Source organism: Haliotis rufescens, unplaced genomic scaffold (genome assembly GCF_023055435.1).
Source record: "Haliotis rufescens isolate VD_foot unplaced genomic scaffold, xgHalRufe1.0.p SCAF_19, whole genome shotgun sequence".
NCBI classification, from domain to species: domain Eukaryota; kingdom Metazoa; phylum Mollusca; class Gastropoda; order Lepetellida; family Haliotidae; genus Haliotis; species Haliotis rufescens.
In genome coordinates, this window is record NW_025963879.1 from 12410496 (window position 1) to 12536076 (window position 125581).

At 41.6% G+C, this 125581-nt stretch overlaps 3 protein-coding genes across 4 annotated transcripts; 1 reads left to right on the top strand and 2 right to left on the bottom strand.

Annotated features, from left to right (window-relative positions):
* Window positions 1–31791: 31791 nt before the first annotated feature.
* Window positions 31792–89243, bottom strand: LOC124138969 (cleavage and polyadenylation specificity factor subunit 5-like). 2 transcript variants are annotated; one of them, XM_048398886.1, is made up of 7 exons: window positions 89091–89243; window positions 84338–84538; window positions 83005–83068; window positions 78430–78519; window positions 76009–76084; window positions 73835–73949; window positions 31792–33399 (listed from the first exon to the last, which is right to left on the bottom strand). In XM_048398886.1, exons 1-7 carry the CDS (start codon window positions 89216–89218, stop codon window positions 33378–33380), a joined length of 696 nt encoding a protein of 231 aa, XP_048254843.1. In that variant the 5' UTR covers window positions 89219–89243; the 3' UTR covers window positions 31792–33377. The 2 variants fall into 2 exon arrangements, with proteins under 2 accessions (XP_048254843.1, XP_048254842.1); XM_048398885.1 differs by lacking the exon at window positions 76009–76084 and adding an exon at window positions 76150–76225.
* A 167-nt stretch (window positions 89244–89410) lies between these two features.
* Window positions 89411–98094, top strand: LOC124138915 (kelch-like protein 13). Its single transcript, XM_046505818.2, has 5 exons — window positions 89411–89493; window positions 91764–92884; window positions 94011–94188; window positions 95223–95437; window positions 97755–98094. The coding sequence occupies exons 2-5, from the start codon at window positions 91769–91771 to the stop codon at window positions 98076–98078; spliced, it is 1833 nt and encodes a 610-aa protein (XP_046361774.2). The 5' UTR covers window positions 89411–89493; window positions 91764–91768; the 3' UTR covers window positions 98079–98094.
* Window positions 98095–101269: 3175 nt separating this feature from the next.
* On the bottom strand, window positions 101270–121652 carry LOC124138914 (acid phosphatase type 7-like). Its single transcript, XM_046505817.2, has 9 exons — window positions 121127–121652; window positions 113579–113793; window positions 111878–111982; window positions 111335–111487; window positions 109586–109661; window positions 109125–109248; window positions 108169–108372; window positions 105996–106189; window positions 101270–104840 (listed from the first exon to the last, which is right to left on the bottom strand). Exons 1-9 carry the CDS (start codon window positions 121188–121190, stop codon window positions 104458–104460), a joined length of 1518 nt encoding a protein of 505 aa, XP_046361773.2. The 5' UTR covers window positions 121191–121652; the 3' UTR covers window positions 101270–104457.
* Window positions 121653–125581: the final 3929 nt, after the last annotated feature.

The window sequence follows — 125581 nt, forward strand, 5'->3', positions numbered from 1 at the left end:
ACTAGAAATCCCAGTCAAAGCAAAATAAATGGATGTTATTGTGAAGTAAAGGCTCGAAGCCTGAGAATAGAAATCCAAATTTTAGCGACACACTAATTCTTCCAGCATGAATCGCAAACCCAGTCTTCTACGAATGGTTCAGGAAAGGCGTCCACTCAACTATTATTCTCAGCCCCTCCCCCCAATCAACACGCTACCACCCATCACACAGCCCTCCTCGGGGGAGTCGCACAACACGTCGTATAATGGACACCGTTGGTAAAGCCTTAGTTAGTGGTACGCATTCAGCGTACATGCTTCGCATCATCTACAGTCCTAACAGTTTAATGGATTCTATGGTGACACAAGCATGCTCATCTCCAATTCATTAAAGTTTGAATGTGATCGAGTGTTTGTCATTTCCTTGTGAATAAATGATTTATAATCTGACAAAATTGGGGTTTTAAAACAATGGTTGAGCATCCCATGGGCTCCCCTAGACGACTCACTCCGATGCACAGAATCCGTCTTCATCTTTCCTTTCGCATTTTTTGTTGTAATTCTGAGGAATATGCTATTTCTACATCTTCTATGTTGGTTGTCTTCTGTTGCCCACTAGAATGGCACAAAACCTTTCTAGTCCTATGAATAATTGATGGGAATTTGCAATTTCAGATATGCGGGCTTAGAAGAATTACTGGAAATCTGTTTAGATTAATTCATACGTGCGTGCATTTCGGTGTCTAAATATTACACAATTATTCAAAACAAACTCCACATTTTACTGCCGTTTAATCGCTTTTTGAAATTCTAAATGTCCAATGTTTTGTTGGTGAGTTATGTGATGAGATCACGGCTTTTCAAAACGAGCCCTTAAATTATGCTATTTACGTGGAGCTTTTGTGTAGATGTTCGGGGGATATTACCCAAACGACATGCGCTTGGCTGATTACGGTTTAAGCTTTAAAAAGTTATGGTTTCCAAAACACTATTATGTTTGTTAAAACATCCAGAATCAGGCGTTCGGTATTGTGAAAATTCTCACTGAAAGAAATGTACCCAATGTCCACAGTGCGACGAGGCTGACGGGCGAGTTGAATGATAAAGATGCAAGAAGTATCTTATTGGGCATGGCGCTGTGGTATATAATCATAATCATAATAATGTTTTTTTAAATCAACAAAATGCGTCGTTAACATATATTTTTAAAATTCATTTTTATTAAATAACCAAATAGAACAGGTACAGCCAATGCTTCTTCAAACCGATCCACGTCGCAGAGAACGAACTGATATTGGTTGAGACAAATCGATGTACATAACTTGTCAGCCAAAGCGTTTTCGAACCGATAGGTGTCGCAGGGGCACAAATGTCCACCAGTTCGACCAATCCGAACATAACAAGCCATCAGTGTGGACTGAAAGTTAACGCCAGTGCAGGGTAGAGACGCATCACATGGCTCTGTACTAATGACCCTGAGTGTTGTTTTATGCCGCCAGTCGGAGCCAGGAAAACCAGTGGTTGATTCATGTCGCCGGGGTACGTTCATGTCGTTGGGAGGTCACGTAACATTGATCGATAGATGGACGACCCTTCTTGCAGGTTACGGGAAGGGGCGAATGGTGACGAATGTAACCGAAGTTGCACCAACGCATGTCCTGATTGACGACCTCATTGGGAGGTCAAACATAACTGCCCGTGTCATGGAGAGATCAAACTTAACTGTCCGCGTCATTGGGAGGTCAAACATTACTGCCTGTGTCATGGAGAGATCAAACATAACTGTCCGCGTCATTGGGAGGTCTAACATAACTGCCCGCATCAAGGAGAGATCAAACATAACTGCGCGCGTCAAGGAGAGATCAAACATAATTGCATGCATCAAGGAGAGATCAAACATAACTGCATGCATCAAGGAGAGATCAAACATAACTGCGCGCGTCAAGGCGAGATCAAACATAACTGTGCGCGTCGTGGAGATATCAAACACCACTTCACGCGTCAAGGCGATATCAAACATAACTGCATGTGTCAAGGAGAGATCAAACATAACTGTCCGCGACATTGTGAGGTCAAACATTACTGTCTGTGTCACGTAATTATCCCTGTCATTCAGAGATCAAACGATTCTATCCGACTCATGGAGAGATCAAACATTACTGTCCGTGTCATGGAGAGATCAAACACAACTGTCCATATCATGGAGAGATCAAACATTTCTAGCTGTGTCATAGGGAGATCAAACATTACTGTCCGTGTCATGGAGAGATCAAACACAACTGTCCATATCATGGAGAGATCAAACATTTCTAGCTGTGTCATAGGGAGATCAAACATTACTGTCCGTGTCATGGAGAGATCAAACACAACTGTCCATATCATGGAGAGATCAAACATTTCTAGCTGTGTCAAAGGGAGATCAAACATTACTGTCCGTGTAATGGAGAGATCAAACACAACTGTCCATATCATGGAGAGATCAAACATTTCTAGCTGTGTCATAGGGAGATCAAACATTACTGTCCGTGTCATGGAGAGATCAAACACAACTGTCCATATCATGGAGAGATCAAACATTTCTATCCGTGTCATGGAGAGATCAAACATTACTGTCCGTGTCATGGAGAGATCAAACAAAATGCAAATACACTTACGATGAAATAGTATCAGAGGAGATTCTTTAACCAAGTAGTTATAAGATCATACTGCATTCTGATTGGTTAGTCGTGATTTCTCACTTAACATTTATCGATAGAAGGACGAGCCTTCTTGCAGGTTACGGGAAAGGGCGAATGGTGACGAATGTAGCCGAAGTTGCACCAACGCATGTCCTGTTTGACAACACACTATTACATACTTAGACAGAGCCCTCAGCAACATACACGGATCTATAAACAAGATCAATGACAGCTATATATCCATGCCAGGCGTTCTGCAGCTACCTGTGCCTGCACCGTCCCCTATCTGTATAACGGTGACCGAGTAATCCATATTGATACGGGTCGAGCTTCCAACCTTCCAGACCGGATATCCGGTTGTGGGGACTTCCTTTCAGCGAGAGTCGTTGGAGGAAGTATACGCTTCCTTGTCGTTTGATGACGCTGTCATTACGGGGTCACCCACACGTCAACAGTGTGTCCATAATGATCACGCTCTAAACTTGGATTTGTGTGTTAGAGGACAGTCAGATTGGCGTAGATCAGCATGTTGGCTTGCGTCTGATGGTGTTAAGATGACAGCTTGGTGTGTGGTGATGTAAAGGTGGAAGTATTTTGTCTGATTGTGTAAAGATGGTAGGCTGGTGTATGATGGTGTAAAGATGGTTGACTGGTTATGATGGTGTAAAGATGGTAGGCTGGTGTATGATGGTGTAAAGATGGTTGACTGGTTATGATGGTGTAAAGATGGTAGGCTGGTGTATGATGGTGTAAAGATGGTTGACTGGTTATGATGGTGTAAAGATGGTTGGCTGGTTATGATGGTGTAAAGATGGTTGGCTGGTTATGATGGTGTAAAGATGGTTGGCTGGTTATGATGGTGTAAAGATGGTTGGCTGGTGTATGATGGGTTAAAGATGGTAGGCTGGTGTATGATTGTGTAAAGATGGTAGGCTGGTTATGATGGTGTAAAGAGGGTTGGCTGGTTATGATGGTGTAAAGATGGTAGGCTGGTGTTTGATGGTGTAAAGATGGTCGGCTGTTGTCTGGTGGTGTAAAGATGGTAGGCTGGTGTTTGATTGTGTAAAGATGGTAGGCTGGTGTATGATGGGTTAAAGATGGTAGGCTGGTTATGATGGTGTAAAGATGGTAGGCTGGTGTTTGATTGTGTAAAGATGGTTGGCTGGTGTATGATGGGTTAAAGATGGTTGGCTGGTTATGATGGTGTAAAGATGGTAGGCTTGTGTATGATGGTGTAAAGATGGTTGGCTGTGGTCTGGTAATGTAATGATGGTAGACTGGTGTCTGGTGGTGTTGGTTTGGTAGGCTTGGGTCTGGTTGTGTTTACGTGGTAGACCGATGTCTGGTGGTGTTGAAAAATTAGACTGGTGTCTGGTGGTGTTGACATGGTAGACTGGCGTCTGGTGGTGGTGACGTGGTAGACTGGTGTCTGGTTGTGTTAACGTGGTAGACTGGTGTCTGGTGGTGATGACATGGTAGACGGTTGGCTGGTGGTGGTGACGTGGTAGGCTGGTGTCTGGTTGTGTTGACATGGTAGACGCGTGTCTGGTGGTGGTGACGTGGTAGACGGGTGTCTGGTGGTGTTGACATGGTAGACTGGTGTCTGGTGGTGGTGACGTGGTAGACTGGCGTCTTGTTGTGTTGACATGGTAGACGCGTGTCTGGTGGTGGTGACGTGGTAGACTGGTGTCTGGTGGTGTTGACATGGTAGACTGGTGTCTGGTGGTGGTGACGTGGTAGACTGGTGTCTGGTGGTGGTGACGTGGTAGACTGGTGTCTGGTGGTGGTGACGTGGTAGACTGGTGTCTGGTGGTGTTGACATGGTAGACTGGCGTCTGGTGGTGGTGACGTGGTAGACTGGCGTCTTGTGGTGTTGACATGGTAGACTGGTGCCTGGTAGTGTTGACATGGTAGACGGGTGTCTGGTGGTGTTGACATGGTAGACGGGTGTCTGGTGGTGTTGACATGGTAGACGGGTGTCTGGTGGTGTTGACGTGGTAGACGGTTGTCTGGTGGTGTTCACATGGTAGACTGGTGTCTGGTAGTGTTGACATGGTAGACTGGTGTCTGGTGGTGTTGACATGGTAGACTGGTGTCTGGTGGTGTTCACATGGTAGACTGGTGTCTGGTGGTGTTCACATGGTAGACTGGTGTCTGGTGGTGTTGACATGGTAGGCTGGTGTCTGGTGGTGTTGACGTGGTAGGCTGGTGTCTGGTGATGTTGATGTGGTAGACTGGTGTCTTGTGGTGTTGACATGGTAGGCTGGTGTCTGGTGGTGTTCACATGGTAGACTGGCGTCCGGTGGTGTTCACATGGTAGATTGGCGTCTGGTGGTGGTGACGTGGTAGACTGGTGTCTTGTTGTGTTGGTGTGGTAGACTGGTGTCTGGTGGCGGTTACGGCGTAGACTGGTGCCTGGTGGTGATGACGTGCTAGACTGGTGTCTGGTGGTGTCACATGGTACACTGGCGTCTGGTGGCGGTGACGTGGTAGACTGGCGTCTGGTGGTGTTGGTGTAGTAGACTGGTGTCTTATGGTGTTGACATGGTAGACTGGTGTCTGGTGGTGGTGACGTGGTAGACTGGCGTCTGGTGGTTGTGACGTGGTAGACTGGTGTCTGGTTGTGTTAACGTGGTAGACTGGTGTCTGGTGGTGATGACGTGGTAGACGGTTGGCTGGTGTCGGTGACGTGGTAGGCTGGTGTCTGGTTGTGTTGACATGGTAGACGCGTGTCTGGTGGTGGTGACGTGGTAGACGGGTGTCTGGTGGTGGTGACGTGGTAGACGGGTGTCTGGTGGTGGTGACGTGGTAGACGGTTGGCTGGTGTCGGTGACGTGGTAGGCTGGTGTCTGGTTGTGTTGACATGGTAGACGCGTGTCTGGTGGTGGTGACGTGGTAGACGCGTGTCTGGTGGTGGTGACGTGGTAGACGGGTGTCTGGTGGTGGTGACATGGTAGACTGGTGTCTGGTAGTGTTGACATGGTAGACTGGTGTCTGGTGGTGGTGACATGGTAGACTGGTGTCTGGTGGTGGTGACGTGGTAGACTGGTGTCTGGTGGTGTTGACATGGTAGACGCGTGTCTGGTGGTGTTGACATGGTAGACTGGTGTCTGGTGGTGTTGACATGGTAGACTGGTTTCTGGTGGTGGTGACGTGGTAGGCTGGTGTCTGGTAGTGGTGACGTGGTAGACGGGTGTCTGGTCGTGGTGACGTGGTAGACTGGTGTCTGGTGGTGTTCACATGGTAGACTGGTGTCTGGTGGTGTTCACATGGTAGACTGGTGTCTGGTAATGTTGACATGGTAGACTGGTGTCTGGTGGTGTTGACATGGTAGACTGGTGTCTGGTGGTGTTGACGTGGTAGACTGGTGTCTGGTGGTGTTCACATGGTAGACTGGTGTCTGGTGGTGTTCAAATGGTAGACTGGTGTCTGGTGGTGTTCACATGGTAGACTGGTGTCTGGTGGTGTTCACATGGTAGACTGGTGTCTGGTAGTGTTGACATGGTAGACGGGTGTCTGGTGGTGGTGACATGGTAGACTGGTGTCTGGTAGTGTTGACATGGTAGACTGGTGTCTGGTGGTGGTGACATGGTAGACTGGTGTCTGGTGGTGGTGACGTGGTAGACTGGTGTCTGGTGGTGTTGACATGGTAGACGCGTGTCTGGTGGTGTTGACATGGTAGACTGGTGTCTGGTGGTGTTGACATGGTAGACTGGTTTCTGGTGGTGGTGACGTGGTAGGCTGGTGTCTGGTAGTGGTGACGTGGTAGACGGGTGTCTGGTCGTGGTGACGTGGTAGACTGGTGTCTGGTGGTGTTCACATGGTAGACTGGTGTCTGGTGGTGTTCACATGGTAGACTGGTGTCTGGTAATGTTGACATGGTAGACTGGTGTCTGGTGGTGTTGACATGGTAGACTGGTGTCTGGTGGTGTTGACGTGGTAGACTGGTGTCTGGTGGTGTTCACATGGTAGACTGGTGTCTGGTGGTGTTCAAATGGTAGACTGGTGTCTGGTGGTGTTCACATGGTAGACTGGTGTCTGGTGGTGTTCACATGGTAGACTGGTGTCTGGTAGTGTTGACATGGTAGACTGGTGTCTGGTGGTGTTGACATGGTAGACTGGTGTCTGGTGGTGTTGACGTGGTAGACTGGTGTCTGGTGGTGTTGACATGGTAGACTGGTGTCTTGTGGTGTTGACGTGGTAGACTGGTGTCTGGTTGTGTTAACGTGGTAGACTGGTGTCTGGTGGTGATGACGTGGTAGACGGTTGGCTGGTGTTGGTGACGTGGTAGGCTGGTGTCTGGTTGTGTTGACATGGTAGACGCGTGTCTGGTGGTGGTGACGTGGTAGACGGGTGTCTGGTGGTGGTGACGTGGTAGACGGTTGGCTGGTGTCGGTGACGTGGTAGGCTGGTGTCTGGTTGTGTTGACATGGTAGACGCGTGTCTGGTGGTGGTGACGTGGTAGACGCGTGTCTGGTGGTGGTGTCGTGGTAGACGGGTGTCTGGTGGTGGTGACATGGTAGACTGGTGTCTGGTTGTGTTGACATGGTAGACGGGTGTCTGGTGGTGTTGACATGGTAGACGGTTGTCTGGTGGTGGTGACATGGTAGACTGGTGTCTGGTTGTGTTGACATGGTAGACTGGTGTCTGGTGGTGGTGACATGGTAGACTGGTGTCTGGTGGTGGTGACATGGTAGACTGGTGTCTGGTGGTGTTGACGTGGTAGACTGGTGTCTGGTGGTGTTCACATGGTAGACGGTTGTCTGGTGGTGGTGACGTGGTAGACTGGTGTCTGGTTGTGTTGACATGGTAGACGGGTGTCTGGTGGTGTTGACATGGTAGACGGTTGTCTGGTGGTGGTGACATGGTAGACTGGTGTCTGGTTGTGTTGACATGGTAGACTGGTGTCTGGTGGTGGTGACATGGTAGACTGGTGTCTGGTGGTGGTGACATGGTAGACTGGTGTCTGGTGGTGTTGACGTGGTAGACTGGTGTCTGGTGGTGTTCACATGGTAGACGCGTGTCTGGTGGTGTTCACATGGTAGACTGGTGTCTGGTGGTGTTGACATGGTAGACTGGTGTCTGGTGGTGGTGACGTGGTAGGCTGGTGTCTGGTAGTGGTGACGTGGTAGACGGGTGTCTGGTCGTGGTGACGTGGTAGACTGGTGTCTGGTGGTGTTCACATGGTAGACTGGTGTCTGGTGGTGTTCACATGGTAGACTGGTGTCTGGTAGTGTTGACATGGTAGACTGGTGTCTGGTGGTGTTGACATGGTAGACTGGTGTTTGGTGGTGTTGACGTGGTAGACTGGTGTCCGGTGGTGTTCAAATGGTAACGTGGTTCAGGATGTTTGTTTTCTGCTTCATAGCCAGTGCCTTCAGTGTTACAGCCTCGCATTCATAGGTATGAACGATTCTTCATTGAACTGTTACAGGACATTAAACTTGCCAATATTTGAAACAAGAGAACATATTTGGATTACCCCTTATCTCGCACCCTTACATCCATCTGATCATTCGTCACATGTGTATCTGTGAAATATCTTCCACGCCGATTAACAACTGTCAGCATCATACCCGTGCTCGTGGTTTTCACCAAAGCCGTAACGGTCTACAACCTGCGTCACTCACCTTCTACATTGACGGAAATACTGCTCAGAGCGGCGTTTCACACAACTCTCTCGCTCACTTCCCATTTCGGCAACACGGGTCGCCCAGTGAGAAAAGATTTCACACTATGGTTGTGCAGAGTTGCGTCCCTTTGTCCTTCCGGATTGTAGGTTCGAATCCCAGATTCACCCTAATGATTATCCTTCCTTCGTTTTCACCAAAGTAAACCTCTGCGAACTGCATCACTCGGAGCTTGACTCCCAAATTGAGCTGGACCCCGATCATTACTGAAATACTTTTGAAAGCGATCTTAAACACTCTCGTTGTGAACAATGCGGTTTTACATAAAAACACGTTTAGATGGATGGATCACGGATCCTCGGCCAGACGGAATTCTCGCCAGTACACATACCCACTTCAGCTTGAAACAGTTCTTTTTATATCTTGCCCCTAAAGCACTGCAGGGCCCTTTACAAACTCCAAATAAACAGAAGTCGTTTTCACCAACAAACAAAAAGTTCACTCAGAAACTCAGCATTTTTTCCCTCTTCACGCAGTTCAGCGAAGCGCGACACATTCGCTCACCATTGCCACCGGATCAAAGATTAGGATGATTATCAAGCTTCCCCGTCCCTCAGTCTCTCGTATTCACTTCAGACCAGGCGTGACAACGCTACACGGGGAGGTCATAGGGTCGTACAACATCGGCTGTTTCTCTTTTCATGACTTTGCCATTACCAGATTTCAGCGATTATAAAACTATTCAGCAGGTCCGTTAAGCCAGGTTATATGTCGTGTGTAGATTATCTTTGTTCATCTTAATTGCAAAGTAAATTTGTTTGTGTACTTCGAATGCGCATGCCCGAGGGCTCTCAGTGGGTCGTCCTGAGGGAACCTGTCTTAAGTTTAATCACGCTTCACCTGGCGCTCGCTGCTCGCCATTCGGCTGTTTCCGTTAACAATCGGTATATGAAAGTGCATTGAAGCAAACAATATGACAAAATGGCACATTTTAGATATATTATATGTTTGTTACCTCTTCACAATGCTAGCGTCAACTCATTTATTTGTACGCTTATCGCAAAGACAACCTAGATCGATTTTTTAAAAGGGCTATGCTCTACGGTCTGATAACGTATTACATTTTTTTGCCGAAAAATTGTAATTAGTTCAATGTGTAAAAATGAGACAATGCCTTTGTAACGAGGGGGGGGGGGGGGGATTAGCTGCTGGATGGACCTACACCATCAAATTTGAGTCAGCAGAAACAAATGGGCTTGGGGCGACTTGCATCCACTGGACTGCCCACTGGCCCGAGTCTAGTGCCTCTTTACGAGGGGCCACGGTCTAGGGAGCCCTTTCTGTCCAGGTCTAGACGTTGTAATTAGTGCCATGTGTGGAACTGAGGCATTGTCACGGTGTAGTCATGGTCACCATTCATTGTTAGACTGATATATATATCATACAACTTAGTGATTGGAATCAGACTTGCTGGGGCTGCAAATTGGACAGTGCCTAGGCTTTCAAAGGTTTTATAGTAGGCACGAGGAGGACATTTCCAAGTTTGACGCAACAGTGACAAAAAGTGATGTCCGATGCAATTCCCTATTTTGACGTGTACCATATGTTCCCGTGATTTTTTCAGGTGAACAGTTAACCAGCCTTTGCATGTGTGTGTGACGTGTGCCATTGGTGGGGCAGGATACTCTCACCTTTTCGCGAACAACTGGTATTATCACTGTTTGATAGTGATTCATGAACACGTGCTCATGATATAGTCGGAATCGTAAAATCGACTCCCTCGATCAATATGGAAAGGGCGTTGTCGCTTATATTAAAATATTTATTTGATCCTCTTTCCATGTATCAATGTAAGAGACCTAGGAAGTCTATGTCGTTGTGACGTATCAGTGTAAGAGACCTAGGAAGTCTATGTCCTTGTGAAGTATCAGTGTAAGAGCCCTCAAAAGTCTATGTCGTTGTGAAGTATCAGTGTAAGAGCCCTCGAAAGTCTATGTCCTTGTGAAGTATCAGAGCCCTAGGAAGCCTATGTCGTTGTGAAGTATCAGTGTAAGAGCCCTTGAAAGTCTATGTCGTTGTGAAGTATCAGTGTAAGAGCCCTCGAAAGTCTATGTCCTTGTGAAGTATCAGAGCCCTAGGAAGCCTATGTCGTTGTGAAGTATCAGTGTAAGAGCCCTCAAAAGTCTATGTCGTTGTGAAGTATCAGTGTAAGAGCCCTCGAAAGTCTATGTCGTTGTGAAGTATCAGAGCCCTAGGAAGCCTATGTCGTTGTGAAGTATCAGTGTAAGAGCCCTTGAAAGTCTATGTCGTTGTGAAGTATCAGTGTAAGAGCCCTCGAAAGTCTATGTCCTTGTGAAGTATCAGAGCCCTAGGAAGCCTATGTCGTTGTGAAGTATCAGTGTAAGAGCCCTTGAAAGTCTATGTCCTTGTGAAGTATCAGAGCCCTAGGAAGCCTATGTCCTTGTGAAGTATCAGTGTAAGAGCCCTTGAAAGTCTATGTCCTTGTGAAGTATCAGAGCCCTAGAAAGTCTATGTCCTTGTGAAGTATCAGTGTAAGAGCCCTCGAAAGTCTATGTCATTGCGAAGGTACCAGAGCCCTAGGAAGTCTATGTCGTTGTGACGTATCAGTGTAAGAGCCCTTGAAAGTCTATGTCGTTGTGAAGTATCAGTGTAAGAGCCCTCGAAAGTCTATGTCCTTGTGAAGTATCAGAGCCCTAGGAAGCCTATGTCGTTGTGAAGTATCAGTGTAAGAGCCCTAGGAAGTCTATGTCGTTGTGAAGTATCAGTGTAAGAGCCCTAGAAAGTCTATGTCGTTGTGGAGTATGAATGTAAGAGCCCTTGAAAGTCTATGTCGTTGTGAAGTATCAGTGTAAGAGACCTCGAAAATCTATGTCGTTGAGCAGTATCAGTGTAAGAGACCTCGAAAATCTATGTCGTTGAGCAGTATCAATGTAAGAGCCCTCGAAAGTCTATGTCATTGTGAAGTATCAGAGCCCTAGGAAGTCTATGTCTCTGTGAAGTATCAGTGTAAGAGCCCTCGAAAGTCTATGTCGCCGTGAAGTATCAGAGCCCTAGGAAGTCTATGTCGTTGTGAAGTATGAATGTAAGAGACCTCGAAAATCTATGTCGTTGTGAAGTATCAGTGTAAGAGACCTCGAAAATCTATGTCGTTGAGCAGTATCAATGTAAGAGCCCTCGAAAGTCTATGTCATTGTGAAGTATCAGAGCCCTAGGAAGTCTATGTCTCTGTGAAGTATCAGTGTAAGAGCCCTCGAAAGTCTATGTCGCCGTGAAGTATCAGTTTAAGAGACCTCGAAAGTCTATGTCGTTGAGGAGTATCAATGTAAGAGCCCTAGGAAGTCTATGTCGTTGAGGAGTGTCAATGTAAGAGCCCTAGAAAGTCTATGTCATTGTGAAGTATCAGAGCCCTAGGAAGTCTATGTCTCTGTGAAGTATCAGTTTTGAGCCCTAGGAAGTCTATGTCGTTGAGGAGTATCAATGTAAGAGCCCTCGAAAGTCTATGTCGCCGTGAAGTATCAGTGTAAGAGACGTCGAAAGTCTATGTCGTTGAGGAGTATCAATGTAAGAGCCCTAGGAAGCCTATGTCGTTGAGGAGTGTCAATGTAAGAGCCCTCGAAAATCTATGTCGTTGTGGAGTATGAATGTAAGAGCCCTCGAAAGTCTATGTCGTTGTGGGGCGGTCGGGTAGCCTAGTGGTTAAAGCGTGCGCTCGTCACGTCGGAGACCCGGGTTCGATTCCCGACATGGGTACAATGTGTGAAGCCCATTTCTGGTGTCCCCCGCCGTGATATTGCTGGAATATTGCTAAAAGCGGCGTAAAACCATACTCACTCACTCACTCACTCACTATGTCGTTGTGGAGTATCAGTGTAAGAGCCCTCGAAAATCTATGTCGTTGTGAAGTATCAGTGTAAGAGCCCTCGAAAGTCTATGTCGTTGTGAAGTATCAGTGTAAGAGCCCTAGAAAGTCTATGTCGTTGAGGAGTATCAATGTAAGAGCCCTCGGAAGTCTATGTCGTTGAGGAGTATCAATGTAAGGGCCCTAGGAGGTCTGTGTCGTTGTGAAGTATCAGTGTAAGAGCCCTAGAAAGTCTATGTCGTTGTGAAGTATCAGAGCCCTAGGAAGTCTATGTCGTTGTGAAGTATCAGTGTAAGAGCCCTGGGAAGTCTATGTCGTTGAGGAGTATCAATGTAAGAGCCCTCGAAAGTCTATGTCGCCGTGAAGTATCAGTGTAAGAGACGTCGAAAGTCTATGTCGTTGAGGAGTATCAATGTAAGAGCCCTAGGAAGCCTATGTCGTTGAGGAGTGTCAATGTAAGAGCCCTCGAAAATCTATGTCGTTGTGGAGTATGAATGTAAGAGCCCTCGAAAGTCTATGTCGTTGTGGGGCGGTCGGGTAGCCTAGTGGTTAAAGCGTGCGCTCGTCACGTCGGAGACCCGGGTTCGATTCCCGACATGGGTACAATGTGTGAAGCCCATTTCTGGTGTCCCCCGCCGTGATATTGCTGGAATATTGCTAAAAGCGGCGTAAAACCATACTCACTCACTCACTCACTCACTATGTCGTTGTGGAGTATCAGTGTAAGAGCCCTCGAAAATCTATGTCGTTGTGAAGTATCAGTGTAAGAGCCCTCGAAAGTCTATGTCGTTGTGAAGTATCAGTGTAAGAGCCCTAGAAAGTCTATGTCGTTGAGGAGTATCAATGTAAGAGCCCTCGGAAGTCTATGTCGTTGAGGAGTATCAATGTAAGGGCCCTAGGAGGTCTGTGTCGTTGTGAAGTATCAGTGTAAGAGCCCTAGAAAGTCTATGTCGTTGTGAAGTATCAGAGCCCTAGGAAGTCTATGTCGTTGTGAAGTATCAGTGTAAGAGCCCTGGGAAGTCTATGTCGTTGAGGAGTATCAATGTAAGAGCCCTCGAAAGTCTATGTCGTTGTGAAGTATCAGTGTAAGAGCCCTCGAAAGTCTATGTCGTTGTGAAGTATCAGTGTAAGAGCCCTTGAAAGTCTATGTCGTCGAGGAGTATCTATGTAAGAGCCCTCGAAAGTCTATTTCGTTGTGAAGTATCAGAGCCCTAGAAAGTGTATGTCGTTGGGGAGTATCAATGTAAGAGACCTCGAAAGTCTATGTCGTTGTGAAGTATCAGAGCCCTCGAAAGTCTATGTCGTTGTGAAGTATCAGAGCCCTCGAAAGTCTATGTCGTTGTGAAGTCTCAGAGCCCTAGAAAGTCTATGTCGTTGTGAAGTATCAGTGTAAGAGCCATCGAAAGTCTATGTCGTTGTGAAGTATCAGTGTAAGAGCCATCGAAAGTCTATGTCCTTGTGAAGTATCAGTGTAAGAGCCCTTGAAAGTCTATGTCGTTGAGGAGTATCAATGTAAGAGCCCTCGAAAGTCTATGTCGTTGTGAAGTCTCAGAGCCCTAGAAAGTCTATGTCGTTGTGGAGTATCAATGTAAGAGCCCTCGAAAGTCTATGTCGTTGTGAAGTATCAGTGTAAGAGCCCTTGAAAGTCTATGTCGTTGAGGAGTATCAATGTAAGAGCCCTCGAAAGTCTATGTCGTTGTGAAGTCTCAGAGCCCTAGAAAGTCTATGTCGTTGTGAAGTATCAATGTAAGAGCCCTCGAAAGTCTATGTTGTTGAGGAGTATCAATGTAAGAGCCCTCGAAAGTCTATGTCGTTGTGAAGTATCAGAGCCCTAGAAAGTCTATGTCGTTGTGAAGTATCAGTGTAAGAGCCCTAGAAAGTCTATGTCGTTGTGGAGTATGAATGTAAGAGCCCTTGAAAGTCTATGTCGTTGTGAAGTATCAGTGTAAGAGACCTCGAAAATCTATGTCGTTGAGCAGTATCAGTGTAAGAGACCTCGAAAATCTATGTCGTTGAGCAGTATCAATGTAAGAGCCCTCGAAAGTCTATGTCATTGTGAAGTATCAGAGCCCTAGGAAGTCTATGTCTCTGTGAAGTATCAGTGTAAGAGCCCTCGAAAGTCTATGTCGCCGTGAAGTATCAGAGCCCTAGGAAGTCTATGTCGTTGTGAAGTATGAATGTAAGAGACCTCGAAAATCTATGTCGTTGTGAAGTATCAGTGTAAGAGACCTCGAAAATCTATGTCGTTGAGCAGTATCAATGTAAGAGCCCTCGAAAGTCTATGTCATTGTGAAGTATCAGAGCCCTAGGAAGTCTATGTCTCTGTGAAGTATCAGTGTAAGAGCCCTCGAAAGTCTATGTCGCCGTGAAGTATCAGTTTAAGAGACCTCGAAAGTCTATGTCGTTGAGGAGTATCAATGTAAGAGCCCTAGGAAGTCTATGTCGTTGAGGAGTGTCAATGTAAGAGCCCTAGAAAGTCTATGTCATTGTGAAGTATCAGAGCCCTAGGAAGTCTATGTCTCTGTGAAGTATCAGTTTTGAGCCCTAGGAAGTCTATGTCGTTGAGGAGTATCAATGTAAGAGCCCTCGAAAGTCTATGTCGCCGTGAAGTATCAGTGTAAGAGACGTCGAAAGTCTATGTCGTTGAGGAGTATCAATGTAAGAGCCCTAGGAAGCCTATGTCGTTGAGGAGTGTCAATGTAAGAGCCCTCGAAAATCTATGTCGTTGTGGAGTATGAATGTAAGAGCCCTCGAAAGTCTATGTCGTTGTGGGGCGGTCGGGTAGCCTAGTGGTTAAAGCGTGCGCTCGTCACGTCGGAGACCCGGGTTCGATTCCCGACATGGGTACAATGTGTGAAGCCCATTTCTGGTGTCCCCCGCCGTGATATTGCTGGAATATTGCTAAAAGCGGCGTAAAACCATACTCACTCACTCACTCACTCACTATGTCGTTGTGGAGTATCAGTGTAAGAGCCCTCGAAAATCTATGTCGTTGTGAAGTATCAGCGTAAGAAACATCGAAAGTCTATGTTGTTGTGTAGTATGAATGTAAGAGCCCTCGAAAGTCTATGTCGTTGAGGAGTATGAATCTAAGAGCCCTCGAAAGTCTATGTCGTTAAGGAGTATCAATGTAAGATACCTCGAAAATCTATGTCTTTGAACCGTATCAATTTAAGAGCCCTCGAAAGTCTATGTCGCTGTGAAGTATCAATGTAAGAGCCCTCGAAAGTCTATGTCATTGTGAAGTATCAGAGCCCTAGGAAGTCTATGTCGTTGAGGAGTATCAGTGTAAGAGCCCTAGAAAGTCTATGTCGTTGAGGAGTATCAATGTAAGAGCCCTCGGAAGTCTATGTCGTTGAGGAGTATCAATGTAAGGGCCCTAGGAGGTCTGTGTCGTTGTGAAGTATCAGTGTAAGAGCCCTAGAAAGTCTATGTCGTTGTGAAGTATCAGAGCCCTAGGAAGTCTATGTCGTTGTGAAGTATCAGTGTAAGAGCCCTGGGAAGTCTATGTCGTTGAGGAGTATCAATGTAAGAGCCCTCGAAAGTCTATGTCGTTGTGAAGTATCAGTGTAAGAGCCCTCGAAAGTCTATGTCGTTGTGAAGTATCAGTGTAAGAGCCCTTGAAAGTCTATGTCGTCGAGGAGTATCTATGTAAGAGCCCTCGAAAGTCTATTTCGTTGTGAAGTATCAGAGCCCTAGAAAGTGTATGTCGTTGGGGAGTATCAATGTAAGAGACCTCGAAAGTCTATGTCGTTGTGAAGTATCAGAGCCCTCGAAAGTCTATGTCGTTGTGAAGTATCAGAGCCCTCGAAAGTCTATGTCGTTGTGAAGTCTCAGAGCCCTAGAAAGTCTATGTCGTTGTGAAGTATCAGTGTAAGAGCCATCGAAAGTCTATGTCGTTGTGAAGTATCAGTGTAAGAGCCATCGAAAGTCTATGTCCTTGTGAAGTATCAGTGTAAGAGCCCTTGAAAGTCTATGTCGTTGAGGAGTATCAATGTAAGAGCCCTCGAAAGTCTATGTCGTTGTGAAGTCTCAGAGCCCTAGAAAGTCTATGTCGTTGTGGAGTATCAATGTAAGAGCCCTCGAAAGTCTATGTCGTTGTGAAGTATCAGTGTAAGAGCCCTTGAAAGTCTATGTCGTTGAGGAGTATCAATGTAAGAGCCCTCGAAAGTCTATGTCGTTGTGAAGTCTCAGAGCCCTAGAAAGTCTATGTCGTTGTGAAGTATCAATGTAAGAGCCCTCGAAAGTCTATGTTGTTGAGGAGTATCAATGTAAGAGCCCTCGAAAGTCTATGTCGTTGTGAAGTATCAGAGCCCTAGAAAGTCTATGTCGTTGTGAAGTATCAGTGTAAGAGCCCTAGGAAGTCTATGTCGTTGTGAAGTATCAGTGTAAGAGCCATCGAAAGTCTATGTCGTTGTGAAGTATCAGTGTAAGAGCCCTTGAAAGTCTATGTCGTTGAGGAGTATCAATGTAAGAGCCCTCGAAAGTCTATGTCGTTGAGGAGTATCAATGTAAGAGCCCTCGAAAGTCTATGTCGTTTGTGAAGTATCAGAGCCCTCGAAAGTCTATGTCGTTGTGAAGTATCAGTGTAAGAGCCCTAGGAAGTCTATGTCGTTGTGAAGTATCAGTGTAAGAGCCCTCGAAAGTCTATGTCGTTGTGAAGTATCAGTGTAAGAGCCCTTGAAAGTCTATGTCGTTGTGAAGTATCAGTGTAAGAGCCCTCGAAAGTCTATGTCGTTGAGGAGTATCAATGTAAGAGCCCTCGAAAGTCTATGTCGTTGTGAAGTATCAGAGCCCTAGAAAGTCTATGTCGTTGTGAAGTATCAGTGTAAGAGCCCTCGAAAGTCTATGTCGTTGAGGAGTATCAATCTAAGAGCCCTCGAAAGTCTATGTCGTTTGTGAAGTATCAGAGCCCTAGAAAATCTATGTCATTGTGAAGTATCAGTGTAAGAGCCCTCGAAAGTCTATGTCGTTGAGGAGTATCAATGTAAGAGCCCTCGAAAGTCTATGTCGTTGTGAAGTATCAGAGCCCTAGAAAGTCTATGTCGTTGTGGAGTATCAGTGTAAGAGCCGTAGGAAGTCTATGTCGTTGTGAAGCATCAGTGTAAGAGCCCTAGCAAGTCTTTGTCGTTGTGAGGTATCAGTGTAAGAGCCCTCCAAAGCCCATGTCGTTTGGGGGTTTCAATGTAAGAGCCCTGGAAAGTCTATGTACTACGACGTGAACTTTGATACCCGTGTTTGTCCGTGCTACACGAGACAAGGCCACGGTGGACATGTGGGTCAGCTAATCATTACATTTGTAAAAGAAACCGGCCTCTAACATGGTTATTTAAATAATGTCTGGTGTTTAATGATTCCCAATATACTTTTAGTAACCAGTTTTTAAAGCGTTTACGAAGACTAAACACTAAACATGATTATCGTTATCAAAGTAACCTTAAACAATCATCTGGAAGCAACTATTATAATCATAATTGCATGGAAATTGATAATTTAGTCAATAATAAGCAAAGTCGATAAAGTTTTTTTCCAAAATAAATACATTCTATATTTTGTCATTAATATCGAAAAGGTACAGATGGGTTTATTTTTTAAACGAATCCTCTCGCAGAAAAATGAGTATCAACACACGGGTTCTAGACGAACATTTTCTTCACAATTAAGACAGCTGATGACAACGTCTGAGCTGAAATAATTTCGGCCTACCCCCTTCGGGGCATAAATCGTAAATGATATTTAGAATTTCGTGCTCCGTTCCTCCCAGACCGGACTAAAATGCGTTGACTCATGTCTAGAGAGAGTGTTGGCCCCCATTGTCAGGAACAAAGGGCTGCGCCGGGGATCACAGTTTCTTCCCTGCGTGTTACATTTCATCCGAAGGCATAAGAGCCGCCTCAGCCAAACCAGGCTAGCTATTTCACTCTGATCCTATGGAGGGTTGAATCATGCTAGAAAAGATTTCCCATGTCCAAGTTTAACTTGGGTTGTAATTATACAAAACGATTTCCTATTAAGAGTAATATCTGAGCAACCTAATCAAGACCTGTGAATGGACAGATCCGAATTTACAGTCAAACAGAGAAAGGTAAAGGGCCAAGATTTTGTTGTCAAATCTGGATATTATTAAAAGGGTTTCTTAACGAAGACTATTATCAGCGGTAGAAAGTTTTCACGCAGATTAAGTTTTATCAATTTTACGTGAAACATGATCCGAGCACAACGCGCGTCACTGCACCTGACTATATCAGAGCGGCTTTATATAATATGCAGTGCCGACAAATCTAATGAAATGAATCTAATGATCTCTGCAGTAATGCTTTGGCTGTGAAATCGGGTAATGTAATACCTAGACATTTGTTTTAAGAATAATGAGTTTAGGAAATAACGTGCCGCCCGGGCGTTTGTCCCGAACCTTTGAAAGATAATCCTCCGCTGCTTGCGTATCCGCTATCTACAATTATGAGCATGAAAGTCGTCCATGTTGTTGCTCCCTAACACAAGTGGTTAGATGCTTGGTTTAGTTACGCAGATGGGGGAATATGCTCGGTGTGGTAAAGAATTAAGGCTAGGACCGTCTCACCTGATGCCTTGTGGATCTAACGGTTTCATCTCGGACATATAATGAAGTGATTCATGTTGATTTATTACAGCAGGAGGAGTGTCAGAGCTCGGGATAACTGAGGCAGGTGATCATCCCGACTTTAATGTTATGTATTACTACACTTGAATGCTGGTGGGATGAGCCGCGAGGCTTGTAATCGACGTCGCTGTGTTCTCAGATGATTCTTATACATTACTTTCATAACGGTGAAAAAATAGGAAAGCGGACACTGCGAGTGTCTATAGATGCGAGCTGTCCAAATTGCAATGAGTTTTGCTGCGTTCGGCCTTGCATACATCACATATAATATTGTGACCTTGTGTACACCAGAGTCTGCTGTGGCCTGGTATACACCCGAGTCTGCTGTGGCCTTGTATACACCAGGGTCTGTTGTGGCCTTGTATACACCAGAGTCTGTTATGACCTTTATACATCAGGGTCTGTTGTGGCCTTGCATACAACAGGGTCTGTCGTGGCCTTGTATACACCAGGGTCTGTTGTGGCCTTGTATACACCAGAGTCTGTTATGACCTTTATACATCAGGTTCTGTTGTGGCCTTGTATACACCAGGGTCTGTTGTGGGCATGTATACAACAGGGTCTGTCGTGGCCTTGTATACACCAGGGTCTGTTGTGGCCTTGTATACACCAGAGTCTGTTATGACCTTTATACATCAGGGTCTGTTGTGGCCTTGTATACACCAGGGTCTGTTGTGGCCTTGTATACAACAGGGTTTGTCGTGGCCTTGTATACACCAGGGTCTGTTGTGGCCTTGTATACACCAGAGTCTGTTATGACCTTTATACATCAGGGTCTGTTATGGCCTTGTATACACCAGGGTCTGTTGTGGCCTTGTATACAACAGGGTCTGTCGTGGCCTTGTATACACCAGGGTCTCTTGTGGCCTTGTATACACCAGAGTCTGTTATGACCTTTATACATCAGGGTCTGATGTGGCCTTGTATACACCAGGGTCTGTTGTGGCCTTGTATACAACAGGGTCTGTCGTGGCCTTGTATACGCCAGGGTCTGTTGTGGCCTTGTATACACCAGAGTCTGTTATGACCTTTATACACCAGGGTCTGTTGTGGCCTTGTATACACCAGGGTCTGTTGTGGCCTTGTATACACCAGGGTCTGTTGTGGCCTTGTATACAACAGGGTCTGTCGTGGCCTTGTATACGCCAGGGTCTGTTGTGGCCTTGTATACACCAGAGTCTGTTATGACCTTTATACACCAGGGTCTGTTGTGGCCTTGTATACACCAGGGTCTGTTGTGGCCTTGTATACACCAGGGTCTGTTGTGGCCTTGTATACAACAGGGTCTGTCGTGGCCTTGTATACGCCAGGGTCTGTTGTGGCCTTGTATACACCAGAGTATGTTGTGGCCGTGTATGCATCAGGGTCTGTTGTGGCCTTGTATACACCAGGGTCTGTTGTGGCCTTGTATACACCAGGGTCTGTTGTGGCCTTGTATACACCAGGGTCTGTTTTGGCCTTGTATACACCAGGGTCTGTTGTGGCCTTGTATACACCAGAGTCTGTTGTGGCCCTGTACACACCAGGGTCTGTTGTATACACCAGAGTCTGTTTTGGCCTTGTATACACCAGAGTCTGTTGTGGCCCTGTACACACCAGGGTCTGTTGTATACACCAGAGTCTGTTTTGGCCTTGTATACATCAGGGTCTGTTATGACCTTGTATACACCAGAGTATGTTGTGGCCTTGTATACACCAGGGAGTCTGTTATGACCTTGTATACATCAGGGAGTCTGTTGTGGCATTATATACACCAGAGTTTGCTGTGGTCCTGTATAAACCAGGGTCTGTTGTGGCCTTGTATACAACAGGGTCTGTCGTGGCCTTGTATACACCAGGGTCTGTTGTGGCCTTGTATATACCAGAGTCTGTTTTGGCCTTGTATACACCAGGGTCTGTTGTGGCCTTGTATACACCAGGGTCTGTTTTGGCCTTGTATACACCAGGGTCTGTTGTGGCCTTGTATACACCAGAGTCTGTTGTTGCCCTGTACACACCAGGGTCTGTTGTATACACCAGAGTCTGTTTTGGCCTTGTATACATCAGGGTCTGTTATGACCTTGTATACACCAGATTATGTTGTGGCCTTGTATACACCAGAGTCTGTTATGACCTTGTATACACCAGGGAGTCTGTTGTGGCATTATATACACCAGAGTTTGCTGTGGTCCTGTATAAACCAGGGTCTGTTGTGGCCTTGTATACAACAGGGTCTGTCGTGGCCTTGTATACACCAGGGTCTGTTGTGGCCTTGTATATACCAGAGTCTGTTTTGACCTTGTATACATCAGGGTCTGTTATGACCTTGTATACACCAGAGTATGTTGTAGCCTTGTATACACCAGAGTCTGTTTTGGCCTTGTATACATCAGGGTCTGTTATGACCTTGTATACATCAGGGAGTCTGTTGTGGCATTATATACACCAGAGTTTGCTGTGGTCCTGTATACACCAGGGTCTGTTGTGACCCTGTATACACCAGAGTCTGTTGTGACCCTGTATACACCAGAGTCTGTTGTGGTCCTATAAACACCTTGGAGTCTGTTGTGGTCCTGTAAACACCAGGGTCTGTTGTGACCCTGTATACACCAGAGTCTGTTGTGACCCTGTATACACCAGAGTATGTTGTGGCCCTGTACAGACCAGGGTCTGTTGTGACCCTGTATACACTAGAGTCTGTTGTGACCTTGTATACGCCAGAGTATGTTGTGACCCTGTATACACCAGAGTATGTTGTGACCTTGTATACACCAGAGTATGTTGTGACCTTGTATACGCCAGAGTCTGTTGTGACCTTGTATACACCAGAGTATGTTGTGACCTTGTATACACCAGAGTCTGTTGTGACCCTGTATACGCCAGAGTATGTTGTGACCATGTATAGACCAGAGTCTGTTGTGACCCTGTATACACCAGAGTATGTTGTGACCCTTTATACACCAGGGTCTGTTGTGACCCTGTATACATCAGAGTCTGTTGTGACCTTGTATAGACCAGAGTCTGTTGTGACCCAGTATACAGAAAAAGTATGTTGTGACCCTGTATACACCAGAGTATGTTGTGACCCTTTATACACCAGGGTCTGTTGTGACCCTGTATACACCAGAGTCTGTTGTGACCCTGTATACACTAGAGTCTGTTGTGACCCTGTATACACCAGAGTCTGTTGTGACCCTGTATACACCAGAGTATGTTGTGGCCCTGTACAGACCAGGGTCTGTTGTGACCCTGTATACACTAGAGTCTGTTGTGACCCTGTATACACCAGAGTCTGTTGTGACCCTGTATACACCAGAGTCTGTTGTGGCCCTGTACAGACCAGAGTCTGTTGTGACCCTGTATACACCAGAGTCTGTTGTGACCCTGTATACACCAGAGTCTGTTGTGACCCTGTATACACTAGAGTCTGTTGTGACCCTGTATACACCAGAGTCTGTTGTGGCCTTGTATACACCAGAGTCTGTTGTGTCCCTGTATCCATCAGTGAGTGTGTTGTGTTCTTTTTTACTTCATGGAGTGTTGAGATTTCACTCCCTTTAGCTATGTATTTAGTACGGAATATTGATCCCGTGGGAGCCAGATGTAGGTCCCCAACGTTGCAGCTGTGAATATGAGGTGACTAAATTGGATCGGGTGGCCAAGCTCTGAATCTTTGTTGAATGCGTGTCGTCGTACCCGGGTTGCGTAAGATGTTATTAATAGTATTAGCCCCTAGTCTGTGTGACAAGACCCGATTACGTACAGTCTTATAGGGGAATAGTGCTGACTGCACCTTTAACACCATTCACTCAAGTTAAAAAGGAAATAATATTCTGTATGAATACATATGTGCGTGTGTGTGCGTGGGTGTGCGTGCGTGCGTGTACGTGCGTGCGTGCATGCATGTGTGAATGCATGCGTGCGTGTGTGTCTGTGAACATAAATTCTATTTTCATATTATTATTATTATTATTATTATTATTATTATTATTATTATTATTATTATATTCAATTATTTTACTTAATCTATCTCTAACCACCACCAGCCGCAACTGCCCACCCGTAATTACTATGTCATCATCCCATGGCGATTGGCGATATGAGTTGGGTCTGTGTGCTCTGTGTATGTGCCTAACGTATATCGTCTTGTGGTTTCTCGGAGTTTTCTTCCTTTGCAACACACACACAAAAAATATATACACATCAATTCTTGTCTTACACGTTCATTATAAACGCAGTTTAAAAAGTAACTGATTAATGTCAAACTAAACCCAACATTTACTTATTGCCCTGAGTGTATTTAAATGATTTTCGTTCACCCTCAAAGTTAGTTCGATGTAAACCATATATTCGAAGTTTTCGGCTTTACCACTCGTTGTCACACAAGGGGGTGTTATTTTGTGATTTGATTTGATCTAGGGACCAGTTCAAAAGTTCGATGTCGGATAAAAATCTGAATTCCTTAAGTTTATGGAAAGGGTGGGTGTCAGTGGTTCTGCAAGTTTCCCCTCCGACAAAATCAACTTACCTGATTTCTCAAAGTTTCATAAAGTAACTGAACTAAACAAAACCGATCCTATTTTCATTCATATGCTGTTCAGGAGTTGCAATCTTCCACAGGTAGGGCTTTATTGTCTCTGGCAAAAGTGGTCCATCAAGAGTCCATCTAGAGCAGAGCGTATTATAAAATGGCTGATTTGATCTGTAAAACAAGCCGAGGAAAACAAAAAAATGAGTGGCAAAAGAGGCCATGAAACTCCCGACTTTGACTTTTTAAAATTTATTTTGCCTGTTTTGTTGTTTTTTGTTGTTGTTTTGGGGTGGTTTTTTTTTGTTGGTTTCTTTTTTTTTTGGGGGGGGGGGGGGGGGGGGGGGGGGGGGCGCTGTGTGTGTGTTTTATTGGGGGTTGGGGGGGGGGGGGGGGCGGTGTTGGCGGGGTATGCCTCAAAAGATATTACGTTTTTTATCCGACATCGAACCTTTTGAACTGGTCCCTTGTATACCGATAACATAATGTAAACAAATGTTCATCGCGTGTCTGGTTCAACACATTCGTGCAAATTGAGCCAATAGTTAAAGAGGCGTACGTAAAATCCCCGGCGTCCCAAACGTGATTTTTCTCACAACACATGATCATCACCGACCCCTGTTGCTTTGCTTTTTGTCAGCGAAGTGTCGGGTTTAGTTTCAGAATCCAATTATAAGACAATATCGTATATTTCTAAAGAAGGCGTCTGATTTTGCAGAATTTCTGCAATGAGGGATGTTGAAATGAAAAACGTTCAGTGAAAATTGAAATAAGGGCACAATATGACAAATGGGGTGGTTTATTAATATGCTGGGGGCACGCCAGAAACCTATGATTCTGGGTTCGAATCCCGGTTCGCCCCGATTATGTTTTTCAGGTTTTCAGCCATAGCCGTACTCATGGGTTTCGTCAAGATGTTTTGTTGTGATATTGTAGGAATGTTGCTAAAAGAGGCCTCAAAATATACTTACTCACTTTCACTGAGTGTAAATACCTCTTAAAGATATTTTGTTTTAAAAACGACATCATATGACAAAAAATATCATTACTCTCGCTTATTTTCGTGCAGTAAACAAAACATATTAGAAGTAAGAAATATGTATTTTTCCTGGTCAGTAAATTTTACACTACGGAAAACACGCTCGGCCTATAATCTCCGTTTATGAGAATTTCATACATCTTACATTACATTACATGTCTGTCATCCCTTGATTTCCTGCTGTGTCGTCATCCAATATGACACATTTTAAAAACCATCTACACGTAGACTACCTTTCCGCATTGTTGACAAGTGGTCTAAGTTTGTGCATATATATAGATGTGAGGATTCGCTGATTGCGTGATCGCATACCTGAATATTATCCCAGACTGGGTTTCTCAAATTTACTTTGGATGGGTTAGGAAATCGAAATAAAATGTTAAATTAAATTTCGACACACCAGCGCTTTGTATACTCATTTAAAGTTTTGAGAACAAGCATATTTTGTATTCGCCTTCACACGGTTTCAGTTGTAACACTTTCTTTCGACAAATGAAAGTTTTCTAACGTAAAACTATAGACATTTTTGTGACACACGTTTATTGTTATATGGCAATGTATGATGTATGTGGCCATTGTTTTATTTATTTTTCATCATTTTTTTTATTCCCCTATATCGGTTTTACACTGACCCGTGGCTTCGCTTTGATGTAAGATGCATTTGAGGCGGCCAAGTAATAAATAGTCCCTGCGTTGTCTCACTTTGAAAAATGGGGAATTCAGGAACTCAAATTGAAAAAAATATGTGAACAAGCGTCGAAAGACGTAAAACTTTTTTTCACCATTATTGTGAACTTTGTAGTGACGTAACAACAGTGGTATGTGAGCGTCACATGATGTCACGAGACAGAGAAAGAAGGGGGCAGCACCTCGCCCTATCTCCCACCCCACTCGCTCCCAGAGGAACGTGATAAATTATTTTTACGCTTCGCGGCTTTCAAAGACACATTTTTCAAATTTATTGTTTGTCGCGATTTTTTCTCTGCAAGAACTTAATGAAGATGTCCCCATAGTGTCACATAACCATTGCGGGGGGGCTTGTCGCTCCCACCTCTCAACTTTAGCCAACACATTAACTTGACAAAATGTTTTTAACTTCAAAATCGCAATCAAATTTTTTGTTCCCTTGAGAACAGAGGAGGGCGAGTTTGACGACCTTCGACGGCTTTTAGTGTATATTGGTTGGATGCTGTTTCGTGACGGGTCCGCGTAAAAACCCTAACGGTGACTAGAAGCGAGAGGCCTTCATAAGAATAGGTAGGTGGCGCGATAATGTGTGTTAACGACTGGCGACCAAATAGTATTTCAACGCGCAAGGCCTCGTTTCGCAGTAGGGAGTCCATTTGTATTATCTGATTTCGAAATCACCGTCTGTTCGGCGATTACAGATGCATTTAGTAATCATATTCCCGCAATTACAGACAAACGTACGATAACAGATACTGACAAGACTTAAACGACTGGAAATACATATCAATAAATGCTTTAAAGTCTGTTTGTCGAGCCTCACCACAATAGGATAACATTGCTCAAGGTGCAGTACTGTTGGAATTAACTCTCCAAACCATATACATCTCAAAAGAAGTTAAAGAACCCTAGATTCTTTCATATTGGTTTAGTTAACATGGCATGGCATGACACACTAACTATAGTATTATGAAAGAATCGGATGTTCTCATGGCATGACATATTAACTATGGTATTATGAAAGAATCGGATGTTCTCAGGGAATGACATATTAACTATAGTATTATGAAAGAATCGGATGTTCTCATGGAATGACATATTAACTATAGTATTATGAAAAAATCGGATGTTCTCATGGCACGACACACTAACTATAGTATTATGAAAGAATCGGATGTTCTCATGGTATGACATATTAACTATAGTATTATGAAAGAATCGGATGTTCTCATGGCATGACATATTAACTTTGTTACGTACAAAGATTTCTAAATCCTCGTTTATACCACCCTCTATTAAATTGTGGAAAACATTCACCATTTAACAAAAGAATATTGAAACCTTCTCCCGATTTAATTCCAGTTCAAGAACAGATAAATCTACACTTCCAGCATATATCTCTCATATGGCATCAGAAAAATTAACATTATGCATAAAGAATTACACGCTGATAATGATTTAAAAATTATTTATTCAGAAATGGTTTAATGCCGATGTGGAAGCCCATGTGAAAATTCATAGAAATTCTTTCATTGAATGTCCATTTTTTTTTAAATCTGCTCGAAACGAACTGATGCATCCACTTATTGTTAATTGTGAAAGATAATTGTGATGTAGATATTGAAAAGAACTGAAATTCAATTATGCATTCAGAATATCGATATAAAATATAAGCATCAGTTATGTAGATGGGTGTTTGTTAATGTCCATTCGCTTACCCTTTTGTAATTAAATAGAACCAAAAAAGAAATAAAAGTGGTTCACACAACTGTTCATACCCGAAAAATAAATTGCCAAATGATTTGGACGATAATGCACAGCGTCATTTATTATACATCTATCTATATAGATTGTATAGCGCCTTTGAACACTGTTCCAAAATATGCCTCAATATGTCATTTAAGTTATTGCCATTAGTTATTATTATTACTGTTTTCTATAATGTCGTGCAGTTAGTTTTGTTTTATAAGAGGCTATACGGCACCGCAAAGACAATATTAATAGTCATATTTCTAAAATGAGACCCCTGAAAATCCGGGTTAAAATTGGTCTTCAGCAGCTCATGCTTGTCGCAAGAGGCGACTAACGGGATCAGGTGGTAAGGCTTGCTGACATGATTGATGCATGTCATCGTATCCCAATTGCATAGATCGATGCTCATGATGTCATTGGATTGTCTGGTCCAGACTCGGTTATACAGACCACCGTCATATAGCTGGAATATTGCTGAGTGCGGCGTTAAACAAGGAAAGAAAAAGGGATCTAAACAATGATACAATATGTGAAGCCCATGTCTGGTGTCCCCGGCGTGATGTTGCTGGAATATTGCCAATGGCGGCGTAAAACCACTCATGCTAAGCGATAAAGTGTCGCCAGATAGACCCCCGTGCTTTATGATCAATCCACAAATCGTCTGTCATACATTTGGGGGACAAACGTCAACATTATATTGAGACAGAACATTTGCGAGATACATATAAACATATCTTACACTAAACTGAAGGAACAAGCAAAATCATTTGGCAATGAACTTTACGCCAAATCATCATGTCCCAATACCAGATATATATAGACAGACATATTATTAGGCACTTAAGGCCGCATAGCCCATTGTTCAGTTACATTTTTAGTTCAGTTACATTTTTGGTTCAGTTACATATTTAGTTCAGTTACATTTTTAGTTCAGTTACACCTTTTGGTTCAGTTACATTTTTAGTTCAGTTACATTTTTGGTTCAGTTACATTTTTAGTTCAGTTACATTTTTGGTTCAGTTACACCTTTTGGTTCAGTTACATTTTTAGTTCAGTTACATATTTAGTTCAGTTACATTTTTAGTTCAGTTACACCTTTTGGTTCAGTTACATTTTTAGTTCAGTTACACCTTTTGGTTCAGTTACATATTTAGTTCAGTTACATTTTTTGTTCAGTTACACCTTTTGGTTCAGTTACATTTTTAGTTGTTACATTTTTGGTTCAGTTACATTGTTAGTTCAGTTACATTTTTTTAGTCACTTGAAATATAAGATATACATGTGACTGAGAATAAATGTTTTAACAACATGGCTAGTGAACGTGTAGCATCGGTGTTGTTGGATTTTATAAGATTAATCATTAACATCTGTTTTTTATTAACATTGTTAAAGTTCGGAATATACTTTTCTCTAGGATGTTCATTCTTATCACATACTAATAAAACATTAGGTTCATCCTCCACCTCTCCTAATTGACAGTTTCTACAAATACTCATTTGAACTTCTCCACGTCTGTTCTAAAGTAGATTTAATATCATCTCTTCAGATTACAAGCACGGGGTGTATGATAAGCACAAATTTGACATCTTTGAAAATTTGTTGTTTTACGCTGAGTTATTGCATGTGATGGGAACATGTCTAGTACATGAGGACTACCTATACCATTCATAACACGTTTGGAACGACCGTTTTCGTCCCGTTTGATCTACACGCTTTCAGATATAAGAAAAAGTTTAACAATAAGGCTGCGTGTATTATTTTCAACACGTGTTTTGGACGTCTTACGACGATAATTGTAGAAGTAATGTGTAAATGTTTCAAATAGGCAACTTACACGGGCGACTCCTAGGAGTGTTTTTTCGGGGGGGTTTAACATCAGCAAATCTTTCACTCAATATGTATTTTTCATTTTTTGTCTTAACTTATACATTTTGAGGGAGAACCTGCTCTCCTAAAAAAGCTTGAATCAAAGAGTGTTTAGCTCATTTTAGCCGCACCTTATAACTTTGGAGTGAAATTGTGAAAGTGATAAAGGAAAACAAGCTACAGTTTTAAATTATGTGAATATAGTATGAGGATTATAGTCAATATTTTGACATTTTCCATAACATTGATTGTGCCAGTACAAGTTGGCCCAAAATGGCCTTTATCCCACCTCTTCGTTTGTCACTTCTAGCGGGCCAAATGGGTGCTTATTGTATACTTTGTCCCGTCAAGATTATTGAGAATGCGTACTTTAGAAGAAAACAACGTGTATCAGAAACACGCCCAAGCGTCAACACATAGCTAATTTGAGAATAACCAACGAGCGACAAAGATTTACGGATTGTCTGTCCCGACTGAATGAATGGTGTACGCCCCAAGCTTTTAGCGAGAGACTTGCATTCAGAATTGCCTTGCCTTTGCATGTGTTTGTGACGGGTGCCACCGGTGGTGCAGGATAAGCTCACCTTTTCGCGAACACGTGATATCGCTATTTGATAGTGATCCATGATTAATAATCACATGCTTAAATCGTACGGTGTACTCTATTTTTAGCAGAAATTAAGGGCATATTAGGATTATTAGATTGAGGAAAGAGTTTTGTCGCTTTTATCTACAACAGTAGGTTATTCTATGCATGACTCATTGTCAGTTTAAGAAAGAAATTAAAGAAAACAGTATGAAACGACACGTTAAAGTTACTTTGCTAGGACCAACTTTCTGATCGGAAATGTTATTTAAAAAATAATAGTGTAACGAGTGAATATTGTTTTGCGCCGCATTTAGCAATATTCCAGCAATACGACAGGGGTGGGGGGCTGAAAAAACGTCATCATAACGTCGCTTTAACAGACCAATCAGATTAGAGAATCGGTTAGTCGTCTCAATCTTTCGACAGCCTTGTAGACAAAAAAGTGTGAATGAAACAGAAGCAATAATGTTTGTAATATTCACGACATAAACTTCTTATGAGGTCAATAAGTAGACCAGTAATCGATCACTAACTACAGATTATTAGTTTAAATTATGACATAATTTTCCTGAGCGATCGGTCCAGTTCGTTTTTGAACAATTCATCAAAGGTATCTTATATTCCTTAAAAACAACCCCTAAGCTACACACACCCTCGACGGCAACAAAGCATGTGCGATAAATACTAAGTGTATGGGACGGTAACCTCGATTCTCTTTCCAACAATAACTTCGCTCATACACCATCGCCTATTCGTTGGTACGTTTGTATTACAACATATTAAATCATGGGTTTAAGATTTAAAAATGAATAATCACAGCAAAGCAGGTCCGTTGTTTAAAAAATACATCGAAAAAAATCGCAGGCATTAAAGCGTTTTATCACTTTTTTTGCAAAAATCCGTTTCCACACGATTATGCTAATTCTAATTTTACAATTATTCAGTCGAGTGTGTAGTCGGGGGGACCTAAGGTCGGGGGAGAAGGAGTAGTGTTTAGAGAGTGCTAGTTATGCCTCCGGTTCTAAGCATTCAGTAGGCTGATTAACGTTTTATTAATGAAGCTTCGTCGGTCTCCCGACTCCAAGTAGCGTTCCCCTGGCGGGTGGCGGGAGAGTCTACGTACTTTGTCCCTGGTAATCACAAGCTAGAAATAAGTTTGCCTTGGGCGTTGAAGCTGTACAAAATTTGGGTAATGGAAATTCAAAGAATCCAATCAAAGTCCCTTCGCGGAGTTTTGTCTAATAAAATTTTCTTAAATGTTCTAATTCAATATTTGCATGGGCAATGGTTATTTAAGATAAATTATTTGCAGGAAATTTTTAAAGTTGGGCAACGTGATAAATGGTTTCGTTTACAATTCACGCCGCAAAACCGGGTTGTGTTTGGACAGGGACGAAGAGATGTCAGGGCTACTCTTGTTGGAGCCTGACCATGTAATCAAATATGGAATTTGGACATGAATAATCACTAATTTCATTGTAGCCGTTCAAGCAAGTATTCGGCCGTTTTCCAAATCACAGAACATCAGTGTTTCCTGGTCTTCTCTCAACTACCTATGATGACATTGGTCTGCTTGATACTCCGATTCAATGGAATAGTGCTACACCCAAACAATTTGAGAATGGCCGCAAACGTCCATTGCGCTTATAAGCTATTTTTTCTGAGCATGTGCACATATGTGGGATTATCCTGGGACATTGTGTTCATACCTGAGACTCCTCCAAGATATTACTGAGAGTTGCCTGGACATTGACAGATCCAGGTATTTCCTGGGTGACTATGGCATACAACAGCATTCATTCATTCCAGTTGACATGACAATGAATGACCCAAACCCCATCCTCCACAGAGATCCCTACCCAAGCCTCTTAAATTTCTTTTACAAAATTACAAAACATTAACTCACCCAGTGAAAAAATATGTTTTGTTCCAATTGAGCAGAAAACAAGGACTTTGACAAACACTGAGATTCTTGTGGTGAGTGAGTTGGGTTTAACACTGGTTGGAACCATGTTTCAGTTATGTCACATCATAATATTGGATAAATACCATTGATCAAAGTTGTGGATGTTCTACCACCTTGGTGGCATGAATAAGGTGCTGACAAACCAAGATTTGTGCAAATCTGAGATTTCAAACACGAAGTCAGCAGATCCTGCAGTAACTAAGGAATCAAGTTCACTGTCAAATACAGCCCTTGTGGGTTTCTTAAAGTAGGAAGTATGGTTTTATGCCACTCTTAGCAATATCAGGGCAATGTCAGGGTGGGGGCACACCAGACTTCTCACTGTACCCAGTAAAGAATCAAACCTGGGCCTTCCACGTGACAAGCAAACATTTTAGCAACTAGGCTTCCCCACCTGTTTCTTAAAGATTGAACCATTCCAACAACATGGTAGTGTCACTCTTGGTCAGTAAAAAATAATACAACATGTAAAAAATGACATAAGAAAATATAATAATTTGTCTTGTACTAAAATCCTCTTTCCCTCATCCCCAAGAAATAATGAGGTACATCCCTTGACAATAAAACAAGAGACTGAATTATTCATTTAGTTTTTAATGTGTAAAACTCAAATGGAAGTGTACATGATCATTAAAATGAAGAGGCATGACATATGTTTGACAAAATGACATCTAGATATATACAAAGACTGCTGTGGTCAGGGTGTCATGACATACATACAAGTGAAAATACAAACTTGTGTTACAGACAGGAAGTAGGGGGAAACTGGATGAAGTTGGGAGGTTCTGGATGCAAAATAATAACATCTTCATAATTGTTAAATCAGCTGAAAAGTTTACCAATTCACATCAGTTTTTTTCATTTTTAATGAAGTGAATCAAGCATCAGCCAAATCTTTTAAATACCAGAAAAAGGTTCTGAAACATTGAGACAATTAGTCTATCCATGATCATGAAAATTGACACCGGATTCCTTAAAAATAGTGAGCTCCCAGACTGAGACATACACGTCCCCCTTTACATGGCAGTATCACGGGTATCACACAACTTGACTCAGCGTCCGACATTTGTTGCAATACTGATGTTTGTTATGATTAGATTAATGTGAGACAAGAGTTTATGATGTCCTGTGTTTTGGTAACTGATGAAAAAAAAACAACCAATAATCATTTGTCGGTACTGCCCTACAATACGCCATCAGTACAAGGAGAATAATGTAGATGAATGTCTCTCCTTGGGTTTCAGCCTGTTAGCTCCACAGGTGGGGATCCCAACAGCCTGGATGACATAATGGTATGTGTGAGTGAGTGAGTGGACTGGAGTTGAACGTTTCATGTGTATGAAATGGTTGGTATGTTATGGTATGCTTTTCATGTAGACATTACAGCCAAGGTAGGTCACTCAAATTCCACAGCGATTCTCCTAGATGTTATCCATCTAGACACAATGAGTCTCACCTAGCACTCTGTGACCTGTCAATACATTTTAGATGAAGCATGACATGTCTGTATGTGGATGAATCTATGGTGAAAATAGCTGTCAGAAATACCCCTGGAGCTTGACATCCATTATCTGTGTTTCATCTTCATCAACAATTTCCCATATCTTCCAAAATAACATAAAGATTCAAAAACAAAAAATATTCACACTATTACTTTAAAACATTTTTTTGTTAAATCAAGCTCATACTAAAATTTTGAAACTTCATATTTAAAAAAAATTTAAAGCCATCCTCCTGAAGTAAATGAATCAAAGATAGGATCGGGAGCATGCATCAAAATTACAGTTTGATGCAGATAAAAAATCAAACAACCAGTTCATTAGACAAAAAGGACAATTCCAACCTACATTCATGGCTAACTTTAAAAAGAACTTTACAAATGGAACCGCCCAACACACAAGCTACTGGGTTGGTCATAGGATAGTGAAATCCTTGCAGGAGTCAATGATGAGAGTGCCAGGACATTCACTTTCTGCTCCGTCTTTCACTTGTATCGTAAGTCAAGAAAAAGTCAGGCATGCTTGTAGGAAAAAGACACACTGAATGCTTTTCCATTTACAAACACCTGAGCCTCAAGTATGGCAGTAATGTTTTTTGTTGCCATGGTAACCACTGATCCACAGCTGTATGTGCAAAGATGATTCCCTCAGATTATGTGCCAAGATCAGTTGTAGATGAAATTGAATCTGAAAAAAAAGAAGAAAGCACATATTAAACATGAGACGCAGAAAATATACTTTTTGACAAGACGTCATGAAATTAACATAATAACAGTTAATATGTCATATTACAAAGATGAAATACAGAAAAATAAAAAATATTATGCACCATGCCTAATTAATGTCAGCAGGGATATAAATGTGTGGCAATACTGTATCACAAAATGAACTTCTAATCAAAACAATCATCAAATGATTCACCAGGGCAAAGAGGGTTCTTTCATAATCTAAGAGTGAGTGAGTTTGGAGTAGCGCTGCTTTGAACAGTATTCCAGATATATCACTGCATGTCAACTTAATGTGGGAGGGAAGCCCAAAGTGATGCAGGTCTCAGATCTTTACCACTTTGGTGAAACCAACAGGTATATGACAAAAAGAAAAAAATATGAAAAATAATTGGGGAAATCGGGATTCAAACCCACAATCATAGGTTTCTCTGCACAGCAAACTGCACTGACTCAAACAACTGTGCCACCCATGCCCCCCACTATCTAAGAATAGAACAAACAACTTCTTTAACATCACAATTTATGCATGTTACATCCAGATTAATATATTTTGTTGTCTTTAATACAATTGTAGCCAAAATTTGACAAAAGTAAAATTGAAATTGTGTCTGATTGAAAATATGCTAATTTAAACATCTTTTTGCTTTCATATTTGCTTGTATGTTTATTTTATGTCACATATTATCTTAATTTGTATCTTGTTTCTTTGCAGATTTACAAATATCATTAGTAAAACAAGAAAGAAAATTGGTCTTAAATCTTTGATAGGCATCTGGAAAAACATGACACCTTCAAAATTGTTCTTGACAACCACTGTTTTGCATTGTTCTTGTCACTACAATGGAATAATGTAAGGCTATAACAAGATTACAAAAGCTGTCTTTTGTAGAATTTATACCATAAAATGTTGTGCTAATTCTGGACATATAATCTTCCATTCCTGGCTACATCTGATGCTTAAACTCTGAATATAAAAGGGGGTCAGAATAATCACCATCACGGCACTAAAAAAAATCTGACCAAAAATTATGGACAATAGCTGTCCATAGAGGAGGACATAATTACAAGAGGGCATTTACCATGACTTTTACAACAACCAGTCATCTGAAGATCCTATAGTAACACCATTTACGAAGAAAGATTCACTACAAAGCACAGCTGGATAAAGGTCCGACCTTGATTAATTCCATTTACTGCATGCATGCCCACATTATTTATTTAGATCAATATACATCTGTTCCACCTTCCCCCTTTGCTGTGAATCATGCCATAAGAGCAGATTTAGTAACAGTAAAGATACAATATCATAAAGAAGCCCCTGCCCGAGCATCAATCACCCATCTGCAAGATCACACAACAAAGTCTTAATCACTGAACCCAACAATGCACGCCAAATGAGCAGAAAATGACAATCCCCCCTGCACTACCATGAATACTGAAACAAGGGAGATCAAAGCCCACCGGAACAATCTCTCGTATACCGCCAAACAATAAATATCAATACCAATATCTCTTCCTCAAACAGACCGAGATGCTTGACCAGGCAGACCTAAAACAAGCCTAGGTGCTATCAGTGAAATCAAAGCCTGATTGTGGCGTGAAGCTCCATGTGCAGAGGCTGATACCCTGCTGACAATGTGCCGGCCAATAGGGGGTGTTTAAGCCTACAAGGCCGGGACTACCCGTTCAAGAATAAGCCTGCCATCTGTCCCTCCCTCTACCCTGCAACCACCTGTTTAGTTTCTCCAACCTGTTAACACAGGTTAATGTCCTTAACGGATGGATTTGTCCTTCAAGGGATAGATTTCACCCAGCTTCTTTGGGGACTTGAACACGGTATTGTTTAGCAACTGCTGCATGTGTTTTCAAATTTAAGGTCAAATGAAAGTTTAACAGAGGGCAGTGCAGGACACGGAAGCAGAATATAGTCATCTTTGACAAGCCATGAGGGGGTCTTTCTTCTTGTGTTCAGGCCTTAACAATGGTCTGCTTAATTACTATTATACGACCTTCACTCCTTTTACAACGACCCATGACATTTTATAATGAATCGTTAAAAAAATGAAAAATTAACCACTTTTATTAAAAAGATTCATGAAAAAAAAGATTAGCTTGATTAAAAAAAACTCTTTTCTCAATGACATTCTGGAAAGTTATTATAACCATATACTTCTTTTCAACCTAATTTCAGCTTGTTTATATCTGATTCAAAAATTAAATGTTCTTCAAGGATATAATAACCTGCATATAAATATCTTGACTAAATTTCTTTGTTCAATCAATATAATGAAAGATAATGAAAAGGATTAAATTTTCTCTTTGTTCTCATGCCTACTGTCAGTTAAATAAAAATATTCGTCCTTGACCATGTAATGCTACTGAATATTCATAATTGCCCAAGAAAAATATTCCATTGCAATCATTAAAAAAAATTAAATGAGAAAAACGGCTATGAATAGCTAAAAACACTTGTCTTTCATTAAGCATTTTAAAAGGAAAACAATTTTGACATCTACAATTTGGTCTTTGTTTCTTGCTTTAGAATACCGAAAATGAAAAGTACTGTTAATTGCCTGAGACAAGAAATTTGCAGTTGTGACATTTAAAACAAAAGCACTTTATCTAATGGTCCAGTAAAAAGAAATGACATCTACATAATTCCGCAAAAGCAATGGTCCATTGTGATTGAAATGACTAAACAATGACAGACCATCTCAGGCAAAGGTTCTGCCCCACAACGGTCATCAATCAGCACAATGACTATGGAGGGCTCATCTCAATCTACTAATGGTGATTCCACTGATCTCCCAGCCTCCTAGCAAGGTGATCTCCATGATCTCCCGATCTCCCACAATCTGTCAACACTCTAACTTCTTCAGCCACAGGTCTTGGCCTTGTTAGTGCCCATCAAATGATCTAAGATCGCCTCAAATCATCAAAGTCCATCAGACAATCTCCGATCCCTTAGACTGAGCCGTCGTGCACATGGAGTTGGGGATGCCATAAATAAACCCTCCAGGGGGGAGCACCAACTGAGGCCCCCTGAGCAACAATCAAAACCCACAAACTTGTAGCTAGCCCAAATTAGATGCTATTTGTGAAACAATAGCATAATTAAATCACAGTGACCACTCAGTGACCAAAGGGAGACCAGCCACCTGTCAGGCCATTTGCGGCACATTTAACAGTTAACTGAATTAGTGAAGCAATTTATTAGCAGCACTGGTCAACAAAGTCGTGAGCAAGGGGGAGACTGATTCAATTGAGCAACATCTGACAAGAAAAGATTAAAGGCGCCGCCATCAAGCAGTTTGTAATCTCTGGGAAATGGCCATGAAATTGACACTGAAAATCGTCCAAATCTTGGACTACTCACAAAAGACAAGGCTTTGTCATAATTAGCCCCATTTAGTCATGAATCAAACTTAATAGAAACAATTGAACTTTGAATAAATATTTATACCAAGTATAGATTAATAATTCAACAATTAACTTTCAAGTTAAGCCAGTAAGTTTCCATGGACAAAACAACGCCTGTAACAGAAAGAGAGAAAAAATCAACATAATTTTCTTATTCCCCCAGGCATGAACAGATCTCTCATTGGTTGAAATATCTTTAACCTTTTCTAAAATTCAAATGAAAATAGGGTTTAATGAAACTAAAACATGTTTGTGTAAAAAAGAACTCGATGAAAATAATATTAAAAATGCAAATTTACAACAAAAATCAAGATAATATAGAGTTTCCAGTACATGGCAACTGTTTCATCAGGACAGAAAAAAATGTAATTGCAATGGATGGACTAAATCAAGGCATATCTCTCTTGCTGCACAATAGGGAAAAGAGTTCTTTGTGTCTGTCAGATAGCGCCTATGGCAATAACCTTTCGGGGTGTACATCAATATCATCCTGTAAATTCATAAACCAGATGCCATAAACACAACCCTATTAAAACATAATATGATTTGCATGATAAAAATCCAAAAGCATTCATGTGAAAAACACATAATTACACGATCATCTTTCAACCAACAATTCCCTCCTCCGAGCATCCACTTGGCTGCCTCTTCTGCATCATATTCATAAACAAACGAAAATTCAAATTCAAATTTCAATCAGTAACAGTTTTCCAGTTCAGAACTCTAATGACCTCATGATAAGGTCTCCTCAACCCCTCAAGGACCAGTCTGACCTTAAAATAGCCGATTACAATAGCTTGACCCTGCCACAGCACATTACCAGAGGAGTGTGCTTGTTATTTCAACGCATGATGTAAAGAGTAAGGGTCAGGCCCAGTGTGACCACCTGTCCAGTGACCTCTTATTTTCCTCAGGATAATTAAATAATAATTCTCTTTCTAAAACGCAGACAAAATCATTCTGCCACTACCCCACTCCATGGTCACGTATGAAAAACCTGTCCGATCATATTAAGACCCTCCACTGCTCTCTCCTCACGATTGATAAAGAAAGAGTAATTAACCACGTTAATAGAAGTTCAAGTTACAAGTTCTTAAAAGCGAACTAACTCAATTACTTACTAACCATTCAATGCAATGACTGTGATTTCAAGGCTAGCTTGTAAATTGGATTATTCAAATTGGTGAAATTTGCATAAATGCTATTATTTAGAAATTAACTCATTGGACATCTGATAACGCCATCAGCAAACTTACTGACTGACTGATACAATGTTGTTTGAGGTTTTATTTTTTCAGTTTTTTTCAATATTATTTCCTTGAAGATTTTAAATAAATATCATGGCTTCATTTGTAAGAGGCCAAACATTTCTAAATTTCTTAAACACAATCAGTTTTAATCAATAAAAGTAAAAAGAAGTTTTTCGACAATAATTATTTTGACAGCTAAAAAAGAATTGCTGTTTTAACCATGTAATTTATTGATCTTGAACAAACGAAGAGCAAAACTATTGTCTTTCTTTTTTCTGGGACATGTTTAATTGAAAAATAACATAATTCTGTATCTCACTCTTCCACCAAACTTTCCCCTTCTACTGATGGTGAACAGTACAGACAACTTCAGCACCAACACTCGCTGAATACAATTTGTAATTTGTCCCTGACTTTAGATCAGCCTCAGCCATCATCCGACTTACAAGACCAATTACCAGCAGATGCCACAGGACCAACCTCACTAGAATATTCATACCACAATAACAGTTGAGGATGATGCATGTATGCTTTGCCAATTGTTTCGGACACCAATCACCATCCACGACAAGTTCTGACTTCAAAACCACTTCCATAACATATGGGTGATCAGAATAAACTGACATAGACGGCCTGTTCACAAGACAGCGGGACTATTCTCTAGAAAATAACCAGCCCATGTTGAATTTCAAAAAGCTTAGTCACTGGCAGACAAAGACACAATTTTTCAATCCATTATGCACAAAAATGTTTTTTGATCTGCAATAGCAATAACAACGTGAAAATGTAAATTTGTATAATTACAAAAGGCTGCACCTAAGCACCTGATATCGGCAGTAACCGGCAGAGACCAGGGAGGGTTAGCCGTAGACTTGGGAGGTTTAATAGCACTTTTATGATGTGGACGGCATGTATGGGAGATTGTTGGGTTATTATCGCTATTTAATTACACAACTTGATGCATGTGGCTTGCACTTTCACTCCCAGATTCAAAGAGTTTTTGAAGGAAAGCATCAGATTCAGAATCTATATAAATCAATCATTTGAGCTCTGATTAGATGGGGTACAATCCCATGGGCTTAACCGGCACAGTGGGTAAAAGTTGTTTTTAAATAATGTCACATTGTTTTCATAACTACGCCTAGAAAAGCATGATCCATTTTATTCATGATTATCAATACATGTACAATACGATATATATTTTATATATACTGATGGGAATTAAAAAGGGAACATATACACATATACACATATACACATATACACAGAAACATTTGACATGACCTATGTATACTGAAAGTGTTGGTCACCAAACACCAAACATGCTACATCATAATTTTACTGATTTAAATGCATTTCATCAATAAATCAGCAAAGGTGAACCCATTTAAGTAACAAACAAATATATTGGACACCACAATAAAATTACTTCTGTCATCTTGTTCGGTATACCTATTGTCAAAGTACTAATGGCATCCACAAATACATATAATAAAATAATTAAAAATGATTTAGGGAAAGTTAATTTTTTCTCATTGAAATATTGAAAAGTAAACTCATACGACTGTTATGATGCTTGTTATTTTTCACATTTCTACACACATACAATACAATTTTGGCTATTATGATGATGATGTTTTACATATTTCAAGCAATGACACAAAACTGTCACAGGAAGTGATCATACGCCATCAAGGAAACAATATGTATCTCTCTGTTTGAATGTTTTGTCAAAGACGTGAGCCTAATTCCTGTTACCAAAGCCTGATCTCAAAGACTCATCACCTTTCGTGAGAAAACACGCCAGCGGAGACAAAGAAAAAACCTTGCATAAAAAAAAAGACATTTGTTATGAAGTTTCTCATTAAGATGCATCTAGCCTCATCCCCGTCTTGATTCAATTGTTCCGTAAAGTTTGCTGAATAAATTTTTTTGGCTGGCCCCGCTCTTTGTCTGCCAAGGCTTCCCTCATTGAAATGCAAAAGGACTGGTGACCCTAGGGAGCTTCCCATTGTGTGGTGTTGTCCTCCCAGGCTCTGCTACCACAATCAAGACAATGATTTATGCAAGGAACAATCCAGCCATCTGGCCTTGGGTTCTCTGCAGCCTTCAGCCAATGCAGTGAACCCCTGGACAAACTTGTGGGACTGTCGAGCCGAGACGGAGCATCTACGAGGACTTGTCCCATTCCTTATGGGCTAATTGTGCCGACAGCCCAGGAACAGCTATCTTATTCGACCACACAGGGGCTTCTCACATTTCACACCCTTGTGAATTTTCACGCGGTTTTTTTTTTCGCCTTCGATTTTTTCTCATTGTGGTTTGGGTCATCATATTGTCTTGGATGACTTGATATGATGAGTAAAGCCCACGAAGGGGGTTCAATTAGTCAGAGTAGCCATAGTTCCAATAAAACAGTGTCGTCCATCAAGGAGATACAGTACGTACAGCCCGGTCATGCCCAGTGAGCTTCGTGTAACATTTGACAACTAATGTCAGCTTGTCAAACTGGGTTTAGGTATTAATCACTGTGAGCAAATCACACGTGAAAGCTTAATGATAACGTTCACTGAATGGGAACAAAAGTTTCAAATTTTGTATTATCTGTAACCTAACTTTGACAGCATATATTTCATTTATCATCATAAAACTACAACACGTGGAGTCATGAGGTTCTGTAGTTCACCATGACTTATTGATTTTCCTAATTTGTATATTTCAAAATTATCTAAAAGTAATATTAGAAAGGTGACAGGTCAAAACCCAAACCCAAATATGTTAAATGTGAACAGAAAAGAAGTTCATTGTATATGTAATTACACAATACCACACAATGAAAGGCTACCCAGTAACAACTGGAACGTCCATATACTATTTTCTACTTCATAAACGACCCGTGAAGATCCGGGTTAGAATAGGCCTTCAGCAACCCATGCTTGCCATAAAAGGTGACTATGCTTGCCGTAAAAGGCGACTATGCTTGTCGTAGGAGGCTACTGACAGGATCGGTTGGTCTGACTTGGTTCATGCATGTCATCGTATCCCAATTGTGTAGATCGATGCTCATGATGTCAATCATTGGATTGTCTGGTCCAGACTTGATTATTTACAGACCATTTTCACCGTCATATAGCTGGAATATTGCTGAGTGCAACATTAAACAACAAATAAACAAACTACTTCATAAACCAAGGTGTCAGCATTGCCATAACTAAATGTATCAGGGTTAAGGTCTAAGTAAAAAATAAACAATATGCACCAAAAAATGTAACATGTTTTTACACCTATCACATAATAAACCTTCTTAAAGCATACACATTTTCACAATTCTGTTTGTTTGTAGTTTAAACGCCCCACTAAGCAATATTCCAGCTAAATAATTCAGTCTGGACCAGACAATCCAGTGATTGATATCATGATCCACACAATTGGGATACAATGACATGCATCCACCAAATCAGCAAGCCTGACCACCCAACCCTGTTAGTCGCCTCTTCTACAACAAGCATAGTTGCCTCTTACCACATGCATGGGTGGCTAAAGACCAATTCTAACCCGGATCTTTACAGGTTGACAACTCAATATTGTATATATATCAATATTACTTCTGAGAGACTTATAAACCTATATGTTTTGTTACTTAACCATGATGTGCCTTGCATGCAAAACATCTCTAAGTAACATACATTTATTATTATTTATAACCTACATGCATTCATTTTCAACATGTGCCATTCTAACTGGGGGATGTTAATTCAACTGTATACATCAACTGTAAAGACACCCTTTCACAACCTTAACACCATAAGAATACCTCAAACCTCTGCTCTAACCATGGAAAAACACCCATTATGGCTGCTCTAACCATGGAATAACACCCATTATGGCTGCTCTAACCATGGAATAACACCCATTATGGCTGCTCTAACCATGGAATAACACCCATTATGGCTGCCCCTGCCATCAAATCAGGCAAATTAAACAGTGGCACTGAACCAAAACTCCAAACATACAGCCGTCAACATCCTCATCAACAAATGGTCAGGAGAGCTGATCATCTCCAATTACTCCCTGTCCCCAGGGTCACCGAGGTTCTGACATTGTTCCTGAGGTCACCCAGGTTTCGGACACATGGCCCTTAGATCCCCCTAAAGGCTATAATTGATGGCACGTGCCGGTCTGGCTTGGAATCTGACATTGGGTGTTAGACCAACAGGCCATGCTGGGGACAAGGGTGAGGGAGGGCGGCCATCAGTCCTTGCTCGAGCTAAACTAGATTGTGGGATTGATCTAAGATTTCCTGTACTTTCCGTGTTAGTTATCCACATACATGTCAAAGGGATGGTGATGGCAGTGATGGGCGGGCCATGTCTGTCGCTGCTTGGGTACTTATAGATGATGATCATTATGATCTGCAGCCCACCCTCCTACAGTCTTTGATCCTAATCATCATAATTATCACCACACCTAGGCATCTACTGCAATCATCATCAGTGTGTCCACAGTCCAAACTTGGCTCTTTGCGTCTCTTTCAGCAGATTTATATGTCGTTATATGGACTATTATTAGCTGAGCTTACTGCACTAAACAGAATTTTACGAGACTAGAAGTTTGGACGAGTAGCTAAAAATTGCAGTCTGCATCATCATCATCATCATCATCATCACCATCACAAACAAACCATAATAAAATGAAATGTTCCTTAACCTCTCCCATCCCTCTCATCATCATCATCATCATATCAAAATACCTGATATTACTCAACCTATCCCATCACTACCCCCCATCATCACCATCATCATCATCATCATCATCATCATCATCATCACCACCACCAACATCATCTGGAAATCTACTTTTCTTTAATCGCACCCATCCCCACCCAAACTTCCTGTGCTGTTCAAACTAACGAAGCACCCACCGACACTCAGGCCAGCCATCACGTGACGTGACAATCAACACGCAATCGGGGGTAAAATTGTAGCCAAACACAAATTACACTCAGCACGTGAGGCAATTGTCTTTGTGCCTTGACAATATAATCTTCGACTGCGTGTGTTCCCCTTCAGTGCCCAGCTATTGTCATGTGCACAGCAATCCAGCATCCAGGTAACCAGGGCAACACACCTGGCCTTGTGGGCATTGTTTGACATTCACCTCAACAGGTGAGTTTTCACCTGGCTGAGGCTAACGAGCAACAATCCATCAGATTACAAATAGGAGCAAGAAAGTAGCTGACCCAGAAAACATTCAGCAACGAGGAAACTCTAGTTATACCTTTTTTGTAAACATAAAAGAACAAAGGATTTGAAAAGATAAAAATAAATCTCTGCAAATTATAGTTTACATAAGATCCTGTTTTGCCCTTGACATTCAGCTATCAATCACGACAATACCCATGAGGACAATAAGGAAATGCTTAACGTATTAATGAAAGAAGGAGCACATTACCATAGCTATCAATTCTCATTTACAAGTCAATATTAAGAAAATCATCTCTCAACATTGTTCAAGGTGGCTCTGAAGATAAACTGCATTCATAGTTTGGCTGACACATTTTATTATGAACGCGACAAAAGCTGCATGAAAATGGCAAAGTGCTTTGCTCCTTGTTGTGGTGTGGTGTGAGTTCGCACAAGACGCGTTTCCTGCACAAAACGAATCATTTTCTCAGAAGAGAATGCAACATCGCGTTTTGGAGGAAGAGCCCACCACTGTCTTGTACAGAGTCTAACGTGCCGTAAATGTCACTACTCCCCCTATTGTGTCTCAGATCAATCAATCATGCTTTTCAAATTGATGACTGTTGCAGTCCAGAGAGAGACGATGGAGGGCGGGGGGTTAGAATCTTTGCCAAGTCGGGGGGACAATTTCAGCCTCATTTGCATCCCCCTATCTAGTTTCCTGAAATTAAGACTTAAAACAAATATGCAAATACGGTATTGTGAGGCGACTGACTGTCATGGGCCGATGGTGATTAAGCCCTCGTGTTGCGAGGGATGATAGTTCTTGAGCAATTTTCCCAAACAAAAGCAAGCTAGGGGGGACAAACTCCTACAAGTCGTGGTTCAATAGTTAATAATAGCCCTCACGCTTTTGTATTAGTTCTCTATGGGATCATCGACACGACGAGTACAAGTGGACACCCTCTAACGGTGACGTGTCTGTCCCATTTCCATATCACACTAGCAGCGACAATACAATATTTTCCCTCACCAATAAATCACTTGCAGGGACAATGGAATCAAAACAATCATTTTAATCAGCTGACTATTTCGCCATTGGGCGAAGAAGGAGACCGGTTTTAAGACGGTTCCTACGACTAGACAATAGCTCATCAAGTGAGTGGCGAACATGTCTTCATCAGGCCAGGGCCCATATTAGCCCTACTATGATCCATCCCAATCCCCAGATAAGTGTCTTTTGTCCTTTTTAATTAAACATGTGATGGATGGACTCTGACGAACACCCTAATGTCCCCAATCACAAGTTCCTGATCCTCTCGCAAAAATTAAGACAGTCACGACGTTACAATCGCCATGATTAATACGCTGAAAATCGCTTTTCTTCCAGGACCCAAGACCTAAATATTTGCAATGACCATTAGCAAATGATTACCCAAGAAAATAAATATTCCTCGTATTGTCCCACTCCTAATGCAGGTTCTAACAACAAAATTCTTCAATGATTAAAACTGACAGTAATCCTTCGAGTAAAAGCCAAATGTATTTTAAGTTTCTCGGCAAACATTTCCTTGTTCCATAGGTATATACATAAGGGATTAGGGTCCCAGTAAAAGTTCATCTTCCTGAAACATACTTCGACATATTTTCAAAATAAAGGCAGAAGGGCTATTTTGGTTTCGTCTTGTTAATAAAATCATTGAATAAACACTACTTCCTCAAAGACTGATGTTCACTAATGCCTTCTCGCAGATCAACTTAGCTATGACTAAGAGACCCTGTTGAGGACACACAATGGGCATCGAGAGGCAACAAACAGATAAGTTTAATAACTAATGGCAAACACAATGTTCCTGGTTCTCACTCACTGTTCCCATTTGAAAGCATTTCCTGTTGGACGAATAAATATTAATCTGACTGTAGCATTTTACACATGCATACAAAAACTTAATAACTGTCCCTGAATTTTCATGCATAAAGTACTTTTGCCATGCAGTTCATGTCATGAAGGAATAATAGGAGATGGAAAGAGGCTGAGAGTGGAAACATTTACTTACTTACTATCATGAAGATGAATACAGTGGCAGCCCCACTGCAGGAGGGCAGGACGGAGGGAGGAGAAAGGATATGGACCATGTCAGTTTGTGAGTGAGTGAGCTTGTCAGTTGGTGGAAGGGTGAGTGAGGGAGCTTGTGAGTGAGTGAGTGACATCACAAAGGGGGACACAAAGAATAAGCCTACTAAAAGGGTCCATGTGTGTAATTGACCTGAGGTCTTTAACTAAATATCATGTTCGACCATTCCGCTACCACAACACCTCGAAATATGATTATATGACTTCAAAACTGACAGATGTTAGAGTAAATTAGTTTTCACTCGTTAAATCACACACTAGAGTTAAATATCCTAAAACATCCAGATCATTCATTACTTTGAGGCAAAAGCGACCAATAGTGGACAAATGATTAATCACAGTTCACGCAACAAACCTTTGTCATGTAACGGGCATGGTCAAACCAAGATCAATCTCAATCAATCCGAACTGATTAATCAATCTACTGACTGGACATTGATTAAACATCTTAATGGGACCAGCATTATTTCACATATAACATTAGGTCTCAGAAAAGAAATCAACCAGGAGTCAGACGGGAAGAGATACCACTGAAGGTGTCAGTGAGAAGGTGAATTGGGAGTCACTCAAGTTACTTTTAATTGATTCGCAAATATTTGGGCAAGACGACTATTTACTGAACATTCATTGCATAGCGATCCCCTGTGCAGCTACTTGTATTGTATCAGTAGGTCTTGTATTGATACTAAACGATATACATAGAAAAGAATAAATACTGCTATCGTAACATAAAAGAATTGCATGTTCTTTAACTTCTTTTGAGTAGGCATGACAGTTTAAGTAAAGTGATATGAAAGAAACAGGTCATCCTTAACTTCTTTTGAGTAGGCATGACAGTTTAAGTAAAGTGATATGAAAGAAATGGGTGTTCCTAACTTCTTTTGAGTAGGCATGACAGTTTAAGTAAAGTGATATGAAAGAAATGGGTCATCCGTAACTTCTTTTGAGTAGACATGACAGTTTAAGTAAAGTGATATGAAAGAAATGGGTGTTCCTAACTTCTTTTGAGTAGGCATGACAGTTTAAGTAAAGTAATATGAAAGAAACGGGTCATCCTTAACTTCTTTGGAGTAGGCATGACAGTTTAAGTAAAGTGATATGAAAGAAACGGGTCATCCTTAACTTCTTTGGAGTGGTATATATGTAAAGGAAGCTTGTAAAGTTGTACTAAAAACATCTGCCACAACGAGAGGTGACTGAAATGTTGTAAGCCAACTGTGAAGGATGTACATACAGTGCACCCCTAACAGTTTACATGTACTCAGTACACTACTGTCCATACTTACAGGCTGTACTTGAAGCAAACACACAACCAGGCAGCATACATCTGCAGGCACCGAAGTGACAAGGTATTCTGTACATGAAAATGGACACAACTGGAAACTGTGTTGTGATCGAGTACCTCTAAATGAAGGGGTGGAAACTCCATGCGGACATGGTGTCACCTTCAAGGATGCTGCCTCTTCCTTTGCCACTGTTACGATGTCGGCAGCAGACGTCTAGAGGGGAAGACAGGCCTGAGAATGATCCAAGATCAGGAAGACTTCCAACTGCCACCACTTAGGAAAGTGTTGATAAAATATATGCTTTGGTTATGGTGATTGACGACTCACCAGACGTCACATACCGGTACCCAAAACAGTCTGAGGTATGGACTGGGCATGACATGGCTTTCAGCAAGCTAGGTTCCAAGGCTTCTGATTCTTGATTATAAATGCTCCAGGTTTATCATCTCTCGCGCGAATGAATGTCGTTTTGAAACAGGTGATATTGTTGGACGATTTTTAACCATGGATGAGCCATTGGTTCACCACTATCAGTCAGAGGCTAAACGACAGTCAAAACAGTTGAAATATCTAACATGTCTGACAAAGAGGGCAAAGTCTGTGCCATCAGCTGCCAAGGTTTTCTGGGATTCCAAAGGTAACCTACTGGTAGACTACCTGCCAAAAGGTGAGTCCATTGAAGACCAATACTACTCAGATCCTCTTAGGCAACTGTGTGAGAAAATCAAGGCTAATCATGCACAAGTCTGTTGTCACCATGGCTGCAATGCATGGCTGTGGACACATTGAACATTCTCAGTATTCACCAGATTTCCACCTATACCTAAACTTAAGAAACAATTGTCTGGCAAGCATTACACGAATGATGACGTCATTCTGCTGTAAAGGACTACATCATCAAGAAGAAGTGAGTGAGTGAGTTTGGTTTTACGCCGCTTTTAGCAATATTCCAGCAATATCATGGTGGAGGAAACCAGAAATAGGCTTCACTCATTGTACCCATGTCGGGAATCGAACCCGGGGCTTCAGCGTGACGAGCGAAAGCTTTAACCACTAGGCTACCCGACCGCCCCATCAAGAAGCTTTCTGTTCCAGTAGGATCCAGCACTGCAGCATTGTTTGGCAAAGTGTGTGGACCTCGCAGGGGATTATGTAGAAAAATAATAAGCAACCATCTACATCAACGCTGTCCATCATAGGTAGGCTCAAAACTCTTCAGCCACCCTTTGAAATTAACATAAGTCCACTGGTCTTAGACAAGTAAACTTCAGGAAGGACTAGTGAAATAATTCATTTCTAACCCTGCCTTCGTATGTACAATAGGTCCCAAGACAGTTCCATTCATAAACTCAAGCTCTTTGATGAAGGAATGTCTCCTCACATAACAAGTATCAAGTTTTCATGTATCATATTGTGTTTTGTATCATGTATCATATTGCGACCTTAGTATCGAAATCAATATTATAACAGACACAGTGTATGGTTACGGAGTAGGGTATGAGGACACACAGATGGGTGAGCCCTTGGATATTCTCATATCACCACCATTGTGACCGCCCAATCCCCTCCATGTCTTTGGCCTTCATTTTAGAAGATCTTTGTCTCAACATACATATTATTACTTGCTGAAGGTAAAGGGTCTGCTAGTCTAAGACAAGTAAAATTCAGACGTGACTAGTGACATTTAGATATTAATGTTACCAGACTAAGACCAGTGTCTGATACTGCTGGGTAATAATAAAACATCACAGCTAAAAATGATAAAACTATAAGGAAAAACACAACAAAAGTTTTCATTGTATAGAAAAAAAATAATCAATTGTGTGTTATGTTATTGTTTTCAGATTTTTTATTGTGCCAATCAGGGGTCACCAAGGTCATCATCAAGTTTATTCCAGTTCATTGCTGCAGCCCAATATTTAATACATCTTGATTTAAGAATTAGAGGGATAAAAATCTTTAATTAAAACAATCAGGCTATAATTTTGATTTATGCCTCTAAGTCCCCTGGTCAAATAAAGATATCACATTCACAGGGTTGCCATATTGTTCGAACAGGGTAAATCATTTATAATCAAATAACTTTTCAAAGGGTGAGAACGCAGAAAAATTACACCACGGCTGTGTCAGAATCAGACACTATTAATTGCCAAGGGAAAATGATGCATTAGGTTAATTGTAGAAATTAAATTCCAGAGTCCCATAAGAAAGATCCTCCCCTTTTTTCAGTTAGAGAAATGAATTTTCAGTGTACAGGACAAACTTCAGACTGGCCTTTTGCCTCATCCTCCTGAAGAATATTTTTTTTCTCTAGAGAATACAAGATTTTTGCCTGATTGGCTGCCTAGACAGTATTTTGGTGGGCTGTTTAATTCAGAAGAAAATCAAATAATAGCATGGGCTAACAAAACGTTGCGAAGCAAGGACGGACAATTTACAGACGTTAACTTGATAAACACTTTGCAAGACGTATCCCCGATTACTCATCTAGAACAAATCACTTTGTCTTCCCTGGTTCTCGAGGTCAACACCGAGGTGGAGATGTAACAATGGACATCAAACTATCATGCTGTGGCCAAACACAACTGCAGTGCTCCCAACCCGCCCCAGTTCCGGGGCTTTCACTTACAATCTTATAGAATGTCTTCTCTGACACGACCAACACTCACTTTATTGGCTGGTTTGAAATTTAAAATCTTCCGAGCCAATACTGCCTGTCCAAGTCTGTGAGTGAGTAAACATGGAAGTCAGCAATACTCCAGCTGCATCAAGGCTTCCTGATATGTTGGTGAGTAAACGTGGAAGTCAGCAATATTCCAGCTGTATCAAGGCTCCCTGATATGTTGGTGACTAAACGTGGAAGTCAGCAATACTCCAGCTGTATCAAGGCTGCCTGATATGTTGGTGACTAAACGTGGAAGTCAGCAATATTCCAGCTGCATCAAGGCTGCCTGATATGTTGGTGAGTAAACATGGAAGTCAGCAATATTCCAGCTGTATCAAGGCTGCCTGATATGTTGGTGAGTCAACATGGAAGTCAGCAATATTCCAGCTGTATCAAGGCTGCCTGATTTGTTGGTGAGTCAACGTGGAAGTCAGCAATATTCCAGCTGTTCCAAGGCTGCCTGATATGTTGGTGAGTAAACATGGAAGTCAGCAATATTCCAGCTGTATCAGAGCTGCCTGATATGTTGGTGACTAAACATGGAAGTCAGCAATATTCCAGCTGTATCAAGGCTGCCTGATTTGTTGGTGAGTCAACGTGGAAGTCAGCAATATTCCAGCTGTTCCAAGGCTGCCTGATATGTTGGTGAGTAAACATGGAAGTCAGCAATATTCCAGCTGTATCCTGGCTGCCTGATATGTTGGTGAGTAAACGTGGAAGTCAGCAATATTCCAGCTGTATCAAGGCTGCCTGATATGTTGGTGACTAAACGTGGAAGTCAGCAATATTCCAGCTGTATCCTGGCTGCCTGATATGTTGGTGACTAAACGTGGAAGTCAGCAATATTCCAGCTGTATCAAGGCCACCTGATATGTTGGTGAGTAAACGTGTAAGTCAGCAATATTCCAGCTGTATCAAAGCTGCCTGATATGTTGGTGAGTAAACATGGAAGTCAGCAATACTCCAGCTGTATCAAGGCTCCCTGATATGTTGGTGACTAAACGTGGAAGTCAGCAATATTCCAGCTGTATCAAGGCTCCCTGATATGTTGGTGACTAAACGTGGAAGTCAGCAATACTCCAGCTGTATCAAGGCTCCCTGATACGTTGGTGAGTAAACATGGAAGTCAGCAATATTCCAGCTGTATCAGAGCTGCGCCTGATATGTTGGTGACTAAACATGGAAGTCAGCAATATTCCAGCTGCATCAAGGCTGCCTGATATGTTGGTGACTAAACGTGGAAGTCAGCAATATTCCAGCTGTATCAAGGCTGCCTGATATGTTGGTGACTAAACGTGGAAGTCAGCAATATTCCAGCTGTATCAAGACCACCTGATATGTTGGTGAGTAAACGTGTAAGTCAGCAATATTCCAGCTGTATCAAAGCTGCCTGATATGTTGGTGAGTAAACATGGAAGTCAGCAATACTCCAGCTGTATCAAGGCTCCCTGATATGTTGGTGAGTAAACGTGGAAGTCAGCAATATTCCAGCTGTATCAAGGCTGCCTGATATGTTGGTGAGTCAACATGGAAGTCAGCAATATTCCAGCTGTTCCAAGGCTGCCTGATATGTTGGTGAGTAAACATGGAAGTCAGCAATATTCCAGCTGTATCAAGGTCGCCTGATATGTTGGTGTGTAAACGTGGAAGTCAGCAATATTCCAGTTTTATCACGGCTGCCTGATATGTTGGTGAGTAAACATGGAAGTCAGCAATATTCCAGCTGTATCAAGGCTCCCTGATACGTTGGTGACTAAACGTGGAAGTCAGCAATACTCCAGCTGTATCAAGGCTCCCTGATATGTTGGTGAGTAAACGTGTAAGTCAGCAATATTCCAGCTGTATCAAAGCTGCCTGATATGTTGGTAAGTAAACATGGAAGTCAGCAATATTCCAGCTGTATCAAGGCTGCCTGATATGTTGGTGAGTCAACATGGAAGTCAGCAATATTCCAGCTGTATCAGAGCTGCCTGATATGTTGGTGACTAAACATGGAAGTCAGCAATATTCCAGCTGTATCAAGGTCGCTTGATATGTTGGTGAGTAAACGTGGAAGTCAGCAATATTCCAGCTTTATCACGGCTGCCTGATATGTTGGTGACTAAACGTGGAAGTCAGCAATATTCCAGCTGTATCAAGGCTGCCTGATATGTTGGTGACTAAACGTGGAAGTCAGCAATATTCCAGCTGTATCAAGGCTGCCTGATATGGTGGTGACTAAACGTGGAAGTCAGCAATATTCCAGCTGTATCAAGGCTGCCTGATATGTTGGTGACTAAACGTGGAAGTCAGCAATATTCCAGCTGTATCAAGGCTCCCTGATATGTTGGTGACTAAACATGGAAGTCAGCAATACTCCAGCTGTATCAAGGCTCCCTGATATGTTGGTAAGTAAACATGGAAGTCAGCAATATTCCAGCTGTATCAGAGCTGCCTGATATGTTGGTGACTAAACATGGAAGTCAGCAATATTCCAGCTGTATCAAGGTCGCTTGATATGTTGGTGAGTAAACGTGGAAGTCAGCAATATTCCAGCTGTATCAGAGCTGCCTGATATGTTGGTAAGTAAACATGGAAGTCAGCAATATTCCAGCTGTATCAGAGCTGCCTGATATGTTGGTGAGTAAACATGGAAGTCAGCAATATTCCAGCTGTATCAAGGCTCCCTGATATGTTGGTGAGTCAACGTGGAAGTCAGCAATATTCCAGCTGATCCAAGGCTGCCTGATATGTTGGTGAGTAAACATGGAAGTCAGCAATATTCCAGCTGTATCAGAGCTGCCTGATATGTTGGTGACTAAACATGGAAGTCAGCAATATTCCAGCTTTATCACGGCTGCCTGATATGTTGGTGACTAAACGTGGAAGTCAGCAATATTCCAGCTGTATCAAGGCTGCCTGAAATGTTGGTGAGTAAACGTAGAAGTCAGCAATATTCCAGCTGTATCAAGGCTGCCTGATATGGTGGTGACTAAACGTGGAAGTCAGCAATATTCCATCTGTATCAAGGCCACCTGATATGTTGGTTAGTAAACGTGTAAGTCAGCAATATTCCAGCTGTATCAAAGCTGCCTGATATGTTGGTAAGTAAACATGGAAGTCAGCAATATTCCAGCTGTATCAGAGCTGCCTGATATGTTGGTGAGTAAACATGGAAGTCAGCAATATTCCAGCTGTATCAAAGCTGCCTGATATGTTGGTGAGTAAACATGGAAGTCAGCAATATTCCAGCTGCATCAAGGCTGCCTGATATGTTGGTGAGTCAACGTGGAAGTCAGCAATCCACATACAACACCATAGCGATCCACCCCAACTACACCCCAATCACAACCAACAACCCTCACCCCAATCTCCGCCACCAACCCACCCCAACTACACCCCAGTCCCAACCAACAACCCTCACCCCAATCTCCGCCACCAACCCACCCCAACTACACCCCAGTCCCAACCAACAACCCTCACCCCAATCTCCGCCACCAACCCACCCCAACTACACCTCAGGCCCAACCAACAACCCTCATCCCAATCTCCGCCACCAACCCACCCCAACTACACCCCAGTCCCAACCAACAACCCTCACCCCAATCTCCTCCACCAACCCACCCCAACTACACCTCAGGCCCAACCAACAACCCTCATCCCAATCTCCGCCACCAACCCACCCCAACTACACCCCAGTCCCAACCAACAACCCTCACCCCAATATCCGCCACCAACCCACCCAAGTCCCAACCAACAACCCTCACCCGAATATCCGCCACCAACCCACCCCAACTACACCCCAGTCCCAACCAACAACCCTCATCCCAATCTCCGCCACCAACCCACCCCAACTACACCTCAGGCCCAACCAACAACCCTCATCCCAATCTCCGCCACCAACCCACCCCAACTACACCCCAGTCCCAACCAACAACCCTCACCCCAATCTCCACCACCAACCCACCCCAACTACACCTCAGGCCCAACCAACAACCCTCACCCCAATCTCCGCCACCAACCCACCCCAACTACACCTCAGGCCCAACCAACAACCCTCATCCCAATCTCCGCCACCAACCCACCCCAACTACACCCCAGTCCCAACCAACAACCCTCACCCCAATCTCCGCCACCAACCCACCCCAGTCCCAACCAACAACCCTCATCCCAATCTCCTCAACCAACCCATCCCAACTACACCCAAGTCCCAACCGACAACCCTCATCCCAATCTCCGTCGACAACCCTCACCCCAATCTCCGCCACCAACCCACCCCAACTACACCCCAGTCCCAACCAACAACCCTCATCCCAATCTCCGCCACCAACCCACCCCAACTACACCCCAGTCCCAACCAACAACCCTCATCCCAATCTCCGCCACCAACCCACCCCAACTACACCCCAGTCCCAACCAACAACCCTCATCCCAATCTCCTCAACCAACCCACCCCAACTACACCCCAGTCCCAACCAACAACCCTCACCCCAATCTCCTCCACCAACCCACCACAACTAGGTCTCAGACATTTACCACCTCGGTGAAACCCACAAGCACGGGTATGGTGCTGACAAACCAAGAAACATAATCAGGGGGAACCGGGATTCGAACCCCCAATCATAGGTTTCTGGCGTGCCCAATGGACGACAACCATTGTATGCGAAGTTACACATTATGAACAATGTTATATGTGCATTAGATGTGACAAGAGTGTGCTTTTACATGATTGCATAATACTAATAGTAATAAATTAACTAAAGAAATATAGCATTTTATTTCATGAGGGGCGGTAAAGTAATGCTAGTGATCAGCTGTGGTCATTGCAAAAGTTTGTAAACATTACTTTGGGAAAATCATAATCTATATATATGTGGAGGTGTTATCGTGATGCATCAATAGATTGGTGATTGCAACACCCTAGCATTCTGGGATACCATGAACTAAACCTGACCAGTGACAAATTATTTGAGACGAGTTGTTTAAGTACCTAATTCAGGGGAAAACTACTCATCCTTCCAACTTGTCACTTGTCTCCTGTGAACAGATTGGGCACCCTTGCATTACTGCCACAACAACAGATCGTCACTGCCTTGTGCCCCATTAGTAGTGGGCCAGAGCCTCCCCATACAATGGAAAATCATATTTTCTGTCAACGAAGGAGTTGAAAAAAAGTGCAATTATTACTGCATATATGACAGGTCCAGTTGTCCCATCAGGCACAAGACAATACCAGTGCCCCTGACCACGTCATCGTGACAATAGACCTGTCAGCGAACAGCTCATAATGATTGCCAGTCTTTGATAACTGTTGAAATGAACACTAGTCACACTACTTTGGTAGTAGCCTTACAGCTAAGAAGGAATCCTGAGTCACGAAACTGACAAGCGCGATACCTAGCGACACATTGTCACCATTGTGTCCAGTAATCAGCTGTGTCATGCTATCATCTGGGGGCTGATGGGAGTGTGAGGAACAGCTTACTAAACTGACAAGTCGAAGGACTTGTTCACAGGGACAAAGACTCCGACAACCCCATTGACCTGACACTTGTCTTAGAGGACAAAGCAAACTGTTGTAACCTTTGCCCCTGGGGTGTGGGACGGAATATTGTCGATCACCCCTTGTGACCCTCGTTTAGTCGAGAGCTTTTTCGCTCTCCCAGCCTGGAGGAGAGAAAATCACAATTACAACATAAAACACAGGAGTGAGTCGCAAGAAATGGATATAATTAAGTCGATTGAGCTGTCACTCTGGGCTATAATCAGGCAAAATGGCCGTCTATCTATTATATCTAATTGGCTAAGTTTCACACTTCACCATCCAGTCCCCTTACTTCTTTATACTGGGACTTTCCTGGCTTTATCCCATCCAGAAATATCAGCAGGGAATACAACAGGCTTCCTGGCCTTGCTTCCTGAGTTTGGCATCTTGTGTCTGTGGTTCGACAGCAGCAGACGGATCAGACCTCAAAATGACACCTCCACTCTCGCAACACTAAGTTCATTAGAGAGAATTATCATAAGCGAGGGGAAGTTCCCTGGCCTTCATTGTTAAAAATTACAGATACGACTGCAAATTTTAAACCCTAAAGTCAAGCATGATAGGTTAGGGTCTGCAAGTTTTGTCTAAACCTGCCATTTGGAACAGGGGCAGGCTATTGAGCTTCAGAAACACATCTCTTGGCCCCTAGACCCACTGCCTTGGAACAATAGTAGAGCGACAACTTGGGGTGAAATTAGTTGGCAGATGTATTAGAATGAGTCACCTCGGCTCATCCCGAGTGAGCTGTCACTGTCCTCAAATTAGATTTGACTATCTTTATCATTTTCCTTCTAGTCGGAATCGTTTGGAAAAAATGGCCGGCTGAGCATGTGTTGATTATAATTACAGCACCTGTGAACCATAGTAAATGTGATTCACCCGACGGTGTCGAGGGACGGCCCAAACACGTCTCCTGTCAAATGTGAACACTCTCCACGGAGGACTGGCTTTTTTCACGATAATCGCATTATTTCCGTGGTAACTGCCCTCGTTAATCGGGCAGCGTTTACCGTTTACCATTGTGTTTGATCAGCAGCATAATCCGGCTGTAATCAGCCGCTCGGCATATTTGTACATAAATCTTGACCTGCGCATCTTCCTGGCACTTCAATCTGCTCACGCACAAAGCATCCGATCCTCTGAGTGTAGTGATCTGTTTCCCGGTGAGTTTGACGTCGCCAACAACGCTCCCTGACATTGTACCATTTTTCTTCAGACTTTTCTATCATGATTGATGCTAGTCTAGCCTGGTGCCGATCCTTGTATCGCAGCTAGCAGACTCCTTTGTGCTTGTGAGGTACTGTTTAGCCTCTTAGGTCAAATAAGATTAGCTCCGCAGTAAGTTATCCTAGGCAACTTAGTAGCTCTTGAGCTGATTCTATCAAAGCTGACATGGAACTATTTGTGATAGGCCCCAAGGCGTAGCTAATCTTGTCTAAAAGATTTAGATTAATGTTCCAAGATAAGAATTATATTACCATAACCAATCATCAGACTGACACATTTTTGCATATTAACAGTGTGATAATGCAGATTTGTTTTAGTAAATTTGCATCAATTTTTGAAAAGAAGAAGAGCTGAATTACTGACATTGTCATTCCACAACTTCCACATGAGGCGACACTGTTGTTATGATCTGGGCCATAATCAGTGACAGAAGCAGTCACTAGAAGAATCAACAACATCTGTTTATCGGGCATTAATGTGGGGAAAAATGGCTTGCTCATCATTTGTTTTGAATTTTTAAATTATGATACCTGCAGGGCTGACTGTTTATCCAGAGGGTGAAAATAATTTCTTTAAAATAGTCAGATTTTCAAAATGCCATTATTAAGTTTCTTAGTCAGAAACATTTATCTTAATAACTTATGAATATTGGTTAGTTCATAAAGTTTTACTATAAATGAATGTGATATGCTTATTCATCTAGTCAACAAATATTTCAGTTAGAAGAGCTTCATGAAAGTTACACTTAATAGTCTGCAAATATTCATCAAGAGAATATACCGGTACCATTGGCTCAGCCAGGTGTAAGAAGAGTTCCTCAGTAATTCCCTGATTTGAACACATTGTATTTAACAGAATTTAAAACAGATCTTACCTACTTCACACACAAATACTGTTAAGCTTATTCAGTATATAATGATATGTACAGTAATCATCAAAACAACAAGAAGCTACCAATCAGAAAAAAATTAAATGCATCCGTATATGAATTTCTCTGTCCTGCTAATATATATACAAAACACTACCATGACATAACATCAGTTTGTATATGTACACACAAGATGAAGCTATCACAGTGGGATGGTTCCAACAGATGCTGGTGACAGGCTAAAGTTGGCGGGTTGACAATTACCCCCACCTCCATTGTCTGTCTGACACGGAGACTCTCACGAGGTGCGACTGTCTACCTTACATCACGCCGCTAAGAAAGACAACAGCACTCTTAAGCATGTGATTGGCCACTGCATGAGGGGCTTTGTCGGAGCTTGTCATAATTGCACAGCAGCCCTGTCAGATTCGGAACATCAAATTTTCTGAGAGACGAACAAGAGTGTAGCTCAGTGTCCGATAATTTGTCTGTTGATTGCCGAGAATTGCTGTCCAAGAGTGTTGATCTCAGCTCAAGCTTCTCAAACTTCTCTCGTTTGATTGTCATCGAGGAGCATACTTCATTGCTTCACACCGTGAAGGGAATTAAAGCTTTAATCATCCTAATCACAAAATAAAAGATCAATATTTTGCAAATCTGAAACTGGGACCATGATGTGTTCACATAATAGCTTTGCTGCTGACTTTAAAACCAATATCTACACCAATGTTTCAAGACAAGTTTATATGCAATGGTTTGTCTAATAATAATAATAATAATAATAATAATAATAATAAAATAACAAACAAAAAATGTTTGGCCATTCTGAACATGCTGAAGAGTATGTTAGTTTGCTTCCTCTCTGATCCAAAAAGTATTTCAGTCTAATTACAACATGTCAGTATATTTTTGGAGGGACTAAATTGACATAGGATCCTGGCAGCTAAGGGAGGCAACTGGGCACAGTAAAGTGCAGCACAATTGACAACTGGACTACAAATTCAAATAAGGCTCTTTTCTGTAAATTTTGAAAAAATAAATACCAAAGAGTGTACTTAAATGATGTAGGCAGACTTGTTTGTCCCTTAATGTCACAAATGTATTCCCCATGCTGGCCATGGATCTGTGATGTTTGTTTCACATAAATGCCACCTCCAAATTTGTAGATTAACACTTTTCTTGACTTTTTATATGTATTATTATTTTTTTTAAAATGTGAATGTGCATACTTTGCTGACAATCATTGTATATACCACCGAAAACATATAAAGATATTTCATGTTGAAATTGAATACCATTTCCAATGAAAGACAGATCCCTCATTTCACAAAGCAATCTCCGAGTTACAACTTGTCTGTGTTACATTACGACAAATCACAGCACTTGGAACTGAGGCCAGGTCATGAGGATACCACCATAGCAGAACACCCTTGATTCGGTTTTTCAATTGGTTCTGATACAAGGCCTGATACATATGTCCTGGCATGGAGTTGATCAACCGACACTAGAAACATTCCAGGCCTAATTAGAGCATTAGCATTACCCTGATTATCGGCTGTCTCATTTAGCATATTAAACTCATATTAGGACAACATTAGTTGATATCAAGATATCCACACAAACCATCCATTTGTCTGCAGCAGTAATTAATGCATTAACACCAGCATCATTAGCAGGGCACTCCTTTAACTCATATTTGAACAGTCTTTCGGTCCCCTGAAATTGCCCCAGAGATGACAAGCACTAAACTCTTCTGACACATCCTGTCGATAGAGCCCCTAGATGTGCTATTTCGTATCATTATGTAGATACATCATGACAGACTGGTTTCTTGTCTAAAAAGTGCCCATCAAAAGCTTTCTCTCCAAGCATAAGCAATTAGTGAGCGCCATCTCCCCATGCTTTCTATAAACAACATGGTCCTACCCCCTCAGCAATCAATCAGGTGATGTCTTTTTACAAAATCCATCAAAGCGGCGGAAACAGGCCGGGGAAGCAGCTTTAGGATTCAACAATTTCTTGTCTAAGAGAACGGGTGAAAGTCGACAATATATTTTAGCTCCATCACCGCAGTCTGGAAACAGAAAGCTAAGCTAGGCCACAACATGAACAACTACACATCCCGTAGATGAGAGAGTGTATGGAGTTCAATGCTGCAGTAACAACATTCCCAGTACATCATCTGTAAATTATCCAGTCTGGGCCAGACAATCAAGTGACCAAACACAGCAGCAATGATCCACACCATCTGGTTCTTTGTCATGAAAACAGCCAAGTAGCCAAGCCTGACCACCCAATCCCTGAGTCGGATCTTATGAGAATAGAATACCGGGGCATGGTCAAGATATATCCAGACAACTATATTACATGCATACATTCCAAACTAGAAAACAGAGCTCAATCTATAACCAATTCCATGTCCTCACAAAATTAGCCTTATAAGAGCATGTCAAAAATGTAAAAACAATCCATTCGTCTTATTTCAGAATTTCAATGGTCTCTACAGTTCACGATACTCCAAGTCCCTGTAGCACTTAAAAATCCCCCTTTAATTAATTTCAAGTAAAAAACAATATAAGTCAAAACTGTAAATCCCTGAGGCTCCATCTGTTGTAATTAACGTCAACTTTAACCCTGACATGCGGCCCTATTCCCAGCAGACTTTACATCAACGCCAACTAATTCTCACAACATTAAGACGACATCGGAGATGTCCACACAAATGATGAGCAAAATAAATCTGTCCATCCATTTGTCAGGGGGAGCAATTCCTGCCCCTCCGTCTTCATCACTAGATTCCAGACCAAACACAGACTTGTGAGGAACCTCAGCGGTGACTGGCAGACCTAATGTCAGGGGTGTCTCTTCCCTGCCGGACATTCACCGAAGCTCCAGACTGTTGATCGGCTGGTTTGATGGTTGTAGAAATAAATCACGGGGTCAGAAAGATTTATTGAGCTCTCTGTTCAGGCTATGTACTGATCACGGGGATGACAGGATAATGAGATTGTCCGTAGACTGTTGTGTTTTTACTAAATTCAGGCCAACAGACGACCGTGCCCTGAATTCTTTAAGTGAAAGAGAAACTTCAACAAAACCTTATACGACTGAAAATATGAATAATTCAACAAGTTATTATTTGCAAATTTGTACCTTTTACTTCAAAAACATTTTGTTCCGGAGTGAGTAAATAAGTACCGATTTTATGGCTTTTTGTAATATTCCAGCAGTATCATGGGGAACACCAGAAATGGGCTCCAAGTATTGTACCCATGTGGGAATTGAACCCAAGCCTTTGGCGTTACGAGCGAACACCTTAACCACTAGGCTACCCCACAGCCCCCATTTTGCTTTGAAAGTGTTATAACCAGCCTTAAATATAACCATTATCTACAACAAAAAAACTTTTAAAAACTTGTAATAAACTTTTTTCTTTGTAATTTGTCACAAATCATTTTTTTTCTCTTTGCTTCCTGCCTGCTTTGCATTATGCTGGCCACAAACGTTTCACCTGGTTTGAGGTTACAGGTAATAGGTAAGGCCATATCAATTATGTGCAGCGAGTTCTGAACATAGAAACATCACTGTCTTAGGCTTGTACTTGATCATGTTGACTACCCTATCAACCTGTAAAAACAAATTAAACTGTTTAATATAAATTTGGATCCAATTCTTATTAATATATTAAAAAAAACACACATTCTTTTAACATTTTCTTAAATAATTACGAGATTAACCCTTTTTATTACACTTCGGGGAAGTTTGTAATCAGGAGTGATATGTAGCTACAGAAAAGGCTAATATAAATTAATTACTGGCGTTTCATCACTGTATGGTGGGTTCCCTTCATAGTTGATTGGATCCAAGACTTGATGAAACACACACATAATTTAAAGTGCAACCAAACATTCATACTTCCTGTGAATCACATATGTAACAAACCTACCATTATTATCAAAACAGTGTAAGCAGTCTTTCATTGAGCTGAATATAATCATTAAATAAAATCCTCCATTAGCTAATGTATGTTTATATTTCATACTTAACGTTTTCTGAAATATTGAAATAGGCGAGCTACATCCTTGAAAGGATGACTTGTTAGGTCAGGAGTTTGACAGGAACAGAGTTTGGACATTGTGCACGACCCTGACTTCTGTACTGCAACTTGATCATGTTGAGAAGCCAAAGTGAAGACATTTTCCAAAAGAAAATAAACCTGCATTTCTGAAATCTAAGGATGTAACATATGAGACGACGAACATCATTAACAGCTTTTTTTAATTTAACAAAAAAAAAGACAAAAAATGTTTCAAATTCATTTCATCGCAAATTTGAAAAATATTAATATTTTCACACCAAAATCTATCACCGCATATCAAAGACACGATAGCTCTCAAACTGTCAGAAGGCAAAATCTGTCAAACACCACTTACGGCCACCCTTTGCTTCAATTAACGAAAACTCTGACACCATGTCAGGAACAGTGCTCCATCTAAATTACTGCGATGCAAACTACGACTGTCACATGATATCATCTGACCATTACGTCCATCCCGTAATGGCCATATTTGCTCACAGGGAACATCTGGGAATGAATCATGGACGAAAAAGAAAACACTCGGCAACAACATGGACAAACAGGGACGTCACTTCGATGCCAAACCAAAATATTTACAGCAGCCCTCAAATGGAACCAATGTGAGACAAGCTAGGCATCTTTGTCCTGTCGCACACAATAACGCTGATGACAGACACTTCAGATTGAACATTGTCATAACTACATCCAAGTCCCCAAATGCAAACATCCCTGACAGATACAATTTTCTCTCTAGATGATGGGCAAAGACAATCACAAAATTTCACCAACTTTGATAGAAAATCAGGAAAGCAATGAACTTTCATTGCTGTCAATATATGCATCGCCATCCTGAAAAATAATAATTATCATCTCCATGTGTTGAGTGTTACATAATACAGTTTGCACAGAAAAGACAAACGTAAAAATGGCAACATTTCCTTGCAGTACCATGGTCACTGAGAAATGGGCCAAATGTCACATCACTGGAGGTATCTTTATAAAATACATGTAAAACACTGATGGAAGGCCCTTGTAGCTGGATGCAGCGAGGCGGTGGAGCATGCCTGCTATATACCTTGACCTACAAAACTACAGGTCCAGGAGACACCACAAGTAAACTCAGGGGTCCTTTCAGGAAATTTGAGGGTCTTGTAAAGCAATAAAATGGTGTAGTGTTGTACTGTAAGATTGGATATTTACTTTAATTACAGGTCATTTATGTTTCCTGTCAAGAAAGAGTGAGTGAGTAAGTATGGTTTTACGCCGCTGTTAGCAATATTCCAGTAATATCACGACAGGGGACGCCAGAATTCTTGTCAAGAATAGGGTAAACTGAATATTGCTGCGAATCCCTTCTGAGTCAATATAATTTGTTTCCGTCAAGATTTGGGTACAATAGTTATGGAACATAAATTATCACTGCATGGCCAAAAAAGTATTGCAAAATGTCAACAAACTTCCTTATTTCAAATCTGACCCACAAATAAATGCTATGAACATGACAAAAACGTCCTAGATACGTGATAATTACTTTAAAATATGTTAGTCCAAGAGGAACATTTTCTTATTAATTAATCAGAAACTCAAAGCAATAAGTCAAATGATCTAAAAAAAAATATTGCAAAGCAGATGCTGCAGACAAAATAAATTCAATCTGTCTATGTAAACATCAAACACGAAAAGATTAGACAAACATCACATTAAGAAATATTACACAGCCTAATGACGCTGCCTCAGATTTGATTCCAGAAACCTGACTCTGACAATGCTGTCTCGTGCAGGAAGACTCATTGTTTTCTTTGATCCTTCCCGTCCAAGGGACACCACTCACTTACATCCTGCATGTTCGACAATCACAATGATACAGATTATCTTAGACCTGCAATGTGCCCGTTCATCCAGCCACGGGGCAATCCGAGGCAGTCCTCCCCCTCCGCAACCTTACCCACGAGGACAATGGCCGACATCAAAGCAGACATCTTCACAATGAGTATTGGTTGTGCTGAGGAATCACACAGCACAATGGGCAAGAATGTGAACCTTATATTACAAGTTCTGGAGTATTTTCTGTAAGCAAACAGATGCATCTGTTAAAGCAATCATGGTGTTGTTTTGCGCATGGAGAGGCCTTACAGTGGGCTGTTCAACAGTCTGTGAGTCACAAACTGCCAAAAGAAGAAAATGTCCCAAGTTTCCTCAGAACAATGCCGGGAAAAGTAAACAAAGCCTACCAATGTTTCCATAATTACAGTCAAATTAATATCCTTTTGGGGCTGTTTACATTGGGAATTAATGAATGACGTAGCAGTATGGCATTTAAATTCAACTTCAACGAGGTGTTTATTTTTCAAAAGATATGTTCAGCAGACAAATCAAGATTGATTTTAATGACAAAGCATATCAAAGGCCTCTGAAGATTGGGGACTTTTCTTGTAAGCAAACAAAAACTTCTGAAAAAGCAACTGCTCTGCTATACAATTCTATGATGTTTAAACAGCAATAACGGCACCAACAGCAGAAATCTGGCACCATTTTGTTGTTTGTGCAACATATACTATCAGGCCTTCCAATGAAAACTGACAGACTGCAACAAAAAACTGTCATGTCTACAATACACAAGGGATCAGCAACATAAAACAATGAGAATGTACCGGTAAACAAAAAATAAGAAACAGCATTATAAATCTGAGAGCACACTGCCAGAAGCATGGAAACGACAGCACTAAAACACACAGACTGCAGCCTTCCAGACTAGGCATCCACAGAACAAGAAGTAAGTGAACAGAACAAGAAGTCATGAGGATCAACAAATAGTGAGTACATCTACATCTTACAGTGGTTGTACAACAAAACACATCTAGAATATTCCACAAGAATTTCAATTTCTGTCTCATATCACAGAGTGAGTGAGTAAGTATGGTTTTATGCTGCTTTTAGCAATATTCCAGTAATATCTCGGCGGGGGACACCAGAAATGGGCTAGACACATTGTACCCATGTCGAGAATCAAACCCAGGTCTTCGGCGTGACGAGCGAATGTACCGCAGAAGTGAAATGATATAAGATAACCGAAAATGATGACAAGAAGAAGTTCTTGCAATAAATCTTCACTCTTGACTGATCTAATGGAGAGTTTGGGGTAAAACTGTAATCCTGCAAGCTTGGTGACTGTTGGCTACAGTCAGACTCTATGATATGGCTGAATGCAGTAACGGCATGGATTGTTGCTCATGCTATCAGTCACTGGTTTGCCTGGTCCAGACTCGATTATTTACAGCATGTCATATTACAGCTGTAATATTGCTGAATTAAAAAAATGCAAGTGATTCTATAGCATTTGCTTGGCTAACCAAGCAATTTGTCTTGCCAGGGAAACAATAGGTGACACCAACTACTGCTTCCTGACTGGCTGATAATAGAATCGGTGGAACTTGTGTTGCATTATTGCCCTGACAATGTGACTGATCTTGTATAGTTGTCTACGGTTGTTTTGTGTTAATGATTAAATAAGCAGTCTATGAAGTTAATATTCATACGAATTGACTTCAATGTTATTACGTTTATGTAGTTTGTAGCTCCATCAATGCAAAACATATTAGAATCAATTCTCACTCGCTTGCTCACTCACACAATTCTCACTCACTCACAGTGGAAAACCAGTTAAAAAGGCATTATTCATACTCTGTAGTTACTGTGTCAATCCAATCCCCTCAATCATGCACAAGGTGCCCCATACATCCAGCACAATATGCCCCACACATCCACAAGGTGCCCTACACATTCAGCACAAGGTGCCCCATACATCCAGCACAAGGTGTCCCATACATCCAGCACAAAGTGCCCCATACACCTAGCACAAAGTGCCCCATACATCCAGCACAAGGTGCCCCATACACCTAGCACAAAGTGCCCCATACATCGAGCACAAGGTGCCCCACACATTCAGCACAAAGTTCCCTACACATCCAGCACAAGGTGCCCCATACATCCAGCACAAGGTGCCCCATACATCGAGCACAAGGTGCCCCATACATCCAGCACAAGGTGCCCCATACATCCAGCACAAGGTGCCCCATACATCGAGCACAAGGTGTCCCATACATCCAGCACAAGGTGCCCCATACATCCAGCACAAGGTGACCCACACATTCAGCACAAGGTGACCCATACATCCAGCACAAGGTGCCCTATACATCCAGCACAAGGTGCCCCATACATCCAGCACAATGTGCCCTATACATCTACAAGGTGCCCCATACATCCAGCACAATGTGCCCTATACATCCAGCACAATGTGCCCTATACATCCAGCACAATGTGCCCTATACATCTACAAGGTGTCCCATACATCCAGCACAAGGTGCCCTATACATCCAGCACAATGTGCCCTATACATCCAGCACAATGTGCCCTATACATCCAGCACAATGTGCCCTATACATCCAGCACAATGTGCCCTATACATCCAGCACAATGTGCCCTATACATCTACAAGGTGTCCCATACATCCAGCACAAGGTGCCCTATACATCCAGCACAATGTGCCCTATACATCTACAAGGTGTCCCATACATCCAGCACAAGGTGCCCCATACATCCAGCACAATGTGCCCTATACATCCAGCACAATGTGCCCTATACATCTACAAGGTGCCCCATACATCCAGCACAAGGTGCCCCATACATCCAGCACAAGGTGCCCCACACATCCAGCACAAGGTGCCCCACACATTCAGCACAAGGTGCCCCACACATCCAGCACAAGGTGCCCCATGCATCCAGCACAAGGTGCCCCATACATCCAGCACAAGGTGCCCCATACATCGAGCACAAGGTGACCCACACATTCAGCACAAGGTGCCCCATACATCCAGCACAAGGTGCCCCATACATCCAGCACAAGGTGACCCATACATCCAGCACAAGGTGCCCCATACATCCAGCACAAGGTGCCCCATACATCCAGCACAATGTGCCCTATACATCTACAAGGTGCCCCATACATCCAGCACAAGGTGCCCCATACATCCAACACAAGGTGCCCCATACATCCAGCACAAGGTGCCCCATACATCTACAAGGTGTCCCATACATCCAGCACAAGGTGCCCTATACATCTACAAGGTGTCCCATACATCCAGCACAAGGTGCCCCATACATCCAGCACAATGTGCCCTATACATCTACAAGGTGTCCCATACATTGAGCACAAGGTGCCCCATACATCCAGCACAAGGTGCCCCACACATTCAGCACAAGGTGCCCCATACATCCAGCACAAGGTGCCCCACACATTCAGCACAAGGTGCCCCATACATCCAGCACAAGGTGCCCCATACATCCAGCACAATGTGCCCCATACATCCAGCACAATGTGCCCTATACATCTACAAGGTGCCCCATACATACAGTACAATGTGCCTCACACATCCAGCAAGAGGTGACCCATACATCCAGCAAGAGGTGCCCCATACATCCACCACAAGCTGCTCCATACATCCAGCACAATGTGCCCTATACATCTACAAGGTGCCCCCATACATCCAGCACAAAGTGCCCCATACATCCAGCAAAAGATGCCCCACACATTCAGCACAAGGTGCCCCATACATCCAGCACAATGTGCCCCATACATCCACCACTATGTGTCCCATACATCCACAATGTGCCCCATACATCCACCACAAGGTGCCCCATACATCCACCACAAGGTGTCCCATACATCCACCACAATATGTCCCATACATCCACTACAATGTGTCCCATACATCAACTACAATGTGCCCCATACATCCACCACTATGTATCCCACACATCCACTACAATGTGCCCCATACATACAGTACAATGTGCCCCATACATCCAGCAATATGTATCCCACACATCCACTACAATGTGTCCCACACATCCACCACTATGTATCCCACACATCCAGTACAATGTGCCCCCATACATCCACCACTATGTATCCCACACATCCACTACAATGTGCCCCCATACATCCACCACTATGTATCCCACACATCCAGTACAATGTGCCCCCATACATCCACCACTATATATCCCACACATCCAGTACGATGTGCCCCCATACATCCACCACTATGTATCCCACACATCCAGTACAATGTGCCCCCATACATCCACCACTATGTATCCCACACATCCAGTACAATGTGCCCCCATACATCCACCACTATGTGTCCCATACATCAACTACAATGTGCCCCATACATCCACCACTATGTATCCCACACATCCACTACAATGTGCCCCATACATACAGTACAATGTGTCCCATACATCCACCACAATGTGTCCCACACATCCAGTACAATGTGTCCCATACATCCACAATGTGCCCCATACATCCACCACAAGGTGTCCCATACATCCACCACAATGTGTCCCACACATCCACTACAATGTTTCCCATACATCAACTTACAATGTGCCCCATACATCCACCACTATGTATCCCACACATCCAGTACAATGTGCCCCCATACATCCACCACTATGTGTCCCATACATCAACTACAATGTGCCCCATACATCCACCACTATGTATCCCACACATCCAGTACAATGTGCCCCCATACATCCACCACTATGTGTCCCATACATCAACTACAATGTGCCCCATACATCCACCACTATGTATCCCACACATCCAGTACAATGTGCCCCCTACATAGAGTACAATGTGTCTCATACATCCACCACAATGTGTCCCACACATCCAGTACAATGTGTCCCATACATCCACAATGTGCCCCATACATCCACCACAAGGTGCCCCATACATCCACCACAAGGTGCCCCATACATCCACCACAATGTGTCCCATACATCCAGTACAATGTGTCCCACACATCCACCACAATGTGTCCTACACATCCAGTACAATGTGTCCCATACATCCACAAGGTGCCCCATACATCCACCACAATGTGTACCATACATCCACCACAGTGTGTCCCACACATCCAGTACAATGTGTCCCATACATCCACAAGGTGCCCCATACATCCACCACAAGGTGCCCCATACATCCACCACAAGGTGCCCCATACATCCACCACTATGTGTCCCACACATCCAGTACAATGTTTCCCATACATCAACTACAATGTGCCCCATACATCCACCACTATGTATCCCACACATCCACTACAATGTGCCCCATACATACAGTACAATGTGCCCCCATACATCCACAACAATGTGTCCCACACATCCAGTACAAGGTCAATTCAAATGAACCCTGAAAGAGTTTGAGTGCCCAAACTGAAAGAAGAATGTGGGGCTTCTTAAGTCTACCAAATGTCAGCGTTTTAAAACGATTTGGTTTCATTTCTCTACCATTCAATTAAGAAATTTAGATTTGTTTAGATGAAAACCCCAGACAAAACACAACGTAATGATGCAGCAGTATTTTGTGGCTGACAGAAGTCCTTGATTATATTCATATTCGAGATGCAGATCAGACTTAAATTGCTCATAATATCAATTACTGGATTGTCCAGACACGATTATTTACATGCCACTGTCACAATCTAGAATATTCCTGAGTACAGCATTAAACAACTAACAGGTAGGTGAAAAAGACATGTATGTGCCCCACCCACCCACCCCAGTATAAAGTAACTGCAATGCTACTGATGCTGAGTGATCACAAACCCTGGTGATCCGCAGTCATTTGATGGCAGAGAACACCACACTCGGCCATACAGGCAATAAAAGTAGGACCCAGACAGCTTAATGTGGCGTAACACTGACTCATTAGGCTAAAATAAAATGGAAACGTTTCTCGGGCACTGGTGTCTCTGTAAATCCTGAGTGTCCGTCATTTTTATTGCAACTAATACAATAGTTTTTAAATTTCCTGCATCTAATAAAGCATACCCTGTTATCCATATAATGATATGCCTGACAACTGGAAATGTATTACAGAGCAAAGTGAAGTCTGTGACCGGATGTGTTTGGAATTCTTGGCATCAGTTTTGTTTTCAATTAAAAAATACAAGAGTCATACTCCCCTCCTAACTTCTTAAAACAATGTTCACTAAACAATTGTGTATGCAGCCTTATGTTGGATATTTCTGCTTTAATGGCCAGCCAATAAAATACTCTATTTTATTATTTGGTAGGTTATAAATTTATAAAAGTAAACCGACTTGAATGTACTACCATTTGTCCAATCTGGGCCAAGCCCTCTGCAGCTCCAGATATGCAGACAAGGACTGGTGCCATGGCAACACCTGCTAGGAATGGCACAGTGGTTGCAAAATCTGGTGCCCCCCAAAATGACTTGGAAAAGTGCTTTTGTCACAGAGCTTAAAAACAACAATAATATGAGAGGGAGATGCAAGTCTAGGGCCGACTGGTTCATGAGAAACAAGAAACTAATTTCAACAAACCTTACTTGGATCAACCATTATTTCTGTTCTATGGATAATATATTTAAAAAGTGTATTCTCATGGAAATGGAAATATGGCATATTTCGAGTGAAATCAGAGCAGTGCTCCAGATAAGGGCCTTATTGGTGTATGTACAGCTAAACCAATAAAAATCAGGAATGCAATTAAATTCGAAAGCATACTAATACAGTCATGAAAAAGTAAATATGTCCTACTTTTTACCTTAGGTCGTCTCTTTCACTATTAGAAAATGATATCGGTCTCCAATTATACATCCACAATTGTATTAGATATAGATAAAAATCAACATGTGTGGGGATTTCCTCACTACGTCATACAGGAATTCCGAATGCTAGGCCAATCGTTAAGCAGTTATTGTATTTTCTTATATGTGATTGGCTACTATTCATCGACGATAACTCTCGCCACATATTGTGGCACAGCTATTTAATCTTAACCTTTTATGACGATAAATGTCATTCATATCTGGTGTTGTCTACCATACCAGAGATGGTGGTTGTGGGGTTTATCCAATGAACTGTTGAGGCAGGAGTCACACTGGTGGAATCAAACTTAAAGACCGCACAGACAAATCATGCAGCAGGTAAACCCATGTAAGAGCGTTGTTAGCTTTACAAAGCGTTATCTACTCCTCAAAATGTCAGAGTCAAAAGCAAAGTTACAGCTACATTGATATCTGCATACTTGTTCAAAATAAACCTGTCAGTCAAAATGACACTATTTCTTTCATCACCAGCAAACCAACATGTTCAACACAGTCATTTATTGACTGGTTGAGAATTCTCCACCGTAAACATGGATTGCAAGACGAACATCTTTCCATCAGCAAAACCAATGGATAAACTATCAACATCAACATACTCTAAAACTCTGAATCATAAAGTGTGTTGGCAGATTGTCCCAGAAAAGCCTCCTTTACAACACATGTATTCACGACTATCTTGGTGTATGGGAGGTAATCCCAGCAATGCCAATTACAATCCCTCGCAATGCAGTAAGAGTTATGTCCCTTTCAAACTGTTAGAAAAACATAGGATTAAAATGTTTTTAAAATCAAAATCATCGTACGCTTTTGGCATGTGATATCTGTAAAATACCAATTTTACCAAAATCAGAATTGCATATAGGTTGGCAGCCTCACTCAAAAGCTGACAAAACAAAACAGTATTTTTCTTGGAAATAAATATACTAATGGCTCAAAAATGGTTGTGGTCATTTTATTTGATGGCAAGAGTATTCTACAGATGCTTTTTGCCTGATGAACTTTATCACCAATTCTCTATTTAGATATGCTGATAGGAGTTCATGACATTAATAATAAATGATGTTTGTTTGTTTGTTGTTTGTTGTTTAACGCCGCACTTAGCAATATTCCAGCTATATGACGGCAGTCTGTAAATAATCGAGTCTGGACCAGACAATCCAGTGATTGATATCATGAACATCGATTGAGTCTCATCATAATCAAGTCTGGACCAGACAATCCAGTGATTGATATCATGAACATCGATTGAGGCGCATCATAATCGAGTCTGGACCAGACAATCCAGTGATTGATACCATGAACATTGATCCACGCAATTGGGATCGATGACATGCATCAACCATGTCAGCGACCCTGACAACCTGAACCCATTAGTCGCCTGTTACGACAAGCATAGTCGCCTTTTACGGCAAGCATGGGTTGCTGAAGACCTATTCTAACCCAGATCTTCACAGTGAATAATAAATGATGACATTTATGACAATCTAAATTTATTCACTGCATACACAATCTAAACTCATTTTTTGCAAAATAAAATTCCAATTTATTGATTCTACAATACTTATGGTCAACTTTTGTCCTGAAGGAATGGGCCACTGTTCAACACTATGTTATATGAAGGCTTTCATTATAGGCTGTGCATGGTATTCATTTCAAACTAATATCATCAACCTGTTTAAACACTGAGAAAACATGGCCATTGATTCCACCACAATTCCTGCATAGACTAGTATCAATGAAATCCACTGTTCCACAAAACTACACATCAAAAAATGAACTTAAAGGGGCACTGATCTAACGGACTGGTTGTTGCCTTTGTTATTGTTTTTCCCCCGTGAGTACCCGGATGATACGCAACGCAACTGAGCGTGACCAGAGACTGGGGTACCGTCTGCAAGGACAGCTAAATAAACTTGGAGGCTGGAGGCAATATTTGTTTTACGCATTTTTGAACACTGATTGGTTAACTGTGATCTATAAAGATTTCGACAAAGGGCGCATGTTAATTCATTTCTTCAGCCTAAACAAACAGAGCTCATCGGATGTCGACATTTGGAAATACCCCAGATGGTTATAGTTTAATACTAAAAACAGTATCCATGCAGTGAAAGCATTTTCGGATTTCGGCTTGCGTCGATAATACGATTACTACTCCCTTGTTGTCATCCACGTTTTCTCGTATAACCCTACACTTGTGTATTTGTCGTCATTCACTTGATGCTCAATTAATGAATTTATTACAGGTACAGTTAGTGGTAGCACCACTTATATTACCTGACAAAGGTTCCCATTTGGCATTTATTGTGTCTGGGGTAATTATTCAATCTAAATCCAGGTTTGAAGTGAGGTGAAATGTGTGTTATGTAATATGCACGTGGCAGCCCAGCAAGAGATGAATGATCAGTTGATTTACTTTTTTTTGTAAATCAACGGATCGTTCCTAGTCATCAAAGGATTAACAGAAAATACGTTAATTGATTAATCACTGTTATCTTGCACAGTGGATATGTCAAGAGTGAGTGTTTACATGTTTAGGTTTACTAAAACAAAGGGAATACACTCATATCATGGCGCGAAGTGCCGATGTAAAAACAACATACTTTGTTCAAAGGGTTAACTGATAATACGTTGATTGATTGATCATTGTTATCTATCACTCAATGGAATTTATAGGAACCGTGGACGCTATGAAAATAGTTGTCACGTGGGCTTTCTCAGCCGACCATTGAGACTTGACACCTATGTAAAACACCTGAAACAATCCAAGCGATCAGTTGAGAAACGACACGGGTTATAATATCCCGAAACGATATATATCTTTAAAAATATTTGATTGTTACTGAGACACGTGACATCGAATAAGTTTCTTTGTACAGCTGCAGACGAGTGGGATATTGTTCCTTTGTGTGGATATTCACGGATACATTCCTCGAACAAGGAAGCTGCCTAAAACTTATACACATAAATTTGGTAGGTTGTAATTATGATATCTGCATTTTGTTTTCCTTCATTTGAACCGATTCGTTCTTGTTTCTCTACGTCTTGGTTGGGAAATTCTTCAATGCGCGATAGACGTTGTTGTCACAGGTCTTTTCCTTTGTAAGCGTGTATATATTACCGTCAATTATTAAAATGTGATTCTCTCAGGCAATTTATAAAATGTGTAAATATTTCAGTCATTTTGACTAAAAAATCTGTCCAGATTGATCAAGACGATCAAAAAGGCCTACAAACAACACAACAGATTATTATGTTGGATTAGAAGCCAAACAACTTAGAAATGTACTTTTCAACGTTACATTTTCAGTCTCTTGGTGATGACATTAAACATCAAAATGTTTGGAATTCGTTGTCATAATAATACAGATGGAAATGTTTTTCAGTCACTTTGTAAAATAACTGAATATTAGACGTTTAATAAATTTGTTACACATTTGACAGTAAAAAAATATGCACACTATAAAAAAAGCATATGCTCAGGTGAAATATATACTTTGTGTTGCAAGTCAAAATAGTGTAAACGAAAATCGCAAAATAACCAAGCAAGTGACTTATCAAAACTTCGTCACCATTACCGATGCTACTCACAAAGATACCTACATTTCCTTATTATCTCGAAAACTGTATTTCATTTTGTTGATCAATGTGACCATACGCCCTTATTACTACCCATAAAAGTGACTAATGCGCTTACGAATGGCGCAGCAGAGGTCGCGAACTAGTCTAGATTTCTGCTATACATCCGGGTATTCACTGGGGAAAAACAATAACAAAGGCAACAACCAGTCCTGGGGAATTGCGTTAGATCAGTGCCCCTTTAACAGTATGAATAGTGCAAGCCTGTTTCACAACAGGAAAACAAAAAAAGTGAAGTGATTCCGACCAAACAACTGACCTTAATCATTTGTTAAATACATTAATATTTTTTATCTTTTGATCTTTGTGGGATTTCATTTTGAAATATTGTAATAAACAACATCATGAAGTCTCAAAGGTGATTTTGTAAGTTCTGTAGTCGGAGCCGCATGCGCCCAATGGTGAACACTGACCTGCCCAGAGCTTGTGGTAAACTTGAGATGATGGGACCGTAGCCTGCTGCGTTGTCATACAACTCAAACAATGGTGCTGCGACAAGCTTGTAGTTCCTAGGTACTGCGAATAAAGCTGACAACAAAACCGACATCAGATAACAGTCACCAGAAATAAGACATAAGACACTAGACAGGGCAGTCAATAGCTATCTTAGTGTCGGCAGCCAAGGTGTCGGTGGACAAGAACACTTGTTTGTTGTTTATGTTGTTTGTAATTTTACCCCGAGGTCAGCAATATTCCAGCAAAATAACAGTGTCATAGTGTCTGGACAGACAAACCAGTGGCTGATAGAGTGAGCAACAATCCACACCATCTGCAGCTCTGTCTGTTTGGAAAGTGAGTGAACACAGTTTTAGAACCGGTCAGCAATATTACAGCAATATTACAGCAGCCTAAAGAGCCTGAGCCATGCAAACCAGTGTTATATTGCATAAGAATGTGTGATGAATTAATGTGTGAAGTACTAAGAATGTGTGAAGTACTAAGAATGTGGGAAGAGATAAGAATGTGGGAAGTTATAAGAATGTGTGAAGTTATAAGAATGTGTGAAGTACTATGAATGTGAGAAGTTATAAGAGTGTGTGAAGTTATAAGAATGTGTGAAGTTATAAGATGTGTGAAGAACTAAGATGTGACCATACAAGAATGTGTGAAGTACTAAGGATGTGTGAAGTACTAAGAATGTGTAAAGTACTAAGAATGTGGGAAGAGATAAGAATGTGTGAAGTTATAAGAATGTGAATGTGTGAAGTTATAAGAATGTGTGAAGTACTAAGAATGTGTGAAGTACTAAGAATGGGTGAAGTTCTAAGAATGGGTGATGTATTAAGAATGTGTGAAGTATTAAGGTGTGACCACATATAAGAATGTGGCAATATGTCAGTCTGTCACAGGAGCTTGCTGCTGTGTTTAAGCCCTGTGGGCAGCCATGCTGATTAAGTAACAAATCAAAACATGCAAATGAAAATATATTAAAAAAAACAAGCAAAATGAAAATTTAAGTAAAAGGAACATTCCAGAACACTAAATAACAACAGACACTGAGACTAATGACGAACTCCTTTGATCACATTTATATGTGAACTGGCCCCTTTATGCTAGTCCAACTTGTGGAAAGTTATACATGTTGTAAGTGAATGTAGTTTTATCACAAAAATCCTCTCTTTTGTGCATCTTCCTGTTTACATATTCCTGTATTCAGTTTTTATCAACTGTCGGTTCAACTTTCTCTTATTCCTTATGGAACGCCGCAGTGGTCTAGTGGTAGAGCGTCCGCCCGGAGAGCAGAAGGTCCGGGGTTCAATCCCCAGAAGCTTCATACCAAAAGACGTTAAAAGATGGTACTTCTTGTTACCCTGTCTGGCGATCAGCATTAAGGGGCTGAAACAAGGACTGGTCGGCTCGGAGTCAGTATACTGTGTCTGAGTGGGGAATTCATGTTAAACTGCGACATGGTGTCTCTATTGGCTAGCACTATAACATCAGCATCAATCCGGACTAGTACAAGCAGTCACACACACACATGTACATGCACGTCGCTATATAAGTGCTATAATCTTGGATGCGACGTTAAATCCCCATTTCATCTCACCTCACATTCCTTATGTCTCCATGGTAACAGGCCAAGAAGAACATTTCGCTGATGTAAGACAGCAAAAGAGTGTGACCGAACCTAGTAGTTTTAAATTATCCTTCAGGTATCCATGGTAACAGATCCAAGAATAGCAGTGGATTCTCAATAATCTCACCAATACAAGAAAGAGGTTTTACAAGTCCATGATATATTTCCTTTTTCTTCACGTAACCATAATAATAGGCAAAGAATTACATGCTGATTTTCAATCAACTGGCCAGTAAAGGAAGCAGTGTCGTGTCTCTGTGTGGTTGTCAGCAATGTCTGAGTAGCCATGGTATGGTAACTGCCAAAAATGACATGCTGCGTTTTCAATCATCTTGCCAATACTATCCAAGGTTGTCATGTCTTGGTGTAGTTGTCCTCTATCCTGGACATATCCATGGTATAAGGCCAAAAATGACATCCTGAGATTCAGGCAGCTCACCAATAGAAGGAAAGGGTGAGTTGAGTGTGAGTTATTCCGTCTAAGGAGGGTGTAAAACCTATGGTACATACCTTGGGCTGGCAGTTGCACCAAGCATAAGCTTTTGTGTTCTTTGGGTCTGGTTATATGAGGTGGCACAAAGGGATACTGCGAGATAAGAAAGCAAACTAAAGTCAAGCAACATGTGAAAGAAGAAACGACACCTGTCTTACCTTTCTCCGGTAATTGTACCAAGAATAACCATTTGCGTTCTTTTGGCTTAGTAACATGTGCGGGCACATACGGGTACTGTTAATGAACAAAGGTGTCAAGGCATTGGAAAAAACAAACAATGACATACTTCCATTACTTAAAAATGCATCAGTTTTGACAACTCTTACAATTTCTCAAAATATACCTAAGTCATACAATTCAACAATAATACTGGAATGAAACAAGGGAGGGTAAGATATATGGATGAACGACTTCTTTATTAAAATTAGGAGCGACGTTTCGTCGTAGGTTCTAACACCGTAATCAAGCAGGTGATGTTCACAGGTATATGTACGGGTAGGAGGCAGTGTTTATAGAGTTGAGTAGATTGGAGTGGAGTGGAGAAGCCTGTTTTATACACAAAGGGTAAACATATTAGTGAGTGAGAGAGTATGGTTTTACGTCGCTTTTAGAAATACTCCATCAATATCACAGCAGGGGACACCAGAAGAAATCGACTACACGTATTGTACCCATGTTGGGATTCGAACCCAGGTCTTCGGCGTGATGAGCGAACGCTTTAACCACTAGGCTACCCACCCGCCCTGGTGAACATCTTAGCCGGTGAAGCCAGGAGTTTAAACAAGAGGATTATGACTGATTGGGGTCTTTGATGAGTTGATGGTATGCAGCAGGTATGTACTAGAATTGATCATGGTTGATTGATGGTTAGTCTTTTGATGTTGATGGCTTCTTGTAGTTTATTGACTGAAATGAAATGTAGTACACTGCTCCTGATGGTTCTAGTTTGTGGCTGGATTGTGGTTTCCCTGTGGCTTTAATTGTGTTCTGAATGGTATGACGTCTCTTGAAAACTACATCAATGTTGGCCTGTTTCTTTAAGAGTCTCTGGATCTTGTGGCTAACTGTTCCAAAGTGGGGGAGGCTGATCACAAAGGGTGCAGATTGTTGACTGGGAGATTTCTGGGTTTTCTTGGCAATGTTCTGTATTGTCTGTTGTACCAGCTGTTCGGGGTAGTGGTGATCGAGCATGATGATCAAGGCTATCACTAACCCGCTGCGTACCATCAACTCATCAAAGACCCCAATCAGTCATAATCCTCTTGTTTATACTACTGGCATCACCGATTAAGATGTTCACCCTTGTGTGTACATAACAGGCTTCTCCACTCCAGTGTAACTACATCCTAATCTACTCAACTCTTTAAACACTGCCTCCTACCTTGTTATGCTTGTCAACCACACTCTGTGCTTGATAACGATGTTAGAACCTATACCGAAACGTTGCTCCTAATTGTAATAAAGAAGTTGCTCATCCATATATCTTATCCTTACTTAGCACCCCAACTTCTAATTGACTCTCAAAGAGGTTATGTTATAAAACAGTAACCTAAAGTTGGAATTCTGCTTCATAAATGCAGTGTGCAAAATGACTGCCTCTCTCCTTGCCTAATGCTCAGGCTTTTACTTTAGGGACTTGGTTTTTCAGATATTTGTAACAAAGAATGTTATTGCCAGTGATGGAAGTGAAATGTTAAAGAGTTACTTCCCTTTACCTACTGGCTTTCGTTGAAATTACTAAAATTAGTTAACAGGCCTGGCCGATAGATAAAAGAATCGTTCCCACTCTTTTATTTATTTGCTTCCACAGTTGTGTAATTTGGGCTTATATTGGTAAAGCAAGTAATAAAAATCACATCTCACTGCATCACAAACTGGCTTGTTGAAATTTAGCGAATCTGAGCAAGTCTAAATAAATCCCTGACAATACATCTGTGTTTAAGATTCCACTGACTACCCCACATGAGAAATTCAGCCTGTACAGTAGGCCAGTCAAAGCCCCCTCACTGACCCTACTTGTGTGTACACGTAGTTTGTACAAGTTTTGTCCAGCTGTCCTACAGACTTGTGTTAGGAGACTTTGAAACTATTTCACACACTGCATAAATCCGTGCTTGATCTGGCATAAGATTTCCCACCAGTTCTACACTCTAAAATATTCTAAACATTCTAACAAAGATAAAGAAATTTCTTTTCTTCAATCCAGTAAACTTTGATCTCGTACCATGTGTTGTATTCAACAAGTTCAAAGAATTAACTATTATGTTCTTGTAAAATCCTATTAGGAAAATCAGGTTGTCTTCACAATATTTACAACGTTAAAAGGACATTGCATATTGGGCTACAGTATATACTACACTTTTACAATGCAATGTACCAAACATGGTTACTGTGTTCCAACAATTACACAACTACTTGAGCTGATCATAACGCTTCACCTGTGGGGGTTCGAAGTTCGGTCTCCACCAGTTGCCAATTGTGTCTTCAATTAACCAGTCCATAGGGGCTCCATCTTGTCTCCCCAGTGTCTGCAACAGAAAGTCACGTTGAAAGATTTGCAGCATATTTCATAACTATGTTGTTCAGACATCACACAGATTGGTGTATTACCTGATGCACAGCAATGAAATGCTGCTTCAATCAAGGACGTTACAGTAAATGAAGGTTATAACAAACTCGAAGGGACCACTAATTTTAGTTCGTAATAACCGTAGTTCATTATAAGCATATATACACCATTTATACAACAAATTGTCGGGACTAAAATATAAGTTTGTTATATTGGTCAGTTTGTTATAAGCGTGTTCGTTTGAAATGAGAGAACGAGAGATATCTGTAATGGCTTAATCCTTTTGGCAAAGATTACAAGTGGAAATCTGGATTTCAATTGGTAAGACATTGGATGTCGATTTATACAGTACATTGTCAGGTCTTATCAAAAGAGTATCACATCAATGGTAGACAACCATTATGGAGATATGACACATTCAAACTTCCACATGAAAGAGAGAGAGGGGACATCTGGGGGGGATATGTTGGGGGAATATGTTGGGGGAGACATGTTGGGAGGACGTGTTGGGGGGACATGTTGGGAGGATATGTTTGGGGGACATGTTGGGAGGACGTGTTGGAGGGATATGTTGGGGGGGGGGGGGACATGTTGGGAGGAGGTGCTGGGGGGACATGTTGGGAGGACGTGTAGGGGGGATATGTTGGGAGGACGTGTAGGGGGGATATGTTGGGAGGACGTGTAGGGGGGATATGTTGGGAGGACGTGTAGGGGGGATATGTTGGGAAGACGTGTAGGGGGGATATGTTGGGAGGACGTGTAGGGGGGATATGTTGGGAGGACGTGTAGGGGGGATATGTTGGGGGAACATTTTTGGGGGACATGTTAGGAGGACGTGTTGGGGGGATATGTTGGGGGGGGGGGGGGGGGGGGGGGACATGTTGGGAGGAGGTGCTGGGGGGACATGTTGGGAGGACGTGTAGGGGGGATATGTTTGGAGGACGTGTAGGGGGGATATGTTGGGAGGACATGTAGGGGGGATATGTTGGGGGAACATATTTGGGGGACATGTTGGGAGGATGTGTTGGAGGGATATGTTGGGGGGGGGGGACATGTTGGGAGGAGGTGCTGGGGGGACATGTTGGGAGGACGTGTAGGGGGGATATGTTGGGAGGACGTGTAGGGGGGATATGTTGGGAGGACGTGTAGGGGGGATATGTTGGGAGGACGTGTAGGGGGGATATGTTGGGAGGACGTGTAGGGGGGATATGTTGGGAGGACGTGTAGGGGGGATATGTTGGGGGAACATTTTTGGGGGACATGTTAGGAGGACGTGTTGGGGGGACATGTTGGGAGGATATGTTTGGGGGACATGTTGGGAGGACGTGTTGGAGGGATATGTTGGGGGGGGGACATGTTGGGGGGGACATGTTGGGGGTAGGTGCTGGGGGGACATGTTGGGAGGACGTGTAGGGGGGATATGTTGGGGGGATATGTTGGGGGAACATGTTTGGGGGACATGTTAGGAGGACGTGTTTGGGGGACATGTTAGGAGGACGTGTTGGGGGACATGTTGGGAGGACGTGTTGGGGGGACATGTGGGAGGGGGATATGTGGGGAGGGGGGATATGTGGGGAGGGGGGACGTGTTGGGGGGACATGTTGGGAGGAGGTGCTGGGGGGACATGTTGGGAGGACGTGTAGGGGGGATATGTTGGGGGAACATTTTTGGGGGACATGTTAGGACGACGTGTTGGGGGGACATGTTAGGAGGAATTGTTGGGGGACATGTTGGGAGGACGTGTTGGGGGATATGTGGGAGGGGGATATGTGGGGAGGGGGGATATGTGGGGAGGGGGGACATGTTGGGGGGATATGTAAGGGGGACATGTTGGGAGGACGTGTTGGGGGGATATGTTGGGAGGACGTGTTGGGGGGACATGTTGGGGGGACGTGTTGGGGGGATATGTTGGGGGGGGACATGTTGGGGGGACATGTTGGGGGGGACATGTTGGGAGGACGTGTTAGGGGGACATGTAGGTGGGACGTGTTGGGGGATATGTTGGGGGAACATTTTTGGGGGACATGTTAGGAGGACGTGTTGGGGGGACATGTTGGGAGGATATGTTTGGGGGACATGTTGGGAGGACGTGTTGGAGGGATATGTTGGGGGGGGGACATGTTGGGGGGGACATGTTGGGGGTAGGTGCTGGGGGGACATGTTGGGAGGACGTGTAGGGGGGATATGTTGGGGGGATATGTTGGGGGAACATGTTTGGGGGACATGTTAGGAGGACGTGTTTGGGGGACATGTTAGGAGGACGTGTTGGGGGACATGTTGGGAGGACGTGTTGGGGGGACATGTGGGAGGGGGATATGTGGGGAGGGGGGATATGTGGGGAGGGGGGACGTGTTGGGGGGACATGTTGGGAGGAGGTGCTGGGGGGACATGTTGGGAGGACGTGTAGGGGGGATATGTTGGGGGAACATTTTTGGGGGACATGTTAGGACGACGTGTTGGGGGGACATGTTAGGAGGACGTGTTGGGGGACATGTTGGGAGGACGTGTTGGGGGGATATGTGGGAGGGGGATATGTGGGGAGGGGGGATATGTGGGGAGGGGGGACATGTTGGGGGGATATGTAAGGGGGACATGTTGGGAGGACGTGTTGGGGGGATATGTTGGGAGGACGTGTTGGGGGGACATGTTGGGGGGACGTGTTGGGGGGATATGTTGGGGGGGGACATGTTGGGGGGACATGTTGGGGGGGACATGTTGGGAGGACGTGTTAGGGGGACATGTAGGTGGGACGTGTTGGGGGATATGTTGGGGGGACGTGTTGGGAGAGCGTGTTGGGGGGATATGTTTTGGGGATATGTTGGGGGGGATATGCTAGGGGGGATATGTTGGGGGCACATGTTGGGAGGACATGTTGGGAGGAAGTGTTGGGAGGACGTGTTGGGGGCCTATGTTGGGGGGACATGTTGGGAGGACGTGTTGGGGGGATATGTTGGGAGGACGTGTTGGGGGGACATGTTGGGAGGGGGGATATGTTGGGAGGGGGGGACATGTTGGGGGGATGGGTTGGGAGGGGGGGACATGTTGGGAGGATGTGTTGGGGGACATATTGGGAGGACGTGTTGGGGGGATACGTTGGGAGAGGGGACGAGTTTGGGGGGACGTGTTGGGAGGATGTGTTGGGGGGATATGTTGGGAGCACGTGTTGGGGGGATATGTTGGGAGGGGGGACATGTTGGGAGGGGGGGGACGTGTTGAAAGGGGGGGACATGTTAAGAGGACGTGTTGGGAGGATGTGTTGGGGGGATATGTTGGGAGGGGGGACGAGTTTGGGGGGACGTGTTGGGAGGGGGGGACATGTTGGGGGGACATGTTGGGGGAACATGTTAGGAGTGTATCTTGGGAGGACGTGTTGGTGGACATGTTGAGAGGGCAAGTTGGGAGGACATGTTGGTGGACATGTTAGGAGGATATGTTTGGAGGACATGTTGGGAGGATGTGTTGGGAGGAATTCGAGATATCTGGAGACGATATGCATTCTATCAAAGTAAGCTCACATATTTGACTTTAGTTTCTAGTGGATAGTTTACTTGTCTACAGATAACTGAAAGGCAACATGCTTCAGTCTCATTCAGCCAGGCATGGTATATCCTCACTCAAGCAAAGCAATGGTTAAACCAAATTACGTATCATACAGTGTTACCTCCCTTGATGTGACAGGGGAGGTAATGACAGCAACATGGTTAAAGTCACACTAACAGAGTCACCTCAAATTCTTGTCCACATATAATTATCACACCATGTGGTGACAACCAAACAGACATAATCTTAGCCTATATCAGTGTCACTAAACTGGGATGGGATACCCGGAATACCGGAATACCAATAAATGAACAGGGTTAACTGAGTTTAAGCTGTACAGACTGTCACCATACTTTTGCAGCAATCATATTTCTATGTCATGGAAAACAGATACATTTGAAGAATTGTCTTTTAAGATAGTTTACTGGAGGATTTAAACATTCAAAGAGTTTCATGTCTTTGGTGTGCCAGGATCCGATAATTCAACCTGATTATGATCCTTGGTTTGTCAGAACCATGCTCATGAGTTGCACCAAAGTGGTAAAGGTCTAATGTATGCATCACTGTGATAACTGAAACAATGTTCAAAGTGGTGTTCAAGCCAACCCATTCCCTCACTCTTGTCGAACGTCCCCATCAACAGTGAGTGCCTGAGTTGGGTTTAACGCTGCTTTGAACAGCATTCCAGTTATATCACAGCATTTCAGCTTGATGTTTGAGGAAAGCCTGAAGTGGTGCAGGTCTCAGACATTTACCACTTTGGTGAAACCCTCAAGCACGGGTATGGTGCTGACAAACCTTGAAACATAATCAAGGTGAACCAGGATCCGAATTCACAATCATAGGTTTCTGACGTTTCTGACACAATTGTCCCCATAAGAACTCAAACAGTGGTAGTACTCACCTCTGTCAGTAACCGCTTGAGACCATCGACCTGATCCTCCCCGGGGTTCAGCTCCCCTCCAGGTCTGGCGGAGAGAGGTGACAAGTAAGCATTAATAAGGTGTCCTGATAGACCACGGCATTGTCAGCGCCAACCTGACCATAAACTACCTAATACACCATATGTTTACCTGTGTACTGATTCATTTCTTAATTCTGAATCAAGTTCTAAAATAGTATTAACTATGTTTTGTACTAACCCAGTCTGATAACTACACAGGTTAACACTACATTACCGAAACAAAACAAAATGCTGAATTAATATGATCTATCAAAACAAGCCTCAAATAACCAGTGATGTACGTTGAAAACAAACAGGTTAATATCAACAAACTTACATTGGCCAGGGCCAGAAGGCGCACTGAGAATTGTACTCAATAATTCAAATAGTGTATCGCGATACATATTGTATCATGACCCGATTGTTGTCATACGTATCGACACATGAGGTAAGCATAACGTGTCACCCCGATCACTTAGTACAACCAGCACACTATCATAGACCATGTCTCCACTCTCTCAATCTTGTATAAAGGGTGTGTTTCAATCTCAAAGGGAAACATCATTTGTGAATGTATTTTTGAGTAGATCTTAGGTTAAATAACATACATAATAAACACTTGATAAAGAAACTTGTACCGTATTCGACGTAATAAGTGCCCAGGGCAATCTCAAAATTAGAAATAGGGGGCTCTCATTAGAATATTATTTTGGTGGAAAAAAAAAAGGGGGTGAAAGATAAATTTTGTGGTTTATGCTGACAGCCTGAAATGTTTATATATGAGAGATACATTTTTCAGAATTTAATTGCCCATAATTAAGGGTGCATGTAACACACGAGTGCATATTATACACAAATAAATAAGTGTTGTGTACATTGATCAATCGGAAGGGGTGCTAATTGGTATTTTTCACTTGCCAATATATTAGCAAATATCGCTGTGGGCATTTATCACGTCGAATACGGTAATACTTTTAGAATATTGAATCTTATATGTACAACTGAACATTGTAATGAGAGTGAATGGGATTTTCTTGTAGTCAAATAGAATAAACCATTGTCAATCTTCAAGAAAACTAAAAATCACTGCAGCACAATCAAAATCTTTCCATAGAGATGTTACATCATCTATATCAAATGGACATCACAGGGTCCAGGAAAAGCTAAGTGCTAACAGGTAAGTGAAAGATTTTCACATGTGTAGCGATTTCAACTTGGCATCTTCTCTCTGTGAACTACTTCTCTGAACAGAGTGGCTATGTGTTAGTCTAATTTGTTATTTTCTCACACGTACAGTTTGAAGAATGTAGTTCCAAGCTGTAGGAGTAGAACATGAGGGAGGCCATGTTCGTGTACAATGAGCACCCCTTCCACAGAGCGACGCATGCCGATCTTTTCAAACTCCTCCCTCATCCGCTGGAAGCGTGCGGGCACCGAGCTGTCCTTCTCATACAGGGGCTCCTTCGTTCCAAATGTGTAATTGTTGAGTGGATACCTGAAACAAACGACCATCATGTTGTACGAGACTACGACTAAAGACTGGATACATCAGATCCAACTAAATGAAACAATAAATGATATGCTTCATCCTGTGTCGGACCGCCTCAGTGGTCTAGAGGTAGAGCGTCCGACCGGAGAGCGGAAGGTCCAGGGTTCGATCCCTGGCCACGTCATACCAAAAGACGTTAAAAGATGGTACTTGTTGTTACCCTGTATGGCGCTCGACATTAAGGGGCTAAAACAAGGACTGGTCGGCTTGGAGTCAGTATACTGTGTCTGAGTGGGGTATTCATGTTAAACTGAGGCATGGTATCTCAGTGGGCTTGCACTATAAATCGGCATTAATCAGGACTAGTACAAGCAGCCACACACACATGCATGCACATCGCTATATCGGTAATCTTGGACGTGTCGTTAAACCCCCCTATTCCACCTCACCTTATCCTGTATCAATAGGTATCATTTCATCAATTTGATCCCAAATTGTCTGCACTATGTACGCATCAAATGGTTTTACAACTTGTTCTGATCAAAATTATGACTCCATCAAATGTATATAAGAAACATGTTACTCGTGATTATGTATTGTTGTGTGTATTGAAAACATGAACATTTTGCTATGTCCATTCTATCAGTGCTAATTACCCCCGGCCTCCCGTTTGCCCAGTGTCCATTACCTATTACTTATCTATGATAACTTAAGTACTGGCTTCCATACCTTCAGCGCTAATTACTGTAAAGTGTTTGCTTCCATTGTCTATTGCTAATCACCTATCAGCGCCAATCATCTGTTGGCTTCCTTTGCTAGTTTCTACCCTTTGTTATTTTCCACCTTTTGGTATCTTATTAATTTTGGTGTCCTTACCTGTACATATATATGCTCTCTGCCTCATGGCATTCATTCACCTGATGAACAAGTAAGCATATACTCCGAAACATTGTGTTCCTCATAATAAAGAAGTGGACATCCATATATTCTCTTCCTTATGAACATGTTGGACTTATCTTTACGATCTGAGTTACCATTACATGCATGCCCTCTGATTTGAATCAAATACTGATTACGTATAATTGACAGAAATCAACATGATTAATGTCATCTGAAGTGTAGCCAGTGATGTTTCCATTACGCTTAATAAATAATCCATACACCTTATATATTTTTATATAGTTTTAGTTGGGTTTAGTGTTGAATACTACTTTGAACATGATTTCTGTTTTAGTCACAATATTTGCAATGTGCACTCGAGGGGCCCCAGGGTGCCCAGTAGTCTAAGTGAGTGTCACTGTCATGTTCAGTTATAGGCAATTGCTAACAATCTGTCAGCATGGTCAGTCAGTTCTCCCAAGAAATATACACAGAATTTTAGTACTTTTCAAAAACATATATAGCAAGCCACAGTTACTAAGAGTATCATATAGGCATTTGTAGATTGTTGTGTGAGTCTAGCTGTCTGTATACCATGTATACGTTGGCAGACAGCAAATACATATATTTCTTATTCATTACCAGTTACATAAAGGGACAGTACATCAACGGCTCTGTGTGGTTTTAAATCATGCATGAAATACCTTTCGAGTGTGAGTGAGTTACAAAATACCAATTGCCAGCTTGATTAGATTAGAAGCCAGTGTGTATCAAGCCTAGATTACAATATTATTATAAATATGCCTTGGTTGTTATAATCCGAGGCACATGCAAACAAGCAAAATTGAGTTGCATGAACCTAAAATGTTCCAATACTTCAGAAATAACACATCAAAACTTCTTACAACTGGTAAGTGGCCAAACTGTAGTCTTGCCTCTAGGCAACATGTCAGCTCGCTACCGTCGAAACATGAAGTGAACGGGTTACCGGTGTGTTATTACCTCAAGTTGTGTATGTGTATAGATAGCCGAGAGCCACGATGTAGTCCTACAGTCAAGACATGGTCCTACATCATGGCCCAGAACACCACCCTCATAAATCCTATTCAGAGTGTGGTGGCCGATTACATTCATATTTTTCTGAGAATTTTTACAACTACAGTAAACTATGTTTATAACGAACAGGCTTATAACGAACTGGCGGATATAGTGAACTGGTTTTTAGATCCCTGTCATATGCTGTCTATATGCTGTTTATATGCTTATAACAAACTACGGTTATAACGAACTAAAATTTGTGGTCCCTTTGAGTTCGCTATAACCGTAGTTTACTGTATTTCCCATGGGTTTGTGACTGAAAGGTGGATATCGATGTATTCCCAGATAATTTCCCTATCTATACACGAGCTTGTCATAATTTTATTACCACAATTTGAGGTAATAACACACAGGTAGCCCGTTCACTTCATGTTTCGAGGATAGCGACCTGACATGTTGATATGGTGTATGCATGCACTAGATTTCTATAGTCTGTTTCTGCATAGGTTTTCTACAAGCCATGTTGTTCTTAATGCAATCGGAAAACAACAACTTCGCACATTTCCACAGAGGATACTTCAAGCTATGTGTAAAACATGGGCTATTTACAAAAGACCTGACATGTTGATATGGTGTATGCATGCACTAGATTTCTATAGTCTGTTTCTGCATAGGTTTTCTACAAGCCATGTTGTTCTTAATGCAATCGGAAAACAACAACTTTGCACATTTCCACAGAGGATACTTCAAGCTATGTGTAAAACATAGGCTATTTACAAAAGACTTTTAATGGATTGATATATGAAGCGGAATTAGAAACATGGAATAGATAGAGAGATAGAGAGAGTTTTGAACTGGATCTAACGCTGTAGTTCCATGTAAATAGGTTACCTATTTCAAGCATACTCGAATCACCAATGTCAAAAGTGTTTGTCAAACAACAAACAATGTGGTATATTTTTCCATCTTCCTGCTTGATAATGATCACAACATCTAATTCTGAATAAAGTACACCACTGATAGTATTTCATTGAACTGATCAGGTTCTAGATTGGAATTACCTTTGATAAGTATACTTGTGTTTTATTAGATACTATATGCACATTTCCTGGTTAATATCTGTCAGCTTGGGCTTTACCAGGTTTACAAGTTCGATAGCCTGTGCCTAGAAGTAGTGAACATGTTATTCTCGAGCATAAAAATGCCAAGATTGTAATAGCTGTCAACACTTTGGACAACGTAAAAGATTATCATCTTAAAGCCAGTGAGTACACCTGATATTAAGATTGAAAATACTAAACCAAATGAATCCGTCTTTTCTTTGCATGCTTTCTACATGTTCTATACATGTTCCTTCTAATATAGTCAGTTGGCCACAAGCGGAAAAGAGGCTTAGTTTAGATTTTCGTTCCCACATTTTCCTGTATACCTTAAACCTTTTGCATTACATAAAGGAGGTATCTGTACACAATTTTCATTGGGTAGCAAGCTTGCAAGTGTGTGCATGAATTTTCTGGGGGTCAAAATTGCATAAATTGAAGGAAAAATACATAATTTGACAAAATTGGCTGTAACATTTTTATTAAGTAATTAAACTATCCAACTTATGTCTTTGATTACAGGTAATGTGTTCGGTTATTTGAACTTGGCAAACATTTAGTTTCATTTAACTGTTATTTTAATTCTTAGTGGAAACATTGATAAAAATAATGTTTTTTTACTTCATTTTCAAATTGTGTGAGTAGGTAATTCCACTGAGAATTTGTTTGTTGACAGAAGGACAGTATCATCGGTATATATACAGATTGAGTTAAAGTGCATCCTGCAAGCGCAAGAAACATGTTTTCCGCTAGCAGAAACTGCTTCATTCAGCTTGTAGAAAACCCATGCAGAAACAGACTACAGAAATCTAGTGCATGCGCACATCATGTCAACATGTCACCTGGCTATCATGGAAACATGAAGTTAACGGGTTACTGGTGTGTTATTATCTTAAATACGTGTATCGATAGGGACATTATTTGGGAGTAGAGCGATATCAACTTTTCAGTCACAAACCCATGGGAAATATTTTTTTAAATCTCAGAAAAATACAAGGGTAATCGGCCACCACACTCTGAATAGGATTTATGAGGGTGGTGTTCTCGGCCGTGATGTAGGGTCATGTCTTGACTGTTGGACCACATCGCAGCTCTCAGCTACACCATTGCACTCCAGAATGCTGTTTTTTGCTTGCACATATATATATATAGAGATCATTATATTGCCAAGTTTGTATACCAATGATATTATGCATAAAGCATGCCCCAGATAGTACAACGGTTAAATGTGAAAAAATAATTGTCTTCAGAAGCCAACTTTTTTTCTAATCACACGTTCGCGCCGTTTAAATTTTCAGATCGTACTCAAGTCATATCAAAGAAACCCTTATAGATTACGGGCAAGATTCAAATCAGGCCAAAAAGAATGTCCACGCATAGAACAACAGCAAAAGCAGTCATTATAATGATAGCCTACGCTGGTCGTATAAACAGTCAGGCATCTCTTTGTCGGAAAGTTGTGCCGGCTACATGGTCTGTTTTGGGGTGGAAAACAGAAGGTTTATATCAGATGCATTTGGATAGTCAGTAACACAACTTACAGATTAATCGTTCTTTCAAGCGTCATTGCAACTGATCCTGCATACTTTGACCCGAAAGAAGGGCCAGTGCTGCCCGCAGGCTGTCCGGTTTTCCTCGGCCAACCCGAAACTCTACCATGTGTCGCCATTTTGTCTTCGTTTAAACGTTTCGTATGAAAAAAATATCTAACGTGTGCTAAAACCTTTTCAGTTTATTTACATGCTATATGTAAATTAAATATATTAGAAACTGTAATATGACATTAATGAAATTGCGAAGGAAACAAACAAATACTTCGATAAAAATGTTAACTTTGTATGGGAGGATTTCCAAAGGGAGATAAATCAGCAGGTGCCCGTGGGAAGTTCAAACTTCCGCAACGTTTGTTTAGGGCTTTTATAATCCTTTCCTCTGTCCCATCATGTAAGATTTCATCAAGTTGTTTCACATGTTCTTGCATTCTTATAATTTGCTACATTATTTCGACCATGCTCTAGACCGTTAGGGCACTGGGTTATTGTATAATTGGATCATGAAGTTTTAAATCAGCCAAACGGGTTATAGCCAAAACGCCATCTCAGCAAAACGGCACCGAGGGAAAATTGAATCGATTGTCTAAAACGGCACCACGCGTGGCGAAAACGGCACCTTATTTGTTTTTTTTACCTTGGTACTGAAATAAATGATATTAAACTCACATGGTCACGTGCAAACACAAATAATAATTAGGGAAATGTTAATATGATTTAGCATTATTTAGCCAAATTGGTTTATGGTCAGCTCCGCACAATATATACGGGAGTAGTGCACTTTACCGGGCGCACTTTTTCAGATCCAATTAGCGCTGTGGGGGCTCAAACGCGCTTCGCCGGCTCATCGGCTCTGCTAATTAATATGTTAATTAGCCGACGCTCTACCACTGGACCACAGGCGCTATCACATGTAATCAGTGTTCGTTTAACGGGTCATTAGAATCCCCTTTGACATGCATGCGTAATTCAGTAAACAATGAATTGCGCATGCATGTGACGTCACAGTCCGCTCGCCCATTCATCTTTTCTTGAAACCACACCCGCAATTGTTTATGTCAACATGACTGACCAATCGGATTAACGCTTGAAAAGGTAAGAATTTATGGCTAACCCTTGCCCAAAGCAAGCTAACCCTAATGACCGAAAAGGGGTTTGGGATCGTAAAAATGTGTAAGTTTCCCTAAGACCGAAAATGGGTGTTGGATTGTAAAGACATGTAAGTTTCCCTAAGACCGAAAAACGGGTGTTGGATCGTAAAGACGTGTAAGTTTCCCTAAGACCAAGAACGGGTGCTTGATTGTAAAGATGTGTAAGTTTCCCTAAGACCGAAAATGGTTGTTGGATCTTGAAGCGAGAATCACCAGAGCGTGAGGCACGGTAACGGTATAACGAGACAGCGGTGGCACTTTAGCACGGTAATTGAGCCGATGTACCCACCCTGAGATCAAGCATGACGCTCCATTTTATACTCCTCAGGGAATCTATTTAAACCAGGCGGGCATGGCCCAAATGTACACAGGACATTGTTTAGTTATGAGTAAAGGTACAGTTCGGGTAAGTATGTAACTTCACTTTGGGGGAGGCGCATAATTTTTCTTAATTTGCTCCAAATATAATATAACGTGTGGATGTCAGCGGTGTGCAAAATGTATTTATACATTTTGCACCGTGCTGTTTGGCATGGTGTAGTTGGGGGGTTTGGTTTAACACCATGCTGGTGTGTGTACGATACTCTGGCTGCCTGCTAACTACAGCGGGAGCCCAAACTCTTCTGCCCGGGGGAGTGACAGTATCTTTGCTGTGGGTCCTGCCTGCCAAGCACGGTGGAGGGACAACTTGACCCGCAATAGGGTCTGTGTGTGATTTCTAGTCCGCGGTAGGACCTTGCTTATCGCCCCCGCCTACATCATCCACACTCTGCCCATTATATCCCACAAAACATCATTGTTTGTTAATCTTTCCTTCTAAGGTAGTCTGAACATAATCACCTTAAAACAGGTTTACATTAGAAATTAGCCTCTTCTCCTATTTACTCCCCAACTCTTGACTGGGAGGCGCAACTAAACTTATTGTGAAAACATCACATGCTTTGAAGTTTTAAGTACCTTTACTCAATGTCAAGCTGAAACTGTACTTAGGACAATATTCATCTGTGAACAACTGTGAATAACTGTGGAAGACAAGACAATGTAAATAAAGCATGTATTCTACAACATAACATAGTAAAGCATGTAAATAAAGCATATATACAACAACATAAATCGTTCTTATTGTTATTAAAAATATAGGTGCCGTTTTTGCCAAATGAGGTGTTTTCACCCGAGAAATCTGTTACATTTTGTTGAGGTACCGTTTTAGCCTGAACCCGTTCAAACACTACTGATCCACCAACTAAAGTTTCATTTGGTAAGGTGAATAGTCACAGTGTCAAAACATGTATTAAAAAAAGATAAGTAAAAAGAGCAGATTCCTTTGGATTAATGAAAGAAATAAAGCAAACAAATAGAAACTAATGTTATTTATGCTTATATTTATACTTTTTAATGTGGACAATACTGCATTCGTATGACATTAGTTTGGACTAGTTCTTTCAGACGTTTGCCTTAGTCTTCAATGCTGTGGTTATTGTATGTAAATTGTGATCAGAACTTCTGTTTACAGACAACATGGATGCGGGAGACTCACTTAACGATGAAACAGACGAGAGATGGACATGTATATGTACAGATGGGACAAGGATTGAGATCAGTCTACAACAATTTGTACAACACTCAGGCTACTTCGCCGCGATGATAAGAAGTAATGTACAAGAACATCTGACGAAGGAAATCAGCCTGGAATTGCTTTCAGTGCAAACAATGACTGAGATCCAGAAGCTGTTGGATATATTGTCCTGTCGACTGTTTGAAATGGAGGCAGAGCTGCAGGTGTTTGAAATATTCTCACAGCTTTCAGACCTGTCAGAAATGGACATGTTATTGACAGCTATTGACTACCTGGACATGCACAAGCTGAGGAAGCTTTGTGACAAGTTCTTTTGTTCACTGCATGAGTCCAATATGGACAATCTTTCCTATCTCCTACATCTATGCACTAACTTCACGCTAAAACAATTAGAAAAGAAAATTCTGTCATATTTGCTTAAAAACGTTTGTAGTATCCTTAATTCAGAAACATTCAAGATGTTGCCTTTTCCTCTACTGAAATGCGTTTTAGAAAGTAACAAGGCAAATGTTTCCTCTGAGTGGGACCTAGTTACAGTCTTGGATGAATGGGCTATGAGTCATTGTCAAAATGAATCTGATGAAAAAAATATTTTTGAATTAGGGAAATGCATCAGAATTTTATCTTTAACAGATTGTGAAAATTACGAGAAGCAGCTTGCAGAAATAAGAAATAAATGTCTAAGAAATCAAATTAAAACAGCTATATGTGAACGTGATGATGATCAAGAGAAGTATATTTTAAGTCATCCGTCTCACAACCAGAAGAGGAGAGGTCAGAGTATACTCCTAGCCATGAGAGTCCCCTTTGGGAATAAACTTGACAGAGCATGTTCATTTTCTAAAGACTTCAGTATTGAGAATAATGAGGATATTGTGTTCAACGAGAGTCATCGGTTGTCAACGTCCATCCCGTGTGAAGCTCTGCGAGAGTTTTGTGTGTGTACACTTGGACAGTATGTGTATGTAGCTGGTGGTCAGCGAAAATACTCTCTGGCTGGTCAGTTTGCGGTCAGTGATATGTACCGGCTGGACTTGGACAACCTGCAGTGGACGACGGTAACTACCTCTCATATGATATCTATGCAGATTCAAAGAACTTGTGGGTTCTAAGGACCCTGCTTATCATGCATCGTTATGGGGATTCAGCAGCAGAATAATTGCCCTGTTGTCCAAATAACAGACCATGTAAATTCCCTATTTTCCCATTTTCGTCAAATCATGTTTGCAGTGAGTGTTGCCCATGCTTCTTTCATCACTATTACAGCTAAATGATTGCAGCCTGAAAAATAATCAGGTCCATGCTAATGTGTGGTCCACTGCATGAGCAACGCTCCATGCTGTTTTGGAACTGTGATTGGACACCCTGAAAATCAGTGGCAAACTGGTGACTGGGGACCCGTGAAGATGCAGGGTAGAATAGGTACTGTGCTTGTCGTAAGAGGCAACTAACAGGATCGGGTGGTCAGGCTCTACTGACTTGGTTGTAGCATGTCATCGATCCCATTTGTTTGGATCGATGCTCATGATATCAGTCACTGGATTGTCTGGTCCAGACTCGATTATTTACAGACCGCTGTCATATACCTGGACTATTGCTGAGTGCGGCATAAAACAACAAACCGACCAACCAACTAACTGGTGCTGGGAACATGAGCTATGATCCAGGCATGGCACTGTGACCTTCAATCTGCCATTGTCCAACATTGTTACATCCCAGCCTCAATACAATCAGCTGCTTTGACAAGCGTGGGGTACATGGACCCTATTCTACCCCGGAATCCCCTTCAGTCCCTCCCATGTAAAAGTTTTTGTCATGAAATGATTGAAAAATGACCACATTAAACCTGTGGTTTCTATGTAACACCTTGTACACTGTGTGTGACTATCATGTATTTGTCGGGGATGGTGTAGCCAAGTGGTTACGCGTTCACTCGTCACGCCCATGGGTACATTGTGTGAAGCCCATGTCTGATGTCCCCCACAGGAATATTGCTAAAAGATGCGTAAAGCCATACTCACTCACTCATGTACACGTTGTTCGTCAAGTAACAAATCTTCAAGAAAGATACTTTCATGTACGCTATAGAAATAATGACCTTATTGTGTGTTAATGTTTAGCATGCATGATGAATGTAGTAAACATGGAGAAAAAATGCTGAAATTGCTATTGTTTGGTGTCCAGGTGAAGCCGATGTCTGTGAGGAGGTGTTTGTTTCACATGGAAACTATCTCTAAGCAGCTGTATGCTGTCGGGGGCATCAACATTGATGGGGAACTGTCCTCCGTGGAGAAATATGACCCGGTGACAGACCTGTGGACCCCTGTACAGAGTCTGGACTATAACATACATGAACATGCAGGTGCAGTGAACAAAGTCGGTATTCCCTCCAAACGTTATCTGAGACACAGCTAGGCCACAATCAATTAGTTATTAGATTTTCATATACATGTATATATTTCGTAAACATGACCATTTCATCAAGTATAGAAAGCAGGGAATTCATCATGTTCATGGAGTGATTTTTCTTCATTAGTAGATTGGGTACTCGTGTCGGGTGGGTACTGAGTAGGACCCGGGTACCCACAGGACTACCCGGACCCATGGTTAGTCACATGATATATTATTTAATGAGAAAAAATCACTTCTATAACTCCTTGGTTACCTACAAATCGCTAATGTTCGGATATCTTTCTAACTATAGGCACATTCCTTCTGACTTTAATATGTTTTGAGTAAAGATACAGCTTCAGTCAACTTCAGTGTATGCATGACCAGATCATTTTATAGGTGTATCTAAATACTTTTTGCCAGGGGTACAGTAAAACAATTCCAAATCTGACATTTTGTACCCAACTCCTGAGACCTACATGGGGTCACCGGGAAGGGTCGGGTAATAGGGGGTCTTGTACCCGGGTAGTAAATTTGGACTCATCTCAGCGCTGGAGTGTTGGGGAAGAGGGTATTGTGGTTGGGGTAGTTTATTGTGGCCAAATCATTCTAATGCCAAATTAATAATAATTATGATAAGGTGAAACAAATGATGTCATTATGATGCACATTGGAAGTCACATTTCCAATGTTCTTCCAAGTTTATTCTGCTGTACAGCCCATTTGAGTGTACGTTTTGGTTGTCTAACCTGTGTAGATACCAATCCCATGAGCAACACAAGTAGTTTATTCAACAATTTCGGATTAATTTGTTGATGTACTTAATATCTGTGAGTTTGAATTGTTTTTCTTGCTTTTTTTTGCAGTAGCCTTGTGGTTAAACTGTTTGCTCATCTGGTTTTCAATTACTAACAGTGGAACAGTGTATGACAACCAGTGATATTCCGCATGATATTGTTGGAGTATTTATGAAATTGTTGTAAAACCTCACTCCTCCCATTTCAGGTTGTGGCCATGGCAAGTTGATGTACATCTGTGGAGGCCATGACGGGAAAAGTCATGTAGAAACGCTGTGTCGGTATGATGGGACAAGTGATACATGGTCTCGGTGTGCCCCGATGTTGACAACTAGATCATGTCACTCTGTGATTCGCCTCAATGACAGACTGTATGTGATTGGTGGCAGCAAGATAAAGAGGTTCAAAGTGTATGGAATACAGGTAGGGTGTAGTAATAACATGCTTGTCCTATGTCAAAGCTTATATATGACTATTTAGCCAGCATATAAGCGAGAGGGTGGGTGGGGATTAGGTCATCATCGGGTCCGCCTGTCCCTCCGTATATCATTTCTGGAGTATAACTTGAAAACTGTGAAAGAGTTTTTATCCTAACTTAGCACATGTATTGACCAGGGGCTGGAGTAGTGCCTTTTGCTATTGTGGGGGCTGGGGGGATTTGTCATCTTCTGATGACTCTTCTTTATCAAGGATTAATTTTCTTGTATACATTAAATCCTGAAGTAGTGTGAGCTTGGTGAGATGTGCCTCTCATCAAAATAGATAGGGGGCGACAGGGTTATCCCACATGTTTCTGAGGCTAGGGAGTTAACTGGCTATAAATGTCCAGTTTCCACCCTTGCCGAACTACGCTGGAATTTCATGGCTCAGTTTTTTTGTAACGCCACTAATGTCTGTTTCAAGTTATGTCCCTGCTGTGTGCCTCCTATTGACCAATCAGATTCAACCTCTCATATCCCTTGCATTTGCTTCAAACAATCAATCAAAGTCTATATTGGGATAAAACTGGTCTTACTTCGTGAAGTGCATCAAGTCAGGTGAGCATTTGTTTAAAAACATGACATTTTTTGGGAAATTTCTGTTGACACAGAGTTGGTGACACGCATGCTTTGCAAATCCTGCAATCTCCCAAAATCTGCACGACAGTTTACGAACCAGATGTCGGTTTTGTTACGCAATTTTGATTGGACTATGCAGCGGTAGAAACTAACATATTTAGCCCACTAGTCCTTATAATGATATATAGCAAAACCATTAAAAATGGTAAATTTCTACTAGTCCTTATGATATCTTAATTATTGGGCATTTAGGCAAGGACTACAGGACTAGTGCCAATTTCTAACACTGCTATGCATAGACTCGTTAGTCCAGCCAAAATATACCTCCATAATTCCAGCCTAGTCCAGCAAGGTTGAAAGCTGGACTTTTATAGTCAGTTAGCTCCCTTGCCTCGGGAAGATGGGTAATCCAATAGTAAGACCTTTGCTCACCACAAGACCGGCGTTGGAATCCCAACAGGGAAATTCTGAGCTAGAATAGGTCCCAAGTAACCTATGCTGATTGTGAGAGGCGACTTAAACAGTGGATCGGGTAGTCAGACTCAGTGACTTGTGGATGCTATGTTAACATACCCCGAACATTTGTGATTACATGTATATCACTGGATTGTCTATCCGAGATTATTATTTACTTGCTGCCGCCATACAGCTGGAATACTGCTGAACACCGAGTTAAGACTACAAACACATACACCCTTTCTCACTCTTTCTAGATGCAAAGATTCAAGGTAATATGCTTCCATGTGGTGCTAGTGTAACACTACATCCGACACCTACATGATCCTGTCAGGACATATTGAGGTTCTCCCTTAAAGGGGAAGTGTACACGCAAAAATCACTTTCTTTCTTTTTCTAAACAAAACGCAATTTTAGAATTAGTTAGTATCTGTGTTTGAAAATATACGCTCATTTTTTTTCACAGTGAAAGTAGGAAGCTCACAATAGTGTTAAAATGATATGTCGTTATGAGGCCTTCGTTTTACGAGCGAAATAGGCCTGAGTTATCCCCCTTAGATTATGACGTAATTGGTGCCAATTCAACTGGGTCCCTGTCTATTCTCAACGCAAAAGATATCAAGGACCAGTTTGCGGTAAAACAACATGGTCTACGACACACTCCGGCGCAGTGGTGACTCAGCATAACACAATTCTGGCTGGCATCTGAGACGCTAGAATCACAAAACTGTACCTACACCACGTGAAGCGGCTCTAACAAAGCATGATGACGTCATAATGTTTATCAATTGGCACCAATGACGTCATATTGCAAGGGGCATAAGCCATGGTGTTTTTGTTATGGAAATAGAACACTTGGTAAATGTGAAAAATATAAATCGTTTTAATGCAAAAAATATGTTAATTAAATATGATGTTTTTATATTTTTGTCTATGACACTTCTATGTTAACACTTTTAATGTGGAAAAAGTACAAGAAAAATTGGTTCATTTCCGTGTGAACTTGCCCTTTAAGCTAGAAGTCCCTGTGTCTACAACAAAGTTAGACCTAACTTCCATGGTTACAAAGAGGAGCCTATGTGCTCAGTGTGTCCTAGCCTTCATCCCGCCTACCTAATGACTGAACAGTGCTGATTGTTGACAGTCATAATTTTGAAATAATGTTTGTTATCATTAAACACGTAAAGAAATATGTTTCCTGATTTCACCATTTCTATTCCTCACAGACCATCGAGTGTTATAGCACCACAACAGACCAGTGGAGTGAAGTGCGAGCGGAGTTTCCCAGTGTGTACACAGCATGTCAGAGTATCTATTCCCGCCCCCGATCCAGTCGACTCTTGGTGCTCGGGGGGTACAGCTACAAGCATCGCGCCTACACCATCGAGATGCACAGCTTCTGTGAACGAACGTGCACATGGGCGAAAGTGCCCATCTCATTCAACAGCAGACGGAAAGACCAGAGAGAGGCTATCATTCTTGAGGTCAAGGTCAACAAGCATTTGGCTGATCAACTTGTGAAAAATAAAAGATCATGTACATTGAAATAAAATACGAAAAATGTCATTGTTTTTGTGTTTTAGTTTACTGCATATGTTGTTTCCGATTTTGTTGAAAAATGAAGATAACTTCTGAAGTACAGTTCAGCATGTTTACATGGCGATGATTGAACCATTTTGATTTGATTTTTGATGTATTATGTGATCAAATTGGGATAAGAGATATCTCTTGGAATTAAACATATATGGAGAACAGCAATAATGAAGGATGGTGTTCATCAGTGAGATAATGGCTCACACAAGCACATTCAATACACATTCAATCCTCATAGGCTAGTGGCTAGTTTTAGACAAATGTATTTTCAAGGGAAGTACCACCAATGCCTTTTGGGGTTTTCCTTGAATGGTTGTCATGTGAGGCGATACAATTTTGCTGTACAGAGTTGCCTCCCTTAGGGGTGCCAGAAACCTAAGATCGTGAGTTCAAATCCTGGTTCTCCTTAATTGTTTATAGGTTTGTTGGCATAATAACAGTACTCTTCAATGTAGAGAGAAGTGATGCTGTAGCCAAGTGGTTAAAGCGTTTCCTCATCACACCTAAGGTCAGGGTTCAATTCCCCAAATGGGTACAGTGCGTGAGCCCTTTGTGGTGTTCCCGGCGTGGATATTGCTAAATGCAGCATGAAACAATACTTACTCTTCAAATTCATGAAAGGTTAGACGCCACCAAGGTGCAGCATCCTGGATATCCAATGTATTACATCTTCATTCTGTTATGATAAATACCAGCAAATTCGATTAGCTAAAAACATAATGTCATTTACATCTAAACGGTCATCAAGACTGCTTTCTTTGATGAAACGAACTAAGTCATATTCCTGAAAGTTAATCCTACCCCTACCCAGTCTTAAGATTTAAGACAGAAATTGCTAAACTTAAGCCTTTGTCTCGCTTTATGAAAGTGACTTAAGTAAATTCTTGAAACCCAAGACAGAAAACGTAAAATAAAATTATATAAGTATATTCCAAGACTTAAAAACAACTTATGTTCTTTTATGAAAACTACCCGGGTAGACTAGGTCTGCAGCAACCCATGCTTGTCATATCAGACGACTAAAGGGTTCGGATGGTCAGGCTCGCTCACGTGGTTGGTGCAATGTCATCGTATCCCAAATGCGCAGATCGATTAGACAGCTAATGTTATGAGACTGTGTGTAACATGGAAACCAAACGAGCCCTATTCAGTGCATGAAACCATGCGTTACAGCACATTGACACGATGTGTTGATCGGATACCACAAGACTATAGCACATGTTACACAAGATACCAAGCAACAAACAATGCTGTTTGTACAATGTAGGCTGAGTACTTGCTGGTTTCGACCCGTGAAGATCTTGGGTAGAATAGGTCTCCAGCAACCCATGCTTGCCGTAAGAGGCGACTAACATGATTGGGTGGTCAGGTTCGCTGATTTGGTTAATGCATGTCATCGGATCCCAATTGCGTAGATCGATGCTCTTGATGTCAATCATTGGACTGTGTTATCCAGACTCGGTTATTTACAGACCGTCGTCATATAGCTGGAATATTGCTGAGTGCGATGTTAAACAACAACCAACCAACCAACAACCATATTTCACTTTCTGCACTGACATAAATGATTTCCATTATCTTGTATTGTCTACAAGTATGTTGAAATGCTTTCCCTTCTTGGGTATAACTGTTAATGGAATCGCGAAATGAACTTTAGGTTCAGTTGCTTTTATGAAACCAGCTCTCGGTATCACTCATGATTGTAATCCGATCCGATCGTGGTCTATCTTTTGAATACAGTCCCAAACGTAGCTATGGTAGCTAATGGGTCAAGGGTATTTATCATCATACAATGGATATATTATACGATGGATAATCGACCACGGGGTGGCTGACTGGCTTCATATTTGGAAATAGTAGCTTTGGTAAGGTAAATCTGAGAAGACGTACTGCTGCCAATATTTGATAATGAAACAAATCGATTTTTCCGAGCGGTGTGTGTGTTTGTCTGTCACTGGAGGAAGGACATTCTGCAGTATTTTCCAATAACCTGCCATTCAGCATTCTCCGACTCGCCATTAACAAATATGACTAAATGCCAAAGTAGATATAATTCACTGGTGCACTTTAAAACAAAAATGCTAGCACGGATTTCGGGACACAATTTGCGTTTGTTAACGTTAACGTTAAAGTGAAGTCAATAAACATGACCCCAAACTATGTATTTTTTTATACGTCAACATGATAAGTATGCTTTGTGGGGATTGCGTCCGCGTCATAACTGCTTCTTTGGCCCCCTTCTTATTGTGCTTCAGGCTTTCAGCCCTCCTTGTCTTTGATACGTCCAAGGCTTTGACGACAGAGTATTGCGGTAGCAGGTGAAGCGCCCGTAATATATTATTGCTTACCTTTCATGGTGTGATATTTATGTGGCTTGGGGAACGAATCTAACATTGTAACATATTTACGCGTTCATTGGCATCAATCTTATCAGGTTCACTACATCGAAAGTTTACAAACTGATATGGGTTCTTAATAAATCTCTTGTACCACGCATTGAAATTTTATGGGATTGTGTGCTGCACGTGCACCCACGTAAAATGTGACTCTAACATGGATCGGGAGAATGGGATTGTATCGCGCTGAACTACACAGTTGGACGAACAAGGATTCGCTGGTTATGGGCTCCTTACCCAGATTCTCTCCCATTCGGATCCTTGTACAACAGCAGTGCTTGTGGGTTACTTCAAAGTGGCAACATCTATCAGTTGTCGGTCTGCGTCGGACGCATTTTAGTTAAGATCCGGGAGAAGGTGGGTCCTTCTCATTTCAGTTGGTTTCCAATCTTACATAATCATCTCTATCAGCAGTCCAGACTGGTGTCCTTACCTCGGCAGGGCGTTATAACCAAAGACGCTCGCACAGAATTAAAATACACCCGTGAAGATCCGGGTTAGAATTGATCTTCAGCAAGCCATGCACCCTGCTTGTCGTAAGAGGCAACTAACGGGATCGGCTGGTCAGGCTGGCTGACTTCGTTAATGGATGTCATCGTATCCCAATTGCGTGGATCGATGCTCATGATATCAGTCACTGGATTGTCTCGTCCAGAGTCGATTACTTACTGACCGCCGTCATATAACTGGAATATTGCTGAGTGCGGCGTTTAAAACCTAACAAACAAACAGAATAAAAAACACAGTCGCACTACAATAAAATAATTTAATCCATATTTATGCATCTGTATTTACAGAGGAAACCACCAGTAAACTTGGAATTGAGATCTCATCCAAACATATCTAACAATGATCAACAATAACAAGAATGTGCATTTTGACAGATAAATAAATAAATAATAACGTTTTTAACACTCGTGAGGTGCTCATTAGGTTATATATACATGTTTAAGACTCGTTAACAAGCAAATAACTGATTGGTAGACGCGCAGAATGACTAGACATGGTGAAATTAGGAATGAACATTGCTATATACATGATATCCAGGTTAGTAGAACCTTGTATGCAGTGTATGTCAATACCAGGTGATAGCAGCCTTGTGTACACGGTATGCCATGCGTTTGTTTAATTCATGATAGTCAATAGCAGGTGATATGGGTTCCTGGGATGCATGGTACTCTATATTTGGCATACGGCGAACCTTTCATAAAGTGTATATACCATTCATTCTTTGAATGCTTATTCAATAGTAGGTCGTGTGACCCTTGCACACAGTGTTTATTTACAATAGCAGGTCACATGACATGAACATTGTATGAATATTGTACAGATAGAATATCCTAGGGGATTTGTGTAATATATGTATTTGTAAAACAGGAGAGCCTAAGAATTAACCCCATGAAAAAGGATGACACAATGAAAATGTTTACAATGAAGGGGATTCTAACCACACAATGCTTTATAGGACTTCACTCTCGGCTTAAAAATATCCGGGATTCCACAACAATAAATGTTTAGGTAAATCAGGTGACTTGAGCAACACGTTTAGAGTTATGTTAAAATACATACATATATATAACACAATTTCTCAATCGAAATATTAAATACGCAACCTATTAAAAAGGCTTGCTTAATTTTCACAAGATTATATTTAATATCATTTCATCATTATCCTTTGTTGATGGTATCGAATAACCTATGAAATGTGAAATGGAAAGGATCTTTTTTGGCATAAACACATGTCTCCCCTTGAACAATCACTATTTCCTGCTTGACATTGTCTTGTTTGACATTCAAAAACACTTGATGTACTCAATTCGTCGGAACTATGCGTTCTTCGTTGATCACTGTAAAACACCTTGCTGTCATTAACAGATTATTACATCACAAATTGAGTGAAGGTCCCTTCCCTTCTCAGCAATAAATATGCGACTACACGACTCCTGGTTCTTCATGTTGCTGTGGGATGGAGGTTTGGGTCCTAGCAACATGAGGCCTTACTCTGTCACAGCTCTTCCTGTTACTATGGACGTTACTCTTGTAGCTGTCCCCGTTGCTAACATCAGTGGACGTTACTCTTGTAGCTGTCCCCGTTGCTAACATCAGTGGACGTTACTCTTGTAGCTCTCCCCGTTGCTAACATCTGTGGACGTTACTCTTGTAGCTGTCCCCGTTGCTAACATTAGTGGACGTTACTCTTGTAGCTCTCCCCGTTGCTAACATCAGTGAACGTTACTCTCGTAGCTGTCCCCGTTGCTAACATCAGTGGACGTTACTCTTGTAGCTGTCCCCGTTGCTAACATCAGTGGACGTAACTCTTGTAGCTGTCCACGTTGCTAACATCAGTGGACGTTACTCTTGTAGCTCTCCCCGTTGCTAACATCAGTGAACGTTACTCTCGTAGCTGTCCACGTTGCTAACATCAGTGGACGTTACTCTTGTAGCTGTCCCCGTTGCTAACATCAGTGGACGTTACTCTTGTAGCTCTCCCCGTTGCTAACATCAGTGGACGTTACTCTTGTAGCTCTCCCCGTTGCTGATATCAGTGGACGTTACTCTTGTAGCTGTCCCCGTTGCTAACATCAGTGGACGTTACTCTTGTAGCTGTCCCCGTTGCTAACATCAGTGGACGTTACTCTTGTAGCTGTCCCCGTTGCTAACATCAGTGGACGTTACTCTTGTAGCTGTCCCCGTTGCTAACATCAGTGAACGTTACTCTTGTAGCTGTCCCCGTTGCTAACATCAGTGGACGTTACTCTTGTAGCTGTCCCCGTTGCTAACATCAGTGGACGTTACTCTTGTAGACTCTCCTGCTACTAAGGAACCGAGAGTGTAATGGTGGTGTCACCGCTGGGAAGGAGCTTGTTCTTCCTGTTACTAAGAGACGTTACTCTATCATATCTTCCAGTTTCTAAGTGCACGGGGTTAATCCGTGACATATCATCATTTTACTAAGGGACGTTACTCCGTGACATTTTATCCTTCACGCTCCTCGCAGCTATAGCCCGTCCGCGGAGCTCTCTATACTATCGCGATGTTACCGAGAGTGTAACGAAGGTTTCACGCGCTGGGAAGGAGCTTGCTCATCCTTTTACTAAGGGACGTTACTCTTTGACATCTCACCCTTTTACAAAGGGACGTTGCTCCGTGACATTTTTTACTTAGGGACGTTACTCCGTGACATTTCATCCTTTTACTAAGGGACGTTATTCTTTGACATCTCATCCTTTTGCTAAGGGACGTTACTCCGTGACATTTCATCCTTTTACTAAGGAACGTTACTCTTTGACATCTCATCCTTTTACTAAGGGACGTTACTCCGTGACATCTCATCCTTTTACTAAGGGACGTTACTCAATGACATCTCATCCTTTTACTAAGGGACGTTACTCAATGACATCTCATCCTTTTACTAAGGGACGTTACTGAATGACAGCTCTTACTACGCCTTGGCACCTTCGAGTTTGATACTATCCGGTAAAATATGTAGCACAATAGTGAGTGAGTATTGATGAGGTTGCGCTTAGGAGTAACACAGCAGTATTTGGTTTGGATACATAGAGTGCAATAAACACGATGATTCATTTCATATAAGAAAAATCATTTCAGTTCTTTCAAATGACAAACAGTGACTTTAAAGCCATATCACAGATTGACTTCGCTCAGTGCAAGTGATTAGTGTGAGTCCCGTCTCGTGTGATCGCAACCGTAAAATTCCTCATCTTGCGATCACAACTTCAGAAGATCCTCATTTCGCAATCACATGTAGATCTTCATCTTGCGACCGCATCCATAGATGGTCCTCGGCGTGTGATCACAACCACAGAAGATCCTCTTTAGGCGATCACAGCCATAGGAGATCCTCATTATGCAAAAACGCCGTTAACCAAAGAAGATCCTCATCTTATGTTAACAACGACAGAAGATCCATATCTTGTGATCACAACGACAGGAGACTGTCATTGTCTTCGTCTGCAACAGTACTCATGAGTTGGTAGGTCTTATTTCTCCGTCTCCGCCTCCACATCACGACGCTGGCAATTATCCCCACCAATACCATCACCAGTGCCACTAGGATACAGATAGCGACCGTCAGGTAGTGGAAGGGTGTGGGACAGTGACACGAAGAGTGGCCTCCCTTTCCCCCACAGTCCACGTTGCTGACAAAGGGGCCGTGGTTGTACTGCACTAGCCACATGGAGTCGATGACGCCTCCGTTGACGGCTCGCACCTGGTCCCAGTACAGGTGGGTGGAGTTGTGGACAACCAGGCGACCGTATGTGTTGTCCCCGACGATGTCGTGGCGGTAAGCGGACCAGGGCTCTGGAAACATGACAACAACCGGTTAAATCCATACAATGAGACTACATATAGAAAGAAAAATATAAGGGAAAAGTGAATTTGATGTTTTGGAGGGATATTTGTCAAAAGTCATGGGTAAAGTACAATTCATTATATATTGCTCGAATACTTCGAGAACTGGCTATGTCGAAGACGACGGATTTCAGTAAATATATAGATTATACTCTGCGTTAGTGAGCCGAAAATAGGATGAGTATAGCCTACTGGAGCTGAACTAATATCCCGCAAAATATGTCATCTGAAACAGAACGCTTCTTACCGTTCTAAAGTTATGGTAAGTAGGGTGTGACAAATTTAGCGGGATCAAGGTGTAACAGCCGGCAAGTTATGCTGTTTCAGTTGTAATTTGATATTTGTTTGCGTATTTGTTGGTTAAATTTGACTAAAAATAATTTATCACCGACTAGTTGTTTGAAATTCCAACCGCTAAAATGATATCAATTTTCAACGCATTTTCAATACGTAGTAATCTTTTCTACGCCTCGCCCTTTCCTAGTCATTTGGATTACAATCCTCGCCGTTGTCGTTCCGTTATTTGATGAAAAAGCTGGTGACAGCTTGGAGCATTTAAATGTGTTAAATCAAATACGCCCTGTAAACGACAACATGCGTAGAGCGGTAAATTTTAGCAAGAAAGTAATCTGAGCTGGTTCCCGGCTCTCTTTGTGCGTCGTTAACTTACGCAAACATGAACAAGCGCATAGAGGGCCAGGAACCATGCTGCCGTTTACAGGGCATATTTCATCAATCGACTGAGGCTCGGCAGTCAGGTGACTGTGAACGACTATATTTTTGTGAAACGTACGTACATTAGCAGCACGAACTGAAAGAAGAACACGTGCAGATGAAATATTTAAAGCGCAATTGACCAAGGTCAATGATGATGTTTATCGCTAAGGAAACTGGCATTTCTTGAAAAGCGCACTTTGCAATGTTTGTCATTACTGGAAGTAATGTTCCTTATCGGCGGACTGGTTTGTTTTCACTGTATATGTTTTGCACACATGCAGCTATCTTCGTTAATTAATCATCGCGATATTTCGTGATTCAAGTGGCGAGGACTATATTACATTTGCTAACAGAACATATCAAATATTTCGCGTAAGCAAAACTCACTGAAACTGCTTGCCATACTGTTGCTGCCTTCTTTGTTGCCGGCCGCCCCCGAGATGACGTGGACAGTGGTGGTGAGGTTGTTGTAGTCCGTCCTGACGAGGTTGCCCTTATACAGAGGGAACAGACGCTCGTAGGAGTGCTCGTGTGCCTCAATCACCAGATCAACGCCCTGGACGTGGAACAGATCCTCCAAGCTGGAAGAGAAGAAGTCGTTAGAAAACAAAATCTAAGCGTTTCCTTGCGAGGGGTAAACGGGAAACAGACTCTCGATATTGTTACAGAGGACGTTAATATAAAGTTTACCAAATGTCAACACCTCATTGAAAATGTTTTAGAAACCTTCGGGCTTTGATCAAAATAATGTTTGCTTGAAGATCCTCGAATATCTATTCCATCTCAGACAATAATCATTTACTACCTGAACTTAAAACACTGGACTTCGTAGTTATACACAGTAATATATAACAAGTAAACCACCGAGATAGGATTAAACGGATTTGTATGTGTTATCTACATAATGCCGTGTCCCAAATCAACTGAATACAGAAGTTGGTGGAGGCTTGTGGCGTCGAGAAAACCAGAGGTGAGGTGAAATCGTTCAATCTCATTAACATCAAATCTTAGTTCTCGCTACCGCTAAACAAAGACCTGAGACATCCCATTACGGGTCACGTCTTTGACCGATCAATGGCATGACCAATCAGAATGCAGCTTTCTCGTGCTTTACGGCACAAAATCAAATTGGCGACTACGCTTCGAAACATAATCTGACAAATTCTCGATTACAAATTTGAAACCTGAAAAAAACCCATTCTGGAATGGCTATTGGATTGTCTAGATTGTAAGGATTCAGTCGTAAAACCCGTAACTATCGTTCGGAATACTCAATGTTAAAGTTTTCGAGGTTGCATGATAAGAAATCACATTCCGACTGTCACATTCATGATCTGGTAAGCGACACTCTGATTGGTCGGATGAAAGGTCGTTCTGACCCCTAATGGTATGTCTTCAGATCTTTGTTTAGCGGTAGCGAGAACTAAGGTTTGATTTTAATGAGATTGTGAAATGGTTTAACGTCGAACCCTTCCTACTTCGGCAATTGTGTTTTTCAAACACTTCCAATAATGAGTACTCAGCGCTGGATGCTATTGAATCAGCAAGCAGCAAAATCCGCCTCTTTCCCTGCCCTATTCATTTCCAACTATCCCATGACAAGCATGCGCAAAGATCATTTCCGGCGACTAACTAATCTACTCCTAAAAGGCATTTACCCGTTTCTAGTATTTAGAAAAAAATGATACAAGCAACGGATTTGTATTTATACTTCCGCGCGTAGGAATACATCGTCGCCGTGACAATGGCAGAGGGCCCGTTACAATCCAACTGGGTATTAGATATGGGAAGCCGTGTAAGAAGAATTGACCCGAGTGGGATAAGGCGATACCTGTGAAAGATATACACGTCGACCTTGTTGCCATACAACTCAAAGGCTGATACATGTTTGATGTGCGTGTTGTTGTAGTTCACAGGGGTTAACTAGTGGGGCTCAGCAGTGGACCACAGGCATTCGCTTCATTAACGCTACCCAGTATTCATAGATGAGAGACCCTTTGAAATAAACAAACAACACTTCCGACTTTCACTCTACATACTATTTAGTTACAAGATGTTTACTTAAAGAAAAAATGCAATTGTGACCATGTCCTCATTTATCATTTTTTGAAGTATCTAAATGTTGGTCTAGGTTTTTTTTCTATGAAATCCTTGTGTATTCCCCGACCCAAAGGCCATATTAAGATAACTTTATGTCTATAATTCATTTGTCAATTGCTAATCTCCTATCAGCGCCAATTATCTGTTGGCCTCCATTGTTTGTTCAACCTTGTTTGTTATTACTTTTGTTGTTCTTACATGTACATATATATGCTCTCTGCCTCATGGCATTCATTCACCTGATGAAGGTGTAAGTATATACTCCGAAACATTGTGTTCCTATTAATAAATATGTTGACATCAATAAATTCTCTTCCGTGTGTGTATCACTTCTAAATGCCTTTCAAAGACCTGATGTCTATAATTGTTTTGGGATTTTTGAACAAATTATGCTGAAATATGTGGTTATTTTCATTCTCCATTGGAGCTTGAAAGGAAAGGAAATTTGATGAAACCGTACCTTCTCCGCACCCAACCACTGAAAATTCTTCCTGTGCAGTCATCGATGTTGTTATTGGAGCAGTACATTGGCCGGTGACCCATGGCAACGATCCAGGGCTGGGACCCACGGTTTTGATTGGCTTGTAGGAGGTCCTTCAGCAACCAATCATACTGCTCACACACATAGTTCTGGTCATGCGTGAAGTAGACCTCTGTGGAATAACTGAAATTAAACAAATTGTTTACGATTATTTGTGTTCGTCAACGTGTCTAGAATGGTGCCCCTTAACGTGTGTTTACCCTTCGCTACGCAAGGGAAGTAGGTATACCTATAATGACGTCCCCTACATAGTTTTTACTTGCTTCAATACGCAAGGACTGTTGTATCTTTTCAATTTTAAAGATTCTTGCGGCGGTAAAGAACATACAAACTAATCAATGATGATGTTGCAAGAAACCATCGAGCTATTTTCAAAGGCTGGAAGACCTAAAGTATCACGTGACCAAAAAACATAGACTTAAAGGTAGAAATGTAAACCATAGTGACGCTAAAAATAGCACGACAATGTCAGCCTCGTTTTGGGATTCAGAACCGCTTTGACGGAATGCTTAATGACTACCTTTATATAAGCACGACGAGGGCGTGTGAGGTGATGTAAAAATGTTTAACGTCGCACTTATACAGCGACGTGCATGCACTGGTGTGTTTTCTGGTACCAGTCCAGACTAATGCCGAGTTTATAGAACCGCCCCACTGAGATACCATGCCGCAGGAATACCCCACTCAGAGACTCCCAGAGTACACTCCCAGCCGACCAGTCCTTGTTTTAGCCCCTCTATGCTGAGCGCCAGGCAGGGCTACAACATGTACCATCTTTTAACGTCTTTAGGTGGTCATATAAGCAATAAGCACCACAAGGGACGGCCGATATGTATCTATTTACATACACAGCATGTGTCGCTGTAGGGAATTACCTGATGAAATGTACGGGGCCCACGTTGTAGCTGTACCACATGGAGTTGAGGGGGATAGGCCAGGGGGTCCCGGGGGTGCTGAATCTGGTACGGTAGTGGAGGAACTCCTCGGCTCCCGCGATCTCTGTGGATGGAAGTCACATGTTCCTTTAGAGTAATGTAACCAAGTCCTGTCTATTCATCCAAAAGCTCAACTGCATTTAGATATGTGATTTGATTTTACCTCTACATATACTCATATTGACCCCTTAAACTGAATATGCTCTTTATACGTGCTGAATTCCGCTTTTACTGTAAAATAATGAAGTTAATGGTTCCGTTTGCCTGTATCACAAAAAAAACAAGGATATCAAACCGGAGATAAAGAATCAGTGAATAAATATGTATATTAACAATTACAAATGTTCATCGTCATCATAATAATAATCATCATCATCACCACCACCACCATTGTCACTGACCATGGTTGCCTGGGGATGTCATGTAGGGAATGTTAGCTGCAATGTTTTCCACGGCTCTCATAAACTGGTCGCCAACCTGTAACGAAGGGTTCACGTGTTTACCTCACGTAGTCAGCGGATAGTATTTATATTGTACTAAATATTGACGACGACCATGAAGCCCAATATAAACATTTGATATTATTCCATGTTACAATGAGTATATAGGATGTGCTTTGTGTGTTTTAGCTATCAACAATGCCATAGTTCAACGTGCGAATACAATACTAAAATATACCAGATCGTCCTTGACCTCAACGTTTGTGCAGTCGACGTCAGTTACCGTATGGCCATCCCCATTGCAGTTGTATCTTTTACTCGACGGTGAACTTTCTAATCAGCGTCGAAGCTTGAACGTTTAATTGGTTCAAAACCGACGCAGTCTTTAATTAGACTAAACGGTCCATGATTTCTCCGGATTCATCTGAAGTGTTTGTCAGATCTTCTTGCATAGAGGTAACATATCGGAGTAAAAGATCGGATTTAAATGAGTAGGCGTATGGCAGAATGATATTCCATTCCATTATGCACGGTATCAATAAACGACGGAACAGGTCATCGACAGAGTTAGAGAATTTGGCTTTACGCTTTTAGCAATATTCCAGCAATATCACGGCGGAGGACACCAGAAATTGGAATCGAACCCGGGTCTTCAGCGTGACGAGCGAACGCTTTAACCACTTGGCTACCCGACCGCCCATCATCACCAGAGAGCATGTCATGACAGAAAGTCGTATCAGGTCATCGTCGAATGTGCACCATGACAGAAAGTCGTATCAGATCATAGTCAAATGTACACCATGACAAAAAGTCGTATCAGGTCATCGTCAAATGTGCACCATGACAGAAAATCGTATGAGGTCACCGTCAAATGTGCACCACGGCAGAAAGTCGTATCAGGTCATCGTCGAATGTACACCATGACAGAAAGTCGTATAAGGTCACCGTCAAATGTGCATCATGACAGAAAGTCGTATAAGGTCATCGTCGAATGTACACCATGACAGAAAGTCGTATCAGGTCATCGTCGAATGTACACCATGACAGAAAGTCGTATCAGGTCATCGTCGAATGTGCACCATGACAGAAAGTCGTATCAGGTCATCGTCGAATGTACACCATGACAGAAAGTCGTATGAGGTCACCGTCAAATGTGCATCATGACAGAAAGTCGTATAAGGTCATCGTCGAATGTACACCATGACAGAAAGTCGTATGAGGTCACCGTCAAATGTGCACCATGACAGAAAGTCGTATCAGGTCATCGTCGAATGTACACCATGGCAGAAAGTCGTATCAGGTCATCGTCGAATGTACACCATGACAGAAAGTCGTATCAGGTCATCGTCGAATGTACACCATGACAGAAAGTCGTATGAGGTCACCGTCAAATGTGCACCATGACAGAAAGTCGTATGAGGTCACCGTCAAATGTGCACCATGACAGAAAGTCGTATCAGGTCATCGTCGAATGTGCACCATGACAGAAAGTCGTATCAGATCATAGTCAAATGTACACCATGACAAAAAGTCGTATCAGGTCATCGTCAAATGTGCACCATGACAGAAAGTCGTATCAGGTCATCGTCGAATGTACTCCATGACAGAAAGTCGTATCAGACCATAGGCGAAGCGCACTGAACGACACTGAACGTCCACCTTAAGAATTCATGTCAAGCATGAATGACTTTCGATGACAGAACGACTTACCAGTCCACCGTTAGATTGCATGTCGTAGGCGAAGTCTCCAATGTGCCAGATGGAGTCGTAGTCCCCGCTGTCCACCTCTTGTTGAAGTCTGGAGAACGTCTCCTTGCCCTCAACGCCAAGGTCGCCGTACACCAGGAACGCCGCTCGCCGCGCCTGTAACATTGAAGAAAGAAACCATATTCATATTATTCAATTTCACAAACATTTGAGATGTTGTACACAAGGACGATTTAACACGACATAAACATTTACATCAACAGAGACAAGGAAAGTAAGAATTCTTTACATTTACAATTGGATTATTTTTTGAAAGCACCTGTTAAGGATTGTCAGCAAATGTGTTGAGCACGCTTAAGCCAATGCCTAGAACTACTAATGATATGATGAAGCGTGGCTTTTGTACAGCTAACTGCGGGTCGATTTTCACTGCTTCAGCTAGTTATGGTTGGTAACCAATTCTTTACCTAACGGAAATGTCTGACGAGAGTTATTTTCTATTTTTATAAGAAACAATGAGGAAAATACAGAAATTAGAATACTCACAGTCGTCACATCCATCGTCGTAAAGCTGAAGATACGAGATGCCGCCGTAGTCGTGCCGTCAACACTGGTCACCTTGTAGAAGTATTTCGTCTTGGCTTTCAATTTCTGTTGAAATAATGCAACATTACAGCTCCATCAGAAGTGTGAGTGAGTATTGTTTTACACCCCTTTTAGCAATATTCCAGCAATATCACGGCGGGGCACACCAGAAATGGGCTTTACACATTGTACACATTTGGGGAATCGAACCCGGGTCTTCGGAGTGACGAGCCCGTGACACCGCTGCCCCTTCCCCATCAGAAGAAGAATTTAACAAACGGCCGTGTAAGGAAAGAATACGGCGACTATAGTGATAAATACCCGAACCCATTCGCTCCCACTTCAGTCGCTGTTCTATCTCGATTGGACCGCTATTTTTAACGTCGTGTCGTTCGAATCGTGCTCATTTGGAAACAATGTTAGCGAATGGGTCCAGAGCGTTATCGAACAGAATGTAAACATAATGCACCGATAATCGAGGATGTTAATCTTTGCGTAATTTGTGTTATGCTAATTTATGGTCCATTTCACTTCAGATACAATAATACATTTCTTGTCCAAATTTCAGTCATACATCAAATATGCCAGTGTCATACCCACGGCTTGCTACAAAATGCAGGTGCGAGCAATCGACACGTGCCACTCCCAGACTTCCTCCTATGCGACTTCGTAACATCACTGAAATGATGTTCAACACTAGGTCAAACCTCAACTTATTCACGTCACTGAATAAGAATACCATTATCTTTTTAGGTCTTTCTACAGTGAACCCTCGTTAATACGAAGGCCTGGGCACTGTTGAAAATATATCTAGTTATCCGTAATTCTTTCCAAGCGGGTGCAGGTATTGGCCAAGTGTCATTAAAGCATTCTACAAATCTCATCAAAACAAATCTTTACTCAGATAAGATACTTGTCTGCGTCAACATCTGAGGACACCCCCCAGACATGTCCTGCCCGGTGAACCACTAGCAAACCACACTTTAGACCTAAACGATATATCGAGTTGATCAAGTAGTTGTTGAAAACTAATTTTACAACACTACTTAGATAATAGAACTATCATTACATACTTATGTATATAGTTTTAGCTGTAAAATATTGGTCCGTATTATTCTTGGTCCACTCCAAAATGTGTATTTCTGTTTCGATTATTTATCCAGTTATGTGCAAACCATTCAAAGTAGATCAACGAGAGCCGTCTACTCAGTTATAAGTAACGCAGTACTTGAAAACGGGTAACAAAAAGGTGTATCATTGGAATTTTAGTTCTTATTTGGACGTGAAGATCCAGGTTAAAAAAATATTTTCAAATGGTACTTATTTTACCCTGCCTGGCGGTCGGCATTAAGGAGATAATACTAGGACTAGTCCGCTCGGATGTCAGTGATGTGTCTGAGTCGGGTATGCGGCATGGTATCTCAGTGGGCTAGCACTATAAAACCGACGCACTAGTACAGGCAGCCACACGCACGCACGCACGCACGCACGCACGCACGCATGCGCACACGCACACACACGTGTATGCACGTCGATATATAAGTGCAATAATCTTGAAAACAAGGTTAACCCCCATTTCACCCCGTTCAATCTAGAGACAGGATTACGAATATGTCAAGGACGTGTTATCGTGGTGATGAGTACATTGCCAACATGTCCTACCTTCAGCTGTGCTCTGTGCATGTACTGTCGGGCATTCCAGCTTTCAAGTGTTAAACGGGTCGCAGAACCGTTCTGTTGTTCTGTAAGCTGCTCCTTATCCTCGCCATATTGGACAACACCCTTAACGTCTTCCAACGTTGACCACAACACCACCATCTGGTCGGGGGTGTCGCCATAGCTGATGTGCACTTGTTCCGGTCGTTCCAAACACGACACTGTAAGGAGTTCAATGGTATTACTGATTTGTGCCTGGGAAGATCGTTCCTAGTACAACACTGTAAGGAGTTCAATGGTATTACTGATTTGTGACTGGGAAGATCGTTCCTAGTACAACACTGTAAGGAGTTCAATGGTATTACTGATTTGTGCCTGGGAAGATCGTTCCTAGTCCAACACTGTAAGGAGTTCAATGGTATTACTGATTTGTGCCTGGGAAGATCGTTCCTAGTCCAACACTGTAAGGAGTTCAATGGTATTACTGATTTGTGCCTGGGAAGATCGTTCCTAGTACAACACTGTAAGGTGTCTACAAAGATCACTCGTATCACTGTGTTATGTTAAGGTTGTCACACTTAGTCGAACTAGCGATGCATTCGACCGATGACATGTTAAACTATGGATACTTTCGGCAAACGTGAAACAAAGTATGATTCGTAAGTATACGTATAATAGCCACCTCCATTGTAAATACTTTACCATTCAGTTTAAAAAATATAATACCAAGTTAACGTGGATACTTGACTATATTCAGAGATGTTCCATGTAAACAACCCTAACGTCTAGCAAATACTGTATTTTCGAGTGAGTCTGGAAATTACCCTTGAATAGTGTTATTGTTTTTATAATTATTTATATTTTTTAATTATTTTTATTTTTTTTATTTTTTTTATTATTATTATTTTTATTTTTTTATTGGGGTACATTTATTAGAGTGTATTTTGGGTATAGGCTTTCTATCACAACAGAATGAAGAAATATTACTCTGTAAAAACAAGAGGAAATATTCTTAGTTTGTGGCTAAGGGTTCTCAGGATACCATCCTACTTAAAACAACCATTAATAATGTTTTGACTATCGTGACTCTGTTATAGTTATATGAATGTAGACTTAGAGCGTGCCAGATTCGAGCAAATTGGCAGTCCACGTTTGTGTCTGCTTACTTATAGGATGCAATTGAGCGATACCCATAGACTTGAAGACCTAAAGTAACACGTGATCTAAATACGTCACAGTGAAATTTACTTTCAGTACATTACCCTGGTTAACTACCATTTAGGACTTTTGAAGAAGAAAAACGTTACGAAAGAGCGCACGATAACGTGAGTCACTTGCTATGATGGAGATCAGTCTATCAACAACCCTGGCACAGTGTCCGAGTTTTATACTTTGCACTGACCACGTCTAGACCAAGCATGAAATGGACACACGGCCGTAAATCACAGCCCCCAATTAGACAACGTTATTACTTGAGCTGCGAGTACGATCTCTGAGCAACAGTTATATATTGTCATACATTTTTATTTCATTTTATATTTGTCAACTGGAAGAAAACCACGGTTTTACGTCTACATAAACTACTTAGTATTGTAGTCGTGCCTATATGTGAACAATACATATTACATTTATATATCGTGCCTATATGTGAACAATACATATTACATTTATATATTGCTGGAATATTGCTAAAAGCGGCTTAAAATCCAACTCACCCACTCACTATTGATACGCACTTCAGATATCATAAAGACATTTCAACAACACTTTGGAATTCGTTGTTACCATGTTTTACTGGAACAATATAGCTTTTATTATAATTTGTCCTGAAAAAGGTCCCCACCCCGAATCACCACCCCAGCCCCGTCCATCTTATTGAAATTATTTTCATTTGAATCTGATATAGATCTTTTTTCTTTTTTCATTAATATTTCTTTTACAGCTCACAAAATATTTCAAATTCACAATATTAAATATCTTCTATTATAAGTTTATTACAAGTTGATTACCCATAGTTGATTTGAATGAGCCGATCCGGTTGTCCAAGTATGTTGATTTCAGTCAAGTCAACAATGGCAACGTCGGTCCCTGGCAGCTCATTGGAGTAGCTCATGTGTGAAAGCTTTACCTTCTTGATATATTAATTGTGTAAACATCTGGGAGTTAGCTTAATTTAGCGTTTATACGCCATGTCCAGTGGTATCTATGGAAGCCTCGGCGCTTGGGTTAACAGCTAGGCACGGTTGTCAAGCTGAGTAATATACATCCAGTCCGCGCCATGCTGCCTTTATAAATATTAACAATATAGAAAGGCTTCTATAGAAGTCTCTGTATACCTCTTAGTGCTGATACACAGTTTGGCGAAATGAGTTGTCATTTGCACCGAAACGTGTCTAAAAAAGGTGTTTTCAGCCATACAATTTTCTTCACCGCAATGGCATAGGCTAATGCGTTGGTGGGTATGTGTTTTTGTGTGTTTGTGTGTGTTGGCTGGGGCACTTGAGAATATTATTGAGTTATTAAATAGTCTTCAATGGTTTGTTTGCCTCGCCCTACCACACATGCTGGTAGATAATACGCTGAGTTCATTACACGTCATCATTCTAAGCCTTGCGTCTATCACAAGTTTGAAAGTCGTGACAAGGCAGTCACGACAGACTTAGAGCTAAGATCGCTTTGTGATCGCCCAGCAAGTCATGGAAAGGATTATAGGTTAGTTGTGCTTAGGTACTCGTAATCAAAATATTTTTTTCAGTACCGGGTGGTCGGGTAGCCTAGGGGTTAAAGCGTTCACTCGTCACGCCGAAGACACGGGTAAATGTGTGAAGCCCATTTCTGGTGTCCTCCGCCGTGATATTGCTGGAATATTGCTAAAAGCGGCGTACTCACTCACTATTCAGTACCACTTGGTTCTCTGGTCAACGTGTTTTAATCATATATAATATACATGTGGAGTTTTGCCATCAAAGACATCTAGATTGAGATTTTCAGCTGAAATTAAACTGAGTGAACCGGTTGCGTTAATGTTCAACCAGGCCTGAAAATAATGGACCAGAAAACCAGTGACTGACATCATGAGCAATAATCCACATCGGATCACGTATCTGTCTATTTAGTTGAGTACACTCCCTTCCATTATGCACTGAATGATTAGTGTTTGTTTGTTTGTTTAACGCCGCACTCAGCACTATTCCAGCCATATGACGGCGGTCTGTAAATAATCGAGTCTGGACCAGACGATCCAATGATTGATTAGTGATGGAGATTAGTTCTTGGATTAGATGCTACAGTAGAATGAGAATATATGCATCGTTATGAATTTTATGAATTTTATGAATTTTATCAATAGAGTGTTAACGTGACAGCTGGAATGTGTCCTTTTGCGAAATTACTTACTGATTCCACGTGATTTATATTCCAGGGGTCAGGGGTCAATTGTACTACACGTCACACCTACACACACCCTGTTATTACCGAGACAGAAACATGGCACGGAGACGGTGTAAGCGCCAGGTAATATATTCTTCGACTAAGCGTCATTAATCTGGACCACGTCCACGGAAGTCGAATAATTGATTAAGGCGGAATATGGCGAACTGTATAGTATAGTCAAAATTGACATGCATTCACGTTATTTTCTAGCCAGTATGCATATGGTTAGGAAATGGTATGAAATATCAAAGCGTTATCAGAATTAGGAATAAGATTCATGGTAAAGGATGGAAACATCAACAATTGATCTCGTTAATCGGTATTGATGCTGCGTATGTGTTTCCATACAACTTATATATAAATGAAGGATTACTTAGGGTCAGTTCTCTAGGCGTGAGGACCCTATTAGGACTGCGACATGGACAAGCGTGACGGAATAATCAACAAAAAATGTTATATTAAAGAGCAAATATTGAGATACCATCTTCCTTACTAACACCAAATATTCTTTATTCTACAGCCATTCCTAAAGGCGACAAACAATTGATATAAAAAATCTTGTAAAGATATGTAAGCAAAAATGTATTGACATTGATAACCAAATATTGCTTGCTAACTTGCAGTCTTATTTATTCTTGACTTTAACGTAAAATCGTATTATTTTTCTCGAAGCCATCTTCCGTGCTCATGTCACTGTATTTTATTAGGAAAGGGTAGAAATTGGCCCATTCCACGCCACAAACGATTATGTCAATTCTGTATTGTCACTATAGTTTAATCTGGATATTTCATCTTGAGTGTTCTTGGTGAAGAGTTAGTGAGTGAGTGAGTGAGTGAGTTGGGTTTAACGCCGCTTTTAACATTATTCCAGTTATGTCACGGCGTGTCAGCTTAATGTGGGAGGAAAGCCCCAAGTGATGCAGGTCTCAGACGTTTACAACTTCGTTGAAGCCCACGAGCACGGGTAAGGTGCTGACAAACCTAGAAACATAATCGGGGCGAGCCGGGATTCGAACCCACAATCATAGGTTTCTGGCGTGCCCAAGGGAAGCAACTCTGCACAGCGAATCGCGGCGCCTAAGACGACTGGGCCACCCGAGCCCCCTCTTTGTGAAGAAGCTTAAGAGGAAACATACGATTAAGTTATTATTATAATTATTCATCATTTGATAAAGGTCCGAAAAGATAGCGCGTGCTTTACGTGACAAGGGAATCATTTGACTTCATTTAAATAAAAAGAAGCACATATTATTCCAGCGTCAAAGTTGTGTCAGATAAATTGACACATTTTATGTGCGACACCCAGCCATTTGGACACATGCTACGCACAAAGCATAATAAACAGAGGGAACATGATTGATGAAGAGAGGACTCACTGAACTGAATGTTAATTACAATATACATGTACATGTACAATGTCTATGGTACACTATTTAGTTGATTGGTAAGTCGCGTTTCTTATCCTAACATTAATAAACGCGAGACGACTATGAGGCTCATGAACACATTACATATTAATTATATATAAGCCTACACAACTAGTTTTAACATGTATGAACAATATGCCTACAATATGCACACGTGTTAAAAGGTTCTACATATATGTAAGAAAATTAGGACTATTGAAATTAATATTTAAAAATTAATTTAACAGAGGTCATTGTAATATACATTTTAACTTGTCACAAGGTAAAATATTTAAGAATATCATTTAAGGCAGCGGTGTTACACCTAAAGTGAGGTCTTACTAAAAGCAATTAATCAAAATGTAAAACTTTTTTAAAGTATATTTGCAGATACGATTTAATGGGGACTCAGCTTCAGCAGGAAGCCTTTTGCATCCCTGTGTCATTCATGTCCCCCATCCTCTTGTGCACTATACATATTCCATGTTTTAACAAAAATGTCTAAATTTATTGCAATTGTACATCGTACCTTTCGAACTAACGGTAAATGTAACTTTCGTTCAAGTTATTCATTGCTTTGTATTTTTTATAAATATATGCTATTGTTTTGATTTGAGAATAAAACGAACTGCAAAAAGGGTAACTACATTTTAATTTGGTTTTACAAGTTCGCCCCAGGGCACGCTGATTGGCCTAACACATTCCGATTTGAATAGAAAATAGTACAGGTAAATCGTATTAATCACCTGTGGGGCCGCCTGATTGATGTTCTGTGCCCCCAGATTGAGGTGTGGGTGGGACACGGTCCTGCTGAATCGCACCCTAATGATGGTCACGCAATATGAAAGTAATTAGAGTCTCTTCAATAGTTAAACAGTCTGCAGGTGTGGTGAGAGACTATCGAAGGTCAGTGCGTTATCGACCTGTGTCGCCAAGCAGGAAGAAGACCACGCGGATTAGTAACGTAATGACATGCTTGAGTAAACAAGGAAGGGAGGCCGAATGTACCGTCCTTTTCGAAAAAATGTCCATGTACGCGTTTCAATGCAATACTACTGGACTCCAATTTATCTATTAGAAACATCATAAATCTCATCATTATGATTATTGACATCTTGTTATTTTTATCAATCATCTTTATCATCATGAATATGTAATGATCATTGCTATTAGTAACATATATTCTCTCAAATAAAGATATAAATACTGTTGAATAACAAAATATATTCTGTTGAATAATAAAATATATTCTGTAAGGGAGCCGTACGGGTTGTTAGAGTTGAGGCTATACGGGATGGAATGTAAAGGAGTGTTTGTTTTATTTAATATAAAATAATATTACTGCCTGTTTGTTTTATTTAATATAAAATAATAGTATGGTCTAATATTACTGTCATGCTAAATAATGTTAGCATCATCGTAATCACTATTGTTCTTGGTGTTATTATGACTACAATGGTAACATGACGGTATGATATTAAAATGATCATGTGTCAGTTTTAGCATGGTAGATGTGCCAAGGTAATTGACCAATTGTCTCGGTAACCCGCAACAAGGCGTATCAGATACCACAAGCAATGTGGGTATGTGCTTTCTGTACTTTACAGTCGTGTTATTTTGCTTGTATTACTCACTGAATGTATATATGTAAGTTCATGTACTACCGTTGGTGTTTTTTCGAGTAATAAGTTTAATTGAATTGTAAGTATGGCCTGTTATCTGGGCAGCAGAACATACACAGATGACTAAGGATACCCTGAGGACCAAAGTACGTCGTCCCAGTCATGTTGTCAATACGCTATACAAACACTAGATCGTGCACTTCAAAGTGACATTTATAGGTTCAAACGGCCTGCACGTATTAGCTTACTTTCAGTGTTCAAGTCACAGCTTCGAGTTTCCAACCCCCTGCTAATAACTTACAACAGGTATATACGTTTCCGTCAGGAATTATATAATCCCATGACCTTTGTCCGTTGTGACGTATATAGGACCATGAGAACTACGACTAATCCATACGGAAGCGGTGTCTTCCAGACCACTTCCGTAACACTGTTAATATATAAAACAAATGAGAGATTGTTGTCAACTCTAAATATGAATCCTATGAACAAAGTTTCTAGGATTTTATAATAATCCATACGGAAGCGGTATTGTCCAGACCATTTCCCTAACACTGTTAAAAATTCGAGAGACTATTAACTCTTAATATCAATCCGATTAAGAAGATTGTATATTAAGTTTATAACACGCGTTGTCAAGTGATACACGCGTTGAAAGTGTATACATTCCCAGCGAAAACATCCCGAACTTACACTTGTATACGGACTAAGGTCTTCGAACGAAACAATAGTCTTTGATTTGGACGATCAATATTTTATGTTGAGTGTGTGCGTCTTTGCGCGTAGCGTACAGGTGATTCAAGTTTGTCAGTCTGTGATAAATATACAAGGGTAATATCTTCCCTTTTACAGTTCTGAAGAAGATTTAATAATGTTTCGTTCATCACTGATTTTCAGTGATACATTCATTTAATTTTCACCAATATTTGTACTTTTAAGGTTCTGTGGAATTTGTTTCAGCAGGTAATTGTGACTGATTATTCACTGACGATTAATATTTCGTTAAGTGAGTTATATTCCAAGAGCGTCATCATTAAAGAAACACATTAGGCACGTTTAACTACATGTACATGTGTTAGAATTTTGTATCTCACCTGTTGTCAAAACAAACATCACTCCTATTGTGTACATCTTCAGTTGATGCATCTTTCCTCCCATTCCTGTAAACTCCTGTATCCTCAGCACAGTTGACCAGCACAATATACACAACACTAACACCTGCTTTCAAATGGTCGTGTCAATTCATGTCAAGCGTTCTGTGTCCAAACGTGCATGTTATGAAAATAAGCGTTCAATGAAACACACTTGAGTCGAGTTGAGGCATATACAAGGTCTATTCACTGGTCCCACGTGAGGCTGTCATTTTCTGTTTCTCTCACTTCCGATTGGTCGTGCAGTGACCTCGGCGCAAGCTATTGGTCAAAATCAATTGTCCCACCACGCATGAGCGACCGTGTGTCTTAGCAACAACATCTGTAAGCATAGGTCCACCACCTGACGTTACAGCCTAGCATTATGCGAAATATGTACATTAGTGATAGCACATGGGTCGGAAAGTGTGGTTGTGTCCTAGTCCCATGGGGGTATCACACAAGCCTGCGTCAGGTTCCAGACGGTATAAATACCTTCCGTTAGGTCAACTTATATTGAAAATCTCCTCGTCAATTTTCAAATGTTATTTTTGTAGATTACTCCAGTAAGTTACGTCAGGTGTATACCGTACAAACACATAAAATGATATTATTTGACGAGTGTCCTCAATAGTCAAATGGCATTGAATGTTGTAAATGGTTAATTATAGTAGATATCTAATGTTTTTCATTTTAATTTGATCAGTACAGCAGCTTGTTATTTGAGGCACATGTTCTTATATTAACTTGGTGTTGACTATTTCTTATTAAAATACTTCTATTGCCTGGTCATAGCAACTATACTAGATAATATTCCAGGCCAAACTGCAAATATGGGGGGAAAAAGAAAGTATATCGAGTTTGTTTTTATGTTATTGAAAATTGAAAGAACTGTCTTTAAATTTCATGATGTCTATTTAACCATCACTCATTCATGCAACGGTTTGTTAAAAGCCATTTGTGGCTAGTTAATTGTATGTAAAAATAAACTGGTTAAAAAAGACAAGGGTAATAAATAAGTCTGCAACATGACCCCTGCCATGTTTGAAATTTTGTAAATTTATGCCGAAAATGCAAAAATATATTTTCAAAGGTAAGATTCTAAGATTCCCATAAGCAGTTGTGTATTATGCGAATTTATGTTTTTTTAATTTTGAAAAGTTTTAAATCAAATTATATCGAAAAAATAAAATCATCTGAAAGTATTATTTGAGTGCTGACTAAGCGACAGTACAATTATTTTTTTAATCCAATATCGCTAACTTAAGATATTTTCAATTGATAACCAAGATTGATCAAATCAATTGAGAGGATAGTTTATTGTGCTACTCAGTGTGTTATGCCTGAACATGTTAAGACCCTGTATAACGATCCTTATCAGATAAGTAACGAGTTAATTAATTGGACCAAAAAAATGCTCTTGGTTAAGGTTACTAGTAGCATCATAAGCTCAGTAGCATTTATTAATACTACTGAGTCAACTGCAAAAGAAATGTTTAGGCCAAACTGTGTTGCAAAACGAACATGTTCTTAAATATATTGCTTTACTTACAAGCAGCAGAATCTCTGCACGTGGACATAGTAGACGTAGTTTAAAATCGACCTATCGATTTTATTTTTTTAACAAAAGCAGTAGTAGCGCTATCACTATTGGTCCATCACTTGGTTGTCTGGTTTCTTTATAGGCTGCCGTCTCAAAGCAGGGATACTGCTGTTAGACAGCAGATGGACATTTACATGTTTATGCAAAGTGTGTGTGTGTGGCGCTAACGGCGGGGCAGGAAATACTTACCATGTTCGCGGGCTCCCGGTGTCATCACTGATTTTCAGTTATCCCTTCATATGGTGTCTACCGCGATTTTGGCTTTTGTGCTCAATGGAATCTGTTTCGGCGGATAGTCGTGACTGTTTATACTCTGGCCAGGACGTTTTTGTATTGTTCTTCAAATAAGAAAACACGACTTCGTTTAAGGGAGTCCAGTCTCGGGGAAAATAGGCAGTCCTAGAAAAGTTGATTGATGTCCCTCTCCACACCAGGCTGTCTGCCTGCCTGGTAATCTTTTACTGGCGTGCATCAGTAATGATTACTACAAGTACACGGGGACAATGTCCCTGTTTCACCCAGCTTTTAATGCAGAACTTGGCAAAACATGGGCGAGTGAGTGTGTGAGGTTTGTTGGACGCCGCTTTGAACACTGTTCCAGTTATAATACGGCGTGTCAGCTTGATATGGGAGGAAAATCTGAAGTGATGCAGGTCTCAGACGTTTACCACTTTGGTGAAACCCTCAAGCACGGGTATGTTGGTGACAAACCTAGAAACATAATCGGAGCGAACCGGTATTCAAACCCACGATCATAGTTTTCTGGCGTGCCCAAGGGACGCAACTCTGTTTAGCAAATTGCGACTGGGCCACCCGTGCCCCTGGCACAACATGGGCGCCATGCGTCTCGTCTGCTGCCTACAACCGAACAGAAATGAAGAGAAATATACGTCCGTGTGTTTGAATATATCCAATTAGGGCATCCTAACATTTCGGAGGTGGTACGAGAGAGAAATCCGTGACGGAAGTGAAGCTTGCTCACATGCCTGAACGGACCCTACACAGCTCCTCTCAGGAAATGCAGACACGTCAACATCGATACAAGATTCTGGAAGGAAGATCTTATGAATCATCTCACGTCGGCAATGAATTACACAGGCCGTATATCTGAGTTGATACATCTCGCGTAAATGTACTGAAACATGTTGTGTTGCTGTGTACAAAATGAGATCAAAATTACCGTATTCGTAATTAGCGCCCCGATCTAATAAGCGTCAACGTCGATATTTGCTAACATATTGGCTAGTGAACAATCCCAATTAGCACCCCTTCCGATTGATCAATGTACACAAGATACATTTATTCGTGTATAATACGCACTCGTGTGTTATATGCACCCTTAATTACGGGCAATTAAATTCTGGAAAATATATATGTCGTGTATGATACGCACATACTTTTCTTTTGTATCATTTCAGGCTGTCAGCATAAACTACGAAATTTGCAATCTTTTAACTCTGTTTTTTCTCTCACCAAAATTATATTCTAATATGAGCCCCCTATTTCTAATTTTGAGAGCGCCCCGGACGCTTATTACGTCAAATACGGTAAATCAAAATGAAACGACGTTGTTTATTCATATACGAGTTAGAACAGGTCTTCAGCACCCCATGCCTGTCTTAAGAGGCGACTAACGGGGTCGGGTGGTCAGGCTCGCTGACCTGGTTGATGCATGTCATCGTATCCCAATTGCGTGGATCGATGCTCATGATGTCAGTAACTAGTCCACACTCGATAATTTACAGACCGCTGGATGATTGCAATTACAAACAATTACATATAATTTTATATTATATTATTGAACAAAATCTAATAAAGTGACATTGAGATCATAACCGATATCATCTGTTGATATCATACGTTGATAAATATATACAAGTTATACATGCCTGCATAAACGGTGTCCGTACAGTGGAAGTTGGTTTTACGACAACCCGGTACCTGGACATCCAATTATCAGCTTCACTCAACCACAGCAGCTAATACTACTACTAATAATAATATTAATAACCTCGCTCTTCATTCAATCGCTTATATTTACCAATTATGATGGGAGGGCGTGGTTTGATTATTGTTGAGGCTCTTCATGATAGAATTGTTATGTGCACTTTTGCACACATTTATTTGCCTGATGATCCTCTTGTGAAGCATGTCAAGACGAAAACAAGGCATTCAACAGTTTTCAAAAACGATCCAAGGATGTGGGATATAATCTCAATGTCGGTGTTGATATTGTTGATGGTTCTGTAATGCTGGAGGGTACAGAAATGAGTGTCAACCAAGCGAATTGCCTTATCAAATCGGCCCAGACTCAGTTTTTAAAGGAGAGGCATTCTGAACGACCACTGCATAGAGTTTATGTGCAGTGTGTTGAGAAGGTCAGCAACCCTGTAGAGTCCTTCGCTTGGATGAAGTCGTCTGGCCTGATACGTGAACCAGAAGGCATTTTGCTTGCTGTTTAGGACCAATCTGTCGGTAATGACAAGACTGATGTTGTTATGTTTGCACTGACAACTGTCGGTAACGACAAGACTGATGATATTATGTTTGCACTGACAACTGTCGGTAATGACAAGACTGATGTTGTTATGTTTGCACTGACAACTGTCGGTAACGACAAGCTGATGTTGTTATGTTTGCACTAACAACTATCGGTAATGACAAGACTGATGTTGTTATGTTTGCACTGACAACTGTCGGTAACGACAAGCTGATGTTGTTATGTTTGCACTAACAACTATCGGTAATGACAAGACTGGTGTTGTTATGTTTGCACTGACAACTGTCGGTAATGACAAGACTGATGTTGTTATATT

Coding starts and splice junctions, on each gene's coding strand:
- LOC124138969 (XM_048398886.1), bottom strand. CDS start 89,218: ATGGCGACACATGGTAGAGTTTCGGGTTGGCCGAGGAAAACCGGACAG. Junction 84,539..89,090: donor CTTGAAAGAACGATTAATCT/GTAAGTTGTGTT, acceptor CGTTTGTTTCAG/GTATCCACTCAACAATTACA. Junction 83,069..84,337: donor GGAACTACATTCTTCAAACT/GTACGTGTGAGA, acceptor TCTCTCCGCCAG/ACCTGGAGGGGAGCTGAACC.
- LOC124138915 (XM_046505818.2), top strand. CDS start 91,769: ATGGATGCGGGAGACTCACTTAACGATGAAACAGACGAGAGATGGACA. Junction 94,189..95,222: donor TAACATACATGAACATGCAG/GTGCAGTGAACA, acceptor CTCCCATTTCAG/GTTGTGGCCATGGCAAGTTG. Junction 95,438..97,754: donor TCAAAGTGTATGGAATACAG/GTAGGGTGTAGT, acceptor TATTCCTCACAG/ACCATCGAGTGTTATAGCAC.
- LOC124138914 (XM_046505817.2), bottom strand. CDS start 121,190: ATGGGAGGAAAGATGCATCAACTGAAGATGTACACAATAGGAGTGATG. Junction 111,488..111,877: donor CGACGATGGATGTGACGACT/GTGAGTATTCTA, acceptor TCAATGTTACAG/GCGCGGCGAGCGGCGTTCCT. Junction 106,190..108,168: donor AGTGGTTGGGTGCGGAGAAG/GTACGGTTTCAT, acceptor CTTCTCTTCCAG/CTTGGAGGATCTGTTCCACG.